At 41.4% G+C, this 106,874-nt stretch overlaps 3 protein-coding genes across 4 annotated transcripts; 1 reads left to right on the forward strand and 2 right to left on the reverse strand.

Annotated features, from left to right (window-relative positions):
- Nucleotides 1-2,688: 2,688 nt before the first annotated feature.
- CLIC5 (chloride intracellular channel 5) lies at nucleotides 2,689-71,147 on the reverse strand. Its single transcript, XM_054291753.1, has 6 exons — nucleotides 70,659-71,147; nucleotides 26,117-26,226; nucleotides 25,651-25,776; nucleotides 24,188-24,294; nucleotides 5,090-5,271; nucleotides 2,689-2,856 (listed from the first exon to the last, which is right to left on the reverse strand). The coding sequence occupies exons 1-6, from the start codon at nucleotides 71,145-71,147 to the stop codon at nucleotides 2,689-2,691; spliced, it is 1,182 nt and encodes a 393-aa protein (XP_054147728.1).
- Nucleotides 71,148-80,085: 8,938 nt separating this feature from the next.
- On the forward strand, nucleotides 80,086-88,256 carry ENPP4 (ectonucleotide pyrophosphatase/phosphodiesterase 4). Of its 2 annotated transcripts, none has more exons than XM_054291725.1 (4): nucleotides 80,086-80,266; nucleotides 81,926-82,790; nucleotides 83,734-83,904; nucleotides 86,408-88,256. In XM_054291725.1, exons 2-4 carry the CDS (start codon nucleotides 81,968-81,970, stop codon nucleotides 86,770-86,772), a joined length of 1,359 nt encoding a protein of 452 aa, XP_054147700.1. In that variant the 5' UTR covers nucleotides 80,086-80,266; nucleotides 81,926-81,967; the 3' UTR covers nucleotides 86,773-88,256. The 2 variants fall into 2 exon arrangements, with proteins under 2 accessions (XP_054147700.1, XP_054147699.1); XM_054291724.1 differs by having other exon boundaries at nucleotides 80,086-80,245.
- Nucleotides 88,257-91,275: 3,019 nt separating this feature from the next.
- Nucleotides 91,276-101,773, reverse strand: ENPP5 (ectonucleotide pyrophosphatase/phosphodiesterase family member 5). Its single transcript, XM_054291749.1, has 4 exons — nucleotides 101,705-101,773; nucleotides 98,997-99,866; nucleotides 95,770-95,946; nucleotides 91,276-94,448 (listed from the first exon to the last, which is right to left on the reverse strand). Exons 2-4 carry the CDS (start codon nucleotides 99,859-99,861, stop codon nucleotides 94,078-94,080), a joined length of 1,413 nt encoding a protein of 470 aa, XP_054147724.1. The 5' UTR covers nucleotides 99,862-99,866; nucleotides 101,705-101,773; the 3' UTR covers nucleotides 91,276-94,077.
- Between the last annotated feature and the right edge of the window lie 5,101 nt (nucleotides 101,774-106,874).

Genomic DNA, 106,874 nt, shown 5'->3' on the forward strand with positions numbered 1-106,874 from the left:
CTTTAAAAGTTTTTAAGAACATGCAAATCATCTCAGAAAAAGTTCATTTCATTTATAGATAATTTTCTTTTTGATATAAGCCCAACCATTTTTAAACATAATTTTTTTAAAAACAGATGCAATTTGAGGTCACTGAAATCAACTGATTGTGATTTGGCCCTCTTCTAAGAAAAACAGAGACAAACTTATAAGAGAATTTGAGAATTATGAGATTCAGAAAAATGCTGAAGATTCTGAGATGGAAATCAGGGCAGACCTTGGTTCACCTGCCTGAGATCTGCTGCATGTTTGGACAGTCTTCTTTTAGGACATAAATACAATAAACAGAAAGCAAGAATCTGCATCTGCTTCTGTGTCTTTTATTGAAAAGTTCAAAGCAACTGTGACTAAGAAAAGCTACTGACTGAAATGCAAACCTGGGAAAAGGCAAATGAGAAAAATGTAGTTTCTGTTGATTGACAGGATCATACTGAGAGTAAAAAATCCCCTGGACCATTGATCAGAGAGAAGTCTTTTGTCTAGGAACAAACTTGCAGAGCTTTGCTAACAACACTTTTCTAAACTGACTGAGCTATCCTGACCCAAGTGTTGAGTGAAAACAAAAAAACAGAAAGACAGAAAGAAATTATCAAGTCAATTAAGATAAATAAATAAATAAATAAATGCCAGAATTTTAAAAAAGAAAAAAATAAGAAAATAAAATCACAATAATTTCAATCTCATGAAGAAACGTTTTTTAAAAGCCACATGTGCTTGTGCAGATACTTCTAATCTCATCAGATTTTTCTGGCTGCTATTAGTGTTCTCTGAGCCAGCTGATTTCTCAGCAATATTTTAAGGAGTGCCAGCCTTTGCCCTCCAGTCTAGCCACTGCTAAAATAGCCCATTCTAGGAGAAGTCTTAGGAGTTCATGGATTTTCTTCCAAGGTTTTGAAAGTTCAGAACAAATTGACCATTGCATGTGAAACAATAGTCAACCACAAACTCTCTTCAGTCAATGAGCAACATTCTGCTCCCAGCTGGGTTAGTGTGAAAAGTGGAATTATCCCACTAAAGCAAAAGGATGGTTTCAGATTGTCATCAGCATCATACAGCACAGCCTGGCTTTCGATGTTGTTCCACTTTTCCAGCTCTCTCACTGCAAACATTTCTGCTGTGAGGTTCCCCTTGGTCACAGCTCACCAGCTTGGGGTTCCCCTCAAATCAGTGCAGCTTTAGCAGCTCTGATCAGAAGGGGAGCCACATCAGGTTACAGCTCAGCTTTATTTTATCTTTTAAAACAGCAGTAAATCCCTCCACAAACTGAAACCCATGAAAACCACGTGCTCTCCTGTACGTACTGGAGCACATGAGTTTCAAGTGAAAGAGTTGTCATTCTGAATCTGCTGAAGAAACGTGCAAATAATCACCAGTGTAAGCAGATGTGCCAGGCAGGCACTGCAGACAGAGCAAAATAATCTCTTTTAGGAAAAAATGCCTAATTCAGAATTGTGGAACCTGGATGGGTCAGGCCTGGATGAGTGGGATTGACGCACCATGCATGGATTTCTGCAAGGACACTTGCTGAATCCCTGGCTGGAAAGATGCCTCTCACTGTGCCAGCCTGCCCTCTCTGAGGCTCTCACAGCAAACTCCTCCTGGGGTGAGATGCTGAGCACTTGCAAGTGACCCATCTGGAGCCCAAGGCAACGAAAGCGCTTCCCCTGCCTGGGATCTGAGCGCAGCAACAGCTTCCCACTGCTGATCCAAGCTTCCCAAGATAGCAATTATAGAGGAGCTGGCAACCATAGAGCCAAGATGACAATATCCTGCGTGGTTTGGTTTGCTGTGCCAATTCCCTCTGTGGGTGCTGGAGTCAATCTGCTGCCCCTGGTATTGCTGTGTCTGTCTGTCTCTACCAACCAGCAGATCCACTGGGCATTTTGGCACAGGCCCTGCTCTTCCAAGGGCTGCCTGCTCAATTGCTCTTTCATTCTCTTGCTTTAAACATTCAGATCCAACAACACCATGCAAATTTTATGCAGAGTAGCATCTGCAAGTCTGACATATTCACTCAGGCTTCCCCCTCTTGCGCCAAGTTAAAAATAAATACCCTATAAACTCCTGGGCCTGCTAAGACAGAAGATGCATTCAGAGAGTTTATTTAAATATAACTGCTAAGAGCATTTCTGCTTTAGGGTCAAACTCCTATTTTTCCCCTCTCTCTCTCCTAAATTTTGTTCTTGCCTCAAGGATCTTAATGGAACTGAAGGAAAAAGCCTCCTTGAAATAATCTAGAGAAGAACCATAATCTAGATAAACCACCAAGTTCTATGCGTTCCTAACTCTCTTACCTGAAATTTCAGCTATTTTTAAAACTCTAAAGGATGCAGGTCATGATGTACCCCCAACACAGAACAAGGGACTAGTCAAGCGGACTCATTTCCAATACTGATTGCAAATAATACTAGTTGAGCCAGATCTTGGGTTTGACTTCAAAGGGTGTCCATTCCCATCCCCATTACCCCCCCCACCCCATACAGCTGCCTTCCCTTTTCCCCAGGGAGAGGCAGATTTGTCCCTGCCCAATAGACTTGGAACAAGTGAAGTCACCAGGATGCCAACCAGTCAGCAGAACGATAAAGTACATCTTAAGGCAACAAGGAGCAGAGTCTGTAAAAGGGGATACTGAGCCATGGCTGGGGGCAGTTAGGACTTGCTGAGCCTCTTGGCCACATCTGCGTAGGCTTGCTCGATTTCTTTGTCTGCTGCACAGGTGTTGGTGAACTCATCCCTGCTGTACGCGTTCTTCAGGTACCGCCACAGCCCCGTCATCTCCGCCGGGAACTCGAAGTTGCGGTATTTCTTTGCAACAATCTAAAGCAAAGATAAAACACCTGAAAAAACCCATCTCACAGGGGATGCATCTCCTTCTCAGGGAGCTTCTTGGTCTCTTCTGTCATATAATTAAGAGCAAATGAGAGGAATGTTTGGAGAACCAGGGATTTATCACAGAAAAGGCTTAGAAGTGCTGCTGCTTGTCCCATATCTTGCAAGGCTGCTGCTTGGCCTAAGGATACTCTAAAGCTACAACCTGGCTACTGTTACCAAATTTCAACTTTTATGGTACTTGAAGTTCCTTGATTTTATCATATTGGGGTTTTGGGGTTTTTTTTTTTCACAAGTCTTAAGTACATCACTTAAAGCTGAGACACCACATAAGAAGGGGCTGAATCATCAAGAGCAAGACAGATTTAAGAGAAAGGCATTAGTAATGATTATAACATATTTTCATATTAATTATTATATTTAACATTATTTTATATATATATGGTATTATATTTTAATGTATGTAATATATTTTCCTGGTAAATGGTGTCAGAGGACATAACCACCTACAGCTGTTGGAAGGCTGGATCCATATTCATGAAAAGGAAAAATTCAGGGTGGTATGGGTACCATGATTAGGAAACCAAGATGATTTAGCATATATTAGAAACAGGAGCATTGGGATAAACTGAGGGAGAAAATGGTTATTTCAAGACTTGTTAGACTAGGAAATTGTCTATCAAGGCAAATTTTCCATTTCTAAAAACACTTAGGCCCTTATTCAGGAAAATAGTTAAGTGCATACTTAATTTTAAGCACCTGTACAGTCCCATTGAAGTAAATGGGATTAATCTGCACTTAAAGCTAGTTGGTTGGTTAAGTACCTTGCTGGATTGGGATATTTCAGTTTCCCTGCAGGAATATACCATATAGAATAAGCTTGTGGTGGCAGAGTGAACTATCTGATAGGAAAGGATGGATTAGCTAATTTAATGAGTGCTTCCAATCTCTAATTTTTCTGACAGTATAAAATTGTTCCTGGGCATAAATTACACACATATGTGCCACAGAGTTCCCCTTTATTTTAAAAGCACATGGTAGAGCTGTTCTCCATCTCAGATTTCTTAGGACAGTCATGTTCTCAGAAACAACTGTGATTTGTTTCTATTACTTGGTATAAGCAAGTCCAAAGCCTGTCCTAAACTGCATTTAATTAAGCATTCTTGCCTTCCCTGATGCTTCACACGCATATGGAGAAGATAAAACCTGCTGGGCAACTTAAGTCAACATTTTCAAAACTTCCAGCACACATCTTCCATCAAATGAAAAAATAGTTCACCCCTTTCTTCTATCTGTTAAATGCTTTTCAGGCAATAACCTATGGCTACGCTTGTCTGAGAAAAATTTTAATTCTCTTTTTACATCTTTCATTTCATCCCTAGGAGACAAGAACCAGTGAGGGGCCACACATTCATTTTGCATTGTCTGACTCCAACGTTGCCAATGAAGACAAGCCAGAATAAGCACTAAACCTGTGAGGATATTATCACATTTCTCACCTGGTGACTTATGTGCTTTTTTAATATTTTTTTTTTCTTTTTGCATGTGTGCAGTCAGCTCCCAGGCTCAGTTTATGTTTTGGCTCACAGAGCCAAATTAGATGCATGACTTGGCTTTAATTCCTTGCTCACTCACTTGCCAAGGTCTGCCAGGTACTTGCGTTATTCTAAAGCAACATGTCATCTGATAAATTAAATAAATGCAACATTTAGAAGTCAAGATGATGTACATGATTTGCACTATACCAGCAACCATAGTACATCTGAAATCCTGGACCTTGGCAATGACTTTGATTTGTTAACTTCTCTGTGTGAAATTCCAGATGGAATAAAAATTCCACAAAGAGATGGACTGCTGCTCTTAAGTTACAAATGGGTGGGAACTGACTAAAGTTTTGACATGTTTCTTAAGGGCATTAGGAACTAATTAATACAAAACTTGCAGCAGGTAAAAATACAGAGACAAGACATCTAGAACTTAGTACTGTCTTCACCACTAATAAGTGATGGGACAGTTTTCCCACGAACTAAGTATAAGGTTCCTTTATTTAACCTGTAGGAAACACTGAAGAGCAGAACTGTGTTTCAAACTGCTCTTCTAGGCCTTAAGAACTCTGCTGAAATACAGAGAGTACAAAAACCTCGGCTGTGGCACTCAGCTGTCAGAGCAAGGCACATCACATCAGATAAGGCTTCCTTGACCATCTCATGACATCTTTTACCTTCACAACATGGAGTTTGGGCAGAAGGTTGCAGTCAGCAAGTGTCAGGTCATCTCCATCCAGAAACTTGCGTTTAGACACTTTTTCCTCTTCAGTGCTGTCTGCATCAATCTCCTCTGGCAGGGGAGTTCTCAGGTAGTCATCCAGCTTCTTCAGAGCCTTCACTAAGCCCCTTTCAAGTGCTTTGCCAAAAAAAGCAAACAATAAGTGATTAGGGCAGGATAAGAATTGTTTAGAAATTCTTATTATCAGTGGCTATGGTAGTCTTTAGAAAAAAAAAGCCAAGAAACAATTTATTCGTTGTTAATTTGTGCTCCAAGGCCAACACAATCCAATGGCAAAGTAGCCCAGCAAAGTACATCTGCATAAAGCTCATCCTGCAGTGGGAAAAGGGACACAGGGACCTTGCTGTACCAAGTCTTCTCCTAACAAACAACAAAAAGCAGTGGAAGAGATCACAGAAGGAAAAAACAGCTTGACAAGATGATATACCAAAAAAACACATATTGCCTATGATACTCTTCCGGTCTGTTGAAAGCCATCTCACAGGAACGGGAGCCCTGTACACTGCTCCTTCATTTTTCTAACCAGCTGCATAGGACTGCAATGAAGCAGAATTTTCTAGCATTACTTCAGCTCTATCAAGTCTTAATTTTACTTCTTTCAACACCCTTGCAGAGTAATTAAAGGCAATAGCAGTAATTCCAAAGATGCTAACCAGAGCCCCATAGAGCTGAAAGATATGCTACAAATGAGATGAGATATTAGCCAGTGTTAAAATTCCCATTTAACTGTAGTTCAGCTTGGGTGCAAATGCTCTTTTTGAGAGATCTCAAATAGTCTTGCAATGGAGAGGAGACTCCAGACCTCTCAGTTCAGTTACTGAAGATCATGTCCCACACTGCTGCTGGCTCCAACTAATTCCAATATTCAAATGTCATCTAGACCTCTTCGCCAGAGTACAAATTTTTCACCCAGGCAAGGAATTTGTGTTTTTATGCTTCACTGTCAGGACAATAGAAAAGCTTGCTTGCAATTGCAAGTGCAATTTCCACTTACAAAAAGCTGGATGACTCTGTGCAGGTTTGTGCATTATTCAAACTGCAAACACTGGGGGCAAAGAAGGGTCTTTCGTGTTTCTGTCTGAAGGGTGAAAAGCATGATGGAGTCCTGGTCCCCCACAAGTGCCCCAAAGTGCTAAAGCAACATAAATAAGAAACAGCAAGAATTTACAATGTGAAAAAATAACAACATGACTCATGGGCTTAAGGCCAGAATTTTAGCTGGTGAAAATTACCTGCAGTGATTTATACTTGCTGCAGATGTGGCCTGGAGTCATTATTAATGGCATAATACTGTAAAATCTTATATCTCTGAGTAACTTACTGCCACTGAACTTAGGGGAGAGTTACTCAGGTGGTATAGCACTACAGGGCCTATGGACATAAGTACAAGGACCAATGGGTTCAAACTGAAAGAGAGGAAATTTGGTAAATTATATGCAAGAAAGTCTTAATGGTTGCCCAGAGAAGCTGTGGCCCCACCCCTGGCAGTGTTCAAGGTCAGGGCTTGGAGCAACCTGGGACAGTGGGAGGTGTCCACAGCAGGGGGTTTGCTGTGGTGATGGTTTTTAAGGTCTTTTCCAACCCAAACCTTCCACAATTCTATGGTCCTAAATATTTATGGACTACAAGAGGCACTCGAAAGGGCTGCAGCAATCACCCTTCACAGCGAGCCTTGCTGGCACAGGTAACCACAGGCTCTGCTGTCAGCTGCCCCTGTGCCAAAAGCAGAAAGGCAGCACGTCCAGGGCTACTGAGAGAGCAGGAGCTGAACACCACAGAACATGATTTCCTTGCTGCCCTAACATCCATTAAACGTGTGCCAGCAGTGGAAGTCAGATTAAGCCACTTGATGCCTTGCTCTCACTGAAGTCTCTTGGCCCAGTACCAGGGAACCATACCAGCTCTTTTGTGGCTGACTCTGAGACACAGTGGCAAACCCTGGCTTAATTGATTGACTGGAGAAATTACTGCAATCCAACTGAAAACACCCCCACAAACATAGCAGGGAGGGAAGGAATTTTATTTCTGAAAGCAGAGCATCTAAAGCGACTGAAGTGCTGCCATGCATAAAACAAAAGTGTTGCCATCGTTCATTTAATCAATTCAAATTGAATTTTGACACTGACATTCTGCTGTCAGATGCTGGCAGTGCTGCCTTTAATTGCCTGCAGCTGTCCTGCCTCACAACTTCCACAGGAGGATAGGAACTGTGGAGTGTGGCAGCACTCAAAGGATTTAGCAATTTCTTTTTGGTTTGACCTGTAACACCTGTTGAGAATAGACAGTTCTGCTTCTCTTGGTCAGCCTCAAACTGTGTCTTCTTACAGTATTCATGTAGAGACAGTGGACTGAAATTACTGTGATTTCATTCAGTTTCGTTCATCTGGGTTTTAGAGAACTGGTTCAACACTGACCACTTTCCAGTATTCCCTTCACCCAGTAGGGTTGTTGGTTCTCCAAGTCACCTGAGCAATATTCCAGTGTCAGGAGGATGTTTGATGTTTTGTGCTAGCCCACAGGGTCAGTCAGGTGTGTGCACAGAGACAGCAGCAGGTGAGGTGTGTTTATGTAACTCTTCTGAAATTTATTAGGTTTTGGGGTTTTTTTTGCTCTCATTGCTCTATCAAAGTGCGTCATGGCTGTCCCAAAAACAATGCCTGGAGTGCAGCCTGTTTGTGACAGCAAGAAAAACAACTGTCTGAATTCATAGTTGGCTCTTGCATGCAGCAGCTTTAGGCCAGAAATAAGTGTGTATGTACAGGGCTCAATACATCTGTGACCCAATTCACAGGCTCTGCTGGAGCCCACAGGATGCTGACACCTCACATTGAAATCACCACAGAGTCAGGACCTTCTTATATCCTGATAGGCAAAAACTGAACAACTGCTTGTGACACCAATGACCCCATTTTTTTAATCAAAACTCTTCTTAGTAAACTATATCTTAGATCCTAGTAAAGTTCTCACAACAATCTGGAAAATAGAAAAATAGTGAATAAGAGATAACTGCTCTCCTTCCAATTAAATAGTGAAAAAATTTTGAAAAACTAAGAGAATTAAAATCCATAAATTGCCACATCAAATGGATTTTAGGTGCATGGGGTCAGATTTTTAAACCCTGTTGATGATTTCCAAGGCATTTTTGAAATCCATATTCAAATATCCATGTTGCAAATCCTACTTTCTAGGTGCCCTAACACATTCAGATCTATCTTATGTTCCTTGAGAAGGAACTCAGGGAAATCCCCACTCAAAGTGGGAGGATGTGTAAGAGAATCTAATTTTCTCTCTTGCCTGGTAGATATTTATGCATTATTTGAAAGGTGAAAAATTGTGAATGGAGACCAGGAAATGACCTCTTCAGAGTAGCCTACAGCTCTGGAACTCTTTCCTGAGGAAAGAACTGTCTGGGTTCACATTACTGACCAAACTCAGCTTGGATTAATTCCTTAAACTTGGACTTAATCCCAAACTTCCCATACTGTGGCTATTTCATGAAAATCTGGGTGACTCTCTGCATTGTCTCCACTGAGAGCACAGGGGAGAGGATGCACTCACCAAGGCAGGAGCCATGTGAACACCAGTCAGCACCAGACTGGATGAAGACATTTAAAAAGATGTGAAGATCTAAAAGGTTCCTAATTCCCCATTTGTGAGGGTACCACCCACAGTGAATTTCAGAAGTGGCTGAGCACCTAATTCCCTTGGCAACTTGTCCTCTGGGAAACATCATTAAAGAACTAAATAGCTTTACTGATAACAGCTAATGGGTGGGATTAATCTTCCCCAAAGTGAGTAAAATTAAAAGAATAGGTTTGAATTAAACACCCTGAGAGCTTCCTCTCTGTTCAGTGGAGTTTTCTCTTCTACACTTGGTTTTGGTGACCCCTAAATGAGCTGTGGGAGAACTTCTCCTGAAGTGTCTAATTACATCCCTGCATTGTCTTGGTAATGTCAGGGTGGAGAATTCAACATTACAACACCAAGTAGAGCCAGGCCTGAGTATGTGGCTCTGTGCTGCTTTTGAAACTTCTACCTCCAACTGCTTCCCCACCCTGCAGACTTTCAGAAGGACCTCAGAGATCCCAAATGTGATCAGCTCTGAGAGAGGAGCCCTGTCATCAGCTTATCCATGCTACAGCCGAAATGTCTGAACTCCTGGAAACCATTTCTCTGCACAGTGGAATCACCAAGCACAAAGGCACAAGCATCATATTGCCTTTGCTGGGATATATTTAATATAACCTCGAATTCCAAGAAATTCCACCCATGTATAGACAAGATCCATGGTGGAACCATCTCTCTCAGCCTTCTCTACTTCATTCTGGGCTACTTATGCAGCCAAAGACAACTTCTAGCAATGACAGTCCTGCCCTGTCATCCCACCAATAATAAACAATAATATTAATAAAAAAACCTTCATGAGCTTTTTGTGATTTTTCTTCTCCCTTCAAAACTAGGATTTTAAACAACTTTACTTAAGAATTCTGAGTTAGAAGCCAGAAAAATAGCACTTTCCAACCTCAAAGCAACCACAGAACACTTAATGAATGTATTACCATCTGTCAAATGCACAGGGTGAGGTTCAATTTAGCTGATGATACCTAATTCACATTGACGTTCTGTTTTCAGCAGAAGGTTACTTGATGTTGAACAATGAGATTAACAAATTCTGACATGCACAGAAATACAAATAATGTAACAAAAGTTAATACTGGGCAAAACTGTGCTCTCAGTTACACTGACATAAAAGAGGAGTAACTGCATTGTCAACAAGCTATTCCATATTTACTCCAGTTCAACCAAGAACAGACTTTGGCTCTGTTATTCAATTCTTCAAGCAAAAACTTCCTTAAACTATTAGTCTGTGCAACTATTTCCAGGGGATGGAGAGAAACCCTTGTGCCTTGAAGTACTTATACTACATCTGAACAAAACATTGGAAAATGTAATGCATGGAGCAATCCTGCAAGTCAAGGAGAGGGCCAGATGACAAAGATTCATTAATAGGTACTCAGGGTGAAATTTTGGCCATCGTGAAGCTCATGGAAGTTTTGCTGTTGACTTCAGTGGGATTAGGATTTCTCCAGAAGCTTTTAAAGCCAAAAGAGACTATTTTAATCTGTTAATCTGACCCCTGAAATAACACCAGCCATAAAACTCCCAGCGTCATCCGTTGTTTCCATCTCTGTTTTCTGTGGGTCAAATAAGGCTGAAGCAAAATGGAAAGTAACTCGAAAGTAGTAAAAGAAAAATGGTTTGGAAAAAGTAGAATTGATTCAGACTGCCCACACCCACAGCATTTGCAGAGGTCGGGCAAGGACTCTTTTTCCCCTTCCTTGAACTCCAAATATTTCCTTCCTTGTTTAATGTTGGGACAAGGAGAAACAGCAAAGCAGACAAAGCACATAAACACCAATCTCTGTGGCCTGAACGAGCCACTGGAAGGCAAATCATTCCATCTTAAAATAGTAGCCTAGGAAAAGCTGAATTACCACCAGAGAAGCCTCAATCTCACTTTCTCTGTCTCTCTCACTCTCTCTCACAGGCAGACTGACTACCTAAATTTAAAATAGCTAAAATGAAGTGAGATGACTCCTTTTTTATGTGCTTGTGTGGAACCTCTTGCAGGTAAGGATTTCACGTGATAGTTATTATGGAAAAAGATTCAAAGCATAGAGGGCACAATCAGAGTACGAAGAACAATAGATTTTTAAGCAAACTGAACATAAAAACTATTTGATTTATGTGAAAAGAGAGCAAAAATAGTTTTTTAAACAAACTTTAAGCAAAAAAAAGAGCAAGATTTCTAAATAAACATGAAAACAAGGAACAAAACATGTTTGGGGATGGTTGGTTAAGTAAGTCTTGCCTAGACATCCAATAATTTTTGCATCACTTTTTAAATGGTGACAATCTTCAAAATTAACATATCATTTCCAAATTAAAAGGAGAATAACCTTCTGTTTCAAACAGTTTAACAGAAAATACTTTTACTTTCCAAAGCAAGTTATTATTCACAAAATTCCACCCACATTTGCCAATAAATCAGGTTACTCACACCACCCATGGCATTTTTATTAAATAAACCTTTTGTCACAAAACATTTTCTCCAAGTCAAGGACAAATATATGAGGTCCTCTTTCTAAGTGATTATTCCTGTGACAAAAAGGCTTCAAAGTGATTGAAGCCCAGCAACATCTTGTCTTTTGTAGCCAACATCTGAAATTATCTGAGGCTGATCGCAGCACAACTGCAAGGTTCCTAATTGTCAAGCCCAGGCAAGTACAACAAACTGTGATCCATGTACAAAAATGAACAATTCCTGCTGCTACCCTGGATCACTGATTGATGTTTTCCCTTTTTACTGCTTTCTTCCACTGCCCTCCTGTAAGATTTATCCTGTAACACACACAAATGAACTTGGTGAAATACCAATGAGGGAAAAGGGGGAACAGTGCATAAATATTCACAGTCTCAATCAAACCATCTGAGATTTATTTTTCCTTTAAAAAAACAAACCACCTTTCCTGATCACTTCCAGATTCACAGTTTGATATTATATGAGACCCAATACTGTTTTCTGGTAGGAGAAAGGAACAGGCTAAGAAACAGCAATTTAGGTAAGAAAATAATATCATTCCACTAGTCTGACAGTCTGATTAAAAACAAAGGATCCATATTTTCACTCTCTTTTTTCTCCATCCTGCCCTTTTTTTGTTTTGGTTTTTTTTTTTTTCCCCAGGCTGGCTCAACAGAGTATTGTAACTTTAATCTGTATAGATTAATTCTTCTCCATGGAGGAGTTGTGACTGCAATAGACATGACTCTGTACTCCATATTGAACAGTTTACCTTCCCCCCTGGGATTTCAATAAAACCCTCGAGATCTGAGTGCTGTCTTGACTTCTCCTGTTCAGCCATTTAAGCTGGTTCTGTAGGCTCCCTCTCTGCTCAGAGGGACTGAGCATCTCCAGAGGGTAATTCCATCCAGCTGCCTGAGACACCTGATTCAGAGCCCTGTGACTCACTGCACACATGCCCTCCTTGCTGCATCAATTACAGATGAAACCTAAAGGACTAGCTCAGACTAGACACCTCACTTTCAGGGAGGTGAAGTCAGGCGAGATGAATCCTATATTCCTTTGAATATAATTTCGCAGTTCACCCAAGTGATCTAGGATAATACCTCCAATTTTTTTTAAAGTTACTTAAATATTAGGGTTTACTCCCACAGGGTAAATACATTGCCCATTTGAGCATTGCAGCATCCTTTCCAGGCATGTTTCTGCCTCATAAAATCCCCAGCTCTGAGCAGCAAATGAGTGGGAGGTCACTGAGAGAGCCATTGGAAATGCAGAGGAGGGCGAAGGTTGTGTGCTCCCATGCATCCAAGGCATTTAGATGCCTAAGTCTGGGCCAAAGGGAGTTTCTGGGGTGATTCAGCTCTCCTATTAAAGATGTTCCACTCCAGATAAATAATTCAATATTCACTGGAAAAGAGACTTGTGCATGTTCCCACAATAAAGGTGAATGCCCACACAGCCTTGTGAAAAAGCCGTGATCTCTGTCTCTGCCCACTTAATGAATCAACAAATACCTTGTGCACACAGAAGAGAAATAAATTAGTGTCTCTTAGTCCTCAAATCCACTTTTTCCTGGTTTGGGGTTCTTTTAGGGGACAGAGGCTTATGTTCATCCTCCAGACAAGTCAGAGCTGGGACTTGAAAAGGGGTTTTTTACTCCCAGTCAGTGCTGGGGTGAGCAAACACCAGGAATGGGGTGAGTCACAAAAACACAGGGGCACATATGGAAACAGCCCCACAACTCTGGTCCTAAAACACCTTTCAGACACTGTCTGAGCCAGGCATAAACAGGGACACACTTTCCATACATGCAGGCACATATATGTTGGTCCGTGTAATTGCAGTGACAGAAGTGGAGGTGCTAAGCACCAGGAACACTTCCTCCACAACTCAGAGGAACATGGAGCTGACACAACTGAGGGATACCCCAAGCACCCTCAGAAACCTGGACACATCAAAAATCTGTTGATTTGCTTATGGGTAAGATTCCCCTTGGCTGAGTTCTAATTGCTAGGTAATTAGTCTGACCTAATTGTTCAAGTATCCCTTATAAGTGGCAATGAGAGAAAGGCACCTCCAAAGGAAATTCTCCCAACTTTAGACTCATATTTTAAGAAAAAATCAAAATGCCCTTTAGAAATGTCTCACTCCATCAATCAGAAATAAGCCAGGACTTTTGAATTACTAATATATAACTTTTAGACAGATTTAGGTGAGATGATCCCACCCTTATCATCTCTCTTCCTTTCTCACCCCATCTACAGACTGATGATGTGGATTGATTGATTGATTGATTGATTGATTGATTGATTAGAGCTTCACCCAAGAAGTTTTGGGGTATTTTGACAGACATGTCTCAAAACCTGTATAGAAGGAACGAGAAAGACTGAAAGTTCAATTCCCAGCTACCTTTTCTTAAGTCAGAGAACAATGATCCAAGGATTAAGAGGTTACTTGGATTTAGGAGTCTTGAGTCTCTTCTTCTCAAGTTTTCTATACGGCCTTGTAAAAACAATTTAATAATTTGCTTTGCCACCTCCTTATATACAATATAAAAATAAAAATACTCTTTGGCCATAAACTTTACATTAGTAAAGCAGTAATTCACCAGCTGTGGAAATATGTTTCAGGTTATATGTGATAAACAGTAAATATAACAAAAAGAAGAGGCATCTTGGCATCTTTCTATTTTTGTGATACCATCTGTCCTATTCTCAAATTAAAGCTAGCAAAGCAGGTGAATCAATAATACCTTAAATAGTAAATTAGACATGTTTTTCAAGCATCTAGAAAGACTGTTTTCACTTATTTCTATTTTTTTACTGAAAACTCAGATTTCCTCCCTCCCTTTTTTTATCCATTGTTACAATGGAGGCAAGCAATAAATGCAATACTTGTAACATTATCATGAAGAATGCTGTCAGAGCACCATCAAATGCTGTTTTTTAAGAAGAAAAGCCAGGTGTTCAAATGACACCAAAGAAAAGCTTCATTCTCAAGTCTCTGAGGAGTCCCAGTGACCCTGAGGGCAGGAAGCAAGTGAATGTAAAACTACTGGCCTACAAGTGCCCCAGGAAGAACAGCACCAAACTCGCATTTCACAAATCATCGTGACCCTGCAGCAGCACGTAAGTGACAAGAATCATTTCTAGGGCACGTCCCCAAGGGCCTCATCCTGACCTCTGCCATGTTAGTCTTGTGCAGGTGTCCCTAAAGCAACTGCAGACAGCAGCAGCTGATTTGCATCAGGAATTTGGAAAAATAAAATAAAATACAATTAAGCCCTGCAGATTTTAAACAAACATTATTTTATAGTATGAGGTCATCCTACCGCTGTCTCAATTTTTAAGTTGTTCACTCATAGTTTAAACTTTTGTTTTACTACTGAAGAGCAAATAAGATGATTCTGGGACTAACAAAGGAAAACTAACTTCATGTATCTGTGTTCAAGTAAGAGAAAAGTGAGATTCTGGTACTGAGTGTAGCTGGGCTTCAGCAGCAGTGCTCTGGGGACCCCTTGTGTTACAAGACTTAAGTGAAGGAATTTCTTCCTGTACAGGCTGTTGGTGTTTGAATCTTCGAAACTAATTTCTTCCAATTCCAGGCATGTAGAAGAATAAAGTCTGCTTCTGTTTACACCAGGATAATCCCAATTGCATTCCACTGTTTTCAACTGTTTTTTAATTCCAGCATCAGTGAAAATACATGAGAAGGAGACAAAGCAATGCCTAGCTAGCAGCACCTGAGGATGAAATTTTAAGTTCAATTTTAAGTTAAAGCTATTAAGTTTCCAAATCCTTTCGTTCACTTGGAAAAACCTCAAATAGATTTATTATTTTCAGAATTTTCTGTGTTCAATTTTCCAGAATTTTTGTGTTCAAAAATTGTTACTGAGACAGAAAAGGCCATGAGACTATGAGATTTACAAATGAGTCACGTCTTAATTCTTTCCCATTGTTTCTCTGCTTTTGAGATTTTTTTGTTTCAAGCCCCTTGAAATGACTTAGGGATCATCATGATTATGCCTCAACCTCCCTGAAAGGAGCAGAAGCAAAATCAGTTATAATTAAGTCTGGATGTATGAAAACAATCCAAGAATTAGTAGGGAGGTCACATTGCCTCTGTTGCAACTGAGCTGTTGTGGCAAATATTAAAAACATCTTTCCCAGTTCTGGTGTCCGCAATTAAAAAAAGGAAAAAGGCACTGGGAATTCCAGCACAAGGTCAAGGGAAAACAGTAAGACAAGGACTGGAAAAAAGCCTCAAAGACCAAAGACACTTCAGTGTACCAAGGACACTTCAGTTTCTCCTGTTGTCTGCTCAATCAAACCAAATCCTTTTAAGGATAGAACATTAACATATTTGCTCAATGGGCAAAACTCATTGGGAGGATGTGATTTGTAGGAAATAATAGTTAATAACAGAAAGATTCTTCTGGCCTCAAAGTTCATGAAATTCGGATTACCTTTTTCTGCAATCACAAAACCCAGGATATTTTTACAAGAATTATTTCTCTAATTCCCATTTTGTGACCTCATTTCTAGCAGTGTTTTCAAGCTGAAAGTCAATGACTTAAGATATATATAATAAAGTAGCAACATTGATTTTCATTTACATCTCATTCTTCTTTTCCCTGTTATTTTATGAAGAACATTTTCATGCTTTAAAAAAATAATAACTAAAAAAATTCTTTAAAAATCTGTTTAGGGAAAAACAGATTTTTTCTGTTTTTCTGGGCCAATTCTTTTCCCTTTGAAGTCATCAACAGTTTTGCAAACTGATTTGCAGGAGCCAGTAACTGGGCTATTTACCATGTGATAGCTTGCAATGGCTAAATGTAAACCTATGAACAATCCTGTCAGGACATCAAGACCAGTTGGGTGTTTAAACCCAAATATTTGGTTATATAAGATTTGAACTGAGCAAGGCCATAACTTCATTTAGGTCTTTGCTGTGGGGAACACACTTGAGATACACCAAGTCTATCACAACAAAGGGAGTTATCCACCAGGGCAAAACCATAGAGAAATGAAGTTAAAACTCAATTCTAAATAATAATGTAATTTAGGCCTCCCATTCCAGCAGCAAGGCGCTTAATTCCTCCCAGGACTGCTGCTGCCAGATTGATCCAATCCACTTCCAGCTGTGCTACTGCTCCTGTGTGCGAGATGGGAGCTCGGCTGGGAAACAGAACAAAGCATCCCAGCAAAGCCAGCAGCACTTGGAGGAATATTCCAACACACAGGGGAAATAATTCTCTCTTAAAGGAGAGTGGCTGCCAACTGCTGCTCCCATTGCAAGTGTTTCACTCTAGGCCTGGCCATGCATACAGGCCCTGACTCAGCAAAGGCTAGAGAAAGTGCCTTAATTTCATCATGTCATTAACCTTGTTGACTGCAGCATGTTCTATAACTTTAAATTATATAAATACATATATTCTTTCTTTTTTTCTCTCTCTCTCTCTTCCTCCCTATGGTATGCTCTGTCTTCAAAGTTGCTTCAGCATAGACATGTCAGAAAATTTTGTCTGTTAGTAAATTTATTGCAAAAATTTACTATCCCCAAAATGGCTGCATCTAAGACTGTTAACCAGGCATATCAAGTCCCTGCCTTGGAGAGCCTGCAGTCTGATCACGTCTGGACTTACATAAAATGTTCCTTTTGTATTGTTTTAAAATAATGTTTTACACATTTCCACTAGGAAAACTTTGTTTCTCAATTAGCAAGCTATTAGAAGATGGAAAGTTCAGAAATATTCCTGTGTAAGGTACAGATTTCTCATATTAATGTGATGGTGTGATATCATTTTAGAAAACTGAAAACCTCTTCCTTTTAATGACATAACATTTCAGTTCTCAGTTTTGGCAGGTAAAAAGATATTGGTCCTTAAAGTTGTCACTGGCACTAGACAGAATATTGATGGCTCTGGGCCTCCAGCCAGCACCATTTTGAGAACTTTCAAAGTTATTTCTCAAGAAAACTTATTTTGCAAACTGCTGTTCCTGGGCATTTTACACTTTGATTACTGGGCAGAAAGCAGATAAGGCAATTTGGGACAGGTGATAAATGCAACTTGCAGCACTTCTTAAGAAGTTAGCACAAAGCTACACCACAGTTTAGTGATCTTTATATGTGTGTTTTTATAAGGAGACAGAGTGAACAGTTTTATTAGCATATCATGAGTGAGTTATGTGGGTCATCCCAAATGAATGGCAATAAAAGCTTTATATCACACTCACCAACATGTATTTGGTACTTTATGTGCCACAAATGTTTCAGAAAAGCTATTTTACATATGTTTTAAAGACTGAGTATTTTTTATATTAGGGATGGTTTTGTAAAGCAGCCAAGCACTTTAGCTACCATGAGTCCAATGTTATTCAGTTCAGGGGGAGTAATAAAAACTTGTTTAAAATGTTCTGAAATAGCTTTTTTTTTTTTTTTTTTTTTTTGGGCTTCAAAAGGCCAAAATTAAAGAATCATGGAATCAGCATGGAATAATGGAATGGCCTGGGTTGGAAGGGCCATTAAAAGTCATCTATTTCCAACCTCCCTGCCAGGGACAGGGACACCTTCCACTAGAAAAACTGTCATCCTGACATGTTCCATCACTAAGCAAGTCCTTCTCTCTAAAACAATTTTAAGAGCTCTTTTTAGTCCTTCCTGGTTGTTTCTCTGCCAGAGAAAACTTGATACTGTCACACCACAGGGCAAACTGTGGCTTGTTCTGGGCCTTGGGCCATTGTGGGGTTTGTAGAGGAAAATGGAAATTCTTCAACTAAAGAGAAAGAATAAAAAAATGTAATGGCAAGTTGATACACAGACATCACACACATATTTATATTTTTACCTATATATTTCTATGGCACCTTGAAAATCTGCTCAAAAATCATAAAGCGTAATGTTGATCCCAAATTAGAGTCTGATCCAAGATCCCTGTTACAGGAAACTTTCCATCAGTACAAGAGCATTCAAACAGATTTTTAAACTCAAGAGCAAACTCAAGAGCAGCTTTGCCAGGAACTTTTCTGGGCACAGGGTGAAGCCTTCAGGCATGGAACAGGTCAGAAGGACCAAAGACTCAGGAGAAGCCATATCCCAGTTACAGCTGCATTATGTCTCCTTTGGCTGAGAGAAGCCAGGCTGGAAGTAGAGGGGTGACTCCCTGTCCTTCCCCGCCATGGGTGGAGATGCTCTGGGGACAGATGTTTTGCTCTCCTGCTGCTGGAGCCTGATCACACCACGCTTGTCAGGATGTCCCAGGCTAGCCCACCACATCAAGGAGCTCCTGCCCCTGGCTCAGGTGCCACAGAGGGTCTGGTATTACTGTGAATAGTCTAAGCTGTGTTTGGAGTGAACAGATTTTCTGCTTATGACAAGAGGCATGTGATGGCTTCTAGGAAGAATCAGTGTGCACAATTCAGCTTGTGCACATACCTATGCTACGGGTCTGACCCTCTGCTTAGCTGGAGTAACTCCACAGTGTAAAACTGATGTAGGGCAGCCTTAATTGCAGGCCTGTATGTGTGTGTGCATTTCTGCTGCGCGTGTACACACACAGAGCACTGAGAGAGACATTTCCCACCTCACACACCAAACCACAAAGTGTGATGGAGCTACTGAAAGAGGTGAACAGCACTTAATCACATGTGAGTTAATGATTTAAATGCGCTTTTATTTTTGGCCTCTTGATGTAAATCCAAACCAGACAAGCAGAGTCCTCTGGTCAGACTGCTGGAAATTCCTCTGCACGAAATCATGTTGGTGGTCTCCCAGCTCAGCGCCTTCTGAGGAGCCCTACAGTGAAATATCCTTCCGTACCACTAATGAATGCGCCCACCCACACTGGAGCTGGTGCCCCCGAAGAACTCAATTCAAGAACAACTTTTTAAACTCCTACATGAAATCAAAGGGCTCATTCTGTGAGCCAAAGAACTCACAATTTTGGGCGGGACAGTTAATGGGTGGTTACCCCAGGTTGTCCCCTTGGTTTGCAGCACACAGTCTCGCAAGTAAAAATAACAAGCAGGATGCTGACTGTGTACACAGCATTCCAATTAATTAGATTTCATCCTCCTCCAATGAATACATAAATTGTTGCTTCCCTGGTGACCATACAGAGCATGAGTGACTTGCTCAGCATCAACCAGAGGAACCAAAGTAAACACACAAGACCTCAGTTTACTCTCCTGTGCTCAGACAAGACTTCCTTCTCAATATTAAACAATCACTAACAATCAAAAACTCTCAGATTGGCCATGAAAACTTGAGCAAGAGCATCCAGGAAATAATTTTCAAGACGACTGCACTGAACCCTCCCAAGGACTCCTGTCCATGCGTGAATGAGCCTTTGTCACTTCAGGCACAAGGGGTGAAGTCTGGTGACAACAGCCAGAATAATCCAGTGGTGCTACTGAAACACAGATCTAATCCCACAATGGGGAGATGACTCCCTCATACAGGCCTTTTATAAAATTATCAAGTGGCACAGGGGGTGGAAGGAATCAAGTTCTGATTGAACTGACTTGAAATAAGAAATGCACACACTTTCTTTAAACACAGCTTGCCACATCCTGAGAATCTGGAATCAATTCCGTCCCTTTCAAGAAGCTTAAAAGTGGTGGGACTTTGATATGGCATGAGCATGTTTGCTTCTGGGCTTACAGCCCTCACCAGCCTGTTCCAAAACTTTCAACGTTTTTATATTACAAGACAGAAAAGTTAGGAAAACAAAGATGTAAAAAAAGAATCAGAAATTCAGGGAACTATTAAATCAGGGCAGCCTTGCTGCCAAATACCTTTGGTAAGTAAATGAATCACAATCAATAACATATTGCCATGTAGACTTACAGGAGAAGGTTATCACCTGCTTCTGTGCCAGGCATAAAACATAACTGTGTGTGGTTAATGAAGTACTGCATGAATCCAGAAAAAAAAAATCACTATTTTTCTCTGTAATGCTAAAGCATTTTAACTTCAAAGTAAATTTAACTCATCCAGAAAAAATATAATTTTTCCATGAAAACTTTGTTAAAATTGATAGGTTACTATGAAACACTTCTCTTTTGACAATGTTACATTTGTAAAAGGAAACTGTCTTGACAGAAAGAACCTTGTTTTGGTAAGGGAATGTTTCCGCCCTGATTGTACAGCTGCTTGTGCAGAGCTGCTTTATACATTCATTTATTTGCCAGCAGAGGGTGTCACAATCTCAGGAACAGACCTACAAATGTCTCCTTGCATCTGTTCACCCAGCTACAAGGACTCAGACACACACGAAAACAAGGATTTACCAATCTCTTGTTGTCCTCACTGACTTTTCCACTATCAGGGGAAAAAAAATCATTTAGCTATGTAAAGGCTGTGCATGCAGTGCCATTTTGCCAGTGGTCCCAGGACAGGAAATACCACAGTGACACAGCCAGCAGCGGCATCACCTGAACTGTGACACTTCTCCACGGCCCTGGCTGCAAACTCTGCTAAGAGGGACAGCAGCTTGTTCTTCTCTTTGGTGTGCATCAGATTCCCACCAATTCTCACTTCCAGTACCCTCATGCTGCACAAATATCATTAATTATCCCAACCACTTAGTGAAACTTTTCCACAGAGCTGTAACAGCCCCAGGCTGGGGTGAGGGCTCACGTTGCACACACTGTGAGACCTGTCCTAAACCAGGACCCTACAAGGAATGGTCACACACAATGACACCTAACCCACACTTGTCACAGCCAGAGACAGCCTGATGCCTCAAATTCCCAGCCTGATATTCCACACGTTATTGAATTCACTTCCCTGACTCCTGAGTTAACAGAACATAATTTAAACAACTTGATGTTTGGTGCTTCAGCCACTTTGCTGTCCTGTCCCCTGCATCCCACCTCCCAGCCTCTATTGCCAATTAAAAGAAATGAAAATTATTGTTTATATAGCATTCTGGGTTCTATAATCTATTTTTAATTCACTAACAACTCTTCTTCTATTTGTGTTTTGATCACGTGCAACTGATGTTCCAGTCACTGGTGTGGCTTTCCAGATTAACCCAAGCACTGGAATCAGCTGGAACAGATACAGAGGATGACTGTGAGACACATATAACCTTTATCTCAGAGCTGGGAGCTACAGAAAACATTTATGATAACCACAAGCAGCAATCTCTGTTCTTTTTGGATCTCACCTGCTCATGTGGAGACAGGGAAAGGGACTTGACCTAAGTAATTATATTTTATGTTTATAAAATGTGGTGGTTTTTTGTCACAGAACTATATACAACTACAACTACTTCTGCTGTTATATAGGAAACATTGATATGATATGATATGATATGAGTATAATGTAATGCAAATATAATATTACAATACATAGAAATGAATGTACAAAATTTATTAAACATATAAATTGAATAGAATATAATATTAATACCATGTATAAACTATTTACTTCAATAGAAAGCCTCAAGCTGTACTAGGGGAAGGCCAGGCTGGACATCAAGAAGAATTTAGTCAGTGAGAGGTTTGTTAAGCACTGGAATGGGCTTTCCAGGGAGGTGCTGGAGTCACCATCCCTGGAAGTATTCAAGAAGTGACTGGATGTAGCACTCACTGCTATGGTTTATTTGACAAGGTCATTATCAAAGGCTGGACTTGATGATTTCAAGGTCTTTTCTGGATTCCAGATTTCCAGACTCCAGCTCTTTTGGGATACTCTGATTCTATTCTATTATTTTAAATAATGCTGTAAAATGATATGCACCAGATGAGAACTAGAGCCCCAGATCCCTTTTAAATCAGTGTTGCAATTTTACAAAAAATTATGAAATACAAATCAAAAATAAATAGGTTCATTAGGAAATACGTACACAGTGTTGCTCTCCTTTCCTCTTTGCACACAGTCTTTCTACTGCTCAAGAAATGTAAGACAGCTACTTTTTGACTAACTCATTCTCCTCCATCCAAACCAGCCTTCAGAAAAACTGCTGTTGTTCAGATGAAGCAGACAGAAGGTGAATAAAACATCCCTGGGATTAGGGAGAAACTATTCTTCCTTAGCCCTTGAAAACTGACAGTCAATTACTCTGCTGAAATTGAGGTCTGCACTGACAGTCCCAGGGACCTCACTTCATTGACAGAAAGAACATAGTTATAGATAGAAAGATTCAGTTCCACTCTGCCCATGTCTGCTTTACTCTCCTTGCAGTGCAGCACTCCAGCTGTAATAAAATTAAGCTAAAAGTTTTTCTCTACTTTAAAGAGGAAAGTTGAACATCAGTACATTCAGAGACTGCAGTGTCTGGATAAGACAGGAGCAGGAACCAGGTAACAAAAATGGAGTGAGGATGTTTGCAGGGAGCAAAGATCATGTCTCTCCTGCAGCTTAACAGCTCCGGGCTCTAAAACTTTGGTGTGCTTAATTGTCATTTACAAGAGTACCTAAACTAAGAGTCTGTTATGCAGAACTAGGGAAAGCTCTCTTTATTCATACTGCAGCTTCTGAAAATGTGAGTGCTTTGTGGGGTTAGATTCCTTATTAGATTCCTTATCTCATCATAGTGGGTATCTTGAATTCCAGCTCTGCTTATGGCCAGATGCAGACACCTCTAGGACACCCATTTATTCCTGGCTGGAGATGCCAGCCCTTGTGAGCCCAGGGATTTGAATATTGCAGCCACAGAGAAGCAAGAACTGGGACTGTGCATGTGGGGTAGCACAGCTGAAGATTTATGGTTGCCCAGCAGATCATAAAACTTCCTTGTAAATGGCCAGGATATTTTACTTTCATTGTTGCATCTATTTAGTCTAATTCTTAATTTATCTTCCTTTTATAACTCCCTATAAAGGTTAGCTGAGCATCCCATTAGCATTAGACAAAATGTTTTTAGCATCACTGAGAAGAGAAGCACTTTAATTATTTCCTTCTGTTAACAACACAAAAAATATTACAGAGGAGATTGTTATCTGACATAAATCATCTTTTACCCTCTTTTATCTCTTTGGTCAGCCCCAGGCAATGAAATATAATTGCACAGATGAAGTGTGTGGCAGAGATGGAACCTGCAAAATTTGGTGTTTTCTGAATGATATAAGCCCATGGTATTCAACCTGCCTTATGTCTCTGTGAAAGCAGCAATACAAGGGAGGAGGTACATCAGTGAATGACTGCAAATATTGTACTAGATCATCTCAAGGGACAGGGATGTGTAAATCCACAGCTTTATGGAGCAACAGGAGCTCAGACTAGCTGGAGCTTTGCCTCTCTGAGGGGAAAGGAATGTGGAGGAGAAGAGCAATTTCATTAAGAAGACAGTGTGGGATGCATATAAATATGAATGGCATCTGGCTTCTGGGGGACTCTTTCTTTTCATAAACAAATGTGAAGGAAAATCTGGTGCTTACAGAGTGCAATTACATTTCTTAAATTCACTTCTGTCTTTTAATTATTTTATATGGAATGTCTCAATGTAACTTGGTTTATATGAGCAGATTAGCTATAACAACATAACATAATCATAAGATAAGAGTGCCAAGAGCCTGATGGCAACATCTAACAAAGCATGAGCTGCTCTCACAGGTTTGGGTCCTGCCAACACACGCTCCTCTAAGCAGTGCTGGGGCAGAGGAGGAGGCAGCACAGGCCACCAGTCTCTTCAGTAAGCAGTCAGGGATACTCTTCTGGTGAGGAAAATGGCTGTATGGACAGGAGTCATGCCATGGCTGTTGGTAAAGAGGCTACCCAACACTCTGAGGCTCTTTTATTTATTACTACAGATGTAGTTAATTCAGCTGGGGACATGTGAGTTGAGTCCACCTAACCAACCACCTCAAGCTGTTCATCAGCAGTGCCTGATGCGTTCATCTGAACACAGTTTACAAAAAAAAGGATGAGAGAATGGCAAAATGCTTCCACTTCTAAGCACATAAACTCCCTGGCACATTTGGCAATGGTCATACTCACCAGCATTATCCTGCTGCTTGGTGTTTTTGATGTATGCAGAAAATTTGGAAAAGATATCGATTCCAGCAGTGTTTGATTCCCGGTGCTTAGCAGCCAGCTTGGGGTACCTGAACAGGCAAAAGCAGTGGGGAGAGGAACATCTTGTTACCAACATCACAGCCATGGCCACAAATATAATTTACAAGAAGAGAGAAAAACCTCCTGTGTGAAGAACTGTAATTAACACTCATTATCTCAAAACAACAGCTTGGCAAGACCCTCTTAACCCTATCTGTTATCTGTCTGTGGAGGCAGGCATGTGGGGAGTTACACAGGGATGGTGTCAATACAAAGGTAATTGCACTCGTGCTTTATGTAACCACAATCCAAAATCAGCCTTAAATCAGAAGGAAACACAAATTTCCAGAAAGTTGCAGGGGAGTTTGGCAGCCAGACCTCTCCATTATGAATGGCAGCCGTGTCTAATCCTCTACTCTGAAAATGTACTCCAGGATGGAATAGCAAAGGGTGTCAGGATTAACCAGGTGAAAGAACATAAATGTTCCAGTCTCTGCATTGCTTTTTACAGATATTTGGTGAAAAGGAATATATTGATTTGAAAGATAAACACAAACTAATGACTCCTACTGACTTCTTGGTAGGAGCAGCATGTAGAAAATGGTCTTGGAGCAGCGTGTAGAAAATTTAAATGCCTGATCTCTTGCCTCAGGACTGGCCTATAGCTGCTGATTCACTTGGAGGTAAAATGCTCCATAAGGAACCAAGCCAAATTTGATGGATTCATAGATTCTAAGGTCCAACTCACAAGCCAACTATTTATTTTTTCCATTATCCTTGCATTAAGTCCAAAATGTTTGACTTAGTAAGCCATATCTGGTAAATCTAAACCTTTCATTGGTACCTTTTTCATACTGAAAAAATCTGGGCCTTATTCCTAACCTGAATTAGTTCAGTTATAACTTCCAGTTATGGGCTCTTGTCATTTCTTGACTAGAATAATGGGCACTTTTCTGCCTCCCGAGCCTCTCGTCCTCTGTAATTTGTTCCCTTTCCAACCTTCCTAACACGCCATACAGCTCAGAAACCTCTGGTTTTTCACTGTAAAATGCTTTTCCTGGCACAGATATTTTGTGTGGCAATTCTCAGCATCTATTCCAAGTTATTTTTAGCTTTGCAAAATGTGGCCACCAGATCCCTACAATTTTTTTCTAGTACTGGTCTCCTTAATTCTGCATACAAGGGCATCCTGAAATGTGTACAGAGAAAACATTCTGCAGTTATTAGTCACATAAGTAACCTTCACACATGGAAGTCATCTCACTGAAGCCAGCAAGTTTCATAAATAAATATTACTCCTGTAAGTAAAGGTTGTAGGAGGGAGTGCTTTTTAGGAACTCTTCTTAGGACATCTTTCATTCCTAGGAAATGGAATATTGACTGAAAAAAATATCCGAAGGTCTCACTTTGGAGGTGCAAGAATCTCTTCCAAGAATTCCTCAATCTTGTTAACATCTGTCTTGACTTCTCCATTAAATGTCAGGAAAGGTGGGTGGGTCCCAGGAGCCAGATTGTGCAGGTCAGCTGGCTTTCTGCAAGCAGAGAAAAAGTGGTGAAATCACTAATCTTTATGGTCGGGTAGTTGCACAGATATTTATAGTTCCTACAAAATCAGTCTGCCTTTTTTTTTTCCCTCTCCAGTAATTTGTGGTTGGAAGACTTTGAAACTACCCCAAGCACCCTGTTTAATATAAAAACATTCCACAAGTGAGAAAAAAATAAAAACAACAGCCAAACCTGAATCCCAACTATTTTGTTGTGCACCACAGGCTCTCTCAGCCAGATTAAAATCTGATATAACTTGGAGGGGTCTTTCTATAGTGCAAACACTGGGCCATACACCTATTTTCAATTAAACAGAACAATTTTTACCTTTTCAGATCAACAGTGGTGACATTGAACACAACTCCTTTGAGCCACAGGATCATGAAGAGACGCTGGGAGAATGGGCAGTTCCCAATGCTTTCTCCATCTATACCAGCCTGGGAGGGGGAAAGGAAAAATGGATTTCAGATTTGTTACTCATTTACCTCCCTCAAGACGGAAAATTGGATGGTGAAAGAAAAATGAGCACTTTAAAAATAACCAGTAGTGCTTGTTATTTAATACAGTTTATCATCAACACAAGAATGGAGTTATTGCAGGATTCAGTCTTGGTCAGAAGCTCAAGGATGCAACAATGCAACATGGAGCCTCTCCTCAGGACATCCCTAAGGAGATGTGTCCCTTGCTGATGGCAAGCAACATCCAGGGTGTTCTTTCAACTAATCTCATTTCTACAGGACTGCCTGTCTCATGGACAGGATGAACACACTCAGGACCTGATTTCTGCTTTATTTAAGCCTGTAGGCTGCAGTTTATATCAGTTCAATATCTGCTTCACTGTTTTACTATCTAAAACATGTACCAGAAAGTTAAACCCAAAAACTCTGGACATTGACTCATTCTTGTTCACATCAACAACTGCCTCAGACACAAACATCCAGGTCCAGACAGAAATCTCCATCTGAATCCTTCTGAGGTTCAAGGCAGGCTTCAGCCACCACAGTCAGTCTGTTCCTATCTCTAGTATCTAATGAATTGCCTACAAACCACTCCACAACAACACAAAACTGCTAGTGTTAGCACTGAGGGGCAGCCTATTTTTTCCTCTAAAAGTTTATGGTCCTTAGCCATGCAAATTCTAACTTAGAGCCATGGAGGGATACAAACAACAGCAGCTGAACTGAGCCAAAGCTGCGGCCAAGGACAACATCCTTCTACAATAATCATGCTTGTGGCCAAAGCTTTCAGGACGATAATTGTTTTGATAGATTTCCATTTTCATTTGTGGTACCATTGTGTTTAAAAGATTCTTATAATCCTGGTGAAGCAACCAACCTTCCGTTGTTGACCCACATGAATTGCATAACTGTATTTTAAGCACAGTGTGTGTCTGAAAATGGCTGATGAAAGAGCTAAGCAGATAAATGCCCTTTTCCTTTGGAGACAATAATACTTATTATAATTATAATTATTACATTACTTTGTTGGCTGTCATAAATTTTCTTTATTAATATTCAAGCTGTGAAGTAGCATTCCTCTGTCTTAAAGAATGAACCCCCTCTAATTACTGCAGCTCTGTGAAACATCCCCAGCACAACTAGAAACATTTTGAGATATGTCCAGTTGGTACAAATTCAGGCCTTGCCTGTGAAATGTTCAGCCAAAAGATTTTCTTGTGAACGTCAAGAGTCTTTCTCATGTCTTGAATGCAGTTTTTGACAGTTCTGGGTTTAAAAACAAATTCCACATTTCCTGTCACCAAACTATGGGGAGAGTGTGAATTCAAGGCTTGGAGACAACCTGACATGAAGTTCAGAGCTGTAAAGAGATTTGATCTGGGTTCAGATTCAGTTTCAAGCACTCAGACTCTAGAGGTACTTGAATATAGAGGGGAACAGTCTGGCTGCAGTTTTACTTGAAATTATGGATCTGCAATATGTCTGGCACGTGGCATATGCAAGGAACAACAAACAATGTGGGTGAAAGAGTGGTAAAGCATGAGGATGAGGAAGAAGGGATGCATTTCCCATCTACCTGAGGTGTGAGTAGTCTGGTTTTGCAAAATGTCATGGATTTAATCATTAGCTCTGTTCTGCAAATTTCATGGCAACAGCAACAATGTCACCATGGGAATACCAGGGACCACCATAGTGCATGTCATAATTACTGCAAAGTCACATTTTGTGATTTGGATTTTGGTTGTTCAACCTTTGCCAGGAGCTTTTGACTTCTTACCCTTCCTGAAAGGAGGCAAATGCTATGGGAGAAAACAGCAATATAACACCAAACTTCCCCTTGATTTTTTCACCATCTTAGTCATAAATCACAATTTCATCTTTTTCAGGAAAAGATGAACATTCCCTGCTCTCTCCATTTGTTTATTCTCATGCAAAGATTAAGGATTATCCAGACTTGTATCTTATATGTTCTCTGTCTTCAATGGAATGGTGAAAAACCATCTCCAGACCAGAGGACTACAGGAGGGACAAAGCAGCTGAATCACACAATCATAGAATCAGCTGAATCACAGAATCTGCTGAGTTGGAAGGGACCCACAAGGATCACTGAGTCCAACTCTTAGCAAAGGACATCCCCAAGAGTTACACCATGTGCCTGGAAGAATGATAATGACAAGGGAGAAACAGAAGTGATGGGTTGTGTGGGGCTAAGGGATGTAGGAGTCATAGGGAAAATGAAGAAGATGTGAAATTTGGAAGAAAGAAGATTAATTTGGTGATCAAAAATAAAATTAATTTTGTAGGTCAAATGAGGCCTCCAACAATCCCAATGGTCAAAATTCCTTCTCAACACTTCCAAAGCAATGGGAAACATTTTTTGCCAGAGACACATTGGGAATAGGCAGAGGAAATTCCAAAAACAAAAGATAAACTAAAGAAAAAGTACAGTATGATCTCTGTTCAAAGCTCTGGGATCTGGAAGCCAGGCTCATGATTTGGGTGGAGACTGACTCATGGGTTTTGATCTCATGTGACTGGCATAACTGAAAATGCTACCACAAATCACAAGGCAAACTGGTGACAGAGGAGGGAACAGAATCAAAATCTCCCCAGCAACACAATTTATCTATTATATTCAGCTCTTTTTCTGTGGAAATTATAGGCAAGGCACTCTTGGTTTTGTGAATCCTTTCTCATTGCCTCTAACAGCAGTCAGTAATTCAATGCTCAGCACTCAGAAAGAGCAAAACCTTAGTAGGTAACAACTTCAAAGGCTTATCAGAGTGTTTTGAGATCCCTTGTGAAGTCTATTAACTACCAGGAGGAGATGAGAAACAAAACTTGCCAGGCTTAGTCACTCTGAGCTTCAAAGAAAAAAAGCTTTCTTAAAGCACCCCAGTAGTGCCTAAATAAAAACCTGTTACATATTTGTCCAAGGGTAAGGGCTCAGAAAGGCAGGAATTAAATAATGCCTTCATCAAGATCAAGAACTCAAGCAGTGGATGGAAAGAAAGGAGCATATAATTGACAAGCTGGAGAACCACCATTAATCCCTGCTGTTTTTCACAAAAGTTTTCTCATGCAGCTTCCCTGAAACACAGTAAAAGTGTTGAAGCACTTATAAAACAGAGCAACTTGGTGACATATGCACCCTCCCTGCCAGTAATATTGGATATTTCTGATACAATGATTGCAACTAAGGACAGCCTGACAATTCTGAATAAAAGACTGCAGCTAGGGACAGATTTGAGGCTTTGTGGGCACTAGGATAAAGGAGATAGAGTTGTTAAAGTGCACTCCCGACTGAAAAGAGACTCACCTGAAAAGGCAAATTCCCATAGTGACCACATAAAAGTATGAAAAAGTACAATAGATTTGAGGATTTTCTGGGTGAGACTCTTTGGCCAAGCACTACTCACCCCACTGAAGTTTAACTGAGGTGCCCAAGGGAAGGTCTCCTGTGTGAGCAAGGCCAAGATGCACATCTGAAAGATGAATCTGTCCACCTTTCACTTTGACTGAATCCACTGAGGGCCTTAGTTTTAGGTGGGATGAATGTGGACCCCAGCAATAGAAAAGCCTGGAGTTTGTGGAGACAGAAATTCTGGAGTCTTACATTTCTCCATCTTGGAAACAGCACTTTCTGCTCCCATTGCTTCCCACAAACATAATTTCATAATATAATTTGTGCTCCCATTGCTTCCCAAAATGTATGCTTTTCTACTTAGTCTCCAGCTGTTTCAGTCCTTCACACTAAGCAATGCAAGGTCCTGCCCTGGAACTCAGTACAATCCCATCAGGAACAGCCTCCTGTCAGACCAGCTGCTTCCCTCCATCTGAGCAATAGCAAGAATGAACAACATGTTCTCCTTTATTAATTATAAGGTGCTCCCCCTTAAACAGTTCAGCTATTTTTAGTGAATTAATTAAACCTTAAAAACATTTGTGTGCGTGCGTGGGGGCTGCATGAACTCATTATCAATTAACAAAATTTAGGTGGTTTAAGGAGGGAGAAAAAATAGTCTCAGTGATTTTATGAACTTGTGTCAAGTATTTTTTGTGAAGTCATGGCAGTATCAAAAGCCTCCAACCACTGCACAGCACAGCTGAACAATGTGAACAAGGAGCTCTTCTCAAGTTCAAGCTAATGCTTTGCTATAAATGAAATAACTGGAATAAATTTCCTCACATATTCCAAAAAATACACCAACTGGTACATGCAACACACACAGACATCTGTATATTATTTTAACTAACCTTAATGGAGGAAAAAAAGACAAGTTGCAGGTTTTCCCCCAAAATACAGAATTTCAAAGAAATACACCATCATTAATAATGACTAAGCATCTAGCTTAAAAATGGCAGCACTGGAAAGAACTGCATATGGCAAAGCACTGCAGTTTTTCCAGGCAAGAAATGTATTTGGGTTTATCTATCCTCCTCCTTTCATTTTTCACTGCATTGAGGTCACTCTGCATGTGGTCCAGAGGTATGTTAGACTGTGGGGTAAAGCAAGGAGGTATTTTTGATTGCATTAAAACCCTTTTTTTTTTTTTTAAAGGATTTTAACAAGTTAACAAAAACAAGCAGGCTAATTCACCTAAATGTTCCCCAGTAAAGATTAAGGAGGGATTTGATTTCATCATCCCTACAGTCAAACTCAAGGCTCACATTACACATGGTTACATCCTCTCTGTTTTAAAACTGGGAAAGCTCCTGCCTTTTGACACTTACTCTCCTTACGCCCAGAGCCCAAATGGGAAGTGAAAATCCTATTGGAAACGCAGAGCTGGCCAGGAAATATCCTATTTATTGTGCAATTAAGGAGAAAAAAAATCTGTCTTAGTAATTATACCACACACACAATAGCACAAATCTCCATTGTAGGGGAAAAAACATGGGTTGCAACATGAGATCAGACATGTCAAGGTATTGCTTTAGTAAGGGTTATTTTTTTTTTCCATTTTCTTGTCTTTTTTTTCCTTCCCAGCTTCTCATCCAAATGCAAAAGCCAGTGAGCTTTCTGGAGTGCCACCAACCAAGAGGCAAGCTAAGAACTGCACATTCATAGAGCAGCACTGGTAGGTCTTAGGTAAGAAGTAAATCTTGTCTCAGAAGCCCTGTGTATCACAGGACACTCTTGTTGACTGTGGCTCTCATTCAGGAAAGCGTTTAAGCATGTGCTGAAATACATCCCAATTCAGAGGAAGTATATGCTTGACTTTAAGCATGTTCTTAAGTCCTGTTGATTTCAATAGGACTTAAGCACACACTTAAGTACTTTCCTGAACAGGGGCCTATAAAAACAAGAATAAATTTTCTCTGCAGCATTTCAACTTCATTGAACTTTTCCTGAGATTTCGTTTTGCTAGGAGACGCTGTGGGCAGCAGCCTTCCAAAGGAGGGCAAGATAGAGCAGGAACATGTCCCTAAGCACACACACATGGAAATGGACCATGTGCACATGTCAAACAAAAATAGAGCCTTGCCTGAAGGGCTGTCAGGGCAGTAAGAAAACAAAAAGGAAGTGGTGAGACTCTTTAGCCAGCTCCCCAAAAGCCAGCCAAGATGCTGTCCAAGCTTGGCATTACACACAGGCATATATTTCAGATGCAAATAAGCTGAACTGGTCTGTGCTGCTGGCCAATTTGAGGGGAGCTGCTTCTCACACTGGGTTCCAAGCAGCTGAGCAGGGCTGAGCATCTCCAAGGAGCTGCCACTGCTCTCTCAGATCTCTGCAGCTTTGGAAGAGATGCATTTGTACTCTTGAGGCATTCAGGACTTTCAGGAGATGGAATTGCAGGTCAGGGACCCCATGGGCATCATGCAGTTAGGACAAGACAAATACTATCTATAGGTTTGGTAAATGATTTTTCAATTTTTTATATCCACATGAGGGGCAGCATGCGCAGGAAGGGATCAGTCCTATAGGTTGGCTTCTTCCAGAGAATCCTTTCATGATGGTTTAGGATATTCACAGTTAAAGATTCATCTGCCACATCAGCTCAGGTCCTGCTAGCAGAGCAGCTGCATGCACAGGCATCAACCTGCACAAATAGGTCCCAGTTGCCTCAAGGGCTTTGTTGGAGCCACTGGCCACTGTATTTGCTCTTGCATGAAATAATTTTTGCTCTGAAATAAAGCTTGTGATGCCTGAGAACTTCAATCAGTCATGTGCAGTTTAGATTTAGAAAACTACAGACTAGACATGGGTGAAAGGTCTGATTCCATGTTATTCCGCCACCTCTTCTGCTTTCTTCTAAAGCTCCATGACTTGACAAATATCAGTAGAGTAGAAGAGCATAGACTAGTCTGACACCCTAGAACATGATATTATTTTAATTTCATTTATATTTGTGGATCTGTTACTTAGCTTTGCATGTGGTCAACCTAATGAGAATTTAAGATCAGATAATCAGAAGTAGTGGGAACTATAACAAAACTTCCTACACCAAATATATAAATATATGTATATGCATATGTATATGTATATGTGTGTATATATATATATATGCATAAAGTTTGGTACCAATTTTTTTTCCAAGAGACAATATTGCAGCCTGCTCTGCTGTGAGGAACTTCTGAACACCATGACTGACTTTCAGAGGGTGATGTATAAAGGAAAAGCCCCCAGAAGAGTGAGAGTCATTAAGTAACACCAGCAGTACTGTAGAAAGAAATCACATAGAGCATGTATTTATATTCTTTTAATGTCAGCAAAGTACAAGCTAAAGGATGGGTGCTAAATGCAGGCTGACATTTTCAGAGTGGCTAACAGTTTTAGATCTTGTGAGACAATTTGAAGGCAGCTGACTTCTCACAAGTATCAACTCTCTGCACTTGGCAAATCATGCCACAAGCAACCCAAAATGAAAAGCTGATTTTAAAAGCCTCAGTAAGAGGGAAGTATCACTGACTGTGAGTTTCTTGAGCAACTACACAAAAAATTCAGAATGTTCAAAAACAAAATCTCCATTGGAAGAATATTCTTTGAGGACCTCACTTGGAATTTGACAAATACCTAATGGAGATGCATGAAAGCTGTGGCCATATCACCTTGGGGAATACACCTGGAGTTGTGGTCTTTGGCCAGCCCCCAAGGACAGGAAAGGTGCTGGGACCACACAAAGCTGGGAGGTCACAACATGCAGGACTCTCAGGGCTCCTGGCTGCCCAGCAGCCCACCCAGCAGCCAAAATTTCCTCCTAAAATTCCTATTGCAGTTTCCCTCCTCACAGAAACCCCACCACAGCCTCTGTTCAGTAATGCTGTGAATGTTTTAAAATGGGCGTTTTAGACTTAGCACAATTTAGAGCAAAATCTCGAAATTCTTCTTAACCAAAAATTGCTGTTCTTGTCATAGCAGATTGCACACAGAATTCCTGTGTTTCAGAACATAGTGGACTGAAAATACAAGTGTTTCATTCTTGGTTTGATGGACAAACAACAATCATCCTTTACACTTCTTCCTGAGCCTTTTCCAATTTAATAAAGCATCTGTGCTCCCATCACTCACAAGGATCCTGGGTACCCACATCAGCCAGTGGATGCAACCTCAGGAAACAGCTTTTAAAAGCTTTGCTTTTTGGGGACCCATCAATAATTCACTGTGAGTGAGGCATCACAGGAACAAGAAAATAACTCAAGAAATGTCAGCTATATAAGTTTAACATATAGAAAGATACCGGAAAAAATGTGTAACAGCAACTCACAAGGGAATGTGGAAATCTAAAGTTGATAAGAGAAGACAATATGGACATTCCAGGAACAGATAACATGAATTAACCCAAGTACATTTTGTTCTCTGCCAGGTTTCCCAGCACTTTGGGTAAGAAAGAAGAAGCATGAACCTAGAGCTGACCTCTGTAAGGTTTATGACATCAAATCCAGACCATATTTTCATTAACAAAATAGGAAAACAAGACCTGTATGAAACCTCTGCAAAGTGCTTGTACAAGTAGTTGAAAAAATACTTATGGAGCAGCAATAATCAAGTTTTCTGTTAGCACATAAACACATAACAAATAGAGGTGCCATAAAGGTCTGTGACAAGATGAGTCATATTTAATGTTTCCATTAGCAAAATGGAGGAAGGAACAGACAGAACCTTACAAAATTTCCTGGCAACAACAAGCACAGAGAGGTTACTGGGATTTCCCAGGAGAGGAGTAGACTCAAAGTGATGCTAAGAAGTTGGAACAAAGTGCCTGAAATCACTTAAATGAAATACAGCAAAATAAACTTCGAGGTGTAAGATGTCAGAAAAACAAAATGTGATGTACAAAATGCAGGATGGGGAATAGTTGGTGAGAGAAAAGTGAAGGAGGTTTTACGTAAATCACAATGTGAATCATCTCTCTGTGCCTCTACAGGAAAGAGCAACAAGTTAATGAGATGTACACGTGTTGCTCTACTACAACAAAACAGTCTTCCCAAGCATGCATGAGACTCCTTCATGATGATCCATTGTTGTTCATGCCCACAGAGGAGGGGATTAAGTATTTTGCTCAATTTGCAACACCAAAGATTTAGGAGGGGAAAAAACTAGTGCAATTATAGGACTAATGAAACACAAAGCAGGATTTCTAAGGAGATTGTGTAATCTGCATCTAGTGGAGGCTTTGAAGAAAACCAAAAGAAGCTGGTAAAACTGGTCTTGATTTATTTCATCCTGCTGCAGAGAACAGAGGGGGCATAGAATGTTTTAAAAATCCTTTTTAACAGTATATATTAGTGACTCTGACAATAAAGCTGCTCCTGCTGCCAGTGCTGGATGCTTGGTGGCACAGACTTTTGCCTCCCTCTGACCTGCACAGGATGAAGTCTGGCCCCAGTGAAATCAATGACAATTTTGCCCACGACTTTGACAGTACCAGAATTTCACTCAGAGGTTTCATGACCAGAGGGGACAATTATCATAATCTTTCCTGACCTTTTGCATCATACAAACATAGATTTTGCTCAGCCTGTAGCCAATATTTTGTGGCTGAACTAAAACATATGTCTTGGAAGGGTTTTTGGGAGAGGTACATGCCTCACATAGAGTGGTAGTAAAATCCCCTCTAGCGTTGCCTGTTTGCATTGCAGGGAGCAGCTCCTGCTCCCAAGAAAGCCAACATCCCTTTTCTGGCGTTTTCCAAAAGGTACCTAACCTGTCACATCAGTTATACATGCAATCTTTTTCTTATCTATCAGTTGCATTTATGTATGTGGGTTCAAGTACTGGAAGGAACCTTAGTGACAAGATCTGAGGAGTCAGGACATAGCAGTATTTAGAAAATTCTCACAATTATTTTTAGTAAAATTCAATAGAGATGCTGAAGCATCAGCTACTGTTGGTTGCTTTGGATACAATGGTGTATGTCATAGGAAGAAGTAAGGGCTTTGAACAAGAAAGTCACAAATCCCTTTTTTTAAGATAAACAAACTTAGAATCATAGTGGTTTGAGTTGGAAGGGACCTGGAAGATAATCTGTTTCCAACCCCCCTGCCATGGGCAGGGACACCTTCCACCAGGCTGCTCCAAGTCCCATCCACCCTGGCCTTGGACATTTCCATGGATGGGGCAGCCACAGCTTCTCTGAGCACCCTGTGCCAGGGCCTCACCACCCTCACTGGGAAGAATTTCTTCCTAATATCCAATCTAAACCTGCTCTCTTTCAGTTTGATGCCATTTCCCCTTGTCCTGTTGCTCCAGGCTCTTGTAAATATTTTCTCTCCATCTTTCCCATTGGCTCCCTTCAGGCACTTGAAGGATCCTGTACTGCAAGATTTTGATACCAGTGCCTGTTCAGCTCTGCATATCCATAATGTAGCTCCTTCATTTTGGAAGCTCAAGCCTGCAGGATCTTGTTGGGGTTTTTGCCTTTAGGTGCCACATCCATTGATGGGTTATGTTCTAATGGAGTTGGTGGTGGATGCCCCATCCCTGGAAACGTTCAAGGTCAGGCTGGACAAGGCTCTCAGCAAACTGAGCTAGTTAAAGATGTTCCTGATTACTGGATGAGAATCAAACTAGATGACCTTTAAAATGTCCCTTCCAACTCATAAAATTCTATGATTCAGTGATAATGTACCTTATCTAATTCCATAACAGTCAGTACTCACACTAAATATTCCCACTACATTTTCCACTGACTTCAGTGAAAGCAGAGTCATACTTTGGATTCACTAGTTTCTTCCTAATAAATGATTAAAACCACAAGTGCTCTGAAGAAAGAATTTGTGAATAACTCTTATTTAGCTATTCATAAAGCCCTAATTTTAATACTTTCAGATATTGATGATTCTATATCCTGAGAGCTAATTAGATACCAAAAAAAATCATTTCCCCTTGGGGAAGCTGCTGAAAATAAAATGAGAGATAGATCAGTGCCAAAAGGTGTCATAGGCAATGCAAATTCTAGCCAAATTATTCCTGTTTCTAGTGGAGATCAGGTGCAAATCAGGTGTTTCTCCAAAACAGGATCTATGCAGAGCTCCCATTACAGTACCAGAATCCTGCATGCACTTTTTCTTGTAAGAATTAAGTCTGGCACATCTGGAATTCGGATGTCTGTTAAAAATCTCTGAGCCAGGGGTAGTAATCTGGCCACACAGCATATTCTGCAAATGTTGATGAATAGCAGCCAAATTTCCATGCCTCTAAGCAGCATATCAGACTAACAAATAATAACAGCAGCCAGGTGCTGAAAGTCAACGCTGAACCTGAAATAAGATCCAGGGCTGAATTATTTATTGAAATTCCATGACTTTATTTGCAGTCTTAGGAAAGAGAGTCACTTGCAGGCACTGCAAATAAAGGTCTGGATGCTGGGTGTTGCTGATAAGGGCATTTACCATACCAGCTGATCCCATAAAGTGTCCTGGGGGTCTCGTTTTGTACCTTATTAGCATCACAAAAATACTGAATGGGTTAAAAGAGCAATTGGCAGCCCAGGAGGTGTCCCAGGGTGGGCAGGACAGGGCTTTCCTCTCTCCTTTTGCATCTCCAAAGTTCACAGCCCTGCAGAGGGCAGGGGGAAGCTCCATCCTGAGATGTGATGGGTGTTTCTGACTTCCCCTGAAAGCACATCAAACTGTGCTGCCAAGGACCAGCAAACCACAGGCCCAAAGCAGGCTTTGGTTTGATGTTTGCACCACGTGTGACTTCCAAGCACAACCCACAATCACTCCAATAAACTAACTGCAAATACAATATTCCTGGTATTTGAATGCCCTGAGATAAAAATGCCTTATAAATAAATTTTCTGGTTTCCAGCTACTCACAGAGAAATAATTATAGAGTTCAGTATCAAGGGGAATTTTTTTACTTTTCATATTTCGTTCCTTACTGTATTTGTTTATCTGATCATCTACACAGACAGGCAGTCATATTTAGCCATTAGAGGGACATTGCACTACAAGGCAGTCTTTTCTGATGCCATTCCCTCTGAATATTTCCTTAAACAAGAAACAGAGAGCAAGTTCTGAGTTTGTAAGTAGAAATACCTGCAGTGAAAGCAAGAGTCTAAGATATACACACAAACAACAAGTAAACGTTCCTTGGGATCCACCTAAAAGCAAAACAATGTGTGTGTTCAGTATCAAATGATGGAGAAAAGAAACAGTGGTGCTTTCCAAAAGCTACTGAGAAATTCTGAATAAGTGTGTGTATTTGTAAAAGTAGAATTTACAAATATTTTTTTGCACAATGGACTTCTGAATTTAATGTATGATAAATATTGTAAACAGAAAAGAACAGATCAAAGAGAGAAGTCTGGAACACATTTCTTGTTTGCTCAGTATCCCAGTGCAGGATGATTTCTTAAATTCCTTTGTCTGTAATGTTTGAGCCAGTTTGAAATGCTTTAAAAAGAAACAGTTTTGATAATTTTCTCAAAACAAATTTTTACCTGATGCTGAGAGTGAATTTGCTCTGATTTCATTTTATCCTGTTATACAGCATGAAAAACAAAAACAACCAAACACAAAACCAAAGCTTAATTAAGTTTAATTCAATGCTATTCATCAAAATAATCAACTGCACTTTCCTAAGCACCTCATCCCCTCTTACTGTCTGTCCTTTTTTTTCTGGGATCCTTGATGATGCTGTCAATCCCAAATATCATATTTTTTTTTATTCTTATCACTCCTAAGTTCCCCATGCTGCAAGTGGAGCACCCTCCAAAAGGCCCAGCAGTGACTCCAGCATGGCTGAACAGCAGAACTCTTCTCCAGCTGTTCTTTCCTCCCACAGCCTCCTCAGAAGCAATCAGTGGCCTTCTTCCCAAAATGCATCTTGCTTGCGCTCTTCCCCCACAAGAAAATAATCACCTTGTTGATTTTATTTCATTTTATGCCACTCACCTTTCAGCCCTGTTCCGCACTCCCTGGCTTCACCCCTGATTTGGTGACAGCAGCCAAGGATCTGTCCCCAGCTCCCATCCCTTCCTCTGGCTCTCCCCTCTGCTTCTCTGCCATTGTTACCCAGCTGCTTTATTCAAATCAAACAAATCCTTTTTGATATGGTGGAAATGGAGTGTGACACAAGGGTCATGCTCTCTAAATCTCCTCATCCATTTATTGTTAAGTTCACAAGAAGGTGCCACCTTCTCTGGAGACAATCCAGGTTAATCAGGTAATTGAGAAACCAGGATTTGGCAAGAGAATTTCTGAACATTTTCTATACATTTGTGTACAGCTGGGCCTAATTCCCTCAAATACTTGAATAAGATCTGAAAAATAAGCTATTTTTTTTAGTCTTTACTTACAATTCTCTCTAAAATGAAGACTTTTTTCCCCCTATTATTGTAAAATGTCAAGCACACATGGGTGGTCTTCAAAAAATAACAAGTAAGAGAAATCCTATAATTTCACACTTCCAATGCAGAGCTAAACATCTGTTAGTACAAAATCTCTCTTTCTGGCAGAATGGCACAAGGTGATTAGTACTAATGCTGCACTCACTTTCAAAGATCCTGCATATGGCTTAAAATAAATGTTAAATAAATATTCAAATAATTTTAGTAAGTTAAAAATTAATAATCCTTGGTGCCCAGAGTGAAAGAGATGTCATGGGACTAATTATAACTTCATAAAGATTATAATATTGATATAACTTTATAAAAGTATATATAGCTTTCTATAAAAGTTACATAACTTCTTCACAGCTCCCATCTTGGCCACATCTTTCCCCAGCTCTTCAAGGCTGGACATGAGGAGCTGTCTACAGTCAGCATTTCTAAGATATATTATTATTGTTGAATCATCTGTTTTGAGATAAACTCTGAATCACGAGGGCATCGAGCAGAGATTCTGCTCAGCCAGAGAACGAGGTGTTCCCACAAGCACAGGTCACAGGGCTGCTGGTGCCAAGGATGGGCAGGGGATGCTTCCCACTCTGAAACAAGGCTTCCCACATCCATGTTCACCTGCCTTTAGTAGAGACTGAATAGCAGGAAGACTCATGGAATGTTTAGAGAAAGAAGTAATGGAAGATTTGTAAGTATGGAATTGAAGCATGTAATAGAAGATCACATTCGTGCACTCTGAGGAGCTCATTGTGGCTCCAAGCTTAGTACAGAGTGCTTAATGCAGTGGAAACATCATTTTAGAACCTCAAAGCAAGACCCAGTCCTAGGACTGCCTCTAGAGCTAAACTGTGAGACTCAGAGATATTGCTATAAAAAAGAAAACAAAAACAAAAATTCAAATTTAGCACATCTCGGTACAAGAAAGGGCAAAATAGAATTTCTTGTCAAACTGCATGGGTGAGTTAACACTCAGAATGAAAAGTGAATTAAAATGAACCAAATTCTAATTGAAGACTGAAAATAGACTTAATAATTAAGGGCATTGCTGCACTGAATCCTCTTGGCATGTCCTGGGCATTTAAAAGAACTAAGCACAGAAAAACAACTAAAACTGCCATTCTGAGAGAACCTAGAACCTGCAAGAATATTCCATGATTCAACCCCTCTTCATTCAGGAAGAGCTTTTTAAAAAAATACTACAAATAAAATAAACAAGCAAAACAGGTCTCCAGTTGCACACTGAATCAGCAGCAATGGCTCATCACAAAACACAGGGCAGTGAAAGAAAATAATTTCCCCCCATGATATGCATTTGCATCTGTTTGAAGTTGCCCGTTCAGCAGCTAAAAGCAAAAGGAAAGCAGGAACACAACGTGCCTGTTGACCCACACAAATTGAGGCACAATCTAGAAAAACACCAGCAACAATAGCAATGATCCATCAGGGCTGGTTTCTCTGATTTCCACTTGTTAGGGACAATACACAGGTACAGGCACGCACCAGCAGGCAGAACAACAATAGCTACATGCCCTGGATGTCAAGTTCAGGGTGTTTATTTGGGTGTTAAAATGTCATGAACAGGACAAGCTTGTCAATCCATACAGAGCCAGCCATACAGACACCAGCCCAACCTGAAAATTAATTCAGTATTTTGTCAGGAGTTAATCCACAATGATTGGGTAGCCTTTACAGTCACTCATCTGTGTAAAGGGAAAAGAGGGGAAATTTTACCTGGACATGCTACTGGACTACAGAGATATGAAAATGGATGTTGGGAGTGAACATTGGGAATGAAGCCAAGGCACAGGGTTGTGGCATGACTTAGGCAATGACAGACAGAAAGGGAATTCCACTCTTCTGTCTCCCAGTTTAGCTCTTCCTCATCTCATCTTCAAGGTCTGACCTGTACTGGCACAGCAATCATCAGCTCAGCCTTTGGAGGCCCTTCCAAAGTCTGGCCCTGGCATAACCAGGTTTGATAAGCAAAGGTAAGACAAGCAATGCCATATTTAACCAGCACTTGAATTAATCACATTCCATTACCACACCCAGGACATGTAAGCAGCCTCTCAGCATCATTTCTGTCAGACTAGCCTCAACCAAATTTGTGCTACCATTCAGAGACACAGAAAGCAAAGATTACTTCTGTGCCTCAACCAAGCCCTGTTCTGTTTTGTCAAGACCTGCTCCATAGAAATGCCCTGCTGGTTTCCAGATTTTCTGATGTGTTTATTCCTTTCTTGTCCCTTGCTATGTGTGCTTCATTACAGCATATCTAGTCTTGGTCTGAACCAGAGGCAGACAGGGCATGGCTTCTTTGGTGGCTCATTCCAACAGGTAATCACCTTTACAATTACTATTAAGCCTACTCCTACTCTGACATTACATTTGACCTTAACTACTAATATGTTGCACAGAGAAGTTGCGAATTCCCCATCCCTGGAAGGGATCAAGGCCAGGTTGGATGGGGCTTGGAGCAACCTGGCCTAGTGGAAGGTGTCCCTGTCCATGGCAGAGGGATTAGAAACAGACAGTCTGTATGTCCATTCCAACTCAAACCATTCTGTGATTCTCTGTCTTGTTACATCTCTTACCACTGTACTAAAAAGACCCCACAGATACATTTAATATTGCAGTCAAGTGATGCTTGCTCTTTTAATTAAAGGAGAAAGGCTGTCTTCAGGATGGCAATCTTAAGCCATTTTTAAGCCTTAAAATTATTCTTCTCTACTTCTTTTCCAATGTCCTAACACACATAAGCTCTGAGCATTATTTAAAATAGCCAGTTAAAAGATAATCTCAACCTTGACCCCTCCCTACTAACAGCAGTGGTAAAAAGAGAAAGTAAAAATGCATAGCTGTGATTAGTATGATTTGTGTGTTTGTTATTGGGCTATTCACTGTGAATTACTGAGCCTGAATCAGGAACACTGAATCAGCCATGCTAAGTGCTGAACAAAACCCAAAGGACACAAGAGCTATTGCCTAAAGGACAGAGCACGGGACCAAGGTGAAGTTCTTGCTGGCCCTCCTTGCACAAGGTCATGGCTTCTCAGTTTCTGCACCTGTAAAGTACTGGCCAGTACTGTAAAATGCTTTGGAAATGCTATAAACAGGCATCTGGGTTTATTTTTTACCTCAGGGAATGGGTTCTGCAAAGAGAGTCATGTTCAGAGGTGGCTGCCAAAGCACAGAGCAGCCAGCACAGCCTCCTTTGCAGAACTGGGATTGAAGAATGCTTACTTGCTATCAACATCTAGGAAGTTTGGAGAATTGCTAGTATCACCATGTGTTTTACTACCAAGAATTAAAAAAACAAAATCTAACACTCACAAAAAATCCATCTTCTAAACATTTAAAACTGATGCTAAACAGTCTTTTCTCAATAGAGACAGTTGCTGAACTCAGCTGTCAGATTTCTGAGATGAGAACACAAAGATTAGCTCCTCATACCTTGAACTCACTGTGAGCCTGCAGCAGCACAGTCTCTTTCTTTTTCTTCTCCAAGAAGTAGAGCATTACATTTATGTCCTTACCAGCAGCAGAAGTTATAAAAAATATTATGTCTCCTTTGGCATCTTCTTGGTTAAATGAAACAGAAAATAAAGCCGCACCTAAATCGAGCAAATTCCCTCTGTGCATAAATCCCATTCCCAGAATCATGAACATGTTTTAACACCTGAGATATTGGTGAACAGTGACCTGAGTCAGATGTTTTTCTTAGACCAGAAGGAAAAAAAGAAATGGCCAGAGAAGTTGTGGATGCTTCATTTCTGAAAGTATTAAAGGTTAGGCTGGATGAGACTCTGAGCAACCTGGTATTACAGAAGGTGTACTTGCCCAGGGCAGGGGAGAAGGAATTACATGATCTTTAAGGTCCCTTCCAGTTCAAACCATTCTATGATTCTATGAAATGCAAGAGAAGCAACAGAAATAGTTAAGAAATTGTTTCTTTACAGCAGGATTTACATAATAAAGGTGGGAGGGGAGGGAATTTACTACTCCCATATAATATCCTTGCAAGCTTTATAGAATTTAAAGTAAATGAAAATCAGTTTCAGCCTTGAATATTAGGCCTTGAACATTTTAATTAACTTTTGCAGCAAGCACATACAGGTGAATGCCATGGGCTTCTGTCATCTGCACTGCACACAAAATTTGCATCTATCAAGATGAGGATTTAGAAGAGCAAATTGTCACTATCTGAGCACCTTTATCCTCCTTAATAGAATGTCCTTTACACCAGAGTAGCTACAGCAGGGGCAGTTTCAACTCCTACTGTCCTACAGATGCATTGACACAACACAGCCCTCCTGAAATGCATTTCAATTAGTGCTTTATTTCAGTTTTATGAAGGGTTGCCAGAATTCCATAAAAATGAGTTATTTTAATGTCTTTTGGAAATCAGGTGCACAGGGGAAAAATTAGAGAAGCCCTTGAGCTCCAGATGCAGAATACCTCTTAAGAAGTAACCAGGCTGATTTGGGGACCAACACAGAAATCATGGGGATTACAAGACTGGTATAAATTTAGGAGTCTGTTTGTGTGTGAGAACAAGCAGGAAAAGCAGACAAGATGCAACACATGTGCACAAGCTTGGCACAAGAGAAGGACTGGTATCAGCATTTTATCAAGGTGAAGGAGAGCCTGAAATACCTGTCTTGGGTCACTGAAGAAGAAAAAAGCACAAAAGTAAAGAAATCCTGTGGAGAATTTGGGTCAAAACCTGGAAATATTACTGAGCTTAACATGTAAAATTCACATTGCAGGACCTTTTCACAGTTTGATTAGAAAAAATAATAAAAATCAGAGGGCTTTAATGATGGGAGCTGTGCTGTTGCTTTCTATTAAGATAAAGTGCTGAAGTGCTCATTTGTTCATAGACTGGAAAGTAAAAAAAAAAATGTTGATTTGGATTTTGACAACACTGGGGACATTTTAACATGGCAAAGCTTTGCTAAGGTGTGTTAGAGAACTGCATCTCAGGGGGCTTTGTGACCAAATCTCTTTTCTGAGCACTTCTCCTCTCATGACACTGTACTCATGCCATTTCTGTGGTGCATCAGAGTCACTGAATCAAAAAAGAATATGTGTTTAATCATGGAAGATGACTTCAGCCAGTGAACACCACCATTAATAAAATATAGATAGATACAGAAGAGTGAAATCATAAACACTTCAAAAAGTAAGTCATGAAATTATTCTTGAGAGAGACTCTCAATAACACTCATTTACAAAGAATCTTTATATTTAAGAGTGTCAGAGAAAAAAACCCTATCAACTCATCATTCTACATTTATGTGTGTAGTGGCAATCAAGTTATGCAACAAACAGCAATGACATGTTGCAAATGCAATCAGTTAGATTAAGTTCTACCCTTAGGTATTATTAGATAAAATTACTGGCTTTGGAACTGCAAAACACAGCTGGATACACTTTGAATTACTTCTGTTCCAGTGTAATAATTTCCAACTCTTAAGTTTAATATAAAAATCATGCCAGGAATATATGATGCTGATTAAATTCCTCAGATATACAAAAACCAGATTTTTTAAACTCATAGCTCCAGATGTACATACATATTCCTGCTACCCCATCTAGATGAGTTTTATTTCATGTCAGCAACACAGATGAGCAAAAAAATGGGGAGAACAAGAGACAAGGAAGGAAAAGAAATAAGGAAATTACCACATGAAATTTTACTGTGCCAAACAAATCAGTTCAAGCTACTTACAAAGAACCTACTACAGAACTTCAGGTACTGGCTCTCATTTCCTACATCATGTAAGATTTGTAGACTGAATCCAGCACAAAACCAAACCCTTCCTTATCCCAACTGATTCTCCCTGACTTTAAGTCAACCTTGGCTTATAAAAAAGTTTATCACTGAAACCTTCTATTATTCATGTACAAAACAAACACAAAGTCATAGCCCTTTAACATCTGCCTAACTCTGTTAAAAAGGAGTGATTTGAAAAATCTACCAGAGCTCCTTGCTGAACAATGGAAACACTACTAACAAAATAATGTTTCTCTTACTCCTGCAGCACTGCTGGGATTATTTGCTCATATCTGCCACATTTTGAAGAATTATGTGCCACACGAGAACTACATGATACTGTTGCTGTGATGATCAATGTGCTCTCCTAAACAATCCTTACACAGCCTTCCATTAAACCCTATGTAACAGGCAGGAGGATTTGATAGCAACATGAAACCCTGGAGCAGGGCAGACGTACTTCCTGCTGCTCTCCTGGAAAGGCTCCCTGTGTATTTTTGGGGTGTTATGTCAAACGATCCCAGTGACATTTGCTGTACTGGATTAGCCCCAGCAGAGCCATGTATTGCCAATAAAAGTTTCCTGAGGACACTGGAGCTTCACTGTCATTGCTGAACCACGACACAGCAACCTGGGAGCCTGACTGGATGGGAGCTGCTAGAGATGGAAAAAGAGCAACCTGCAGCTAAACACAGAGCACCCAGGGCACACTGGGGGCTAATTCTAAGTACCAGCAATAATAATTATGAGTATCACCAGTTCTTAATGGTTAAATTAAAACACAGGATTTACCCAATCTGACTGTGTGGCTCAGAAGAGCCAGAAAAAAGGAAGGAGCTAGCAAGTGGACTTTAAACAAGATCTCACATATACTTAGGCCTAATTGTGCTGCCACTGAACTCAGCAGTACAAAACTGACTTGCTTTTGTGGCTATGACCCAAGTGGAATGTTTCTGAATTCTTATTTATTCTAATGGATCCCATTTATAGAAAGTATGCATATTCAACAAAGCATTGAAATATGTTTCCTTTTAATCAGATGTTTTGATCACAAGTAACATGTATATCAATACCATCAAGTTTAATAAAAAGCAAGTAGTCACAGCTGTTTCTACAGGAAAGCCCCCAAACCATGGCAGATCAGGGTATCACTCACCTTTAACCATAAACTAAGGATGAGACTGTGAACTTAGGCAGGACACACAGCTGGAAATCCCTTCTTAACTTGAGAACCAGTTTCCCAGGCAATCCTAACAACATTCCAGACCAAGTTCAAGGTGGCTGGGATAGTGAATATATCCCTGCCAAGTCACTTTATAAACTTGGCCTGCTTAAACAATTTACAGCCTGTCTCTAATATTCCCACCAACGAGGCCCTTGTCCTGACGCAAAACAAAACCTCCAAAAGCTCAGAGACAAAACAGACACACAGACACAGAGACGCTGGGTTGTATAACTCAGGCTAAGGCTTCTTTAAAGTATTGTCTTTCTTCATCACAAGGAAAAACAAGCAACTTGTAATTTTAAAACATTTGCTAGGTGGTTTAATGGCAATTTATTGAACTATTTTTTAAGATGCAATTTTAAAGCAAAGATAATTCTTGCCAAGATGGATGTTTTTCCTTTGACTATTTTTTAATTATTTTATTGAAAATGCTTAATAAAAAAAAATCTGAGAAGCAAAAATAAGAGCAGTCCAGATGGCATTTCCCTGATTTAAGCAGGTCAGAAGTGGAGTTGTTACTGATTTGTCACTCTGGTCACTCCTGATTTGACAAGATCTTAGCAGAATCACTACACTGAAATACTCGAGTCCCCCTGCATGGAACTTTCAAAACTCCTTTACGGATGTTTAAACAAACCTAGTAAAATGATTTACCTCCCTGGTGTCCAGGCTACTGGTAAACCCTGTAAATTTTGTAACCTTAATAGCAAAGCACAAGGCCAGGATGCTGGAGGAGGAGACTCAGGCTGCTGATCATGAACTGCCTCACCAAAAGCAGTTTGAAGAGACACAAACCATGGTGCCCAACACTTGCTTGGCAGCTCCAAAAGGTAAAAATTCAAGATACACAGTAAACCCTGTGCTGCCACCACGTCCAGGGTGACAGCTGACGTGTCAGAGACTGCACACACTGTACACATCTGCTTTGCAGGGTGGTTGTAGCTTTTTCAAAATGTGAAAGGCTTGGCAACAAAAAAATGTTATGGTCAGTCCTGGAGCACCAGACAGGTCGGACCAGATGTTTCAGTGTCATTATTCTTCCTTGTGCTTTTTTTATCTTTGTTATTTCCTTTTTATCTAGAAAGTTTAGCTAAACATAGGAATAATTTTGTATGAAAGCCAAGCTGAGGTCAGGAAATACTCACACTTCTCAGGAAACAGAAATTAACTTAGAGCCCTCCATTTCTGATTCTGATTTCTAATCATCAGCAAAACCAACTTTTTGAGGGCAGTCTGTGAATCAAACACACTGCAGAGCTTGTCTTGTTATAAAGGGTTAAAAGGCTCCTACCAAGTTATCTTTCCCTGTTTGCAAAGCCAGTACTGGTTGTGATAACCCTGAAATTCTGAAACTGAAATCAGTTTTCTTATCAGAGTGACTCTTTCATATTAAAACCACAAAAGCCTTAACAGTGGGGAATTATTGCTTGTAACAGGTGTAACACTTTTTTTTATATCTTCCTTTCAGGCTATGTGACAACACTTCACCAAAATCCAAACCAAGGCTGGTTTGAAATCACCTTTCAAGCAGAAATAACTTTAAAAAAAAAAAAAAAAAAGCATAACCAAAACAAAATCCCACCCAGCTTGCTGCTCCCTGAGATAATTTCTGGGATAACTGTGTCCACAAGAAGGGCAGCAACACCTTCCTGAGAGCAGCAGCTCCTGGGGCTTTGATGGAGCACACTGCTGTGGGTGACTGCTCTGTCCTGGCTCTCTGACTGACCCATTCACTCAGAGCAGTAAGCTTGGTACTAAATCTTGCCATCACTTTTGGACATAATCCTAACAGGCCCAGTCAGCTGTAGATGGGGACATGTCAAATGTCTGAAGTAGAGACTGTGGAAGTTCAAGGCCTCTGAGTTCTCTTTTGATTTCTACACTTGCAGCACCTTCACATTTCCTAGAAGGGTGCTCAGTGTGACTGTGGGTGAACACTGAGAAGTAAAGCCTTGCACATTTAAGCAAAAGCTCTTGCTCAGCTAATCCTAGAAAGGTTTGGGTTGCAAGGGACATTAAAGGTGATGTCATTCCAACTCTCCTGCCAAGGGCAGGGACACCCTCTACAATACCAGGCTGCTCAGAGCTCCAGCCAGCCTGGTCCTGAACGCTGTCAGGGATTCACAACTTTGGGCAACCTGTCCCAAGACCTCACCACGCTTAAATACAGAATTTCTTCCTGACATCTAATATAAAACTAGCCTCCTTTAGCTTAAAGCCATCCCCCTTTATCCTGTTTGCCCTTGTGGAAGGTGTCTCTCTATCCCCTTTAGGTACTGGAAGGCTCTATAAGGTTTTCCTGGAGCTTTCTCTTCTCCAAGCTGTTTTCATAGCAGAGGTGTTCCAGCCCTCTGATCCCATTTGTGGCCTCTTCTGGACTTATTCCTGTGGGTTCACATCTTCCTTGTGCCGAGGACCCAGAGCTGGATGCAGCAGCGCAGGTGGGGTCTCAAAAGAGTGGAGCAGAGGGGCAGAATCACCTCCCTTGACTGACTGGTCCCTCTGATTTGAGTTCAGCCCAGGACACCAATGAACATATCCATAATGTTAATCCATCAGTGCCACAGCAATGACTCCTTCTAGAAGCACCTGCCTGCCAGCTCACCACACATTCTCCTACCACCATATCACCATCTCTTGTCTATCAGAAATATGGGTTAAGATACATCTTGTTATAGAATGTTTCAAAAGCAGAAAGATTTTTTTTAATTAAATTTACTTTGGCTCACTTGTGGGTTTGTTTGCCTTCTAGACTGCATTCTGAGCATGCAGTCCTCTTTGCATCATGTTTTGTTTTCCATGGGTACAATGTATCTCCCTTCAAATTAGTTTTTGATATTAGGTATTACTCTAATCCTGAAAGGCAAGGAATGCACATCCAAACACCTGTTTCCACTGCAAACAAAAAGAAGCCACAAAAGTCCTGTGGTCCTCCCTCATGGGTTTTAATTGTATTACTTCATGTAATAAGAGCACTATTTCAATTTTGCCATTATGTTCACGCATACAGGTGCAAGATTGCCAGGAAAAGCTAAATATACCTTCCAGCAGGGTGTCACTGTTGTTTATACAGAAGCACTTTGCTTCTCCAGCACGCAGAGGACTGAAATCAGCCTGAGTTACAACAAGATGGGTTAAGCACAGAGCAGCAGCACTACCTCCCGAGGTTCCCTTCCCCACGTCTCACAGCACCACGCATCAAACCCTCCTCTGTGGCAGCCTCCCCCAATTCGCTGCCAAACAAGTTTAGAGAGGGAATTGCTGCTGAGAGTTTCAGTGCTCAGCAAAGGCCGGCTCACACAAGCTGCACATCTGATCAAGGCAGCACCACCTCCCTGGCAGAGCTCATCCTCCCACCATCGCTCTCTCCTTGTGTCCTGCCCCAGATTTGGGGGGTTTGCCCTCAAACACACACCTTGCAAGAACAAACACTTTTTCACAAAAAAAAATCTCACAGATGCAGGCTGGGGCACCGTTAGAAAACAAGTGAAATCAATGGGGATGGATGGAAACAAATAGGTGTGATAACCACCTAACCTGTGCCTGCCACAGCAGCTCAGCCGTGTCCTGGCGGTGCCCAGCCCGTCTGTGCAGCCCAGGAGCTCCCGAGCCAGCCTGCATTAGGTTACAGAGCAGCTCTTTTGGTTACAGCCCCGCTCCCTGCTTGTCTGCCTGACTCCTGCTTGACAAACACCAAAGGGAAATAGAGCAATTGTGTAACACCTTTCTTTTTTTAACCTGAGACAGAAAATGCTTTTATTGGGGACACTGTGGCTGGTGAAAAACAGCCCTTTCTGGTTTTTTTGGGCTTGTGGAAGATACAGTTTCCAGCAGGCCACATCTACTGCCCTACATTTTCTCACTTGTTGCTGCCTTTTCTGTGGGCTCCTTCAGGGATGCAGGACAGAACTCTTTTCCTTGGGTGAAGTATCACTTCTATAAAGCTCAAATGAGGAATTGCTCATTGATCTTAACATCCTCTGCTGTCAGAACTTGCCTCAAGTGTGGTCCAGTATATTTACACTTGCCACTTGTCCCAGTATCTCATGGTCCTCCAGAAGTTGCCACTTTTCTGTTCTTTCCTGCCTTAAAACTGGCAGAATAATTCTTTTCTTTTGCAGAGTATCTCCTGGATCAGCCTTCCTGTTTACCTCACCAATATTCTATTCTTTGCAGTCATCCTCCAGAAAAGTTTTCACCTGTTCATGACTTTCTTACATTCTCCTATTTTTCAGCTTGTCTCTCCTTTGGATGTTCTCTTTTTATTTTTGAACTTCTGAGGTGTATAATTTAATACTCTGGTCACATGCTTTACTATAGAACCTTTTAAACTTTTAATTAAATTAATGGCACCTTTCCAAAATATCAAGAATTGCAATTTTTCAACCTAAATGGAAAGTCTCCAGGAAGATACCAATTAATTCTTCTGTTCCAGCTCTGAGTTTTATGTGAGTCTCTATGCAATTCTGTAATATGCATTATGCAGGAAGTCACATTACTAAAAATGTTCTTTCTGGAGCTATAAATCTTCAGGTGGTGGCATAGCTTGGTTTAATGCAGTGCTCATTTTCCCCAGTATCTTATAGATCCAGAGCTTCACACAATGAATCTGAGCAATGACCTTCACTTTAACAGCTGATGCAGTCAAAGAACCACATATCACAAACATCCATGTCAGCCTCAGTGAAATAGTGTGAGCACTAAAACAAATCAGTACCTGCATATTTCCATTCCAGCACACATTTGACTGATGACAGAGTACCAAACAACATCACAAACCTATTTTTTAGCCCATAAACATCTCCATTAAACACAATTTGGTAGAAACAACTTGTAAGAGGTGAGGTGTCTGGTTGTATGGAGTCATGCTGGTCCATTTTATTACATTAAGCTCTCTGTAAAAATTATCTATGGGGCTCTTATGAACCTGAAATTCTTGTCAAATCTGTTTGCTATGGAAAAAGACCTCACTGCAGTCTCACTCACAGCACCTGCACCTGAACTGACTGGTTTTGGAAGATGTGTGAAGAGACTGTGTATACACATCATGGATGTGGCTGACATTTCAACTTACAGCCCAAAATATCCATCAGGGAGTACAAAGCAATTACACACTCTCATCTTGACAGAAGGGAGGGGTTGGAATTTGCTTTCCTAATCATTCAGGGCCCTGTTTGCTAAGGGTCTGAGGTAACTCCCACATATTTATAATAATCCAATGGATTTTCAGGAATGGATTAGGCTCAGAGAGACCAAACACCTGCAAGTGTTCCAGGCCAGACTGGACAAGATTTTAAGCAACCTGGTCTAGTGGAAGATGCCCTTGCCCATGGCAAGAGGATTGGAACAAGATGATCTTTGAGGTCCCTTCCAAACCAAGCCATTCCATGATTTTACATGGGCATAGAGGATCTCAGCCTCAATGTGTGTAGAGGCCTTAAAACATTCTGAACATCAAAAAATCTGAGCTCTTCACTGAGACTGAGTTTGCATGAAGTTTGCCATTAATAAGGTTGTATGTGTCACAGGTTTCAACCGTGCCACTGATTTTAGTGGTAAGGTTTTTACAGCCCAAGACCAATAGTCATACACAACTTGAAACATTCTGAAACGCTACCACATAAAAGGTGTGGTATTTTTTTCTATATTTTCATTAAATTGCTTTCTGTTCTCAGTTACTCATCTAGAAAATCAGAATGAGCTTCAGTCTGAGGAAACTGACAGTAAAAACTGATTAAGTTTTTATTGGTTTAGGGGAAAAAAAGGGAAGCATTGCAATAAATAATCAGAAGACTGACAGCTTATCTCAGTCCTTATTGTTTTATGGTTCATCAGCATTTCAGACCTGACAGCCTCTGCTGAGGTACCAAATCCTGGTACCCCCCAGCTCTTCCCAAAAATGGAAAAGAAAGTCAGGATTCATAGAGCAAAACCTGAAGCCTACAGCCTCAAGTCTAAAGTTAGGACACAGTACATTGCAGGCAGCAGGCTAAGAATAACAGAACAAACTCAGGAGGAGAGAATTAACAATAAAACACAGGAACTCTGACTCTCCCTCCACAACATTACCTAATTCTAATGTCACGAAGAAGAAAGCAGAGTGAGTGTGTGTGCAGGAGATAACAGGCTGCCACAGCACCGCTTCCGCTCAGCGCCACAAAATTAAAGTTTGATTATTCAGTAGAAGCTGAGCCGATCTGAGAGTCACACCAGTGTCCAGTTCACAGCGCAACTTACCTTCACAAAGAGCTCAATTTCAGGGTCCTTTCCTTCCCCATTAGCAGCAATAGAGTCTGTCATTTTTCACCCCCAAGGCTACCAGCTGATCTCTTGATATTAAGCGGCAAAAGGAGGTTTCAACTGCACCGGCGTGCGAGTTTCCCTTGTGAACCGCTCCCACAAAGCTGTTAAAACATCACTTGTAGTGATAAAGCTCGAAAGCACTGGAGTAAACAAGTTTGCCGGCAATTAAATTAATAAGAATTAAGAGAAGGCAGGCAGCAGAGGAGCCGTCCCTGTTACGGTAGTTCTTCAGAGCAACAAGTGCTGCTGTGCTCTGGTACAGTATCCTCATCTGTCAGAGCTGCAGCCCTGCTGCCTGCCCAAAATAGCCCCGAGCATAAAAAAACAGAGGGTGGGGTTAAACTCAGAGGGGAGGAGACAAGCTCCTGGTACCTACGGCAGGATCGGTCTCTGAACAAATAATTCTGCTCTTCCCTGTTTTCAGCGTTTCTGTTGTTCCCTCCCTCATTCTACAGCGGGGAGCACCAGGGACAGGGAAGAAGGAAGTCCTGCAGCCGGGCTGGTTTCGGTGCTTTAAGCAACAGTGATGTTTTTTCTGCTTTTCTGAAGGGTGTTTGTCCTGCCTGTAGCTGTTCAAAGTCCTAACATTGTTATTGCTAAGAAAGGTAAGAGAAAAAGAGCCTGTGCACTGGCTGTTGGGTCAATCAAGGAATGGGAAGAAAAGCAGAGCTTTGCCTCAGCAGCCCCCACCATGTGTGGGGTACAAAGTGGTACAGAAAGCAAAACTGAGTGAGAGAAGCACCTGTGGTGTGACCACTGCTGATGGAGCTCAGGAGCAGAGGAATGGCAATGTTTGGGTCCCATAACTATTTCTCAGCACGTCCCTCGGGGTGCTGGTTGTAGAGGGGGGACAGGAGGGCGATGATTTGCTGGGTGGAGCATGGGAGGACAGTTCCAAGGGCCTCAGCCTGCTGTGGCACGCTGCTGTCATCCCTACTCCCTTTCCTTTGCCCTGCATTCCTGGCGTGACTCACAGGGCACCACACAGCAGCGCCGAGCATGAGGTGGCACCTATAGAAAGTCCTGACACAGTCAAAAGGCATGAAGGGAGGGAGTGCTGGCACAGGTGGGGACAGCAGGCAGAGGTGAAGGGGTCAATGGCACCTCCTCCCCATCCCCATCCCTGCCTGGAGGGACTTTGTGTCCTCCTGCCCTCGGGAAGTCTCTCCCTACACTTCTGCCCCGATCCTGCTTCAGGACTGCCAAAGCTCTGGCTCACAGGTTGTTGGCAGCTCGAGCTGCCAGACATGAGCAGTTTTATCTTCCCCTCCTGACACAGAGATGTCTTTTGGGGAGGGTTTTGACATGATCAAACACTCGCCCTTCCTGAAGGTGCTCTTAGCTGTGTGCTTCTGTGGTGACCTTCAGTTCTCTCTGTAGGCATTTGACACAGCTCCAGAGCAGTCACAGCCAACACCTCCATGGCCCTTTGGGTAAGTTCTATGGGAATTTCCCCACAGCAGCTGCTTCATGTGCACTACGTGAAGGACTGAAATGGTTAACAACTAAATCTCATTATGCTGTTGCAACTGTAATTACAACATAATCATCATTATAATTACTGTTAAAGTATGCTTATGGTTTTTAGATCTAATTAGCACTCATTCAAATAACTGGAAGGTTAACTATAAGAGAATTAAATGTTATTACTCCTTTGATTTCAAATTTTTACATGTAATTTTTGGACTAGGCACATTAATTACCAAACATTTAGAGTACAATTACTCTTAAGCCTACCGGCAAGTTTCCAAGGACATGGGCTAAGTGTACTTACATGTGGCAGAAAGAATCATTGCATTGTAATTATGCATTACAGTTATAAAAGTCTGCCAAAAACTTGAGAATAATCACTATATCTCCAAAATGCATCCCTAAATAATGCATTATTAACTATACAATTATAAGCTTTTGGGATTTGCAGAAAAATTGTTTTGCTCTAGCACCTCGTGGCGACATAATTTCCCTTTAATAAGGGTTGTTGGGAACAATAGGAAATGGATCATCTTGACTGAGGTTACCTGTATCTCACTGAAAATATTGTTTTTCAGCCTCACTGAAAACATTGTTTTGATCTAGGCAAGTGGTTCAAACAAGTTATATCCCAGGACCATTGGCTCTGGAAGAGAAGATACTGCCAGCTATGAGCACAGTAATGAGGTAATGCTGCTAATGCTAAACCAAAGGGTAGAAATAAAATCAGCTTTCCAAACATTAGCACTTACAAGTTGTGATGCATGTGACCTATTTAGATGTCTATTTTAGAATGAAAAAATATGCCCTAGAAGTGTCTAATTTTTTCACTGAGCCCAGGGCAATGAGATAATGTAATGGGCAGACAAATCCTGCAGTAATTTTTAAGTAGAAGAAATCTATGGCTTTAGAGCCTGATTTCTGTGCCTGTGCCATCCCTCACTCCAGAAGTTGTGTGTGCCTTGTGCTTCTGAAAGTCAAACTCTAGATGTAGCAATTTCAGTAGAGCCTCAACATGTTAAAGCATTCAAATCCTTCCCTCCCAGTTACTGTCTGGGTTTAGTGGTGTGTTATAATTAGTAATTAGTTTGCAGATGAAGATTATTGCGCTGAGGCTCAGCAAAGCAGAAGGGAAACTTTGCAATACAAAGGGAGCAAAGGTATCCTGCAGCCATTTCCATCCTAACCCAGATATAAACTGCTGCAGGGAGGGGCCAGATCCCACCTGGCTCAGGTGCTCTGGGCAGTGCTGCCACTGAGAGGTGCCTTCCCCATCTCCTTCCACCTCACCCCCTGCCCCAGGACCTGATATGGGTGCTCAGAGGCTACAGAAGTTGAGCAGTAAATACCACACATCTGGTGTTCCAGCTCTGCTTTTAGGTATCCATGGAAAGAATAAGCCAGCCCGCCTAAAAAAAAAATCCCTCTGCTTTACAAAAATACCCCCATGGAATCCCTAGAAGGGACCAAACACCAAACATAACAGACAACATAACTTGTTCATATAATGCTGTTTTTTTAAAAAAAGAGATTCTGGGAGCTGAATTTAGGATAAAGATTGTAGAAGGCAGTGAGTAGGAGGAAATATATATAGATGCATATATATATATATATTTATATATTTTTATATGCACTGCTTTAGGAATCTATTCATGCATTTACTGTTTTCTGTCATATAAAACTGACTTATCACTTACATCTGGGTGGAACCTTTCTCACTATAATGGTTTTTAGTGTCTACACAGCTCTTTTGTGTATTATGAAATCAGCTCTTTCTTCAGCCAAATTAAGGGTAAGATACTGATAAATAATTAGTACACTCTCATTTTACTGCAAAGAATGAGTCACTTAGTTTGGCCTATCATTTTCTCACAAGTCAGAAGTAGCAGAGGCTTTGAGTTACACACAAGAACATTAGACACCGAATTATGAACTCCTCATAAGCCAAGTCATTATAGTTTGAGGTTTATGAGATATAGAAATGAATATGAGCACATCATCCCATTAATAAAAGAAGAGATGGCTTCAGAAAAGGAGCAGCCACGTCCCTACGTAAGGCTCTATTGTAGGTGAGCCCTGGTGCACTATCAGCTTTCACAGGCCTGATCCAAGCTTCACTTCAGCAAAGATTTGTCCTGAGGGGGTGAAGCAGAGGCCAAGCATCCAGAACGTAACTCTATCAGTTCTCCAGCACACTGCTACGTTACCAAGAAGGATCAGAGCACAAAGCACATCCATCCCCCAGTGCTTCCATCCAGCTCCTTCCATCAGAGCAGGTATTGCAAGTTTTATACGACACAGGAAATATTTTTCATTGCTCTGATGAAAAGATGTAAAAGCTCAGTGCAGCTGCAGTAAATGCAGTAAATGGTATTCAGGCCTATGATTTTACCAGGGAATTATTTAACTGCTTAGTTGTCAAAAAACTCCACACCTAAGCAGCAGCCAGGGTAGTTTGAATGGGTTATGGAAACATCTCTTCCAGAGGCAGTTCTGAATTACTGGCAATTTCCAACTGCATTTACTGGACGCTGGTAGTTTTGATATGCAACACATTTAACAAGTTAAAAACTGCGAAGAATCAGTCCAGTAATTTCTATTTTTTTTTTTTAGTTACAATGTGTTACTATAGATTTCTTGTCTGAATTTCAGAAAAATCAGAAGATTTGTCTCAGATATTTGGGGGCAGACAGCAGATCTGTTCCCATTCCCAAATGTACAAGCCATGCAAGGACATACAAAGCTCTTATCATCAGCCTCATGCCAGCACTCAGTGACCAGATACTTTCCCTTGACTCTAAAGATGTACAGTACCTCAAAAAGTGTTGGTTTGATGGAAGAACTTTGATTTTTTTCCTTTTTGTAAATTTTCCCACACACAAGGTAATGGAAGAAAAGACATCAAGAGATACAAAAACAGCTGTGCAGCCTGAATGTTCCAATAAATGGGATGGGATGGAAAAGCCTAGAGCAGAAAACTTTGCACTCCATTAACTGGCCAGTTAGAGGTAACCCACTCCTTACCCACCCCCAGATATTATGAATCCATCACAGCCATGAGTTACAGCAGCTCTCCTTTATCTTTTCATTAAAAAGCATTATTTTAGCTCTAAAATGATCTTGCTGAAACTCTTCTGTTTAGCAGAATGAATCAGTTCAGACTGGAGTTTTGCAAAGTTGTAGTCCAAAACCATGGAATTATTTTTATATATAATTATGTTTTCACGTGAATGCAGCATCAAACTTTGCTGTAACATTAATAAGCATTAACACCTTCAAGAGAAAACCTGAAGAGGAAAACTGAACCTGCTGTTCAGTGTGAAGAGGGATTGCATTATGGATTATGATCTCAGTGCTCACACAGAGACAGCCTCAGGTACCCATTTGTAAGGAATGGCTCTGAAAAGGTACAAAATCATCTCCTAATGCTGCATTCAGTACAGAGGCTTCTAGAGGGCAGTGGTTTATTTCACTATCATTCCAAAACTGACATTTCAATTAAAAACAAAAGATACTCCCAACCAGGACTGGGACTGCTCTGGAAAGTGGTATTGTAGGAGATACAATGGAGAGCATGACAGATTGTCCCAAACTGTGGCCCTATGGATAATGTAGCTGATAAAAGGAGAAATGTAGAAATCCTCAGCTCCTGCTTTTCAAAATGAATCCTCCATGCTATCAAGTGTGGTGGAGAAAAACAGCACCAGGTAATTGTGATGCACCCATTGTTGTTGACTCACTACTGTCATAGAACTAAAATTACATTCTTTTACTTCCAAGTCTGCAACAGAGTAAGTAATGCATATTCCTGCCTTGTTTTACAGGAGTTCAGCATGCAAGTCCCTTTTTATATTATTTGTGTTCACTTCTTTGTATGCTTCTTATCATAAAGTCTATCATAAAGTCTTCTTATCATTAAGTCTAAATTAATTAAGATTTGAAGTATGAACATGCAAACTAGGATTAAATCCCTTCCCAAATAAAAGACCAGCACACAACACACTACTTTAATCCTGATTTACGAATTATTATTTACAGAAAGTATTTAAAATGGCATGTACAACTCACACACATCTCAGGCTAGGCTTCAATTGCTCCCAGGAATTAAGGCTCAAAGAATGCACAGTTGCTGCTGATTTCATTGGACACATTAGTGTTTCACACTGTTGTTTAGAAAACAATTTGGCTGAGAGCTGAAATTACTTTCTATGTTCTGATGCACATTATTTCTAAAAGTTGAAGCCTTCAGCAGCTGAGTTTGAAATTACTCATGACTCAGGCTGGTTCCCATGGGTTTACACACTGGCATCAGTACCTGCAGGGCAGGTAATGTGCATGGATCTGCCCTGTGGATTTCAGAATCCTCTGCAGTGTAGATACTGTTTGTCTTAAGAAAAGGGCCTCTGGATTTTTGCTCCCTGAAAAACTCACACTGGATCAGTGTGAAATAGCAGGGCTCAACATCCCTACATCCCTCTGTGGCAGCAAAGTTTAACCTCTGGTGATGCCTCTGGTCAGTGGCAGTGCTGCTAGCCTGGGTCAATGGAGCTGGCTGACCTTGAGCCTCTCAGTGAACTGAAGAACTCTTCCATTCTCCTTAATAAATTGCCTTCATTCATTTTTCATTTCACCTTTTGGTACTTCTGTGATAAACTTTCCACAAAGTTTGCCAGCTCACTTGCCTTAGTGCATCACCTCAAGCTGTCATGAAATGAATGGCAGGTTCTTTGTTCTTTTTTCCCTTCCTAAGAAACTTCAAAGTAAGAGTTCCACATTGCAGCACCTAAAGTTGACTTGGTGATACTCCATTTTAGGTTTGGTTTGGTTTTTTTTTGCTTGAGGACCCTTTTCACTGCAGAGTTAATGCCAACAACCAGGATGAATTGAAGCAAGGTGGTGAGTTAAGCACAGATGTGAACTTCTCTTCTGCTAATACTCTTTTTACATTAACAGAATTTTGCTGGTAACCATCACATTAACAGCTTTTTGCTGGTGACCAGAAAACCCAGCTCATTAGGACTTCAAAGAACATATCCCACATCCTTAAGTGAAAGATGGTGGTGATAATTCTTGAAAAGGTGGTTGGCTTAAGACCAACAGTACATTTTTAGTGAAATTCAGCACTGAGCACAGTCTAAATAACAGTGGTGCCTCATTTAAGTCTGTCAGAACTGGGAATACTGGGTAGTCTAACTAAAAAGACATGAGGGGTTTTTTTGCCTCTAAAATGGAAGATTTTTTAAAAAAATTCCATCTTTTGCCAAAATCACAAATTTTCACAGAATATGTAGCAGGTATCACTTTTATAAGAAAAGTGTGGACCCTTGGCCCCTGGCTGCAACACCTGGCAGCAACCTCACAGACCACCAAAATGTCAAAGCCCAGTTTGTCTTTGCAGTCTCACTGCTCTGACATAACTCTGATGCAATTCTGTGGAAAATGGACTAGGTTTTCCTGTGAGACCTACATCAGCTGGAAAAATTCTAATGAGATGTGGACCCCTTTACTCATTATTAGCAACTTCTACCCATTTCTAGTCAAGCAGTAAGTCAGAGTTGGTACCAGACTAAGTAATAAGTATATATAAATGTGTTTATGATGTTGAGAGAAAACTAGATTCACCTGCAGAGGGTGGCAGCAAACAGAGGCTCTCCAGTTAAGCCTTGCCTACAGGTTCATGCAGAAAATTGACTTTCAGAGAAGAAAAACAGAGTTCAGAAAGGTGAAGTTGTGTGTGTTGTGAGGTTTGACTCCTCTCAGCTCTGGATCTTGACTAGAGGGAGTTTCTGTCATCTCTGACCATGCTGGGTGTCCTGACCAGAAAAAGATGACTTTAGGGTACAGAATTATAAAACCAACAAGTTCTGCAATTCTCTCATATGCCATGAGAGATCTAGCAATTAAACAACAAATTAAAAGGTAATTCATAGCCCTTTTTAGAGAACTAAGTATATAGAATCAAAACTGAAAGTAAGTTAGCCAGGTCATCTGTCACTGTTCCAAGATATTATAAACCTTGCACTTTATTATTGTAAACTAGAAAAAAAATTTAAAATGCTGTAATGAAAATGAAGGCAAATCCACACATAAAAACTTAATAGTGCAAAGCTTCATAAAATCAAAGAAGAGGACTCAGAGCCACTGGAAGTAATACATGTGGGAATAGTTTACTATTGATAGGGCTGATAGTGCCACTGATTTTTAATGCTTTCTAATTCTTTCCCCATTTATACCCTTTTTTCAAGTCAGTGTAACTTTTGCCAGACTTTAAAATGGGAGCTTTTCAACACTGATATCTTCTTTATTCATCCAAAGGACTTCAGACACCCAAAGATTTATCTTTCAATGCACTCAGCCACTGAACTCTCTTGATTCCCCAGGCTACATCTGAAAACAAAAGCTTGAAAGTGAACAAAAATTCAAGGAAATGACCGAATTTCCCCAGAATCAACAGCAAGCTAAGAATAGACTCCTGAACTCCTCAATGCCAGCTTAGTCAAACCATTGTCAAATGAAAATACATTTGTTTTCCCAAGTATTCAGAACTCCACAGTCATGGAGTACACTCTCCATACAGGTGATTATGTGAATATATATACAATACAACATTCTTGTACACAGTATTCTACGGGCACAATTCCAAAGACATTCCACCTGTCACGGTCTGCTGGGAAAATCTGGCCTTCAGTCTGTTTCTTTCTTTTTTTTTTTTTTTAAATTAACATAAGATGTACTTGGTTACCATCCCCATGAGTCACACAGTCCATTCTGACAGGTTAATTGTTAAGTGGAACGGGCAGCAGAGCGTTCTTTGGTCGCATCCTCGCAGGGCCTGGGAGGGCGCGGTCTCCTCCCTGGCTGGCGCTCAGCGGCAATGCCAGGCTGGCGGCGCTGCCGCCGGGCTTTTGTAGCCGGGCTATTTTTAGCTGTTATCAGCCCGGGTGCGGGGCCAATCCGCGCCTGGGGCCGCGCACAGACCCTGCCCTGGCCAAACTTCACTCGCAGCAATCTGCCAGGGAGGGGCCAAGCGACTGAATTTGCTGCTCTGAACTTGGGCTGTTCTTTATTCGGGCTCCTACAAGGCGCCAGCGCACCAAGGACGCGCGTTAGGGCCGTGAGCAAGTTACTGATTCAACAGATAAGCATCCTGCCTATATTTGGTGAAAACGAGTGAATTTAAGGTGCCTCATGAAGTCCAATAAGTGATGCAATCGTTCAGTGTGATATACATATAAATCAATCTCTGGTGTTTTTACAAAGGAGGTGATTTTTATGTCACCGTGTAACTATGTACTGTGTAACTGGAAACTACTTACTGTGGTTATTTACAAATCCATGTGCTCACCAAAGGAAGGGAAGACAGATTGGTGCCTCTTCAAAACAGGCCACTTGGTGTATAATAAACTCTTGACACTGGACTTTTGTCCAGCATATTCTTTTAGTAACTTTTCGGGGAAATAGGACCTTGTAATAACTTTAGGCTTTGAGAAATTAATTTGAAATGGTGAGAAAAATGTGTATTAAAATTAGGAAGAATTTCTGATGACATTAAGAAAAAAAAAAATTTATGAGTTTAAATTAGTCCTCCTAGTATTTCTGTTTACTGAGGACTTGCTAGTATTATTTGGACACCTCACTGACCATTTCTGGCTAACAGAGACCCTCTTGCAATGAGGGACATTTATAGAACAAGTATAAATGTGGGCAAATATAAAACACTTCTGTTGGTCAGATTTTTAATCAAATCGATTTTTAAATTAATCCAAAAGTGGTACAAATAGATGTGAGCAGAGGTCTGAAGTGTGATTAAATACCTATATTTTCAGATGCAAAGCTTCCACTCTTTCCATTCGTTTCTCAACCAGCTTTCAAGTTACAGGGACACAGTGCTGAGATCTCCCAAAGCACAGCAACATAGACATTTCATCTCAAATAGAATTTGTTTACTCAAACAATCACAGGTATCTTTAAACAGGAGGTTATTAAAAGAATCTTTTTGCTGCTTGTTTAGTTTAGCTATAAAAGCAGAAGCAACCTGAGACAAGATGCAGCTGTGAAAAAAAAGGCACCTTTGTGGAAAGAAAATATGTGCAGAAGGGGATTACTATGACAACTGGCAGGAACAGAGACAAAAAGGATTGGCTGGTTTAGCCCCAAAACATCTGAGATTGTCTAAGCCTAAACTGATTTTTAAAAGAGCTAAGTGCATGAATGACTACTAATGGACCATGCTGGCACAAGAGCAAGGATGTTTTAACTGCACATAAATAAAGGTAATTTGGAAATTAAAGTGTCAAACCTTTAGAGCAGTGACATTCTGAAACAGATTTCCAAAATTAATAATAATAGTAATAGTTTCTAAATAGACTTTGATCACTTTATGAATTAAGTATTGCATGATGAGGCTGTCTGTAACAGGATACTCGATTTCATGTCCCAAAAAGTCACATCCAGTGCTATGAATTTCTTTTTCAGATTACCTAGAATCCTCAAAGAAACCATCTTGGTCAGTGTGCAGATTATTTCTACCTTTCTGTGCCTCATCTTTTATAAACATATAAGCAGGAAGATAATGGTTTTCTCTCAGAAGATGTGTTCTCAAGTTTTACTTCATTAACACCTGCATGAAGCCTGCAACAGAAAATCAATTAACTTGAAAATCAAAATCCTGGTTTTGAACACGGCTGGATGTACTGAAACCAGACCTGTGCACTGACAAATTCACTTCCCAGCTATCCCTGAGCACGTCATTGTAACATCATGAATGTCACTGACGTCTTGCATTATCAGAGACATACAAATTCACCTACAATTGTTTCACTAATTGATATGAAAAAGATCATCTAGAGATCTAAATATAAAAATCATACCTGCAGATGACAAATAAATGACTCATTTTAGAGTGACACACTTCCTCCTTTTCTTCTGCTACAGAAGTCAGTTTCATACAGGTTCATAACATTTTCCACAAAGAAGTAAATATTTTTATATTGCCACAAATACATAAAAATATTTATATGTCTTTTTTCAGCCACAAACAAAGTTATGAGAGGACACTGAGTAATTCTAAATTAACTAGTAAATACAGTGGCACTACAGTGGAAAATTTGTCTTCAATGCAGGGTCTTATGACCCAAAGAAACAAAGAATTTTTTTTTCCCATTTAAAGTCTTAAGCTGTGTTTGAAGCAGTATCTAGGAATTCGAATTCAGTATGTTCAGTTAGCTTTTCTACTGTGGTGTCTAAAATAAAATGTGATTCTAAGACAAATACAGTTGAAAGACACATATATGGGGATTGCTGTTAAAAAAAAGGATAAGATTTAACTGAAGTTAAAGGAAGAATGCTAGATCTCAGTCTTGGAAAGATGATAAAATGTATTAGATAATTTTATCTGGTTCATTTAGACAGTAAGTGAACAGCAGAAGTGTCCAACATCACACTGTTTGATCACTATTGCACTTTAGTTTTTGCTGAGCGGGGACACTGAAACAAAAAGGGAAATTGAATAGCCTGAAAAAAGAAATTCATCAATCCAAAGTTTGTTTCCAGATGTCCATTACCAGAATTCACTTCTAGCCCAAGATTTGTATTTAAACTGTCACTGGTAGAATTCAGTTTATTTAACTTCAGGTGACCAGGCTGTTGTTTTCAGTGAAAGTTTATGGCTTGATGCACTTGCCTAAGCTTAGATATCCAGCATCATTTGATAGGATAGCTGAAGAAATCCATAAACATATATGAGACAGGATCTGTGGGACACTCCAGAGGCAGCTGGAGGCCAGGAAAGAAGCCTTTAGACATCTAAACCAGCAGGGGATGCCCGTGGTTGGAAAACTGAATTAGGCTCTGCTCCATGCAATGAACAGAGTCGACCTAACAAGGAATCTCCCTCTATAGGTGGTGCTTGCACTTGGCCACAGGAATTAACATCCCACCATGCTATTTCAGATAGGTTTTTGTTGCAGAAAGAGCCTAGATATTCTGCAGAGGTGTAGTTAATGGCTTACAGACACACCTTCAGTTGGATGAACCAAATCCAACCCTTGATATCTAAAGAAAACAAAGAGCAGAGCAGAAATGCTGCTTTCCTTTTGCAGACTCCAAAATAGGTGATATATTATCATCACTTGTTGCTCTGCAGGGATTATACATTACTTTGCATTTGTAAAATCTTAGTCTCAGTAGAGCTGCTCTATAGGTACTTCTAAAATAAGCAATTCAAAATAATACAAATTGCTCTGTTTTGGACAGGATCCTTTTAACAGTTGACAATACTGCTACACAGATAAGTTTTCAAGGCCAGGAAAAAATCAATCCACAAATCCAAACATTTTTCACTCCAAAAATGTAGGTGCTCAGAATTTAAAAAAAAAAACAAAAAACATACTGGGATAAGAGCCTTGATAAGAGCCTTGTTTTCAGAACATCAAAGAGGGTATCACAAGATGAAATACATATAAGGAAAACAAATGAGTAAATAAATCCTGGTTTAATTTTCTCTCGGTGTGACCTCCATTATTTACATTGTGTTTGCCATTGCTGCAATCACTGTGCAGGGACAATTTCCTATCCTAGATAATCCAGGTCTGTATTTTGAAGCTGTTGCTATGCTGTGCCCGGACACCGCTGTGGCTGGAGCCACAAACCGAGGGGGGCACGGAGCACCAGCTCAAAATGGATTCACAAACCTTTCCATAGGTGCCTGAGTGAGGCACACACTCAGCAAGGGTTGGAAGCAAGACCTTTTTCCCTTTGTATCCAAAAGATTAAGCAAACTGCTCTGCCCTGCTGCTGAAACACACGTTCTGCTCGTGACTGATAGTTGGGGGACTGGGTGTTATCTGCAGCAGAACGGCTGTCACTAATCTTTTACACACACACACACACACACAGAGTAATTTGAATAGGCATAAATCCAGCTGTGAACAGACCCACAGCACAGTTTTCCTCCTCAGAAATAAGGGTTAGTAGCTATTAGGTTTATTGTGTACACTTCAGAGATTACCAGTCTGCTGTACAAGACAGGGTGGAGGAGGGAGCCATAAAGCCACACTGGGTCTGCACAGTGATGTGGAAGCGTTAAAGGTGTATCTTATTTTCTGAGTTAGCAGAGCAAAAGCACTGGTGAGGGTGCTGGATTCACACTGGATTTATGTCAGAGCAGTTCTCTGACTCCAAAACCATGCTGTTTTCAGTGAGGGGCGATCAGAGTCTGATCACACCACTAAGAGAAACCTAAATTCTCACAGAAGAAAAACTTAAGGTTCTACAAGTCAAATGGCAGCTGCAAACTGTGCAGTACTGCTGGTTACACCTGCTTGCAAACGGGCAAGACTGTTACTGAAGCATTTATTGGGAAAACATCAGGGCTGGAGGAACCATACAAATGTTAAAGGATTCAAAAATACATTAAAATAGAGCAGATAGAGAGCTGGATAAATGATGAATTAAAGAGGTGCTTGCTGTAGTAATTTTTATTAGCATTGCTATTTGTGCTACCTGTACTTCCAAACTGGAGCCTAAGAATTATACAAATTAACTGGAGAAAGACTGCAAAAGGTCATAAAAATGACCCCTAAAACAAAAAAACCCCAAACCACAACACACCAAACCACTCGATATTTAGAAATGACTCAAACTTGAAGGCAAGCTGAAGGACTTGTTTAGTTCAAGAAAGCAAGACTGAAGGAAATTTTGATCTGTGTCTTCTATATACATAAAGGTATTGTATAACAAAAAGAAAAATAGCATAATTCAGAGCAATAGAATTTTACTAAAGGAAAATATTGTCTCAGGACAATAATTAAGCATTGACAGAGACTAATTGGTGCAGGTGCTGAATGGGCATCACTGAATGTTCCCAAAGAAGCATCTGTTAGGGATAGTCTAGATAAGACTGAGAGCAGAAGGACACATTACTTGGTATTCCAGACTTGTATTTCTATACTTAATTGTACTTGTAAGCTATTTCAAGCTATTTGCAGGAATAAACAACCATTAATTTCATTTTAATTATCAAAACAGGCATCACGTTAGGATATTGGCTCCCCATGAGTAATTTCCTGCTGTGTACATGTTAACTTCAGGATCTTGGTCTGTAAATCTGCCAAGACTGGAAGATTCTGAAAATAGTTCTTGGATCTTTTCCTTTCTCAGATTGCTCAGTTAACGCTGTTTAAAAGGTGGATTATGAATCACTCAACCTTTTTCTAAGCTTATTATTAAGACCAAAATAATAATTGCACATTTCCGTTAGATTTGTTATTTATAATATTTTTAAAGGCTAAAATGCTATAAAAAGACAAACTATAATTTTGTGTACATATGGAGAGTTACAGCTGCTACCTGGCTTCAGCCTGAATTTACCTTTCTACCTGCAAACCTTGGTGGAGAAAATATGGCTGAACACCAGCCTCATGTGCTGCATTGGAGTCAATCAGAGGACTAACTGGTTTCCATTGCCAGGAGGTATCTGGACACCCAGTTATGCTTACAAATATCTAACAGCCCACAACTGCAAATACATCTGTTTTCCTCTGTAGATTATGAGTGTAGTAAGAAATGCTCAGTTTTGCTCAGCAAAACATCAGTTTAACCACTAATTTCTCACTGGACATCCATGTGGTTCTGCTCTCTTTAAATTATACATCCTTAAAGTTAGATTTGTCCTGTGAGTTCGTGTTCTGAACCACTAATACACATTCCTAAACAGAATTTTCTCAACAGATTCCAGAATGCTTCATAAAACAAGAGAAAAGGCAACTCATTAGGAAGAAGTGTGATTTCCCCAGTGACACAATGAGTGTCACTGTCCCTGTGAGGAATGTGGTCTGTCATTCTCAACAGGTCAGCTCAGCTTGGGGAGTCAGTAGGGAACTAGCACAGAGTTAGTTGTGCCACCAAGTTGGAGTCCTTAGATAATCCTGGCTTAGAAATCAAAGAACCACAGAATCACAGAATTGGTAAGGTTTGGAATAACATCAAGTCCAACTGTCAACCAGCACCACCACCATGTTCACCATTAAACCAGGTCCTCAAGTGCCACATCCACATGTTTTTGGATGCCCAGGGATGGTGACTCCACTTCCCTGAGTGGCCTGTTCCAGTGCCTGACAACCCTCTCCATTGAAAAAAAAAAATTCCAAATATCCAACCTAAACCTCCACTGGCACAACTTGAGGAATTTTCTCTCATCCTGTCACTTGTTATGTGGGAGCAGAACCCGACCCCCACCTGGCTTCATTCTCGTTTTAGGGAGTTTGGAAAGCAAGAGCTCCCTCAGCTGCTCCTCATCAGACCTGTGCTCCAGACCCTTTCCCAGCTCTATTCCCTTCTCTGGACATGCTTCAGCCCCTCAATTTCTTTTTTGCCATGAGGAGCCCAGAACTGAACTCAGGATTTGAGGTGTGGCCTCAGCAGTGCCCAGCACAGGGGCAGGCACTGCCCTGGCCCTGCTGCCACACCATGGCTGCTACAGCCCAGGTGCCTTTGGCCACCTTGCCCACCTGGGCACACCTGGCTCATGTTCAGCTGCTGTCACCAGCACCCCCACCTCCTTTTCCAGCTCTCCAGCCACACTTCTCACAGCCTGCAGCACTGCAGGAGTTGTTGAGACCCAAGTGCAGGACTCAGCACTTCAAATGAGCGAGTGGGAAACATCTTGCTGGAAAAACAAAATGTCCTTTATTTTCCATCTCCTGACTTAATGAAATGTTATAGAAGGCTACCATAATTCCAAACAGCTAAATGCATAGGTTCTGATTCTTAAATATAAACACTGGTATCTACTAAAAGGACAGCAGACAACAAGCACAAATCTAGATACACAAAATTCCATTTAAAACAGTTTTCCCATGATGGTAGGACATTAGAATGGTTGCACAGAGAAGTTGTGGTTTCTTCATCTTTGGAAACATTGAAAACCAAACATGACCCTCAGCAAGCTGTTGTAGGTGATCCTGCTCTAAGCAAGGAATTGGACAAGGTGATCTCCAGAGATGCTCTCCAGCATCCATAACTCTCTTACTCCAGTGCAGTGATCCAACAGGTGCAGGCTGATGATGCTAAACCACAGCACAGCATTGGTATTTTTGCCTAACACAAGGTGTTTATTGCTTGGGGTAAAGAATTGCCTTCCTTCTTTTGGGAACCATGTTCCTATGGCACAAATGAGTACAGAGAGACTATAATCTGCAGTCAGTCTCAGGCCATCAAAAAAACAGAAGGACAATAATTTCCTTCTGAAAGGAAAATTGGAGGACTGATCTTTAAATAACAACTTAAGCTTCAGGAAAACAAAAAAGTTAAAATTTTCAAAGAAACCCAAACCTTCAGAACAAACATCCTGCTCAATAAGAAAATACAGTGTACAGGGGAGAAGGCTGGACCCTGGAGCTATGATTGGGTCAGGCTGTTCTGTGCACTCAGTAACACAGCCTCTGTGCCAATCATATTTCTGTTCAAATTGCAAAGGCTTTTGTTTGAATAAATTACAGAGTTATTGAAAGGGCATTAAGGAGGCTGTGACAAGCCTGGACGTGCTGGATTCACACAAACAGATTCATGTTGTTACATGCTGCATTCTGCTGTTAAAGGCACAGGGAATTCCTTTTTTACCTTATGGCACATCCTGAAATAGCCCACTGACATGACATAGTTACCAAGCACTGATAATCAGTGAAAAATGAGTTAAAGTGATGTAAACATTTTCTTGGTGTCTAATGAATGGATTACTGTAAACATTATCCATCCAGCTGCACTGTGAGTTAGATACCATTTAATCTTCCCACTTTCTCTGGTGTTCAGTCCTCTGACACTCATGTTTCCAGTCATTCACAGAGATTTATTAGGTCTACAAGCAAAGGGAGGAATAAATAATGGCAGAACTGTCATGATCACTATTGTCCTACAGCACCAGGTCCTACTGTCACTGTGTCTGCAGAAAAGTGCAAACCCAGATGAATCCAATTTCAGAGCAACACTGGCCTCAGGTGGACTAGAGACCATGTGAGAAGGGAACCATCTATGAGTAATATTTATTGACACAACTGAGATATCAGCCCCATGTGCAAGAAGCCACAGACCTCAGGGATTTCACTACTCTTGTTATATATTATTCTGTGACCTTCCATTTTACAGGCTGACTTTTGCTATCTAGATAATTAACGAGAGCAAAGCTGGATCTGCACTCCATGGAGTTACTGCTTTATTACTTTGACCCCAGAAAGACAGAAAAACAAAAAGCCAAAAACTAAACATCAGCACGTTCTCAAGGAGTAAAACACTGTAACAGGGGTTCAGTTCAGTCACCTACCCAGCAGTACCCAGTGCCCTGCCCACTGGGCACAGCATGGATCACCTGAGAGCCTTTCAGCCAGGTAGGGATCTCCTGGGGCTCAAGGACATCTCAAAGACACCAAGCAGTCACGTTTCCAAAGTGAAGAGAGCACAGTTTGCCTTTCTCTCTGGAGTAGCTGATAAGAACCTTTATGGGATAATCAACTACTCTGCACAACAAAAGCAAGGAAAAGGACTTCCTCAGACCTTGTCCCTGACAGTTCTATGCAAAATGCCTCTCTTCTCACTTTTTCAAATTTACCCAAACAATTCTGCTTGAATGGGAACATCTGCACACATTTCTTATTTTATCCATAGAAAAATAAGACATTGTTATTTTGAAACAAGAGGAATGTGAAAGAATAAGGAAAATAAAGAGATGATTTTAAAGTCCAAATACAAGTTGCTAACACCATGTAGTTGCTAACCAACAAAATGTACTCAATTGCTGCAACTTTTAACATATACACAGGACAACATGCAGAAATATAAAATAGAACTAATGTCACAGCTCTTACTTTGACCATATAACCAATAGATATTTTAGCAATGACCATGATCCAATAACAGAAATAGGACAGGTGCTGTTTCAGGGAGTCATTTAACCAAATAATGACTGCTGAAAACATTCTCATTATGTGTTGTGACAAAATCTCTTCTCTAGCTTCCAAAGCCCCCATGGAACTGAGAAACAGATTTTGATAATATTATTTATGTTGAAAAGTTACAAACTTCATGAGGCTTCTCTTGAAATGACAGAATATTATAATCATGGTGTATTGTTCTATTCAAGGTACACAAGATCTTGAACATTTTTATATAGTTAAAAGAAGGAACTGTCAGGCCTGTGTTTCAGCCTAATAAATGTTGAGAAAGATTAAATACAAGTGTGTTTCTGAAGGGAATCATAGTGTTTATTCAAGAACACAGGTGTTTACAGTTTTGAAACCTAAGTGATCCTTTATAAGGTGAGAGAAGGTATGAAACCCCTCTCAGTAATTTATACCTAACTGGAAATTAATGAAAATACATGTTTAAATAGTTACAGAAATCTAAATATTGAAAGAAAGGAAAGAAAAATTTCTTTCAGGGATAAGCATTATTTAGACTATATATTCAGTTTTCTTCATAGGATTCACAGCTATTACTTTTGAGTTCTCAGCTACTAGATAGTGAAGTGCAGGGATAGCTGAACTAGCTCAACTAAGTAGTAGCAGCCTAGCTGTAACAGCAGAGAGATTTCCCAGAATAAATGAATTGCAGCAACAATCAGAATACTTGCACCATACTGCCATTTGAATGAAGAAATCCCCGGCACCTCCACACAACACAAATCACCTCTTTCTCTGCTTACAGATGCAAGAGTTAAATGAAGAGATTGGCTCCCTGCAGCAGAGTTGACAGCAAAGCAGTGGGTAGCTGTATTTCACTGATTTGGAGGATGCAGATACTGATTTGGGGTTTAAAAGTAGGGTATGCTTAGGAGCATCCAGGTTCTTACCTTTACAAAAACGGAAATCTCAAAATCTTCCTGGAAGTTGTTAGTTTCTCCAGAGTTATTGTTAAGGGGAAACTTGAGGGAAGTTGAAGAGCTGGTAAAAGTGCTCTGTCTCTGACGAAACTGGAAATCTGGAGGAAAATGCAGGTTGTTCTCAAACATTGAGCCCTCTTCATCTTTGTCTTCCAGAATTGGGCTCATCAGATCCATCTGCTGCTGTGGGTAGTCTTCTTCAGCACCATGGTGAGATGAAGAATCATCTTCTCCATCACTTCCATGCTGAGAGGCCACAGAATCATTACAGCTATCTTCTGAATTCTCCTTACTACCATCCATGTTTTCTGGGGTATTAGTGATGGAAAAAGGGGATGCTGAATCTTCATGGACATGATCAAAAAGATCACCCCCTTTATTTTCCTCAGAATCTGAAACCTCAGAGACAGTGGTGCTGTTAGCATTTTCACTGATGTCAGTGAAGACTGGATCTTCCATGGCTGCTGGCTGGTGAGCTTTGCCTGCCTGCTGGTACCTTACAGACTACAATTAAAGCGAGATGTTGACAGACAAGGCTCCTCAGGAGGAAACAGAGTCTGTGGTGTACTTTCTGAATGCTCAGCTACACATGGCAGATCTCCAACAATCATTTACTGAGAGCCTTGAATCAACAACTGCACTTCCACCAAGTAAAAGGCTGTCTCACTTTTAACCCCTTTGTCGAACTGACTCCTGGGAACTGTATCTCAAGGGCTGTAATCAGCTGTTCCTCCAGGTGTTGCCTGGATAAGTATAGCAAAAACTAGCTAAAGAATCTATCAGTACTAGAAAGTTACAGTAAAAAATAATTATTCTTACATAGGAAGTTGAAAATAGTTTTACTGGAAATCTATTTTTTGTAAGGAGGTAGAAATGCAGACTTCTCTCACTCTATTTTCACAAAATAGGAGTGAGTTTTTTCACAAAAACTTCAAGGAAAAGCAAGGCAAAACTGCCTCCATAACACAAACAATCATCTACAACATTTTAGTGGTTACTTACAAAATCATCAACTGAAAATCATTTATGAAAAAACTACAAAAAAAATTATAAAGGGATAAATTTTAACTCTTTCTAACATTGCCACTCATTCACTTTGGGGACCACACATTTCACATTTGCCATTGTCCTCCTCTGAACTATAAACTAGGGCCAAAACTGTAAAAGCTGTCATGAGCTGCCCTGGGAATATAGGAAAAGAAAGCAATGAAGAAGTATTAATCATGATTGCATATACATAATGCATCGATTATAATCACATTTAGGCTATGTATCTCCATGTTGTAAGACATACACTGTAGAAATCTTGTTTGCCACTTTATGTACACAGTTCCTTTTCTCTAATGAATGGAGAGACGCACCAAACTGCACAGAACCTAAAGTGGGTGAATACTGCCAGCTTTAGCAAAGAATTAACTGCCCTTATAGAGACAGATACACATTCCAGAGCAACTGAATGCAACAGAGCTGAAACTTCTGGAATATCCAAACCTGCAGTTATCAGATTATTATAAAGTTACCAATTTATTAAAGTCATGAGAACTTCAAGCCTTATTGACTAAGGACTTTTGATCTCCATGTTTACTGCACCTGGATTACATAGATTATTACATGAATTCTTATAAACGAATTACATTTAATCTTTTGAAGTTGAGTCTAAAGGAAAATGAAGGTGTACTCTTGACCCATCCTTGTAACTTCCTGAGTGGTAACTGCCACAGCCAGGTTAGATTTCTTAAAGACATAAAGAAAAGAAGTGAAAGAGAAAGATGGTAATTCAAGCCATTCCAGGCAGAACAAGAAGGGAACACAAGCTGTTTCACAGTGCAGGATAGCAGGTGCAGCCTGCCTGGGATTTATGACTGTAGTTAACTGCCATTACCCTTATATTAACTTTAGAGTTCTACTAAAGTTAAATATCAAAAGCAAAGCAATATTTCATCTTACTTAAACTTAGAGTTCCTAGATAAGCAGAAGAGTGCCAAGATCATGGTCACAACCAAGTTTAATCACTGTGATTGTTCAGTACAAAGATGCAGGTCAGTATCAGGGATCAATGAGATCATTTAGCTCATGAGGGCATTTCTGGCCTGCTGCAACTCAAGGACTTCAAAGATACATTACCCATTGCCAAGGCCTAATTTCAACTCTTACTATCCCCACATTCCTGCCTGGCACAAGTGGTCCATCACCAAACAGGACAAAGCACTTCTCTTTACATTAGCTGTATGTAACTTAGCCACAATTCCTCACTAAATCCTGGAAATGCTAACTCAGAGATCCTGAAATGGGTGCTGTGTAATCTGTCTTGCAAACTTCTAGCACTCAAGACCAAGGCTAATGATAAGACCAATTTAAAATCATGAACTTAAATTACTGAACTTCCAGAAACTTCAGAAAAGCAATAAAACAGCTGGTAAGTTTTATAAATTCAACTTCTTTTAGGACTACTTTTCACTTCTAAGAAAACACTTGGATTTCTTCATATTTTGCAGAAAGAAAAATGTATTTCTGCCTGGGTCTGTTCTCAGCATGACTTTGATCAGCAGCTCCCACTGATCTTCAACCCCTTCTTACAGAGTTCTTGCAGGATTAAACTCGCTGGGATCATAAAAACTCTCCTTAATAACTTACCTGGCAAACAGTTTGAGGGGAAAAAAAGAACACAGAAATATGCATGACACAAAGAACAAAGTCCAATTGTAGGCCAGTCCATGACTTTTTTTTTTTTTCTCTCCACGAAGACAACATTTGCAGGATGCAGCAGCACCTGCTGGAGGGTTTAAAATATCACAAGTAAAACAAGGAGTAAGAGCATAAGGTATTATTTAAAAATAAGTACAGTCTGTGGGTTTCTTTATTGTGAGTTATCCAAGTTCTTCTTTCCTCTGTCACCCTCCAAGAGCAATGAAAATGATCATTAACTGTCCAGTGAAATGGGACTTCTCTCCTGCACAGAAGTGAGAGGGAAGAGGTTGTATGAGACAGGAGAGGAAAAAAAGTCTCAGCACAACTAAAGCCCTCTGAGTAACAGTCCCACCCTAAAGCCATGAGAATGCAAGATTACAAAACAGAGATCACCAATTTGATCCATTCCCTAAATTCCTCTGCTCCCAAATCTAGAAGGTGTTGAGTTATTATGGAAGTGAGTAACACAATATTTTCTGTTGCTAATTCTGTAATCCAGCTTGTGTCACTGACTATCTGGACCCACATGAGCCACGGGTAATGCTGGTCACCAGCTCTGCAGAAACACAAAGAAGCACAAAAACCACAAGCAGAAAAGTTCATAAAAGGACAAAGAACATGAGCAATAGAACTCTTCACTTTCAAGAGAAGCTTTTTTTTTACTTTATGACTGAATTTCTGATTTTACTTCAACTTTATTCTTTTTAAAGGAAGACATACCAGAATCAACAAGTCCAGCTAGGATACTTAGACACAAGTTACAGTTTTGTTAGTGTTCAGCACCTGAAGTAAGCAAATCAGTGATTCTTTCTACAGTCCAGTGGACACTGATGAGCACTTCAAGGTACATATAGAAAAAGATGGAAATAATTATATCAAAAGGATATGAAGATGGTCTTTAATACAGCCCAGTTATCAGCGCTCCCTACAACAGACGTGTCTGTTTAGACAGCAAGGCTGGTATTTATCTACATTTAGAAGCCCACAAATGGACATCAAAACTGAGCCTAGGAACCCAAATCACTGCCTGGTTCACTCTGCAGAGACACACAGAGCTCAGTTCAGCAGCTCAAACACACGCAGACATTTATTGGTATTTAAGTTGTTTGCTTAGAGCAGCTTGATTTATCTGAAGGATAAGGGCAATGGTGCACACAGACTGCTGAAGCTACTACTGAAACTTCAGCAGTTCACCCTGAAACCCCAACAGAAATCTGCTCCTCCACCTTGCACTTATTTTAAAATGAAAGCAGAAGACTGACTGACTGACTGACTTGTAAAGAAATTCCTGCATTGCTAGTCAGTTATCCCTCACCTCCAGACTGGAAGAGAAAGGTGGAAAGAACAAAGAGTAACAAGAATGTCAGATCCCTAAAGAGAACACCTCACATATTCCCAGAGATTAAGAATCAGAGGCAAAACCTCACATAACACTATTTAGTACAGATTCTAAAGACTTCTACCTGGGTACACCTTTATTGAAGCAATAATTTGCACATACTCTAGACATTCCATAATATTGTAAACTTCAACTCATCCATCAGTGCCACAAGTATCTTCAGTGGTTTCCTGTTTGGAAATAGCAACCTGCTTTTACAGGAATTTCTCTGGTCATTTCCAGTTGGATATTCCTATAGTTTTAATGGTTTAATAAAAGAGTCCTTCAGTTTTATCTGTTCTCGATGAAGATACTTGCACAATTTAAGCAAAGAGCCTGTAAATCATTCCACATAAACTAAAGAAATTAAGGCCCTTCAGTTGCTTGCTCTAAAGTATCTTTTTTCCAGACAAAGAGATGTAAAAAAAAATCCTGAATGGTTAAAACACTCAGAGTTCTTGGAAACAGCTGAACCTGAATGATGGTAAACAAAGTTTACTGTCCCTCAGTTTCTGAGGGATCTTAGCATTCCAGAGGATCAGACCCTTCATTTGCACTGAACTGCACTCAATGCAAAATCATGAATGTTCCTGGCCATTCAGGATATTGGTTTTACAGAAAGAAAAAAAACAACAACCTTTTTCCTTCATAAATATCCAAAATTTCTGAAGCTTTGCAACATGTAGTTCAAGGACATTATCAGAACTACACTGTGGGCTCAAGGAGACAGACTGGTCATGGTTTACAGACATACTACAGGGGACTTGCAATAAATTCATACCACTTTGTTTTCACTCCTGGCTGCACTCAATACCTGGAGGAAATCAACCACAAACAAATTCCTGCACCATTTCCAGCCTCAGCTTTTGGCATCACCTCATCTCTACACAGTTCATCGACAGTAATCCTCTATTCACTGCCAATCCTGCACTAAACAGCATGAGGACAAGACTTTATCCCACATTTTGTTCCTTTATCTGTATTCTATTTGTACTGCAGTAAGGAAAACAAACACACCAAAGAATTATTTCAGAAGACAGTGGTTTGGAAAATGTTCAGGATGACACATTTCACACAGGAGTCAGCACATCCTTGAAGCAGGCATCCAGAAATCCATCTGTTGTTCTGCTGAAACTGACCTGGATTCTGCAGTCTTGAGGGGCTGGTTCACGAATCCAGGACCCCACTGTAGTAATGGTGATTCACCTTCACCCAGATTTCCTTGGCTGCTGGCTGCATAAAAGACATATTTAAAGCCAAAACACCCATAAATTTCACTCTGCATATGACAGACATCTCTCCACTTGGAACCGGACAAACAATAGAAAACCACTTTGCACAGGACACTCAATCCTCATGGTATCAACAGCTTTCAGTTGTTAGAAATACCAGGAGTCATTGTCAACATACATTTGAAAAACTGCTTTACCTGCTGCAGCACCTAATTGTTCCCAATTTTGATGTTTCAAAGCCCTTTATTTTTGGTCTTCCAGTTCATTTTGTAAAACTTTATTGATTTGGTCTTTAAGTCTGTGTTTAGAAACCTCATTGGAATACCTGAGAGCTTAAGAAATACCAACATTTTATCTGCCTAACTGCTTCAAGAAAAACATTTTTGTTTTCCTTTAAAATCTGGCATAATTTCAACAGCCTTGTTTATCTCTGAAACTAAGCACCCTCGAAAAGCTCAGCAACCCAGTTTCAAGCCTGTTTGCAGTGGAGGCTCTGGTAACTGAAATAAAGAAGGCAGAGATACAGTTCCCTGTATCACCCTGTCATAGAGCCTTAGGGATCTCCTTCCACATAGTTTGAGAAACAGAAAGGCTAAGAGCCCTTTTTCTTTATAGCCTCCATATACAGGCAATACTTTGGATTAAATGGGCACTAAAAGCTTAAGGTCTAATAAAGTTTAACAGCTGTTACTTACCCAGCTCTTTTTATGGTTTCATGAAACGTCTATTTTTTTGATCTCAATTTTATAAAGATGCATCAAAACACAGTGAATTACAGGTTAAGTGACAGATTAAAAAAACTACAGAACAAAAATGAAAAAGTGGTGACAGAGGTCTCCATCACATGGATAAAATTGAGAATAAAACTGGAAATACAGGAAATATTTTTTGTTCAGGAAAGTATGCAATACAGGGAAGGGATGTCTTTCCCTATGTCCAGGTTGCTCCAAGCCCCTTCTAACCTGGCCTTGGACACTTCCAGGGATGGGGCACCCACAGCTTCTCTGGGGAACCTGTACCAGGGTCTCACCACCCTCACAGGGAGGACTTTTTTCCTAATATCCAATCTTAACCTGCTCTCTTTCAGTTTGAAGCCATTTCCCCTTGTCTTGTCACTCCATGCTCTTGTAAAAAGTCCCTCTCCATCTTTCTTGCAGGCATCCTTCAGGTGATGGAAGGCCAGAGTTAGGTCACCCCTAAGCCTTCTTTTCTCCAGGCTGAAAAATCCAAATTAAATTAGTCCAAGTTAACCCCAAATTTCATTAATCCAAGTAAATTCAGTTGCTTCACCTCTACAACACTGCCAACTAGAGGGCATGGTTTCTCATCTAAGCGTTGTACTAAACCTAGCAACCCCTGAGAATATTTTGAGGTTGCCTACTCTTTTCTTCCTGGCATTGACCAATGTTTTTTGAGCTGCAAATGCTCAATTGTACTCCAGCAGTAAATCTGGACAGCTCTGGCAGCATCCAGTGCTTTGAACTGCAGCCACTAAAGGCAAACATGGGCTAAAATACAACACAGAGATCAAGGTGAAGAAAGGCAAACATCTCAGTTTTACTCCTCTTAATGTCAGCTTACATGTAACTCAGCCATTTCTTGTAGGCAAACACTGTAAATGGAACCAAGAGCTGTATTAAACACATTAGATACATATTGGCCAGACCAGCTCAGAGTTCAGAGCTGCTGTGGTGTGCTGCCTGTGTGATGTGTCAAACTGGGCACAACACATTAGGCTGGGCTCGTGAATAAGTGAACACTGCAGATGGTTTTCAAAGCATGTGAGCAAGGGTAAACAAGAGATTACTCACACCTTTCAGGACTGAATAGCTGAGTGAGTATGCTGCAAAAGTAGGCTGGCAGAAGAGCCTCGGTGCTTAAAAGTTGCCTGCATCTATACATAAAGTTTTTAACAAGAACTCAATAGTAACTTAATGAAATTGGTCAAAATACTGCACCTGGTCTGTTATACATTCCCTGGAGCTCTAGCTCACTCTGTGTAAAAAATTATTATTTAAGGCAATACAACAAAGTAATTTATAAAGGACAAAGTAATTTATAAATTTTTATATATCCCTCCTCCACATGATCAGCTGTCATGTGCATGTTCACAAAGCTAAATTTGTGCAATCAAAAAGAGACTCAGAGAAAAAAAAACCACAAGGACCTTGACTTGAACTTGACACATAACCGCTGAGTAGATGGAGATGTTTTTTCCCTCTTTTACAGGCCTGTGTTTTGCCACACCTGCTACATTCCATAAATCAAGGTGAATCAGGGGTGTGTCACTTTATTCAGCCTATTGTACCACATTTTAGAGCCACTCCACAGCTGGCACACACAGGTAGCAAAACCTGCTTAACTCATACATATGTGAAAGCCACTAGGAAGAAACAAACTGAAATCTACACCACCTGCAGAATAAACATCTAGCAGGGTACACAGAATGAGATTCAGATCCATTTCAATCAGTTATGAAGCCATAAGCATGTCTGTTTCTCAGTTTTTAGGATGAAAGTTAAAATAGTGATGATTTGTGCTCTGTGTTATTAAAGGATGCTTCATTCCTCTATTTACACAGCGCTGGTCTCATTGTTTTTCAGCACCAGTAACTTAACAGGTTTTGCAGAATTACTAATGCCTTCTCATAATAAAAAGGAAAACCATGGGAATGTAAACTATTTGCCTTAATTTATGTAGCAAACTTACACCAGGACCCAAAACAAATCTCAAGTCATTGCAGTACACACTGCTGCAGTGGCACTCAGCGTACATTCAGCAACACCTGACCATTTCCTGCCTGTATTCTGAGTTTTAGAGTAAACAATTTATTATTTTTTTTTCCACAAGAGACCACAAAAAGGCAATGTGCGTGAAAGAATATGAACAGCCAGCTTACAGAGCTGGGAGACCAAAAGGGAGATGGAGTCATGGAGGCGTCATGGAGGAGTCGTGCTGACAAGCAGCACTGCCTCGGAAAGGTGACAGCCTGGGGCTGCCGGGCACCTGCAAAGGAGGCGGGAGGCAAATTATGGGCGTGCTGGGAAAACACCGGGACACTCCCAAGGACGTGTCCCATCGCAGCCTCACCTCACGGTGCCCTTCTACAGCAATGGGAAGGCCAGCCAACAGCCCCAAATTGAGCTGCATCCCGCTCCGGGGGTACAACACATCCCTGACAAACCCCTGAGCTCTCTGGAAACACCGCATTGCTCTGCTTGGGAGGGTACATCCCACAGCCCCCATGGCTCCCCTCAGCTCTGCCCCTTCATCCCGGTGGGTGGCAGCAGGGCCAGGGCAGTGACTGTCCCCTGTGCTGGGCACTGCTGAGGTCACCTCGAGGGCTGGGCCCAGTTCTGGCCCCTCAGTTCAGGACGGACATTGAGGGGCTGGAGCGTGTGCCGGGAAGGGAACAGAGCTGGGGAAGGCTCTGGAGCACAGGTCTGAGGAGGAGCAGCTGAGGGAGCTCAGCCTGGAGAAAAGGAGGCTCAGGGGGGATATTCTGGCTCTGCACAACTCCCTGATAGGAGGGGACAGCCAGGGGGGGTCGGGCTCTGCTCCCAGGGAACAAGGACAGGACGGTCATAGTCTTAAGCAGCACCACGGGAGGTTTTTAGTTGGACATTAAGAATAATTTCTTCACAAAAAGGGTACTCCAACAGTTAGACATTAGAATGGGGCTGCCGTGGAGTCACTGTCCCTGGAGTTGTTTAAGGAAAGACTGGACGCGGCACTGAGCGACGTGGGGTCTAGTTGACAAAGTGGTCATCGGCCATAGGTTGGACTCCACAATCTCAGAGCTCTTTTCCCTCTGACTGACTCTGTGACATTAAGTCACAGGAATTCCCCGCAGCTAACACAACAACACAACACAACACAACACAACACCCCCCCAACCCCATGGCCCGCACAACCCCTCTCACTTCCCTCCCCCCCCCCCCCCACGCCGTTCATCCCAGCGCCACGCCCCCCACGCCGCAGCCAATCGGATCTCCCGCCAGCGGGCCCGCAGCCAATCACAGCGGGCGGAGGCCGCGCTCACCGACGGGTTCCCGCGCTCCCCCTCAAGGCCCGTCAGTTGCCGGTTGGGGCTGCGCGGGCGGCGGGTGCGCAGGCGCTGAACCTCCACCCCCGCTGCCCCCGGTCACCTCCGGTGCCGCCCGCGCGTCCCGGCCCGAGCAGAGCCGGAGCTCTGCGGGACCTCACGGTGGGGCCCCGGCGGGGAGCGGGGTGTCCCGCGGCGGAAGGCTGTGGGGACGGTGAGCCCGGTCCGAGTGCGGGTGAGGGACAGGCGCGGGGGAAACCGACCCGGAGCGCCCGGTTGGTCGGCGGTGCCGCGTGTGGGCGCTTTGCAGGCGGAATAACCTCCGTTCTGACCGAGCCGAGCCACTCCAAAAGCTGGTCGGGAGGTCCGGGAGCAGGTGGACTGGTGTCGGTGGTGTTTCACAGCTGGCTTGCTTTGCTGGGTTTGCCTGGGGCAGAGTTAGTTTTTGGTTAGAACATGTCACTTGTGTATACAAACAGCAGCGCTAAGCAGCTGCGGAGCATTTCCAAGGGAACCCGCGGGTTTGCCTCTTGCTGCGCTGTGGAAAACTCTGGTTCTGCTTTCTAAAGCACCTGACAGCATCGGAGGGGTGATCTCGCCGCTGCCTTGCGCTTCCCGTTTCTTTTCTCCTTTTAATTCTTTGAAAGGCGTGTGTCCTCCAAGTTCTCTGTGCTAAGGTATGCCTTAACGCTGTTTTTGACAATCCTTGTAACTTTTGTATCTTCTAGAGACAATTTAACTGTTGGAGACTGGGGCAGGGGGTGGCTTCCCGTGCTTTGAATTCCCGTCACTGCTAAAGCTGCAGCTAACATTAAAGCTCCTTACGCCTTTAAAATAACCCTGCCGCTTTAAGGAGCTTGTGGGAAGGATTGATGTTAAAAATGCTGGGAAGGCAGCTGCTGTGCCTCCTAGAATCACAGTTTGTCTGCACAGAAAGGAAGATAAAGGATAAAAGAAATAAAAAGGGGAAAATTGCTGGAATGGGGCTCTTCTTGAGAAGCAAATACACTGCCTAACAACATTGCAGAACGTTTTGTGAAACCTGGAGCTTCACTTCCTCTTTTTTAAAGACAGAGCATCGTTCTGTAGCTTCCTAAACAAAGTGCTTAAGTCACACATAATACATTAAGAGACGGTCAAAGCTTACAGATTGTACCTGGCACTCATAATCATTAATTCCTTGCTGGGAAACACCTCGTAGCTAAGGTTATTAATTTTGGTTTTTTTATAGAGGGAAAAGTGTGGTGTAAGAAGGACAGGTTTAAATGCTGTTGTGGTAGATGTAGAGCAGCTTAGAAGGAAAGGAGAAGTTACTCTTGAGAATTCTGTGTATGGAATGAGCAATGAGTAAATGGGACTGTTGAAAGACTGAAAAGTCTTCCAACAACTCTAGAGAGTGGAAACTGTAAAATGAAAAGTGAGATAAAAAAGGAAAACTCCAATTATAGTAGGAAAAAGGCTTCTGACCTGAACAGTGATGTGTAATAAGAATTTAGGGCTGCAGAGGATTCTTAAATGTGGGTCTGGAGCTGTTCAAGTGCTTGTGCCTGTGCTTGAATATGAGGAAAAATACTGATTTTCTGTCTTGGAATGTAGAATTGGAATAGGACACACACAACAATGGAGTAACTGATCAAAAGAAAACAATTCTTCCTTTCATTTAGTCTTCAGTGGAAAAAAAACTCAATGCATATTTATTTTAATATATGAAAAACTGACAATATTTGAGAAACCTCTGAAGTCAGTAGGGAAATCCACTGTTGACTCAAGTGGTTGTTTAGACTGGGTGTTTTGAAATTACCCTCTGGAAGGAAGATATATATAATGTATAGCTAGTTAAACTGGTCACAGTAGAATTGTTTTGGTTACATCCTTGTCTGTTTAAATTTTTCAGGTGCATCTGATTACCTGCTGGAAGCTCTTCAAAGTCCCCACAATGGGCTTGGTGTTGATGTTGTTTTTTGCTGGAATCCTCCTCTGTTGTGCTCACTCAGCTGCTGACTCGGTACCCAAGCTGCTCCTCGTGTCCTTTGATGGCTTCAGGGCTGACTACTTGGAAACCTACAAACTTCCTCATCTCCAGGAATTCATTGAGGACGGTGTGCTTGTCAGAGAAGTCAAGAACACTTTCATCACCAAGACCTTCCCAAACCATTACACCATAGTGACAGGTTTATATGAGGAAAGCCATGGCATTGTGGCTAATGACATGTACGATGCAGATGCCAAGAAAAATTTTTCACAGTTCAACGATTCAGATCCCTTCTGGTGGAACGATGCAGTTCCAATTTGGGTAACAAACCAGCAACAGGGGAAGGGAGCAAGTGCTGCTGCAATGTGGCCTGGTAGTGATGTAAAAATCAACAACACAACCCCTCATTTCTTTATGAAGTACAACTTCTCTGTGAAGTTTGAGGAGAGAGTGGAGAGAATTGTGGAGTGGCTGAACAGCTCTGACCCAGTGGTCAATTTTGCTGTGCTCTACTGGGAAGAACCAGATGCAAGCGGGCACAAGTACGGCCCAAGTGACACTCAGAACATGCAGAGAGTGTTGGAAGAAGTGGATAATCACATTGGTTTCCTTATGAACAAGCTGAAGGCATCAGGCCTGTGGGACACTGTAAATGTCATCATAACAAGTGACCATGGAATGGCCTCCTGCTCTGCAGAGAAGCTGATTGTCCTGGACAAATGCCTCGGGCGCAATAACTACACCCTGATAGACAGGACTCCTGTTGCTGCCGTGCTGCCAAGGCAGAGTAGGTTTGGCTTTGGTTATTTTTTAAGGCATATACTGAGAATTAAATCTTGTTTGTCTTGCCTCTAAAATGTACACAGTATGCTAGGCTGTTCTAATTTTTTGCAAAACCTATAGAGTTCATGTTGCAAAACTGTGACATAAGGAGTAAGCTAAAGAATGATGGTTTAATTTATTTGCAAGTTTGTTTTGGCAATCAGTGGGGCAAGGAGAGTTTCTTGTCAAATTGCTGTGGCTGATAAGGATGATCCTTATCAGGTGGTTGAGAAAGTAGGTAGGTACTTAGTTTGCCTGCTCACTTAGTCTGTGCAGCTGTGATTCACGGTGAGCATGAAATAAACCCATGTGTTTATTCAGAATAAAAAATGTCACTGTGTAAATTTCCAAGCATCTATTCCCAACTTTGATCATTTTACCACTTCTGTTTTGGGGACTCAAACCTAAGATTTTGTACCATAAATTCCATTTTTGTACCATGAATTCCATTTTTGTGTCTCAGAGTAGTCCCCAGCAGGCATGTCTGAAATCATGACATTGCTGGCCTCTCTGTGGCCAGACTAATGAACAAAGTGACAAAGTGATTCCTACAGTAAAAATAAAAAAGAAAATTACTGCATTGGATAAAATATTGACTACTTGAGGGGGTGATTGCTTTCTCTTAATTTCTCTGCTTGAATTTTGCCCTTCAAGCCCAGATGATAAGTTGAGTTGTAGGCCCAAACCCACATCTGGGAGGAGTATGATTTAAAATGAAAGCAAATTTTGAAATTCATCTCAACCATTGCAGCATTTCATAAGAGACGAGAAAAAAATCCTTTTCTATGTGTTTTTAAAAAATTATTATTAATTATTTTGAAATAATAGATCTTAGGTTTAATGACAGATAATTGTAGTAAACAGGAGTTAATTTCCAGCTGCTTCACATGCAATATTTTCCTTGGCAGACAAAGAAGATGTGTATAACTTACTCAAAAATTGCAACAGTCACATGAGGGTTTACCTGAAAGAAGAAATTCCAGAGAGATTCCATTATTGCCATCACAAGAGAATCCAACCCATAATCCTGGTTGCAGATGAAGGCTGGACAATCGTACAGAACGAGTCCCTTTCCAAATGTAAGTGTGTGTTCCTCTGTGGTTTGTGTGGGTAAACTGCCTTGTTTCTGTTCTAGCCAGCTGCAGGGTGGTTCTCATTTAGCAAGGGGAGTCCTAGCACTGTGCAGGTTTAGGAATAATGCAGCATTTTCTAGAACATTCTCAGCCTGAGCCTGGAGTGTTTAACAGATGAGGAGGAGATGGGGAATATTCTTTTGACTAAAACACTTTGACATGTTCAACTTAATAGTCTGAATTATCTTAGGCAGGTTAGCAGTCTGTCTCAAGCTTTCCCTGGAGTGTGGTTTGACTTTTTATTGTATATAAAATACATATGTAGTGGTGCACAAATCAAAGCATGCAACACACAACATTTAATAGTACAGTATGTGTTCTAGGGAATGAAAATAAAGGGCAGGAAATACTAAAAATAGTAGGAACACAGCAGCATGTTTGAAAGACAGAACTCAACAGGTGTCACTTCTCAGTGTCTTGCTATGCTGTGCATTTTCTTCCTGCTAGAATGTCAAATTACACATACATGTATATGTTTTTATATGTGTGTATATATATGTGTATATATTTCCAGGTGTTCCATATGTAGGGGTTTTTTGGCAGACAATAGACATGGATAATTTATAGAAAAAATGCAACAGTCACATGAAAGTATCTCAAAGAAGAAATTCCAGATAGATTTCCTTGTTTTAATAGTATGAAAATTCAACCTGTAATTCTGGTTGTAGATGAAGGCTCAGAGTCTGGTGTGTATATGTGTGTTCAGAATGTGGTTAGACAGATTCTTGGTAGGAAAATCCATTAATAAAAATTAAATACAGAAGTACCAACTTCTGGGAAGTTTGAGCAGCCAACAGCTCAGGCTGGCTGGTAGGGTCAGGGATTGCCCTCCTGGGTACTTCCCTGTATGACTGCTGTTAGACACAGGGTGTTGAGTGGTGTCAAATCCTGGTTGCACCCAGTTTGGCTGATGTTACTGACTGCCCTTTGCAGAATAAGTTCAGGTTTTTTCAGTATTTGTACAGAAGTACTACTTTTTAATGCAGGATGCGTTTATATTTTAATTTCCCAACAGATTTGCTACAATTATCTTCAATTTGGCAACATGTAGCACAGATGTTCTCTGATCAGAGTTCTCTTTTTCTTGTTTCTGCTTAGATTCAATTTAATGTACCTAAAAATAGTTAGTAAGGGAATATTTATAAGGAACAGCATTGTATCAGTTGAAGTAAATCTCTTTTCAAATCAGTTTTATTTGTGAAGGCTTCCCAGAATCAGGCAGGGGAGGTTTTAGCCTAAAAGCCTGTTTAAGGTTTATTGTCCTCACGGACAAAGTGGCAGCAGAGTGATTGCCAAGTGTACCAGTAACTCCTCACACCAGAATCCTACTTCAGAGGTGAAAAAATGGGAACTTCACTGGAGTAGGTCTATTCAGAACAAACAAGTAGTAAAAGGCAGGGAAAACAATCTAGAAACGTGAGTCAAAACAAACAAGATGTGGTAACAAACAGAATGGTGGGAAACATTAAAAAGGGCTAGAGGAAGCTCACTGAAGTGGTGAGTGTGACATAATCAGTTGGATGTTTTGCATCAGGAGCTTCAGGGACGCACCCAAGGAAACAGTTCTCAGGGATATTCCTCCACTGTTACTAAGAAATGGACTCAAACTTAATGCAGTCACTCAGATACTGTGCTGTGAGAGACTTCTGGCACCTTGGACAGGTTTTTCAGGAATGCTGTTAGGAAATTTGACAATGGCTGCTCTTTAGCTGTTTGTAGTCTTAAAAACCTACCAGATGTCCAAGTTCTCCTGACATTTTAGCCACAAAGGTTTCGCTGTGTGCTGCCAGAGGCACATTGATCATTTGTCTTTTTGTTTTGACACTCTGGGTGTCCCTTCAGCTGAAGTACTCTATCTGATAAGCATGAATTGAGGGTATTTAATATGCTCAAACTGAGCACTATCAAGGGAAAGGTGCCTGATTTTTAATAAGAAATTAAAGTGTCCACTCTGCAAGGAGAGATGACTTTCCAAAATCTAAGTTAAAATTTGCATTCTATGTACTGACTTATTGTGTTATGGCAACCTCCTTTTCAACTCTGGCATGAAGAATGGCAAGGGGAACACTGGAAATGTTAAGCACTGAAAGGAAAAGAGATTAATAGCGGGGAGAACCATGGGGAAAGGCCAGTATGGGAAAAGACTTGTGGGGTTTGGGAGAATAGGGAAGGAACTCTGCATCAACCGTAGAAGGAAGACAACAGCTGCTTTTATGCTGTGCATTAACTTTAGGTGAGCACACTGGGGAAAGGCCAGTATGGAAAAAGACTTGTGGGGTTTGGGGGAAGAGGGAAGGAACTCTGTCTTCCTTCTGCGGTTGATCCAAAGCTGCTTTTATGTTGTGCATTGACCTTTGGTGAGCACGCGTGCTTTGGGGGAGCTGGGGAGGGGAGCGGTGGCCGTGCAGCAGAGGCTGTGACAGTGACCGCGTGCTCTGCCCCGCTGCAGTGGGTGACCACGGCTACGACAACGCCCTGCCCAGCATGCACCCGTTCCTGGCGGCGCGCGGCCCAGCCTTCCGGCGCGGCTCCAGCCACGGCAGCCTGGCCAACGTGGACATCTACCCCATGATGTGCCACGTGCTGGGGCTGGCCCCGCGGGCCCACAACGGCACCTTGGCCAACAGCAAGTGCCTGCTGGCCGACCAGTGGTGCATCAGCGTGCCTGAGGCCATTGGCATCGTCATCGGGGTGTTCATGGTGCTGAGCACCTTCACCTGCATCATCATCATCTCCAAGAACAGAGTGGCTCCCTCGCGGCCCTTCGCCCGGCTCCAGCTGCAGAGCGATGACGATGATCCTTTGATTGGATAGCGCAGGGAGCCTCGCCTCGCTTCCTGCCTTGGCGTTTCAGGAGAACGGTTTCAGTTTGCACTGGATGGCATTCTTTGTTTATGCACTTTATCTGTGTAAAATACTGTACAGCCAGGCCCTGCTGATTTATGTGACTAATGTAATATAAAAATATTTTCATAACCAAATGGTGAACAGGTGGCTTTTTACTGGAAGAGATGCTTAACAAAATAAGGATGCTTAGTTTTTCATTCAAGCCTCTGAATGCTTTCAGAAGGAGACTCCAGAGTGTGACTAGCCAGAATAGACAAAGTGAATTTTAATATTTGTAAATGATAATTGCTTTTTTGTATTAAATTAATATTGACTACTTTTATTATTCTTGCAGCTGTGTTGGAAAGAAAAACTTTATTGAGAGTTAGGAGTTAGTATTGTTTAGAGAGTATATTCTGGTGTGCCCTTAAATTTGGGGAAAGGGAAGATCCACGACTTCTGTTTCTACCCTAAGTCAGCAATGTGACAAGAAATTTTTGAGAAAGAAAAAAGAAGTCAGTGATTAAAGAACTGGTGCATATCTCTTGTATTTGAGCAATAAACTATGTGGTTCAGCACTTACAAGCCTGGACACACGGTTCTGGCATTTCTGGATATCTGTCTCTGGATGACTTAGATCCACAGGTCCAGCTGGGATGGCACTACTGCCTTATATCAAGAAAGTCAGTTTTACCTGGGAGCCTTTGAATTTCCCAGTTTCATCAGCTGTAGTTAAATCACTGCTCCTGAACCCTATCAAAAACTTCTCAGGAGTAAATTCTGCTGAAGGTCATCCTAAGATAAAGGTGGTTCTGCCCTGTGTACCAGCTCATAATTGTCTCTTGAAGGCTGTTGTGCCAAAAAGAAACAACTGAAAGTTTGATGTCCATGTCACCAGGCAAGGATTTCAAATTTATATTTTAAACCCAGGAAATTAAAAGGAGGAAGTTAGCAGATCTTAATTTAAAAATAAATTCTCTACAATGCTTGAGGTACATAGATGCAAATTCTTGCTGAAGACCAGAGCTAATTGTTCTCTTAATTGAAACTCTTGATTCTTTGTTAATGGTCATCTAGTAACTTGCTATAAAAAAATAGTTTGGTTGAGAAAGCCTTAAATGGTACCTTATCTTTCAGTGAGATAAAGTTGTTATTGCTAACCCAGAAAGAGAACTACAGTTATCAGGTCCTTCTACAAGTCTGATGGCTTTAAAAAATAAAGTGGCAGAGATACCTGGTAGCAATGGGGTTTCTCTTTCACAGCCTCATATTCATTGCAGTTTGGTGTTGGCCACAGCCTTTTACTGATCCAACAGGGAGGGAGCAGGAACTTTGGAGGGAAGGGGTTACTATGAACTGCCCACTGGAAAAAATAAACTTGAGTTCTACAAATGTGTGGAAGTTTTAGTAATGTGTGTCTTCCTCTCTAGGGATTCCATTGTACTTGATTAAAAACACAATCCAAAACCTAACCACTTGTGCTTTTTTTTTTTTTATAACTACTAATTATTACTTACTAATGCTTTACTCTGAATTAATCTGAACTTGAAAGAATTCAGATTAATTGAAAAAGGCTCAGGCCCCTTGAAAAATCTGGGCTGTTACTGACAGGGTATTGGATTTTAGCCTGTTGATATTCTAGAGCAGTAGCTGGACTGAACACAGAGTCACTTCCTCATCCTGCCATATTTAAATTAATTAATTACATGCACCAAGAGGTCAGGTTAATGAGTAACTACAAAGGGAATGTGCTGCAGGGAATGTGTCTATGCCTAGAACCTAGGCTTAGATATGCTGTAAAAGGGAGGATGCTTGAATTCCTGTGTTGGATAGAGTTTTGTTAGGTTCTGGTAATTCTGCTAATCGTGAGTGGGATCCTCAGAGCATCAGTCAGAATTACTGGAGATGCTTTGCATCACCTGTGTTTGGAAAGGCTTGACTGACTTTACCTTTCTGGCAAACACCCTGTCCTCTACCTGTGAGTTTGGGGTTCTTTTCTAGAAGCTAAAACTGATCAGGACAGTATTTTCTCCACTCTGTTCCTTGCCCCCAGCAGCTGTCACACAGAGTGGCTGATGTGCTCAGTTCCTCTGTGCACTCCCTCCCAGGCAGGTGGCAAAGCTACAGTAAGGCTTTGGTGACCAGAGCTGTAAATGCTGACTGGAGCAGGAAGGCAGAACTCTGACCTGAAACAGGAATGTTGCTACAGCTGGGAAATCAAAGTCCAAATGCATTTCTCCTCCTGGCTCTAAGGCAGCCCCTTCTGATGGGAACTGCTACAGGCACTGAGCTGCTGTGACACCAGCGAGTGCCTGTGTCTGGTGGAAATCCTTGTCACCCTCTGTTCCTCCTCCCTTCAGCAGGAAGATGAGACAGTGCTACTGTGGAAAGGGTTTAAAGAGGAAATTTTAGTGTTAAGTAAGATAAACTATATTCCAGTTGCTGATTATTTTCATTTTCAAAGATGTGGTGTGGTCTGTAAAGGTGCTGAGTGTTGTTCTGGCACAAAGGGTTTCACAGTAGCTCTTGTACATCCAGTTTCACACAGATCATGTAAAAATCTAGAAAAAATATCTGTCTTTAAGACATGCAATTGACTTATTTAAGGATGATTATTTTTAACAACAGAGCCCTAAACATGACAAAACATTTCCACTGCCTCATTCTGGTTTGTGTGAAGTATTTCTCATGAAAGCCAGTGGCTGATTTCCTTCTGGGCAGCCAGTTCAGAACAAGAACAGCAAAGCTGTGGCTTGTGCTTCCTCAAGGCTGTGATAAAGGGACAGTAGTTTGTGACAACATTTCATGACTTGCTAAATAGACACAGCTCAGCAATGGTCACACAGGGCAGGTTAATTCAAGGGAAGTTCCTAACCCTTAGCTGGCTTTGCAGTTTAGAGGGGAATAGGGGACATTTAGTGACACTTCCAGCACTGAAAGCAGATGTTTCATTACATTGACTGCCTCCACACTGGGTACAGCAGCCCTAAAACAAACCCCTCTGGGGTTTTGTGCTTTTTGGGCATTGGCATCACAGAAACAATTCCAGAATTGAGCTGATTTCACCTGACTACAGCTCTGAAACACTGCTTTTAGTAACTCCCTGCCTACACACTGCCTGTGAAAATAAACAAATAAACCAACCTTGTGTACCTCCAAGGACCAGACCACAGGGACAGATGTTTGCTGTAACATGCATGGTAGCATCTTTTATTGCAAAAAAACCCAGTAATAGAGGTTTGTTAATAGGATTCAGATAAGGATTTCATTATGGAAAGGCTGGTACCACTATTGAATTTATAATTTTCATGTGCTTGCAACAATTTTTGTAGTTTACTATCTGATAAATGCTATATCACCTTTACTGTAGGGCAAACATGCCATGAAAGGTTTGAACAGCAGCACAGATATGGCCAACACAGCATCCATGGCATTATTTAAGAAGGGAAGGAGACTGGGAAATAAGCCTGTTAAATTTCCATTTTACAGAACAACAGGACCCAACCACTGCACATTTGTCCTTCTCCCACATGCAGTCAAGACTGTGCTGTTCACACTTGTGACAGAGGTCAGGGGAGCAGGGGGGTTGAAATGAGCTGATCTTTAAGGTCCCTCCAACCCAAAGTATTCTATGATTGTGTGAAAAGTCAGTTTGTGCAACATTTCATCTTATAACAGACTTGGCAGTTCTGGGTTAATGGTTGGACTAGATGATCTTAAAGGTCTTTTCCAACTTAAGTGATTTTATGAATCTAATTTTTCTGCTTTTAATTTTTTTTTATTTTATTTTGAGACTGCATCTCTTGTAGCAGTGTTACTGCAGGTCTTGACCAAGAAAGTCTGGAAGATTTTTTTTTTAGTAAAAGAAACTGGATTCCCACTATTGGTAAGCCATAGCTGTTTTTTCCATATATGGGAGCAAGGTGGGAAACAAGAAGTCTGTTACATAAGAAGTGTGACCTAAAATTCCAAACTTCTATCACACTTCCAGTTATTTTTAACAAAGGCACACACTTTGCAGAGTCCAGGGAATATCTGGGATGCAGACAAGTTGAAACCATTCTTCCCCAGTTATCTCCCCCCAGTTCAAGTTTGTTTTCCAGAAGTGTTTTCAATGAAGCCAGCACTCCATGCTTGACAGCATTATAGCAAAGATGTATTTTAACTTCAGCATTTCCAAACAAGAAGAAACAAAGAAAACATTTGACATCTGTATGCTCCACAGGTCAGTAATAAACACATCATGCATCATTCTTGGTTTCCAAGTTTAAGTTACAAGCAGTACACAGTGTACTCAAATTCTCTTTCCAATAAACTTGTTTGTACATCACAGAAAGTATCAGATACACAGAAACCAAATCCCACATCCCCCCATCCAAAAAGGTGTCTGACAAAATGTCACATCAGAGAAAAAGTCTCTGTTTTTCTCCAGTGGCATCATTTGTGCTTTCAATTTCATTAACTGACACCCAGCAACTTAAAACAGGGCAAATGTCCTAACAAGGAACTACCCAAGAGGTGCCTGCAAATAGACCTAAGAATAAAGGAAATGTTTGACCCTAATCTGAAATACCCAAATGCTACAAGATTCCCTTCATTTTTTTACAAAGTTTTATTTTGCCCTCCTCAAAGAAAGGCCTCACAGTGCATACAGAACAATGACATCAACAATTCTCACATTTGTGTCCCCAGCCTATTCTGGCATTATTGTTACCAAACCCTTTGTTGAGGGAAACCTACTGCTCTGTCCTTGCTGCATATCTGGGCAGGTAAATCTAAGTCCCAAATGACTGATCAACACTGATAAACTTTGCCTCCTCCTTAAAATCAAGGGTCACTTTGGCTGATGATAGAACTACACTTGCCACAATTAAAGTGGGGTTTAAGGAAAAGCTCTGAGATTACAACCCAGTTATTGTTACATCTGCCATGATCACTGCTATGAAATTACTGCAATAAGAAGAATTTCTACTAAAGCAACATGTTCCAAAGCAGAAGCAAGAGGTGAGGGTTATGGTGTTATGACAATTGTCACTGTTATTGCCTTAACAAAGTCTGCAATCTTCCTTTAAACACACAATACCATTGTGCTATAATTCATTTTTAAGCTGCAAATAAGCAAGAAAAGGTGGACTCAGTGCATCAGTTTGCTGTGTGCCATCCACTTTTTGGGAGGTGGGTAGGGAAGGGATTATCAACAACTCAGAGGTTTGGGGTTTGTGCTCAGATTCCCTGGTCTCTGAAAACTGCTGTGAGCACCTTACTGGTGTTGTGGTTCAGCTGGAGCCCCTGCAGCCCTCAGGTTTACCTGTGCCAGCAAATTCAGCTTCAGGCACAGCTAAGGGCCAGCTGCACCAAGAATCAGCCCCACAGACCTTTTCCTTCAGTGTTTCCTTAAGAATATGGCAATGCAGGAAAGCAAGGCAGTTCACAGCACTGAGTCAGCTGGAGTTCACAGGATTTCATATACATCCCCCATATCAAGGGCTGTCTTCCAAAAGACCTGCATTTTTCCTGCCTTCCTAAAGCTACAATTACAGCTGAACTTTCAGCACAACCCTTAAGTTGGGCTATTTCATTGCCTTCTCTCTGAAGCATTTCCTGGACCCAATTTGTGGCCTCAGGAAATGTCCACATCTGTCTGCAGGAACAGCTTGGTGCTAAACAAGTGTCCCTGCCATCACAGACAACCACAACAGATCTTCATTAAGTCTGGAGCTCAGCCCAGCTAAAGGAGTTTTGTACCCCAGCCCTCCCCTTGCAGAACTGACTGTCGTGCCCTTGGTTTGGCAGAGCACATCCAAAGCCCAAGAGTTCCCATCCTTGCCCTCTGCTGGGGGCTGTGGATACAGACATAAACTGAATTTAAAACACCCAGTCTGCTACTTCTGCACTGATTTTGAACGTTTCTTTCTCCTTCAGGCATTGTGCTCAGCAACAAAGTGCTGAGAAATATTCTCTCATCTCACAGGGAGAGGAGGAGGAGTCTGACAATAGACAACTTTTCTCACTTCAGAACGTTTTTCATACAAAATTTAGTCAGCAGATTCTCACCATTTAAGTGAGCTCACAAAAAACCTCACAGCTACACTAGCAAGAAGATTTATTGCCACACACAATGAGAATATGTACTTTTGTTTACTCAGAATTAATATTTTTCCCTGACAGAGGTTTTCCTCTGGAAAATTAAACTCCAGGTTACACCTTTTTTTTAATTATTAAAGTGTGCTTTTTCAGATTTGAGAACATTTATGGCTTAAGATTTATACAGCTGCCCCTTAAACTGCACGTGTAATCCTGATCATCCCATTCCAAGGCCTACCCAGACAGAGCAGATAAAACACAAGTCACAAGTCAAACTCAGAATCTCCAGTAGCAGACCAGGGACAAGCCTGACAACATTCTGAAACCAGCCTGAGCAACCTTGTTCCTTACCTTATTCACCTCCCTTAGTACCACAGAAATACAAAAGACTCCATCTGGATATACAGGTGTGGTGCTTGTACATGTCTTTATCCTGCCAGCTGCATGGAGCTCCTACAAAATTTAGTGCAGTGCACAGGAAATTAAAAAAAGTAATGACCTACATTTACCTGAAATCATATCTAAAGTGGTAAAAACCTTTATTTACTTAAATAAATTTTTAAAACATTAAGCATCAAGCAGTTCAATGCTGATTGCTAAAGGCAATACCACTTAAGATTTGTATTTTGGGGCTGCAGTTAACACAATAATTTGAAGAAATATATGTAACTAAACTTAGACACCCAGCACTGCATGACCTAGCTGAATAATCATGTTCTTTCCTGTAGGATTTAACCCACCAAGTTATCTGTAATGTGATCTGTGCAAAAGCTTCCTTGGGCAGGGAAGGAAAATACTAACAAAGAAGTTTAGTACTATTCAGTGACTTGTTAAAATCAAAAAGACTCAAAAAACCCCTCATAGAACAAAAAAGAGGGTGAGGAATGAAATCACCTTTAACAGTCTGTGAGGTGCACCCCAGTTGATGTTATTTCCCTAAAAACAGCCATAATAAGGTATTTGAGGTCTATTGTCACTACAGGTCTACATACACACACAGCTTCCCAGGTTTACCCAGGATATCTTCAAGCCCTGCAAGTTGAAGTGGCTGCAGTGTGAAACAGGAACCTGCTCTCTCTCCATCCCTGGTTGCAATGGATCAGCACCCATCTCCTTTCACTCCACATTTCATGCTAATCCACCTCCATTGTTTATTTTCTTTGTATAGGCTTATTTTAAGCCTCAAAGAGGAAATAATCCCAGCTGTTATTAATCTTGCAGCAGTGGCTGGGCAGCTTCAGTGTGTCGGATTTGCATGGAATTTGCTTGGGCAAGGACAAAATGCTTAACAAAAACGGCAGTAAAAACAAAAACAAGCAAGCTGCCCAGGAACACTCCTACCACAGTGGAGTAGGAATCTGCACCACGGCCTCCAGGAACTTTCTCAGCAAGTATATCCTTCACAGCACTGAAGGAACCATTGTTGGGCAGTGGGCTGATGCCCAGCAGATGGCACAGTAAGGGGTACAAGTCTGTAGCATTCATGAATTGCTTGGTGGCATTCTTTCTGAAAGCAGGCCCAACTGCCAAAAAAATGGGATGCATTTCTGGTACAGTGTTGTCATATCCATGATTACCAACTAGAAATAAAAGATAGATAAAGGTCAGTATTCCCACGTTGCAGAACAGGCATTGAACATTTTCCTAGAATTAGCAGAAAGCAGAAAAGGCACAGCATCCTTAGAGAGGGTTGTTTTGACAGCACAAATGTCTCCTAGCAAATACCAAATCTCAGAATTACAAAGAGAAAATACCTAAAAACCCACAACAGAGAGCACTGTTTAAGAAAGAGGGAGGGAAAAAAGTGAGCTCATATGGCAATAACAGCATTGTCAATGGCACACTGTGTACACCCACACTTCCTTGATTCTCCTCAAGGAAAAAATACCAACTTTGCAACTGGTCCAGATTCCTTAGAGAAAAAACCAAACATGTAGAGTCAGACTGTCCACGTGACTCCAAGGAGACACTTTGAAATTTTGTCCAATTTTGTGCACCATCAACTCTTCAACAAGGAAGAACTCACTGGTGGATGTCCAGTGCCCACTCCTGACAGGGGCATTAAAAACTGGGAAAATGTCAAACACACAGGCACAAGAAGGTGCTTTCAGCAGGTACTGAAAATCTTGTTCAGTCTTGCTGATAACACACTTCAAGTTCACAACCAGCAGCAAAGTTCAAAAGGTTCTCAATTAGAAATGCAAGAACTGAGCATGTAACACCTGTATTTTAGGTTACCAAGAAGTTACAGTTCACTGCCTCCATGCTACCTATAATAAATCTCAAAACTGGAAGGTGAGGAGCTTCAAAGTGTTGGGGGTTTTATTCCTCCAAATCACCTAGAATGCATTTTTTCCTCCAAGGCGAATGAAAATCACCAGTGTGCAGTAACACAATATCCAAAGACTCTTTGTAGCAATAGAATGAGATTACTCCAAGTGTAGCATTCAGACAAGCTGAGAACATTCAGAAAATGTTCTTGTATCTTCCAACCCAACCCTTCTCCAGTAAATAACTAAAACATGATAAAACAACCCTATTCACTCTCTATTCAACACATTCAGTTGCAATTTTCCTTTTTAATCTCTCAGGAAGTGCTTGTTGGTTTGCTACATCCTGAAAGACCTCAAGTATGGGGCCACTAAAACATGTGTGATTGATCTTATCTCAGCAAGTTTCATGTTTAAAGAAACAGTAAGTGCAGATCCTCCTCCCCTAACAGTAGGTGCTTCCCATCCCATCAGGGAAAAAAATTATAAATTTCCCACACTTTAGTCTTCCTTCCCAGCCTTAAAAAAAAATAAAAAATGAACATTGGTTGCTGATACTAGGAGATAAAGTACCACATAAGGTCCCTGCCTTGGAAGATACAGCAGAACACTATAAAGCCAGAATACTTACGTAGAAAACCATCAGTCTTGTTCTGGACAATTTCCCATCCTTTATCAGCCACTGCTAAGATGGGCTGGATTTTACGGTTGTGTTTGTAATGAAATCTATCTGGAATCTGCTCCTTTTTATACACAGTCATGTTGGGATGAGCGTTGGCCAAAGCTTCATATACTTCATCCAGTTTGCCTTCAAACAGACAAAAAAGACAAAAGACAAAAATTAAACATATCAGTGTTTGCTGAACTCATCAGTAATTGAAATACAGCTGAATGAAGAGGGCAAAATGTACTTTCCCACAAGTGAATTGTAACTGTAAGAGACAACGGTGTGTGCACAGGAGTTCCTGTGAGAAACCCAGAGCCTCAGTCACAGTACGATCCCCCTCAGCACCAGACTTCACAGCCTGTTCCCAAGCAATAGCTGCCTTGCTAATTTTATAAAAATCCCTCATTTCACAGTTATCAGAATGTAAGCTTCTCACAGGAATTAGTTAGGAAGCATTCAGCTGACTCCTGGAAAAGGAACCAAACCTTCCTAGCTTTGTGCAATGCCTGAAAGCAAGAAGACACCTCCTAAACCTGTTTGTGAGGTAATGGCTGCATTCAGGCCAAATTCTGTCACCTAGCTGGCTGTGACAACAAGTGACACTTTTCATCTATTTTAAAGGAGTTTGTTGCTTTCCTTTATTATTCAGTAACAGCCAACAGCATGAGCTACTCCTCTGCATTCCCAGAGCCTGCTCCTTTCCCTTCCCTAGTCACAGTGAGCACACACACTCAAGAGCTCTACTGACACTGAATAAATAGGCATTTCCCACCCCCAATTCTTTATTTGCTTACTTCCAGTTTCTGAGCTTGCCTTTCCAGTAAAAGCCACTGAAGAGCCACAACCAGTTGATCAAGCTGGCTGTTACACCAGTGCACAGAATGGAGGAACCACAACAAACAGCCAGGAACAAAAAAGCAAGTGCAGGAATTGACATTTGACCAAATTTCTTCATTCCCTGCCTCCACTGAAGGCCAGATTCCTATTGAGAGCCATGGAGTGCACACAACAGACTCCTGTGACACACCAAATCCTCAGCTCTCTGGCTTAGGTCAGTATTTGTGTGACACATGCAGCTGAATGCACTGTGTGTCTGCAGGCCCCTTTCAGACTGCCATTCCAGTATCCATAGAGTTTTCAATGGATATCAGTGACAAAAATCTGGGAGAAAGTGGCCAATGTTTCTAAAGAAACCATCTTCCTTTTCCCCCTCAGTTCCTAGTATCCAGTATAGAAATTCTGAAGGAATACACATTAATTTATATATTCTGAAGGAAACACATTATTGTTTCTTATGTCAAACTGGCACAAAAAATCACTAAATTAAGAAACAAAACAAAGGTCAAGATGAGACAGCAAAAGTGAAGGTATCAGTTACAGCCACAAGAAGAGGGGCTCTAATGCAGCATTTCTAGGACTATATTAGTAATAAAGTGAATTTTGCTCTGCCAGCTTTCTGTATGGGCTGGCAGGGAGGAGAAGCCCCAGATACAGCAAATTTGATTTTACCCCAATGATCTGAATTAATATATTTATATTAAATGCAAGAAAAAGGCCAGCATCACCAGCAGTGGCACAGCTTCTTTGTGAACATCTAGTTCTCCACACACACTAATGCACCAGCATGGCTAAATAATGGCTTTAATCCATCTCTTGGGGAAGCAATAGCCAAACAGTTAAAAGAAATTCCTGCATTTTTAAGCATTCAAACTCTTCCTCAATCTCACTAAGTTTTACCATTCCCTTGGTTTAAGAAAGACAAATTGAATAGCAGGTGAAGAATCAGTGTTATGTACTTAAGCACATATTAGTTCATACCTGAACTGACAGTGACATTCATTGTTTTATAATAAAAATCACATCTGGTACCACTGAAGGAAAGAATTTTAGCTGTGCTCAAAACTAATTCTTGTTTATTGGTAGTGTAATAAATACCTGAATCTCTGGGCAAAATCAAATCCAAGCTGTTCCTGAAATCCACTGAAATGGCTTTTTTACTGTTCTGTCATCTAATTGCAGCAGAGATGCTGTTCCTTTTCAGCATTTAGCAGACAGAAGAATCAAGTTACGCATCTTAAAGTTCTCCTTTACTGCATTAGGGACGTGTCAGCACTGAAGTTTACTTTTACAGCTTCTCTATTTGCCAATGAGAACATCTTGGACAACCTCTGTGGGGATGAAGCTTCCAAACTTGGCTCTTTTATCCCCACAGAGCTACAGGGCCTGACTGCTCAGGCAGCAGAGACCTCAGTTTGGACATATTCACATTTGAATCTGGACTATTCTTCACATTAAAAATGACAAGACACATTTGTTCATGCTTTAATTAAGTGACTTACAGGTCACTTAATTCTGAAAATACTCTCCCTGCTTAGGCATGAAATACAGAGTACTATATATCCATTACTCATGCAAATGTTACAGAATTCTTAAAAAACACCTTTCCAGAAGGTCACCTTGAAATTCAGCTTCCAAATTAGCACTTTTTTTTGTGTGGGCAGGGGTGTTATTTTCCAGGATTACACTTTTGCACCAAGTAGTTTAGACTACTTGACCATCAAAATGAAAAGCAGATGCATTAGTGACACTAAACATAACCTGACACCTCAGCAACCCTTCAGTGACTGCAACCAGATTTCAGATTTTGATTACAACACTGTTCTTGCCCACCTTTATCTTAATAAAAATGGTATATATGTAACTGGCTGGCTGTTCAGCGTGATGGGGAAAAAAACTCAGAACTACAATAGCTGGCAGCCAATCAAATAGCCAACAGAGGCTTTCTTTTTATCAAAGATCCCCATCTGTTCTCAGTTTACTGTTTGAGTTAGAAATATAATTCTTCCACTATGGCTTCAGCATCTTGATGAAAGGCAAGATATGTAACATTCAGGTGTTATCTATCTAGAGCACCATTCAGCCTTGATAATGCCATTAGATTATCTTACTTCTCACAAGGACTAAAGGATCCTTGGGAATATTAGCCAACAGCAAACAGATTTGCTCCCTTTTATTTTCTGCAAGTTCACCCAGGCTTTTGGCAGAGCCCACAAAAAGAACAAAGGGGTCCTGCAAGTACTCCTTATTCAAGGCTGATGTCCTATTGCCACCAGTGCTGCTACCACCAACTCAGTCTGTGAAGTTTGGGTACTCAAGCACCTCCTCAGGAAGGTTACTGCTGTAGCTCCTACCTTCTTTTGGCAAAATGGCAACTGCAGGGGAATGGTCGATGACTGCATAGAGCTCTCTGCTCACGTACTGATCAAGCTCAATGAGCCTTTCTGAGGACGACTGTGACATTCCGTGATCACTCGTGACTATGACATTGATCACATCCCACAGCTTTGCTTTCTTCAGTTCAGAAATGAGATATCCCAGCTTTCTGTCAATGTCACGGATTACTGCTCCCATCAATGGGCTCTCTGGGCCCAGAAAGTGTCCAGACTCATCAGGCTGTTCCCAGTACAGGAGACCAAAGTTGATGGGCTCTTCTGATGTAAACCATTCGATGAGCTTTGCTACCCTGTCTTCAAAGGGAACAGATTCATTGTAGGGCATGTAATGTGTAGGCAAGACTCCATGTATCTTCACATCTGTTCCAGGCCACATAGCAGCACCAGATTTGTGTCCTTCCCTCTGGTTTGTCACCCATATTGGACTGGCCTCTTCCCAGAACTTGGAGTTGTGGGTGTTCATTTTGTTCAGGGAGAAGGTTTCGTTCAGGACAGGGTCATACATCTCGTTGGCCACGATGCCGTGGCTCTCAGCATAGAGCCCTGTCACCAGGGTGTAGTGGTTGGGGTAGGTCTTGGTGATGAACACGTTTGTCACCTGCCTGATGTGCACCCCGCTCTCCATGGCATGGTGGAAGTTGGGGGTGGGCACCCTGTAGATGTAATCCCAGCGAAAGCCGTCAAAGGACACCAGCAGCACCCCAGGCTGCGCTGCCTGGAGACACGGCACGCTCGGAACAGAGAGCAGGAAAATCCCCAGGACTTTCCAGTAACTGCTCATGGCTGCTCTGGAAGGCATCTGTCCCCTCCTCTGAGGCAACATGGCATCTGTTGAGCAGAGGCAGAAGTTGTCAAAGTTGTAACTTGGTTTTAACAATGAGTGGCTAAAATATTCCTTATGTATTCATATACTCTAAGATATATTTTACAAAAGCATGCAATGACAGGACAAGGGGGAATGGCTTCAAACTGCCAGAAGACAGGGTCAGATTAGATTTTAGGAAGAGATTATTTACTGTGAGGGGGGTGAGGCCCTGGAACAGGTCCAGAGAAGCTGTGGTTGCCCCATCCATGGAAGTGCTCAAGGCCAGGCTGGACAGAGCTCTGAGCAACCTGGTCTGGTGGAAGGTGTCCCTGTCCATGCCAGGAGCTCGGAACAAGATGACATTTAAGGTCCCTTCCAACACAAACCATTCTGTGATTCTAATTCTGATCATAAGACTCAAGGATTTTGACTCCTCCAAGCTATGACAGGCATTCCTCATCTAAGTCCTTATTATGTCCTTATCTGACAAAATATGACACATAATTTCACTTTGTATTGGCTTGTGCTCCCTTGCCCCAGTTTCCTCCTGTTCTTCTCAAACAATTTCTTGTTTAAAACTCAGATAATTACTCAAAGCAAGATCCGTGTAAGAACCCTCACACAGAACTTCCCTGTCTGTAACTGACCTAAAATTTCATGCTAATATTTCTCACTTCTTGTTCAACAGCATCATTTACCCACAACACCAGATATTGCTCAATCCAATCCTGCATATGGGTGGTATCAATTTCGTTACAGTTCCCTTTAGGTTCCCATTTTTCAGCAATCCTCTGGGACTCAATCACCTCTGAAATTCAGCTGAAAAACAGTGAATATGCAATAAACCCATCTTAATACTCAGAGTACATAAATATCCTAGTGAATATAAGAAGTTATGGTATAACAAGCATCTGAATACCACTGCAACAATGGAATGAGATCTGTGGCCGCCCCATCTCTGGAATTGTCTGAGGCCAGGTTGGACAGGGCTTGGAACAACCTGGGCTGGTGAAAGGTGTCCCTGTCCATGGCAGGGGGGTGGAATGAGATGAGCTTTAAGATCCCTTCCAACTCAACCTACTCCGTGATTATAGGATTCTGCAACTTGCAGGCAGTAAAATGTTACACCAAACTTGTGTGTCTCTCAAAATTGAAATCCAGGCCTTGAGTTCTGCTAAGAACAATCTGACATTCCAGAGAATGTCCTAATTTCCCTTTCAGCAAACAACACAGACCCAAAGGCTACAGATTACCTCAGATCCACCTGATGGGGGATTTCTTCCAGCTGAACCTGAAGGACGAAGGGACAACACAATGTTGTGTTCATCAGAATCCCAGCTGCCAAATTAGACATAGCCCATAAATCCCCCTTCTGGGGAGGGACATGTATAGATTGAAGTGAAATCAAGTCTCTACTTCTGAATTTACACTACTAATGAACTCATCATGATCTATAATTCTTTTATTCTAATTCCTTCACTGCATGCTCTCAATAAATAATAAATGACGGCTGGTTTGGGTTTTTTCCAAGGCCTTCTCATACTGCTCTTGTGCGGATACAGCCTAAGCACATCCCCTGACCCGGGTCTCCGCAGAGCTCGGCACCACAAATCTCTGGGGACCCGAGGGGCTCCGTGGGGACGAACCCACCGCACTGCCAAGGGCAGGAGCTGCCACACGAACACACGGACAGACAAGACAGACAGAGAAGCGCCCCGGGCCCCGCTCGGCGGCCGCCGGAGCCCAGCCCACGCGAATGCCGAGCCCAGGCCGCCATTCCCCACACGCAGCGCCCACACACCCACCAGCCTGGGCCGGAGGAGGCCGCGCACACCCCGAGCCCCGGAGCCGCCGCCGTTACCTGAGGGGCCGCGGAGCAGCGGGTCCGGCCCGGCCCCGCCCCGCCCGGGAGCGGCCCCGGCGCCGTCACTCAGAGCGTGCGGGGCGGAACGGCGCGGGGCGGGCCCGGCGGGAGGGGGACGCGGAATTACGGAATTAGTTACGGAATTACGGAGTCACGGCGTCTTTTGGGTCGGGAGAGAGCTCTGAGAACGCAGATCCAGCGTGTGGCCGAGCACCGCCGCGTCAGCTGAACCGCGGCCCTCAGTGCCGTGTCCAGGCTTTCCTTGAACGCCTCCAGGGACGGTGACTCCACGGCCTTCCTCGGCAGCCCGTTCCAGTGCCGAATCATTTCTGTGAAGACGTTGTTCCTAATGTCCAGCCGAAAGCTCCCTTGATTCAGCTTGAGGCCGTGTCCTCCTGTCCTGTCCTTGTTCCCTGGGAGCAGAGCCCGACCCCCACCTGGCTGTCGCCTCCTGTCAGGAATTGTGCAGAGCCAGAAGGTCCCCCCGAGCCTCCTTTTCTCCAGGCTGAGCCCCTTTCCAGCTCCCTCAGCTGCTCCTCCTCAGACCTGTGCTCCAGAGCCTTCCCCAGCTCTGTTCCCTTCCCTGCACACGCTCCAGCCCCTCAATGTCCGTCCTGAACTGAGGGGCCCAGAACTGGGCACAGCCCTCGAGGTGACCTCAGCAGTGCCCAGCACAGGGGCAGTCACTGCCCTGGCCCTGCTGCCACACCATGGCTGCTACAGCCCAGGTGCCTTTGGCCTTCTTGCCCACCTGGGCACAGCTGGGCCATGTCCAGCCGCTGTCCCCAGCACCCCGGGTCACAGGTGAGGTGACCCCGTACAGCCCTGGCACGGATGTCACAAGAGTTGTAAGGGCGTTGCTGCATGTCATAGAGCTTGGGCAGGGCTGGCTCGGCTGACTGGAAAACAAGGAGTAAAATTCATTCTCTGGATATCTGGAAGTGCTTCTTCAGTTACAAATAATAATAATTTTAAAATTGCTGTTTTTCTATCAGCCTTTTTTCTCCTCTTGTGTTCTGAAGCTCTAAATTTTCCATTTGCTTCCCAGAAGATGCTTTTCCCCACCTTTTGTTGTCCAGACCCACAGCTATGTCCTGGAATGAAAATGAATTTATCCTTCCCCATCTCACTAGAATCTAAACTGCTGAACTGGACAAAAATCCAAGCTAGGTTTCCCACCTTTCCTAGTTGAGGATCTGTGCTACATATGAGTCCAAAGTCTATGTCCTGTGTATGTACACAAACCCCACCCCAATTCATGGCAGTGTACACAACTCTCTTCTTACTGGTGCGTGGGAACACAGAATCATAGAATTGTCAAGGTTGCACACAGGCACTGCCTATTGACTGAATAAATTAATAATTATGTATATATTCATATTTCTAATTTTCTATTTTATATGTATATCTATAAACATATACGTGATACCTTTCTCCCTTTCACCATACCACCAGGGATTGTACTGGGGAACAAGGCTCTTCTAATTGTGTTCTTAATGTCTTTTTTCCCCGTCCTTCAATACTGCTGTCCTGTTACAGGTGTGAGGCTGAGCTAGTCCAAGCCCTGAGAATCACATTGCTGCTGTGCCTGGTAGAACCTGTGTGGATGTTGCTGCTCTGCTCCTGTAGGACAAAATCCATCATCTGATTCCTGGCTGTGAACCCCACCAGAAACTTTGGAGAAATGGAAAAAAGGAAATAGTTGTTATAAAACTGCACCTGTGTGTATTGAAATCTCTTGCTGGGTGTCCCTCAACAGCAATGTGCTGTCCCACGTTGCTACTCGTTAGCTAGAAAAAACTGTGCTCATATTTACTGTTGGTTCAGGTTTGATTTGGGGCTCTCACTGGGATCTAGAAGTGTTGGGAGCTGCCTCTGCAGTGGCTGGGATCAGTCACTAGAGGGTACAGGTGCACCTGGATTTAAGGAACAACATGAAGAGCTGGAAATTTTAATATTTGCCTTGGATGCCAGAAATGGCTCAGCTGCTTAACACTGATATAAAATGAAAGCAAAGCACGGACAAGGAGTTTGCTAATTCCACCAAAATGTTTAATACCATAATAGATTTTCATTGAAGTACAGCGCTAATGTGAATATTTGTACAAAATATGTGGTTAAAAATAGTATTGATTTATAATATATACAGATATGTCACATCCGTGTCAGAAATGCAGACACTCGAATGAAACCATGAGCAATGCTTTTAAATCTACAACAACATACACGAAATATTTCTGCAGCTACCCACAGTAGGACAACTTGCCAAACTGACACTTAAGGATCCACCAGTCCTTACAGATGACATTTCTGTCAGAAGTTTCTGTACAAGAACTCTGCTCTAAAATGGATTCAAAACATTTACCTTCATTAACCCAACAGTGAAGAGAACACATCTGTGTGACACTAATGTAGACACAACTTTCTCGCACTAGATATATGATCAGTTACAATAATTTGTTAAAAGAAGGCTGATTTTCTGGTGAGAACAACAGAGAGGTTTAATCTTTCTTGCTGGGTTCTCTTAATGTTCTGAGTGAGCCCCAGATTCAAATGGGCTCTTAATATAGCTCTCAGGTACATGACTCTGCATCCTGAAGTCTGTTTTAAGGTTCTGAAGATCTTAATTTTTCATTAACTTCATGGCTGCTCACACTTCACAGCTTTCCCAGCCTTACTCCAGCAAGAACCTCCCTAAAAAATGTCCCTATTTAAGCTTTGTAGCTGCAGCATCAGGACTCAATCCTATATTGAGATGACTCTTGCTGCAGCCCCAGAATCTGTGTAGTTACTGAACAAACTGACAGAAGGGGAGAGACAATTCAGGCTGGTTTTTTTAAGCTTTCTGAGCATCTCTGCAGTAGCGACTTCCAAGGTTCCTGCCATTCCATCCAGAGTGCTGCTGCTGTTCTGCCTCTAACAGTGCTGGCTTCTCTCCCCTCCAAGCCAAAGTAAATATACTCCACACTTCAAATAGACCTGTGGGAAAGAGCTTTTACAACACTTCCTCCCTTGTCCTTTTACCCCTGAATGCTGCAGTCTACATGTATTCAAAAAAAAAGAGCACAGCTACTGTTATAAAAACATCTCTTTTTAAGAGGAGCCTGGAATATTGAAATGTGCTGTACTCCCCCAGAAGATGGGTTAAACCAGGAAAAGCAATGTTTGGGGTTTTTGCTAGTGTAACTCACTAGTCAAGACCATTGCATGATGCTGAGCATAAATGAGGGTCTGGCTTTAATCCATAGCTGGTTTTGTTTTTTGATAAACCAGAATTAAAAGTGATCTCTTAGGCAAAAGGGAATCAAGGACATGCAAAAGTATTTTGTTCACACTAGTATGGGAGAGAAAGCCTGAAACTGCAAAAGTTGAGTGCTGAGGTGTTTGCCACTAAAGAAGGACCAAAAATAAATTCAGTGAATATTTTTCAGAGGATCTGAAAGCGCTGTGACTGTGATCAGTCTGGTCCTCTGGGACACAGCTCTCTGCCATCCCCAGCTGAAGCCCTGAATCTCATTTCCCAGTGCTGTGTCCAGTGCCAGGCATGGTGGAGGAGCCACAGCCAGCATGTCACAAACACAGCATTTCAGTTGGGTGGATGAAAAAACTCATGGTGGTGGGGGAAGCTCTTCTGGTGCTCAAAGTGAAGAATAAACCAGGCTTCCTGCCTTTCACCTCTAAAAGAGGTGGTAAGAACCCCAGAAGAAGTTCACTATTACTTGTTTTTCTGATTAAAACACAGAGGTTAAGGCCTGTCCTTTTCAAAGGAATTAAAGAGCTCAGAGTTTACTTCTCCAGTGAGGCTTCTTAAGTGGATCTAATTTTCAGAATGATGAACAATCATCCTTTGAGAAATGAAGATTTCTGTGTGCCAGGCACACAGAAAAACAAATCATTTTTTCAAATCCAGATTTGAGCAATTCAATATCAGAATTTCACAGGACAGTTATCAGCAAACCCATCTCCCAGTTTCCAGTCTTTTGCAAGACCCAGAACAAACTGATGCAAGAGACAACAATTAGTTAAAATTTTTATAATAATGAATGCTGACAGACCTCTTACCCCAGCCTGGCTGGCAGCTGGATGCCATGTTCCTTGTCCAAGCACTCATGGCCACAGCATCACCCATGATTATAAAAGCACAGTGAGAACCACATCAGGGAGCTGGGACGTGCTGGGCTTTTGCTCACCAGGGACTGCACTGCAGCTTTTTTTGTGTACACTGAGCCAAATCCACAGCAAGCCAGAGCAAGTTCACATGACTGTGAAACTGCAGCAGCTTAAAATGGAACATGGCATAGCCTGCCAACAAGAAGGCTGCTTTCCCCTTAATTGCTACTGAAACAGAGTTTGGCCTATGTCACACGTTTAAGCATTTTCAGTTCTAGCAGGGGTATACACCACACTACTCAGTTTATTGATATAGTTTAACTCTTTAAATGTTGCTTTTCCAAACATCAGTGCAAGCAGAACACAAAAATACCGTTTGCCATATTTATTATTTTAAACTAAGCTCTGAATTATACAAGTGTAAAAGTGATTAATTAGCCAGTAGCTTTTTAATGCTCCTATAAAATATGACTAAATAGAATATTTCAAAAGTTATGTACAATACAATGGAAAAGCTCATGGCATCTGTGACAGTGCTCAGACAAACCACTGGAATTGCATCCTTCCAGGAGTTCAGTCCATTCCTCAATACAAACAACAGTCTGTATTTTTGCTGAAAGCTTTTACAGTGTTGCTGAATGGGACAGAGCAGGGGGAAAGACCAAAATAAAACCAACCCACCCTTCTCACCCAATTTAGAATCAAATTAGTGCTACAAAATTTATGCATGGGGAGAATTTTTTACAACCTAAAACACTTTACAGTGGCTATGGCTGTGGTCTTACTATGGTTGAGGAAGGGATGCTCTTGCCATATTTTCTTGGCTGAAAACAAAGTTTACTGGAGTGTGTCTGTGTATGTTAGGAAGGGGGGAGTTTGCACACTTGTCTTAATTACAAAAATCAAGGCCACAAAAATTACTTGTTTTGTTCCAAAAGAGCAGATTCTAAAACACTCTTTCTCCATGCACTGGAAATGTTTTCATGCTTTAAACTGTAGTGAGGAAGTCATTAAAATGTCAGTTTCATTTCTGAAGAGGTCAGAAAGGACAAGTAGG

Source organism: Melozone crissalis, unplaced genomic scaffold, assembly GCF_028551555.1.
Source record: "Melozone crissalis strain CALT ecotype California unplaced genomic scaffold, PUWL_Pcris_2 ptg000106l_1, whole genome shotgun sequence".
Taxonomy (NCBI): domain Eukaryota; kingdom Metazoa; phylum Chordata; class Aves; order Passeriformes; family Passerellidae; genus Melozone; species Melozone crissalis.

Excerpts from the sequence above, each read along its gene's own strand:
- ENPP4 (XM_054291725.1), top strand. The coding sequence starts at position 81,968 with ATGGGCTTGGTGTTGATGTTGTTTTTTGCTGGAATCCTCCTCTGTTGT. Across the intron at positions 82,791-83,733 it reads TGCCGTGCTGCCAAGGCAGA|ACAAAGAAGATGTGTATAAC; the intron begins GTAGGTTTGGCT and ends TTTCCTTGGCAG. Across the intron at positions 83,905-86,407 it reads GAACGAGTCCCTTTCCAAAT|TGGGTGACCACGGCTACGAC; the intron begins GTAAGTGTGTGT and ends GCCCCGCTGCAG.
- CLIC5 (XM_054291753.1), bottom strand. The coding sequence starts at position 71,147 with ATGGAAGATCCAGTCTTCACTGACATCAGTGAAAATGCTAACAGCACC. Across the intron at positions 24,295-25,650 it reads GAGATTCTTGCACCTCCAAA|GTACCCCAAGCTGGCTGCTA; the intron begins GTGAGACCTTCG and ends TTGCCTGTTCAG. Across the intron at positions 2,857-5,089 it reads CCAAACTCCATGTTGTGAAG|ATTGTTGCAAAGAAATACCG; the intron begins GTAAAAGATGTC and ends TCTTTGCTTTAG.
- ENPP5 (XM_054291749.1), bottom strand. The coding sequence starts at position 99,861 with ATGTTGCCTCAGAGGAGGGGACAGATGCCTTCCAGAGCAGCCATGAGC. Across the intron at positions 95,947-98,996 it reads TGCCATTTTGCCAAAAGAAG|GCAAACTGGATGAAGTATAT; the intron begins GTAGGAGCTACA and ends GTCTGTTTGAAG. Across the intron at positions 94,449-95,769 it reads CAAGACTGATGGTTTTCTAC|TTGGTAATCATGGATATGAC; the intron begins GTAAGTATTCTG and ends TTTTATTTCTAG.